The 140,932-nt window shown below is 47.0% G+C and overlaps 2 protein-coding genes and 1 non-coding gene across 10 annotated transcripts in view; 2 read left to right on the top strand and 1 right to left on the bottom strand.

Moving 5' to 3' along the window:
- Positions 1 to 4,968, bottom strand: part of TBPL2 (TATA-box binding protein like 2) — a 9,842-nt gene extending 4,874 nt beyond the window's left edge. The window contains exons 1-3 of the mRNA XM_065636598.1: positions 4,920 to 4,968; positions 1,469 to 1,880; positions 378 to 465 (exon numbers count right to left, since the gene is read on the bottom strand). Of these exons, the coding sequence (XP_065492670.1) occupies positions 378 to 465; positions 1,469 to 1,880; positions 4,920 to 4,968 (549 nt within the window). The remainder of the gene's footprint in view (positions 1 to 377; positions 466 to 1,468; positions 1,881 to 4,919) is intronic.
- Positions 4,786 to 4,857, top strand: TRNAG-UCC (transfer RNA glycine (anticodon UCC)). The gene has a single exon. It is a non-coding gene; the product is annotated as a tRNA-Gly (tRNA).
- A 14,655-nt stretch (positions 4,969 to 19,623) lies between the features above and the next one.
- Positions 19,624 to 101,838, top strand: KTN1 (kinectin 1). Of its 8 annotated transcripts, XM_065635435.1 has the most exons (44): positions 19,624 to 19,720; positions 44,235 to 44,785; positions 46,351 to 46,488; positions 49,072 to 49,239; positions 51,841 to 51,971; positions 53,912 to 54,028; positions 56,906 to 57,046; positions 59,027 to 59,133; positions 60,403 to 60,535; positions 61,521 to 61,608; positions 61,919 to 62,085; positions 63,226 to 63,294; positions 65,153 to 65,190; positions 65,787 to 65,877; positions 66,191 to 66,259; positions 67,005 to 67,042; positions 67,160 to 67,250; positions 70,096 to 70,164; positions 71,471 to 71,505; positions 71,636 to 71,726; positions 72,580 to 72,648; positions 73,486 to 73,523; positions 74,195 to 74,285; positions 74,451 to 74,519; positions 76,098 to 76,135; positions 76,811 to 76,901; positions 77,006 to 77,083; positions 77,932 to 77,969; positions 78,995 to 79,085; positions 79,177 to 79,245; positions 79,656 to 79,693; positions 80,618 to 80,708; positions 82,732 to 82,818; positions 84,703 to 84,792; positions 85,357 to 85,437; positions 85,968 to 86,057; positions 86,156 to 86,248; positions 87,580 to 87,651; positions 88,098 to 88,181; positions 88,407 to 88,490; positions 90,875 to 90,958; positions 92,246 to 92,338; positions 100,155 to 100,278; positions 101,335 to 101,838. In XM_065635435.1, the coding sequence occupies exons 2-44, from the start codon at positions 44,269 to 44,271 to the stop codon at positions 101,337 to 101,339; spliced, it is 4,086 nt and encodes a 1,361-aa protein (XP_065491507.1). In that variant the 5' UTR covers positions 19,624 to 19,720; positions 44,235 to 44,268; the 3' UTR covers positions 101,340 to 101,838. The 8 variants fall into 8 exon arrangements, with proteins under 8 accessions (XP_065491507.1, XP_065491508.1, XP_065491510.1 ...); XM_065635436.1 differs by lacking the exon at positions 74,451 to 74,519; XM_065635438.1 differs by lacking the exon at positions 82,732 to 82,818.
- Positions 101,839 to 140,932: the final 39,094 nt, after the last annotated feature.

Genomic DNA, 140,932 nt, shown 5'->3' with positions numbered 1-140,932 from the left:
AATTCTCATGTAACAGCCTGACTCCAGTAATGTTCTTTAATTCAGGCATGAGTTTTAACCCCCTCAGTGAGGGCTGCTTGAGCCCTTTCAGCTGTAGGTAGCTGGCCACAAGTGGGAGAATTAATCTCCTTCCTTAAATAGCCTGGTAACATCTCATTGCTGAGGTTTTATTCCAAGGAAAATAAATAGCATCCTTGTGGTCCCCTGTATTTCTCTTAATGTAAAAGGCTCAAGTTGCAGAATTTCACGTCTTTCCTCTATGGGTCAAGACAGTGCAATTAGAAAAGGGACAAAGCTCATAGTGAATCTGTATGTTAGAACCCAGCAGCATTGAGAAAATGGGGGCACATATAAAGCTTCGAGTCTTTAAGACTTACCTTTGGGTTATACTCTGCATTTCTGGCATGCAGAGCTATGTTCTTCAGATCTAGTTTACAAGCCAAGTTTACAGTCGACACTATATTCCTAAGGAATAAGAGAGGAATTATCCTATTGCAAAAACAAGCCCCTGCAGAGCCCACCCCCAACATTAATAGCTTAATGTGAAGTCACACTCCAATTAATAATTGCCATAAACTAATTTTCTGCCTACCTCTTTCCCACTCTAGTATTAAGCTACTTTTGGCAGAACTTCAGTAATTCAATACCAAAATTACAGTTTCTCACAGGAGGAGATATAACAAGGTATGAAATTATTAGTCCCTGAATACTAAAGTTTGTGTGTCTTCCAAGAACTACATCACTGAGGTCTCTTACAGCTTTGAATCGAACCATTACCAAGTGTTGACAGAGTTACTACAGCACTTCAAGGTAGGAAAAGGTATTTTATTCTCTACAGGTATCTACTACTCCATAGATGCTCTAGCCTAGACAGGACAAGATCTCCTACCAAGGCCAGGATTTCTCTCACTTCTTTCCATACCCCTTTATCTTGCTCAGTTCAGACTGACATCTGTAAAGCCCTGGAGTCTGTTGTCATCCTTAACATCCTCCTCCTTGGATGAAATCCTCCTTTTCAAGTATTTTTGTCTTTTTGTCCTGCAGGCTGAGGTAAGCAGCAGCACATACTATACATAAATAATTTCTACCAAACACTTCTCCCATGGAGAGACTTCACCTCCTGTCTCCCAGAAGAAACTTTTCCCCCTTAACCAGCCAGAGGCATTTCAGATAGTCACCCAGCATATTTATCAAGCTCGCTCTCCCCTGTTTTGCTAAGCTGGATATTGTTCTGGGCCACTTTCTACATGTTGCACTGACCAACACAGTATCTAGTTGCCTTCTGATATTATCAGTTCATTTGCTCCACCTCTTCTCTAAGAGGAATAGCTGCACCTCTACTTTTTCTGAGTGGGCTTATTTAAGACCAAACCGTGCTTGCTGCAGTCTCCAAATGAGAAGTCAGAGCAGTGCTTAAGTGAAACTGTGACTATTTTATATATATAGCATATACAATACATAAACTTACTGTAACTGAGGAACAATGCCAGAGCTTTCTGATGCAGATGTTGCTGGGGTCATCGGAGTCATTGGTGTCAGAGGACACATGCCAGATGCTTCAGGAGATGGCCGAGTTGCATCTGGGTATGACAAGCTGCTTTCATCCATGATGCCACTGCTGTCCTCGTTTCTCGGTATTGACCCGTCAAGTTCTTTTTGCGTTTCGTTACCATCTTTAGAGAGATTTTGTTCTTTGTTATCTTGGGCGATATCTGGAAGAAAGCTGAGATCCACAGAGGAGAAGTCTGTAGGAAGCTCTTTGGGCTGATTAAACTGAGAACTGAACACCACATCTTCAGTTGCTTGAATTGGAAGGTCTAGGTCGTAAGGGCTCATGGGAGTAAACAGCTGAAGACTGGTGGAGAGGTCATCCTTGAATTAAAAAAGTGTCATTAAGGATCTTGTATTAATTGGGAGACTAAATTACAATCAATCTTCTATTCACTTCAGCATTTCAATCATCTTTCCCCATACATATTATAGTAAAGAATAGTTTTAAGATTTGAGAGTGTGCCATTTGCTTGTCTATCAGCATATAAAAATCCAGATAGCTTCTAGAGCAGAGATATGCATTTCCCCACCACACTTCAAAGTACTCCCGTAATACCACAATCTGGGAAATACTGTATATTGTACCTCCAGCAGTGACTGTAGGAACAGCGTTGGCACTTTGCCCTTCACAGCCATTGCTGTACCTCAGTTCTGCACACAACCAACATCATTGCTCATGACTTTTTCCGAGGAATTTTCTGGCTGGCTTTAACTCCCACTCAGTATATTACTATTTCCTCTCCTTGCTACCAGGGGACAGCGTCAGTGTTGCGCTGGATTTGTGCAACAGAGGGCAGCAGCTCACAGAATCACGAAGAGTTTATTCTTTTCGGCTGCTGGAGGTCACCAGATTAATTTGAGACACAGTCAGCAAAGCCAGCATCCTGTCCCAGACCAAGCATGCAACATATCTGCAAGTTCTTGCATACTAATGTCCTCCTTTTTCAGGTATTTATTATTAAAAACTATAATATTGAGGAGGCAAGAGTCTAGGAAAGGATTTTATTCCCTTATGCATTAGGGCTTAAGCCTCTAGTTAGTGGAAATCTTCTGAGAAGGTGGTTTCTGCCAATACCCACCACAGGTGACAGCTTGTACCAGGTGATCCATACAAGGTTTTGTGCTCATTTAAGCATTTTTGGGATTGAGACACAAAAGGACTTGAAAAATCCAAGCGCAAATCAGAACAGGGGAAGGTGCACAAGACTGAGACCCTCGAGCTGGCAGCAATTTCCCGAGCTTGAGCGGGGTTTCCAGATTGATGCTTTCCAGCCCTGAGCTAGCGCTGCTCTATCTTCTGTGCTAATTAGCCCAATGAACACAACTACGCACATAGGGAGATCTCTGCTCCCACTTACTCTGCAGTATATTTGCCTGTAGGCACTTGGAAAACTCCCACCAAGAGACAAATCCTCCCAGAAAACCCTTGCTAGCTTGAATATCGACATGATCAGGTCTAGCTTTGAAAGCATTGTGAATGCCTATGTTCAAAATTTGCTTCTAAAACTGACTTCTAGGTGCAGAGCCCCATACGAGATCATTTAGGGCAGAAGGCTACCGAATAAAACTAAGTACACCTTTATGCCTCAGCTCTTCAGGAAACAGGACCCAGGAGCACTGTCTGAGTACTCAGAGGTCAGATACAAATGTATTAACAGTTACAAATAACAATATGCTATGGAATAGCTAAAACACAGATGTTTAAAACAGATATTTTTCCAGTTAGCAACAAGGAAAGGAAGGCACAATCTCTGCAAGGCCTCCAGTGGACTAAGGCTTAGTGGCACAGGAGCTAATTAGGAAGTTTTGTACGAACTGTGATGCAGAGAAGGTGGCACAAAAAAAGCCTCATCACTGTGAGCCTGTAGGACTAGTCACGCATCATAGCAGAGGCATCGGAGAATATAAGAAATACAATAGTTTAAAAAAATAAAGAACAAAACAACAAAAGACATAAAGCAGACAGTTTGCGGCATAGCTTAAAGAAAGAAGCTGATGGAGAAATGGTAGCCTGGAAGCATTAAACAGCTGAAAAACAAATCAAGAAAAGCATCAGAGAAGTAAACTGCATAAAGGAGATAGGAAGATTTGCTTTCTGTTTCTTTCTCATCAGGTTTTCACACAACTGGTTGGGGGGAAAAAAAAGCCTTCATAGGGTTAAGCGCTGGGGAATATTGCCTTCTTGTCAGCCAGGTGCTCAGAGGCTGTGAAAAGGGGCACAAGACCATGTTTATATCGGGCTGGCTGCCAAGGGCTATTGCTGTAGACTCTGGGTTAATTAACTCCACTGAAGGCCCCATCAACTGCATAGCTTTGGACATCTCCCAGCAGCCCCAGGAAGGAGATTTCACACATAGATCCTGTCTGAGATCACTCCAGTTTGGGGCAGCTCAAGGGGAAACAGCCATTTTCACTCCCACTGCAGGAATCCCTGCAACCCAGGTACACAGAAATCAAATCCAGCTGCTTTAAGCAACACACTTGGATTTTGTTGTTGTTTTTTTTTTCCTTTCTGCAGTGGTATCCCACACATTGTTGCTATTATCAAGTATCCCAGCAAGTCTGAAATACAAAAAGCTCAGTAGCATTTGTAAACCCCCTGGTTATACCTTACCACATTATATACTTTATAAGGCCATATGCAGAGAGTTGTACTGACTGCCATTGGGAAGTCTCTGGATTTAAACAGCCTGTGCAAAAGTGATTTTCTGAGCTGAAAAACAGTTTACAAGAGAACACACATAAACAAGCTGTGTTCCCTGGGTGAAGACAATGCCCACAGCTGTGGAGTCCAGTCCTCTCCTAGTCCCTCACCCTGTTGCCTCTACAACCACCTCAGCCCAGGATGGCTGTTTCATACAGAAAAACCTAAAAACTTTGCAAACACTTACCAACCAGCATGACGAGATCTGAGCCTCCTGTCAACACTAGTACACAACCTGGCCCTCACAAACACCACACCACAGCAAGACTTCAGGCACAGCAGCAGATGAGAAAAACCTCCCCTAGCAGAGAGCCCCTCCAGGGCTTCTCCATCCTCCCAGCAGCTCTGGACCACTATATCTCAGTATCACCCTACTCAAGGCTGGACTGGAGATGGCGGCCAGGCCGTCCCAGGGCACAGAGGAGCTCCGCAAGGCAGCAGAGCTCACTAGGCAGCTCGGCCTAACCAAGCCCAGCTCAGGCAGGATTGTATTAGACTTGAGATGCGGGCGGGGCGTGTTGTGCACCGCAGCGTTGGTGGTATAGTGGTGAGCATAGCTGCCTTCCAAGCAGTTGACCCGGGTTCGATTCCCGGCCAACGCAGGTCTGACTAATTTTTTTTTTTTTTTAATTCTAGTTTTTTAATAATTTTCCCTGCCCTACCTGCCCGCCGCAGCGCTCCAGGTACCGCTCCAGCGGCGACGCGCCGTCCATGGGCGCAACCGCCCGCCCGGGACCCCAAACACCGCCCCCCGGCCGGGCTTTAACCCCGGGGGGGGCCGCACCGGGGGCAGGTGCAGCTCGTCAGGCAGTGGAGCCCCGCACAGCTGATTTTTATATAAAACGATTTTTACCCTTTTGAGCCTTTTTCCTGCCGCGCCGGGGTTTGCTCCATCCTGTGGAAGGGGTGGAGAAATCGGGGTGCTCTCATGCACTTTACGTGAGCCTCCAAAAATAACCTGCTGCAGAGCCTGCTCCCCTCTGCAGGGCTGGAGATAAACGGGGAGCCGGAGCTGTGACTTCGGCCTCGCAAAGGTAATGCTTCACCTCTAGTTGTTGCTTTTTAGCGAGCAGGTGTAATATGCCCTTAATTTCTCCCACCTGCTTCATCAAGTGCAATAAGGAACATCTGATCCTTTGAGAGGAGCCTCGGTCCAAAGTGATAAACCTCAAATTGCAACGAAATGGCTTATTCTCAGCTGGGGCAGTGTTGCTAACATTGCCTAGGGGAAGGAAACCATCGTTCCTTTCATTTGCTGCTGTCCTTCCCTTGCAGATACTTTCCTCAGGGGTGTCTCTGTTTTTGCCCCCCTGTGAGTGATGATTTAATTTAAGGCCATTCTGTTTTCAAAAGACTCATGTCTCTTGAGACCCTGCCTGGAGTTCTGCATCCAGCTCTGGATCCCTCAGCACAGGACACACACGGACCTGCTGGAGAGGGGCCAGAGGAGCCCCAGAAATGACCCGAGGCTGGAACAGCTCTGCTGGGAGGACAGGCTGAGAGAGCTGGGCTGTTCAGCTGGAGAAGAGAAGCTCCGGGGAGACCTTAGTGCGGCCTTTCCGTGCTTAAAAGGGGCCCATAAGAAAGATGGAGAAAGATTTTCTAGCAGGGCCTGTTGCGATAGGACCAGGGGTGATGGGTTTAAACTAAAGGAGGGGAGATTCAGGCCGGACACGAGGAAGGAATTGTTGGCCCTGAGGGTGGTGAGAGCCTGGCCCAGGTTGGCCAGAGAGGTGGTGGCTGAACCATCCCTGGAGACATCCCAGGCCAGGCTGGACGGGGCTCTGAGCAACCTGAGCTGGTGCAGATGTCCCTGCTCATGGCAGGGGGGGCACTGGGGGAGCTTTGAATATCCCTTCAACCCAAACTATTCTGTAGTTCTCTGATTCTATGAGTGGAGAGTTCAGGTGCGAGGCAGCGCGTTCCCAGGAGGGATTTTGTGTTATGCTGCTTATTGATGCTGTGGGAGCCTCGTGCTGCCAACACAGCTCAGCTTGGGCGCTGCTTGACTCAATGCCAGCGGTTGCTGTCTGACTTGTTCCTTCTCTCCTGTCCTGTCACTGTATGGTGATGGATGGATGGCTTTCTGTGAAGGTGCAGCTGAGGACGCATCTTTGTCCCTGTCTGGATTGGTGGATGTGCTGACTGCCATGATGAATGTGATCAATATGAGATTTGCTTGCAAACAGCTAGACGAGCTGAAGAAACCCTTTGGAAGAAGACGTCAAAGCCCAAGCACGCAGCAGGTCTTTGGGAAGTGCTGCCAGGCTCTTCTTGCTGCCTCAGAGGTGTGAAGGATTAGATTTGTACCCTTTATCTGTGGGGCAGAGCGTGACTGATGAGCATCCTTCCCTCCTCGCCACAGCCTGCTGGGCCGGTTTCGTGGTATTTTGGAGACTCACCTTGCTCCAGCGCTTTGGAGGTGCCAATTTCCCCCATCCCCAGAAAAACTCAGCCTGCAGCAGGTTGATTTACATAACACAAGCCATCCTGAGCACCCAGGAGGCGAGTCGAGCAGCAAAGCAAGGAAAGGACTCTCAGGGAGGTTACACCTTGAATTACAGAGGCTGGTGGAGCTACCTCAGACCAGTTCAAGATGGTTAAAACTGAAATGTCCTGCTTAGGGCTGGCAGGTGATTGGGGTGGTTGCAGACAGCCCCGTGGCCTCGGCTGCCTTTGCCAGCACAATGGGACGGGTGCTGAGGGCTGTGAGCCCTCGCAGGCTCCTTCATCGCACGAATTTTCTTTTGTCTTCGCAGTGACATCCCACGGGGACAGGAGGTTGGCACTCCCCCAGTGTGTGAACACTATTGCTGTGCTTGCGGTGGGAAGCAGGAGTGTTGTGGTGTTTCCCTGGTGCGACTCTGCCTGTAGCATCGCGGCCGCAGTACCTTGAGTTTCCTCGTCTGATGAATCCTTCGTTGCACTGCGGAACCCTTTGGAGATGTTCATCCTGCAGCTCCCGGGGACTGACTTGTCTGCTTTTTGTGAACCTGAGATGGAGAGGTCAAACCATGGTGTTTAAGCGAGAAAGGCTATATCAGAGATGAACACAAAATATTAATCTCTTAATATTGGTGTTGCTTCTTGCCTTGGATGGGGTGCTCTGGAATTGGCATAGGCACCAACGGTTTTGGGTAAGTCATGGAGTTTGGTGCCTCCTCTGTTAAACGGGCATAAGATTGTTTACCCATCTCGAGGCAAAGGAGGAGGGAAGACGTTTAGAAAGCTGAGAGATCATCAGAGGAGGCAAGAGTCACATTGTGTGGGCGATCCAAGCTCTCGGGGTTGCTTTGATGTAGGGAAAAGTTTTTCTGGGTGCTGCCCAAGGGAGGGGAGGCATGGCTGTGCCTTGGGAGGGCTCCTCCTCAAGGCTGGGCATCCCCCCCCCCCTTTTTTTTTTTTACCTTTTTTTAAACTTCATTTTTAAAATTCATTTTGGAAAGCAGCAGCCGCCCGGAGCCAGGCCAAGGTGAGTCATGAGCAGGAACTGCTCTGAGCAGGGAAGGAGCCGCATCCCCAAGCGCAGGAGCCGGTTACAGGGTGATGAATCATCTCAAGTACGTAGTTACTGTAATGATGAATTGTCACGAGTCTTAATTAGCAAATCGGTTCATTTTACTTAGAAAGTTGATGATTAGTACAACAATAAGAGCTTTGTGCGTTCTTTGTAAGAGTCATTCAATATCATTCTTCCTTGGATAACTAATTAGAGAAGACAATTCCAGAGCTTCTACTTGCACCCCTGTATCAGTTGCTTAAACATTTCTGTCGAAGACATTCCTGCATTATCTGGATGCTGTAATGTGGTTATGGGGTGGGACTAATCACAGGAGACTTCCAAAAACCTGGAAGGGACAAGGAGCAAGTCCGTAAGGAAGCTCTACCTGTTTTATTCCTTAGTGCTCTCACCAGCCGCTTTCTCTTCCAGCATGCTGTAAATGCCTTGCTGCTTGCTTTGAAGTTGGTAAATCTGGTTTGGCTTTATCTTATCTTTTTCAGGAGCTACTTTGAGAATTAAAAGCTCGTGACTGACAACATTCTGCTTTCTGCTCTCCTGAGCTTTATGCTAAACTTTTATAGCTGTAATTGTCTCAGAAGAGTGGAGCTTGTCTCAGGTGTAACTTGCATCTCCTGGTGCCCTCGCTGCCTTTGGAGGAGATACAAGAGAAACTGAGAGCAGCATCATATTCCATGAAAGGAGCAATATATTATGCACAAGATTTCTCCAAATGCAGCACTTTTCAATTATCCCAGGACTCTACGCTGCTCCGTCAACAGCAGAATCCAAGCCTTCTTGTGAAGGTGACTCCTTCTGTCTGATTTAGCCCTGGTTTGGTCCCTGTGCCTTGATTCCTGTCTTGCCAGGCATGTAAATAGATGGAGGTGCTGAGGGGGACCCCAAAGCGGGGTCAGAGGGAGGACGGCAGGCTCTGCAGAGTGAAGGACCTGCATGGAGCTGGTGAAGCTCACAAGAGGCAACTCAGAGGTAGATGCTGGAGTGCACCAAGTGTCACCATCTCTCTCACATACTTATTTCACAGCATCACAGAATGTCAGGGATTGGAAGGGACCTCGAAAGCTCATCCAGTCCAATCCCCCTGCCAGAGCAGGAACACCCAGAGGTTACACAGGAAGGTGTCCAGGCGGGTTGGAATGTCTGCAGAGAAGGAGACTCCACAACCTCCCTGGGCAGCCTGGGCCAGGCTCTGGCACCCTCACTGGGAAGAGGTTTCTTCTCAAATTAAAGTGGAACCTCTTGTGTTCCAGCTTGAACCCATTGCCCCTTGTCTTACTGTTGGTTGTCACCGAGAAGAGCCTGGCTCCATCCTCCTGACACTCACCCTTTCCATATTGATCCCCATGAATGAGGTCACCCCTCAGTCTCCTCTTCTCCAGCTCCAGAGCCCCAGCTCCTCAGCCTTTCCTCACACGGGAGATGCTTCACTCCCTGCAGCATCTTTGTGGCTGCGCTGGACTCTCTCCAGCAGTTCCCTGTCCTTCTGGAACTGAGGGGCCCAGAACTGGACACGATATTCCAGATGAGGTCTCACCAGGGCAGAGCAGAGGGGCAGGAGAACCTCTCTGACCTACTGACCACCCCCTTCTAATCCCCCCCAGGTCCCATTGGCCTTCCTGGCCACAAGGGCCCAGTGCTGGCTCATGGTCACCCTGCTGTCCCCAGGACCCCCAGGTCCCTCCCCTACACTGCTCTCCAACAGGTCGTTCCCCAATTCATACTGGAACCCGGGGTTGTTCCTGCCCAGATGTAAGACTCTACATTTTCCCTTGTTATATTTCATTAAATTTTTCCCTGCCCAACTGTCCAGCCTGTCCAGATCTTGCTGGATGGCATCATACTCATAATACTTCCATAATACTCCATTCTAGACCTGATCAACACTTGTCAGTGTCAGTAGATACTGGATTTACTGGCAGGGAAGGAAAGAAACCACCATGATTATTCACTGAGCAGTAGTGATTAATTTGACTTTTAATTGTGAATTATTAATTGTATCATCATTAGGTTATGCTGGTGTAAATACAAACAGAATCGGGTCCGTTAGTTTTGACACTTGGCTTTAACTTGCTCCTGCATACATCAGGAGTAACCCTCTTACAAAAATGAGGTTACAATGATTTGAAATTGGGCCAGAATCCAGTTGGATTTCCCAGGTTTAGTGGGTTATGGGAGGAAGGGCTGTACCTTCCCACTCATCCCCTAGGGCCATGGTCTCCTCTCCCAAGTAGCAAGTGATAGGATGAGAGGAAATGGCCTCAAGTTGCACCAGGGAAGGTCGAGGTTGGATCTTGGGAACAATTTCTTCTCCAAAGGGCTGTGGGGCATTGGAACAGGCTGCCCAGGGCAGCGGTGGAGTCACCATCCCTGGAGGGATTGGACAGAGATGAGGTTCTCAGGGACCATGGTTTAGTGCTAGATTTATTTTATGGTTGGACTCGATGATCTTAAGGGTCCCTTCCAACCAAAATGATTCTATGAATCTGTGTGTCCTTCCCTGCATCAAACAACGCAGCCCAGCTCACACAGTGGTAAAGCCGCCTCTTCTTTGTCCCCGTTAACCCGGGGATCTCTTATTCCCTGAAAAGGACATTAATGGGGGATTTGGTACTTTTTGCAGACTTAAGTGGTCTCTCAGCATTTGTTCTCTAACGCATGCACCTTCCACACTCGCTGGCAGAGACCAGCACCAGGTCAACGCTCAGCATGTTTTGACTTCTGGACCAGGAAAGAAAGTCACTTCTGTCAGATGGAAAAGGGGTAAACTGGCCAGAAAAGGGCCCATTTTTTTTTTCCTGGCTTTTACAGCACTATTATGTGCACTGAAGACACTCACTGCCCCCATGTCAGAGAATTGCTGAGAACCAGACCCGGAGAGGATTGCCAAATCTTCTGCTGAATGCCAGAGGAAGCACTGTAAGTAAAAGCCATCTGTCTCAGTGGAAAGGCTGAATAGCGACTTTAAAACTATACAGCTAACTTCATTTAATTTTCCTGTCTGTGCAAAGCATTGAACTGACTAAACGAAGGCATTCTGTTTGCATAGAAATCCACTCTTCCTGGCCCAGCCGTGCTCTGACATCTTGTACTGTGGTGTTGGAGAGAGCACGTCGGTCTATTTATATTTTTCCTTCTGTGTTGCCTTTAAAATAAAGCTGGAAAAGAGGGGAATGGGCGGGTTAAACATTGGCTGCCACCTTAATTGCAGCCTAGCAATTAATGGCTAGAGGCTTTCTTGGGCAGCTTCTCCATGACTGTCACACACAAATATGTGACACCAGGGTTCAGCAGCATCCTTCTGTGCTTTTTGTTAAGTCATCTTTTTCATTTTTGTGCCAAATGGTCTGTCTAAATTGAATTGCATTTAAATGAGGTGAGTGTGCGATGGATCATCTGACTGCTGCTCTTTTCCTCCAAGTTTTGTGACAAATCGCTCTGAAGGCAAACACTGTGTCTCATACCTTGAACTTACTGCTGCAATTAAATATGGATCCTTTACGCCTTATCTGGAAAAAAAGCCAAAAAATATAGTAACAGCACTCATGCATGTTTGCACAGAAAAGCGGAGGGGTGTATGTACAGCAGCTGCTAACAGACCTCGATTAATTTATTTTGCAGGAGTCACAGTAACGTTGAAGACATGAGCAATGACATTGGGATGTCTAGGACCTTCAGTGCAAACTCTCCAGGAATTAAAGCATATACTGCGATGCCTTTGCTGCTGTGTCAGCCGAGTTACGCCAGCACTAGGGTTTTACTGGCTTATTGTATAGGGGAGGACAGCTGGATATTATGCAAATACTATGAGCTAAGGAAGGGTGCTGATCAGTCACTGAAATCCCTGCAAAACTGAGTTTTGCCTGAGTGATCAGCGAGATATAATGACTGACACCAGCACGAGTCCGCAGGGTGCACAGCTCGGCGATTAGTCAGCTCTCGGTACCTCTTCCTCCAATTAACAGCAAGCAAATCAGCGCTCCCGAGTCGACGAGAACCTCAGGAGAAATGAGGCTTCCCCAAAAATGCTGCCAGATGCCAGCAGAAGCTCCCATGCCCCCTGCCCTGGCCTTTTTGTGCTTTTAACACGCACAATTAACTGTTAACGCGGTGGCGTTCCTGTCACCCCAGCCCTTTGCCCGTGGTCTCCAATAACCAGCCGCGACGGAGGCGTCCGTGCCCAGCTCTGCCCTCCTCTGCTCCTTGTCAACCCAGCCAGGAATCCAGCCCGAGATCCCTTTCGGTACAGCCCCATCCCTCCGTTTGGATTTGCCTCGCTGTCTTTGCAGTTTTTATTGTTAATTTTTTCCCTTGGACAGGTTATGGCATTAGACTATAGACATCGTCCTTTCTTATACCTTACCTGTTGTGGTCAGTGTATAGAAGTAGAATATAATTAATTCTTCCCGTACAATCCGATTGATATGATTATGGAATATTTTTACATATTTTTGGTGTCTGCAAGCTGTAAAAGCAGCTGACTTGTCACAGTGCCCTTCCTTATGAAGGTGTCTTTTTTTTCCCCCCCTCTTTTTCTTCTTCCATTCACTTATCTGCAACTTGGCAGAAATAATTAAATGCTGTGATTCCTTTAACCTCCCTTCAGTGGGCATTTACCCAACTCATTAATACGGGAGTAGCTCCCCTGAGCTCTGTTTCCGCTCAGACCGTTTGGCAGGGCTCAGGTAAAGTTTCTCAGGTACACTCAGCGATGCTTTCAGGAAAACAAGGAACCCTGATGGGCGCCAGTTTGAGACGGTCCTAAGTTGGCTGTTTTTTAAAACACGCACGATGCTACTCAGATCCATTAGGTTTTGTCTATTAACATAAAAAATACTCACATTTATCCCCAGGTATTTTTACAGTCCCCTTTACTCCCACGTTGGTGTGGGCAAAGCTGCTATCCAAAATAAATGAAGTGTGCAACGACAGGCAGTTTAAAGGCGTTGAAGAATGCAACTGTTCCAGACCTCTTACATCTCACTCGACTCTCACCTAATTTGTTAATGGGTATGTTTTTCTCTGTAGGACAATAATGTTTTTCTCTGTGACGTTTTATAAAGGACCCTCTAAACCTCCTTCTGTCCCTTTGGGTAAAACTGGTTGAATTGGCTTTTTCTCTGGTGCCTTTCTATTTTCCCTAGAGAATCCAAGTTTGTTTGTAACCTTTTCTGTCCTCCAGGCTTTACAAATTGTATGATAGAAACCCTTAGATGTCTTACAATGCCTTTCTGGACTTGAAAGGAGCTGATGAGAAAGACGGGGACAGACTTTTGAGCAGGGCCTGCTGCGATAGGACAAGGGGTGATGGGTTTAAACTGAAGGAGGGAGATTCAGGCTGGACATGAGGAAGAAATTGTTGGCCCTGAGGGTGGTGAGAGCCTGGCCCAGGTTGGCCAGAGAGGTGGTGGCTGAACCATCCCTGGAGACATCCCAGGCCAGGCTGGACGGGGCTCTGAGCAACCTGAGCTGGTGCAGATGTCCCTGCTCATGGCAGGGGGGGCACTGGGGGAGCTGGGGAGGGCCCTGCAACCCAAACTGTTCTGTGATTCTACGATTCTCCGAGTCAAGACACAGTGTGGGCAGATGGTAGGGAGAAGCTTGTCACTATCTAAAAAGATGGGCTATATAGGCGAAGAGAAGAATATTTGCTCATTTTAAGGATGAGGAGCTAAACCAGCAACTCACAGAGGGACGTATGGTTGAGTTTGTGACACCTCTGGGAATTGTCACTGGATCTCCCGGAGTGCTGGCGATCCGTAGGACATCTCCTCGGACCCAAGGATTTGCAACATTTCCAAGTGTCCAGCCACCCTGGGGATGCAGGTTCATGTCACCACCCGCGGTGGCAAACTCGGGACCGGAGAACGAAGATCCCCTTTGGCGTGACACTCATCACACCAGGCAGGCGGCCGCATCCCTTGTGTAGCTGCAGACAAAATATTTTAATGTTACCTTACTCTGCGGTGGCATGAACAGCTGGGACGGTTCCTGTGCTCTGTGATTTATCCAGACAGGCTACGAGCGTGTTTGCCGCACATTTCCTTAGAAGTTTGTCACAGCCTGACACACGTCGTTCCCGTGATGCCTCGCAGAGCTCAATCAATGTCCTTCCCCGGCTGCGGGAGGAAAACATGCTGAGCCAGCCTTGCCGGCGGTTTCGGTGCTGGGACACCTTGTCCTCATACTGAAAGAGCCCTTGGAGCAGAAGGTCTGTCTGACTTTCCATTACTTTTCCTTCCCCCAGCTCTCACTGCATATTATTTCTCTCTGCTGCCCATCCTGCTGCATTTCAGGTGAGTTACAGGCCTGTGCTTAGAAGGGGAATTGCCTTGATGCTGCAAACATTATTTTTTTTTTTCCAAGGAAAATATCTTCATTTCATAGGTATTGATGAAGAAAAGCATTAATTTAGAACCTGCTATAGATTAATGTAGAACAGCATAAATAACAACTGGGTACTGTGAATGATGAATGGGAAAAAGGATTTGAACTGTCACTGTGGTACCACACAGGGAGTGTTTTACAGGAGACAAGGTGTTTTCTGCATAATTTCTTTGTTTGCTTTGCTTAACAATACCCATCCAATCTTAAACAAATATCACCTTCTGCTAGGACGCTGACAAGAAAAAATATTTGGAATTTGCTTTGCAACAGTAGTCCAATGTGAACTCAAAGCCTGGTTATTATTGTGCTGCTCGGAAAGCTGCTTTTCTGCCCAGCTTCCCTGTGATCCCTTTGACTATATCTGATACTGAAGGCTGGAAATCTCCAGATTAGAAATTAAATTCCACCTCTGTGGCCCAGACCTGATGACCCATCGGAGTCACAGCAAATACCTTTTTGATTTACAGTGAGCTCTTCCAGCTAACGGTGTTGCTTTTCGGTCAAGATTGAACTCTTTTGGGAAGAAAGAGATTATTAAAGACGTGTAATATAGCCATAACAATAATTAATAACTTGAAAATGGGATTATTCCAATTGATGGAAGGCCCTGATCTTGCAAGGATTTAGGTGCTTGGTTTATTTTTGCACGTGTTAGCACATAGGACAGTCGGAAGGGCTCTGTCTTGAGCTGACGGGGGATTTAGGGTGCTGCTATTTTGGGTATAAACCACAGCGTTTCAGGAGCAGACCTGTGTGGCTTGGGTGTCTCAGCAGCCTGAGGAGGGAAAGAAAGGGGTTTCCCCTTGGGATTCCCCATGGGATTTCCATTTTGCATCGCAAATGTGCAAGTTTGGAGCGGTTAGTCCCAGGCGTGTGCTAGGCGGCAGGGACTGAAAAGCCTGAAGGGCAAGTCTCTTAAGTCCTGATTTAAGTCTGATCACTCTGGAAATGTCAGTCGGATGGGCACTGAATTATTTGGGCGTCTTTGATTGTGCTGCTCATAGTTGCTCCTCCTTTAAAGGCGACAGAATTGAACAGTGGAGTCTTAAACCCCATTTTGGCCTTTTCAGTTCTCTGTTATAATGGCAAAATCCAGAAATTGAAGGTGAATGTAGTTTATAAACGTGCATTATTTTTTCAGTAAGCTCTGAAACAGCTCCTAAAAATTCACTTTATTAGCTGGATTTTCAGCAGTACAAAATGTGACCGTGATCATCTCCACTTAATTAAAAACATACATACATTGTGATAGCTCATGGATTACGTGGAGACTTGTATTAGCCTGATGGATTTTTATACTGGTCACATACAACATCATGGTTTAGACCGTTGATTTTTATAAGCTTTCATTATTCTCGCAAGAGTTTCCAGCATAATTTCTGCTGACAGATGCTTCTTAGGACAGATGTGGTTTTATTCCCTGACAGTTGGTTTGAATCAAACGTCTTTTTCCATGTAGCTCAAGTTTCTGCAGTGGAGTTATCCTAGTTTACTACTCTGAGAAGAAAATTGTAGTCATTTTTGTGACCTTTAACAGAAGCTGAAATCTTTCTGGCACATTGTGTGTGTTATCTATTAATTTCCACTTCTTACCAATTGCAGGAATTCATGCTCGTAAATCGTATATATATTAAAAAAGTGAATAAAAAGAGACAGAGAGAAAATCCAGCGTTTGGTCGTATTTTTTTTTTCCTTTCTGGAAAGAGAAGCTGAATCAGTGAGGCGTTGAAACTTGGAGGGTGTTTGTTTCTGGCATTGGTGAGGATGTCTCACGTTCTTATATAAAATGCTAAATCAACAACAATTAGCCATGACTTTCAGCCCCACTACGCGCACAGCTTGCCTTTCTCTCGGCCCTTCTCTGAACCCACGGATCTGAAAGCTTTTTCCCTGTGATCTGAGAAAGCAAAATTCCTGACAAAACTAACGACTTGGGGCTCCTGCGGCATTTTAAAACCTTTTCTTTTTCCCCATGAGCGGCTGCCTAATGTGACTGGGATTTCAGCGGCTGTTTGCATTATTTCCTCCCTGCAGTTGGGGACATTCAGCATCATTAGCCTGGCTGCCTGATCTGCACAGCACTTGCTCTCCAGTGAGTTTTCCCACCAGGTTTCTCAGTCCACATAATTTAGGTGGTTTATTGCCTTACACCTCGGGGGCAATGGTACGCAACATACGATTTAAAAGCATTTTCAGGTCCTTGTATCACGCCTTCTGCTGTGATGTTGTGGCAAATGTATAAGACACGTGAAGGACCAGAAATTTCTGAGCGGGCAGTAAGCGCTATGTTCTTCAGAGCAAGCAGTGACCAGGCAGTGGGGCAATTGCCTCTGAGTCCTGGAAGACAGAGGAAAAATTAAAAGCTTCTTCAGCTGTAGCAGCTGGATTTGCACTCTCTTCTCTTCCAGGTTTTCTCTCCCTGTTGGCAGGAGCCCCAGCCCCTGTGGGCAGCACATCCCCCTGTCCGTGGGGCAGCAAATCTGTTCCCATTCCTGGGAAATGGCGATTTGGTTCCGATGCCAGCTCGGCAGCTCTGCTGTGGACAAAAGCAATCAAACATTGGCAAAATCTCCTGCTGTCGAGCCCCACCACGGCCACTGCAGCTACCTAAATGGTTAATATAAGCAAGATTTGGCCTTAAATTTGCACCTTGCAAGCGCAGGGTGAGGATGCAGCCTTTGGCTGGCTCACGTGCTGCTCTCAGCAGCATTCCTGCAAGAGCGGAGCGACCGGCCAGCCGTGCTGAGCCAGGGGAGCTCCGGGATGGACCAGCAAACACTGTCTCGCCAGCCGATGGTTGGTCCCACGTTCAGAGCGGCTGCCTCCTGTGCATCCCCACGGATGCCACCACCGGCGTGGCTTTGCCTCTGGACACTTCTTGGCTTTGAATGCAAAGGCACAGCTTTTGTGAGCACCTGTCTTGTGCCGCTGCCTTTGCTGGCTCTGGATAGTTTAGAAATCAGAAATAGTGTGGCCAGCAGGACTAAGGGAGTGATCATCCCCCTGTGCTGGGCACTGGTGGGGCCGAACCTTGAATCCTGGGGTCAGTTTTGGGCCCTTCACACCAAGAAAGCCCTTGAGGTGCTGGAGCGAGTTGAGAGAAGGGAACGGAGCTGGGGAAGGGGCTGGAGCACAAGGGTGATGGGAGCGGCTGAGGGAGCTGGGGGTTCAGCTGGAGAACAGGAGCTGAGGGGAGACCTTCTGATCTCTGACCTGCCTGAAAGGAGCTTGGAGCCAGGGGGGGTCGGGCTCTGCTCCCCAGGAACAAGCGCCAGGACCAGAGGAAACGGCCTCAAGTTGCGCCAGGGGAGGTTGAGGTTGGATCTTGGAACAATTTCTTCCCCAAAGGGCTGTGGGGCATTGGAACAGGCTGCCCAGGGCAGTGCTGGAGTCACCATCCCTGGAGGGGTTTAAAAGACACAGAGATGAGGTTCTCAGGGACATGGGGCAGTGCCAGGGGTGGGTTAACAGTTGGACTTGGTGATCTTGAGGGTCTCTTCCAACCTAAATGATTCTGTGATTCTACGAAATGCGGCGGCAGCCTGCGGCTGGGCGACACACACAACTGGCGAAGAAGGTAATGGTGAGCTCTTAGCGCAGCTTGATGCAAATCCTTCTTTGATACTGAACACTGCAGAGCAGGTGACTTCTCAAAGATGCTTTGGGACAAATAAACAAATTGTTTGCTATGAGCAACAGGGGGTGGAAGTTAAACCAGACTCTTCATTGCCAGAGGTCTGAAGAAATGATGAGAGGGTGCATGCAAAGCCCTGGGGTGACGCCAGCCTCCCCTGTTTTTTTGCTGGGATAACTCCCTTTTGCTGACTGCCTCCCGGCTGCAGAGCGACCAGCCACTGAGGATATTGCAGCTGGGCTCGGGATGCTGGTCCTGGCCAGTGCCAGCACTGACCTGCAACCGCTCCCAGTGCTAAAAAAAGATGAATTTTCTTGTGCACAGGAGTTTTCTTTTCCCCATCGGCATTTGGGGCTCCAGGAAGCTGAGTTAAAGACAGTCCACCAGTGATGGAGCCCTTGGTGGCTTCTTGCATGGTTTCATCGTCCCCGAATAACTACGTGGCAGAGCATCAATTTTCTTCCATGTGGGTACCCACCGATCTGTGGTCAGCCGCTGATCTCATGCACAAGCTGTTTGCGACGTTTAAGGTGAAATAAATCTGCCCCGTGAGCATTTTGGGAAGGATCCATGTCAGAGGGAAGAAAAATTCAAGGCTTTAAGAAGTCAGAGCTGGAAAAACCCGGTTCAGCTTCCCCCGATCACAGGCCCATGGGGCCGTGATGGAACTGGTGCTTCATGTGCTGGGAGCAGGGCTGCTTCGTGGGGCAGATCCAGGCAGTTTTAAGGCAATTTAGGGAAATTTAGGGGCAAACCCTGCTTTTGGGCATGGGGATGTGTCCTTTGTGTCCTGGGGAAGGTGTTGGGGTACGCTGTGCCTGCCAGCTCCCGGAATGGGGGTGCAGAGGGATGTGGATGGAGCCGGTGGCACTGGGGGGGTTAATTAGGGAGTGTGGGGGGTCTGGGTGGGTGATCTCTGTGCGTGGGTGGGGGACCCACGTGCATGGAGGTTCTAGGCAGTGGGATCCCTGCGTGGGGTCGGTCTGGGGGGGTGGTGGTCCCCACGCATGGGCGGGGAGATGCCTGGTGATCCCTGCGTGGGGTCTGGGCGGATGCACCCACGTGGGTGGGAAACGCGGGTGGGAGGATCCCTGTGTGGGGGAGTTTTGGGTGAGTGATCCCACCAAATGGGTGGGGGATCCCTGCGTGGGGGAAGTCCAGGGGGATGTGATTCCTGCCCGTGGGTGCAGTTTGGGTGGGGAGACCCCTGCATGGGGGAGGTCTGGGTGTGTGATCCCCACGAATGGGTGGGGGATGCCTGGGGGGTGTGATCCCTCTCTGTGAGTGGGGCTTGGGTGGGGAGATCCCTTGGGTATCCCTGCGTGGGGGAGGTCTAGGGGGGTGTGATCTCTGTCCGTGGGTGGGGTTTGGGTGGGGAGATCTCTTGGGGATTCCTGCGTGGGGGACGTTTGGGGGGGTGGGATCTCTGTCTGTGAGTGGGGTGATCCCTGCGTGGGGGAGGTCTAGGGGGGTGTGATCCCTGTCCGTGGGTGGGGAGACCCCTGCGTGGGGAGGTCTGGGTGGGTGATCCTCCCGTACAGGAGGGGGATCCCCTTGCCCACGGGAGGGGTCTGGCTGGATGTCCCCACACACGCAGGACACTCTGCGTGGGGGAGCTCCGGGTGGGCGATCTCTCCCCTTCCGTGGGTATCCGTGTGGGGCACCGGGGGGGTCCCCACGCCCGGGGCGGGGCTCTGGCCGGGCTGGAGGCGGCCGGGGACCCCCGCGGCCGGGTCGCGGCGGAGGCAGCGGCAGCGCCGCGCCTTTAACGGGCGGGGGGGCCGGCAGACGCGGCGGACGTGCGGTGCCGCCCCCTCCCGCCCTCCCTCCTTCCCTTCCTGCCCGCCAGCGCCGCGCAGGCACCGGCTCTGCCGCCGCTCCCTCCGCTCCGCACGGCCCGGCCCGACTCGGCCCGTCGCGCTTCACGGTGAGTCCCGCTCGGGGAGCGCCCGGCCCGGTGAGCGGGGCCGGTAGCGGGGCCTGCCCGCGGCCTGCCCGCTGAGGGCCGGCGGGCCTAGGCCGCGGCGTGGCCGGGCCGCGGGCGGGCGGCGCCGGCAGGTGGGCGGCGGGGCGGGCCCGGGGCTGCGGCCCGGCGGGCGGGCGGGTTCCGGCGGCGCGGTCCCCGCTGCCCTCCCGGGGCCGGCGGGGGAAGGGGGGGTGAGGGCGGCGGTGGCGCCGCGGGCCCCGCTCCGGGGGGAGAAGCGGGTCCCACCCGTGGCCGTGGGGCGGTGGGGTTGGGTGCCTCCCCGCACGTCTCCCCGTAACCTTCCCGAACCCAAGTTCACCGGTAAAAAAAAAAAAAAAAACCCAGGAGAAAAATGAAATTGTGTCGGTGGTTTTCTGTGTCGCTACCTGCACCCCGCCAGAGGCACGAAGCTGTGAAGGGCGGCTGAGTAAAAAAAAAAATAATAACCCCCAAACTGATTTTTTTAAGAACACCCGTGGCTTTCATCCCCCCGGGTAACATCAGGTGTGAAGCCAATGCTGCAGTGCCCGGGTGGCCTTGCAAACTCTGATGAAGCTGAAACGCTCTGGCGTGTTTTGTATTCGTGTGTTGGCACCAACTGAATGCAGTAAAATACGCGGCTTTTCCCCATGTTCATCGGGGATATTTTGTTTTTTTAAAATAGCACCTGCATGGGTTGCGTGCAGCTGCGTTAACCCCGGAGGTGTTAATATCCCCCCCTGGCTCTACTCCTCCTCTACTCACAGCTTGCTCCTTGCTGGAACCCTTCCCTGGTGTGCGGGTTATTGAGGGGGAAGGAAAAGTTAAGGCGGCAAAGCTACATCTCTTATTTCAGTTGATGAAGTATTTTAATTAAGTGGTTGTTAAGAGTAATGCAGCAGTGTCTTTTCTGCATTAGGCAATGCCAAACGCCAGTTTCTAGCGATGTGCATTTACCTGTCTGCTTTAGACTTGTCAGTTTATAACCTTTTTTTCCCCAAAGGCTTTGCTGGATATTTTGAGATCACTGTTAGACTTGAAGATCGTTTCTTGCTTTGTGGAAGAGGACCTACTCTGCTGTAGTCCTTTTCTGTTTGAATTTCTTTTTTTTTAAAAAGTGTTTTCATTGCCGCCTCTGTCCAGCATCACACGTATGGTATTTTGTAGACATAACTGACAGGTTCTATTTAACATCTCTTTACTTATGACAAGGCAGAAATCCCTCACTGCGAAGTCTGAACTGATTGCTGCGAAAGTTAAATGGGGATTCAGTTCCCACATTCCACCTTCTTTCAAGTATTTTTCTTGCCTGTTCTCTCGGCGGATCGCTGACATCCCCCGTTTGGTTTGGGCTGGAAGCATTTCTGTGCCTTGTGGACCTCTTCCCTCTAACTGCGCTGTAATTTCTGTCCGCGAACAGGCCATGCAACTCGCTTTACCACATATTTTTTCTCTTGCCTCATATGCTGATGCTGCTTTCTGCATGCTGTGATTAAAATAACTTTTGTGTATAACTGCAGCAGGGGAAGGTTGGGGTTTGGATAGGAACACTAATTCTCTGTTAAGAGTTATTACCAAATACCTTTTTTGTTAGTTTTCCTTTTTTCCACCCTCCCCTTATCGAGCCAGTCTCAAGGAGATGCTTTCTGCTCTCAGAAGTAGCAGCAGCAGTAGGAGAAAAGAACACAATTAGTTTTTAGTTTGGTCCTTTATCCCCCACGGCCATAAGCCCCCTATTCCAGATAACTTAGCCTGCTAACTACTTTGTTTTTGACAGCTTTTGAAGAAAAAGGGAAGACTTGCTGATGCCTGTGTAATGCTGTGGTGTTGTTCGGGTTGGCCACAGAGCAGCTTTCCTTTGCATCAGCTGCTCTCACTGTTGGAGATGAGGTGGTTCTGGCTCAAAAATGTCTAATCATTGCTTGACCCTCAGTGCTGTAAACCCAAAGTTAACAAAATCCTCCAGAAACTGAAATTCCCTGTGAATTTCAGAAGCGATGGGTATAGATTAAATACATTTTAGGCCAAGACCCTTAAGCATAAGGACACTGAGGGGGGGAGAGGACATGTGTTTTATTTTAAGCATCAAACTTGGTTGCTCCTAATCCCTTCCCCCGCTGCTGCCAAGACACCCACTTCTCACCATTGACTTCTCGAGAGCTTCATCTCCCAAGTTTAGTTCCCTGATCATACCCCAATTACGTGCCTGAGTAAATAGCGTGAATGCCCCCCCGTGCTGTCCTGGAGGGGTGGGGAAAAAAGAACACAGAGCAGCAGGAGGAGGGGAATTCTTCATTCCCTCTTATCTGCTCCGAAAGTCATGGCAGCGAGCGGCCGATACGAACCTGAGAGTGGAAGAGAGCCCCCGATCAGGTTTAGTTTTCCCCATTTATAGCACCCATCCGTGCTGTGGATGCCTTTCGCAACATAACTGCTTTTAAGGTGAAACTTGATGGGTTTATTCTTTGTCTCTGTCTCCATGGGATAGTGTTGGAAAGTCTCCTCCAAGTCTTGCTGAATTTCCATCTTTATGATGTTTGTGGCCAGTTCATATAATTTGTTTTTGTTCTAGCGTTTCCATTAGGTTTAAATGGTTGTTTTCCCTCCCTGATGTGATTAGAGGGAGCAATTGGATCCCCTCTTGACCACTTGTTTTGATAGGTTAAACTCATCAAAGTGTTTAAGTCTCCTCCTGTTGTTGTCTTGTCAATATTCCCAGGGTTTCCGTGTCAGTGAAAAACCTTTTGCCTTGCTCTTCAAAACCTTTTTAATATAAAGGGAATTTTACGCATCTGCATTCGGCTCTTAGGCTTCCTGCTCTGTGTTGGCAAACCAGCAGGATTGGACTGTTTTTTTTAAAAATGAATGTTTTTGGCGGGGCTGCTCACTGCACTGAGCTCTCGAACTTTTTGACATTCCTTGAGTGATTGTTTTAGACTAATGAGACAGGGAGTTGCCGGGATAAATCTGTCCCAGACAAATCACTTTTGTTAATGACTGTGCATAAACTCCAGAGATGACAGATTGGAGAATTACCAGCTCATGACTCTTGGGAATCTGTTTCTCCTCTCATTGTTATACAAGATGTCCAAGCGAGCAAAATGCATAATGCCTTTTTTTTAAAAAAATAGTATTTATGTTTTTAGAAATGTAAAAGCTTCCTGTTCGCATGCCTGAACTACAGCTGGTTGCTGAACAGGGGGTACTTCTGAGCTCTGAAAACTTTCTATTTCTTGCCAGAATGGAGCCTTGAGGGTAATTTCAAACCACATGGGCTTGTTGGAGCTTTTTGCATGCCGACACCTGCAGTTTCTTGTTTGGGAACACATTTGTCCCTGCTGGTGTGGGCACTGCCTGGGAGACTTGGATTCCTACTTGTGACCGCCGGCACTTGATGGTGGGGGATATTTCCAATGAGTTCGGAGCGGGAGCAGCAGCCCTGGCATCACTAAGGACTGTAGGTTGATCTGGAGTTGGCTTTTTAATTGAAGAATTGGTCTTTAGCTGGTGGGGGGAGTCGCAGAGCGGATCCAGGTGCTCCTCCGAGCAGGGAGACACTATGCAGGCATCCGCAAGTCCTGCCATTCCGCTGTGAGAGGGTTTTTTTTCTTTCCACCCACGTGAGAGCTAAAGCAGCGTCCGGGCCAGGTTCCCTGTGTTGGAACTCGGCCTCTCTTGGTCACCGCTACTGCCCGTGTGCTGCGGTCTAATGAGATTATATGAGAATGAATAAGTGAATCTTAATAAATGAGCTTATGGGAAGCACTGTCAGGTCAACTTAAGCCCTAAATATAGGTACTGGGCAGAGTGCAGGCTTGGTTCAGTGTCTATCCATACAGCAAAATTAAGCAGAGGTCTCCTGGGAATGCATAAGTTCTGCAGCCTTGCTGTCTTGTTGACCCGGCTGCTCCAGTGTCTTGGTATGAGAAATACCAAAATCCACTCAAATATGGGCATTCTGTATTTGAAGTTTCTTGGGGTGTTGGAAGGGGAAGTCAGGGCTGTGGAAACTAAATCTGAGGTGCCAAAGAATGCAAATCTGATGATCCTTTTTAATGCTTTCCATTCAACTAAAGGTGATTTTTTTTGAGTAAGTCTCTTTGATACTTTGGAAAACAGGAAAAAAGGGAAAGGGTTTCTTTTGCACATATGCATGGGAAAACCTCTGGAAAGCTGCTTCTGACTCTTTCTAACACAAACAATATTGTCTCTTCTTGTGACTATATAACGCAAGTAAATTGTTTGGGAGCTTCAAGCCTTGAATTTTGCTGTGCAATGTGTGGGAGATGGGAGGGAGAGGACGGGCAGGAACTCTAAGGCTTGTGGGTTAATCAGAAGTAAAATAGTTACTTTTATGCAGCTCTCCTCATTTTCTGCGATGTTCTTTGGTTTCCTTAGTGCTTTGTGGCTGCCCTGCTTATCGAAATCCACAGGTCTAAATTCCTGTTACTGAAGAGAAGAAGTAGATGAAATTCCTTCCCCTTTTCTTCCCAAGAAGATTTATTTAAAGGAATAGCATTGTTTCTTTTTCACATGAAACCTCATCTTTGCTTGCAGATCGCTGAGGCTGCATTATAGCTCGGAGAAAGTGTCTGTAAATTAGTAATATGAGCAAGCTACTCGTTTTCTTGCACTAATAATCCCTATTATAAATAGCAAGGCCCTCTGCTAGCATTAGCAGCTCCCTGCTGCTCTCACTGTGGGGTGTGCAGGATTTTCAGTGGTAGCGAAGTATAGAAAGCCAGCACTTCTTGCAGGATTTTGCTCTTTCCCGTTGGTCCCCCTCCCTCCTGGCTCATCCCGCTGTCTGGATCCGCTCATGCCCGGGAATCCCGCAGATCTTTGCGCTGCTTGAGAACAGCCGGTAACCGCTCCCCCCCTGCAGGAAACATCTTTAAGCCCTTTTACGCCGTAAAGTTGCGGAAATAGAGCAAAACTCCTGGTTTCCTTCAAGTTGTAGCTAAATGACTGAGCATTGGGGAGGGCTTTTTCTGTCTCGGAAGAGGCGTGTTGATGTTGTCCAGCAAAACTTGAGTTCTCATTTTTGGATTGTACGTATTAATTGAATAACTAACCTTCCCAGCCTGCCTGACTGGTGTCCAGCTCGTCGAGTATGTGTTGGATGACCCAGGGAAAATAAAGCTTGAGTTCAGAATTACATGAATGTCGAAGACTTGTAAAGCCTGGTATATTTATGCCCGTGATTCACGGCGCTTCCAAAAACAGTCCAGCTCTCATCCTGCGGAGGGGAAGTACCTCGGTCCAGTGTTATCATCTGGCGTTTAGCTGTGTCACCCGCCAGAGCAATATAAACTGAGCCTGAGTTATTTTGGCGCCTCTATTCTTTTCCTTCCAAATCTCACCCTGCCAGCGTTTCTTGTAGAAGAAATACTGGCTTAGTTCTGCTTTACGCTCTCCCGTACGGGCTGAAAATGGTAAGTAGGGTATTTTATTTCAGGGATGTGACAAATTTTAGTACATCTCATTCCTGTCTGTGATGTGAAAAGGTGTCTTTTGTCTGCCTGCAACCACACAGGAAGGAAGTTATTGAGTCCAGGAGATAAAAGCGCCGTCTCCTCCCCTGCTCCTCAGCTTGGCAGCGCTCTGCTCTCGTCCTGCTTGTAGCAGGGTGGAGCAGAAAATTTTCATGGGAAAATGTGAGTGGATTTGTAATCTATTTGCGAGTGCGTAGCTGTCAAGGAAGATGATGACTAAGCTATTGCACAAGGTGCAGCTCTTCAGGGAGTGTACCAGGATTGGACTGGATCGTGACTGACTGATAAGAGAGCCTATAACATCAGTCAGCTGTAATTTTATTATTACTGGTTTAATCTGACCACTGGCTGCAGCTACTTTTTTTTTTTCCCCTCAGCCTATTTGCTGCGGGGTTTTAAGTTGAAAAGTCCATACTCAGTGAGTACAAAGAAAAAAGCCGAATTTATTAGAGGAAACTGAGCGTCTGGTGGGGAGTGCTGGGTGACAGGAGCATTTTAAAGCTGATGGTCCATAGAAAGCAATGTTTCTTCTTGCTTCCCAAGCCAGTGTGAAAGGCTGCCGTGATGGTTAGTGCTGCTGTGTCCTCCAAATCATGTTGCATGATGACGTCCTACCTTGACTTTCATGTAGGCATCGCCTTTTTCCCTGTTGTGCACAGACCTAAGTGGGTACGTGGAACCGGTTGCAGCATCTCTTCTGCCCTTTTCCCTTCCAGCTCCAGATGTACTTGGAGAGCAGCACCGTGGCTGCAGCAAGTTGTGCCCAACTGGTCTCTCATGGGGCATCTTCGGATCTGAGAAATGATCCGAGTGTAGTGGTGCCGTGCCAGGAAGGGCCCTTTCCCCCGGGGCTAGGTGGGGATTTTTCTCCCTCCTCTAACTTACTGTCTTCTGGGGTGGCTTTGGCATGTCCTTCTCTTGGACCAGGCAGCATCCGCAGTTCTCAGTGGGGTGCAGGGCTGGGAAGTTGGCAGAAAGTGGAGTTTATGGGTGAATGCTGTCGCCCGTGTCACACCTACCGACCTTTGCTTGTGTAAATACTTGTTGGCAGCGTGTGTGGCTTCAGCTATGATGGGCTGATAAAGCACCGTGCTGCTTTTTTCTTTCATTGTGCTGCCTCGTTCTGTATTTCCAGCAGTGGTGGTGGAGGTCCCTCAGAGCTTTGCTTCTCCAGGTTCAAAATCTGACCGAGGAGGAACTGTTTGCCCTGATGTTTGCTGAGAAGTGTCCTCACCAAGCCTGTCCTAGCATAGACAATGAAAACCATTGTCCAGAAGAGAGGCAGAGGTGGCACCCCAGAACCTTTGGAAGCCACCAAGCTGCAGGGAGGATTTATGGAGGTTGTGTTAGGACTTTACTGGCTTCCCTGGGCTTTCCCAGGGCAGCTCGATGGGGGCACCAACAGTCCCCCCCTTGTTACCGTCACATAAGGTCACTTCCACATCTGCAGCCTGTGCCACCCTACCCCTAGCATTGGGTTGCGTGCTAAATTTAGTAAACCTCTTTACAGCTTAGTGCGTGCATGTGTGTGTATGTAAAACCAGATTCTTTTTGTTTTAAAGTAGCTTTTAATGCGTTAGAGCCTAGTACAAATGCACAGTAAAGCCAGGCTTTCTCTGCATGGGTGGCAGTACCCTGGGCCAGCGGTGGGAGGGACAGGGACGGTGTTTCTCTGCCTGGGTGTACTTCAATGTGTGGATTTGATGGGGTGTGGAGCACCACGGGAGGGAGGGAAGGTTGCTGAGGCACCATTACGACTTGCATAACGCGGTGTGCAGTCTGAGGAGGCACGTGAGAAGTGCTAGCGAAGGGGTTGGGTTGCAGAAGTTTTATAAAGGCTTGTGAAAATTCTTGGTCAGATGCTTCCATTACAAGCCTTTCTTTCCAGTCCCCCGTTCTCGATCTCCCAGTTTCTACCTCTTCTCTGTGCTACTTGTGTGCCAGAAGAAGAATTTGCTGGCTTCAGGTTTGGTGTGTACCTATTTCTAAGTAGATTTCTTAATCCCTGCTCCCCATTCCAGGCTACTGGAGGATTAGTTTGAGGTGTACGCAGAGTCGTGAGTTTAGATGTGTGTGGTTGCAGTGAAGTGTTTGCTCGATCCTCGCACACCGAAGGAGGAGCACATTGTGGGACAGCGAAGCGAGGAGAGCGAGAACCCAGAGAAGCACGAGGGAAATGACCTGAATTACTCTGTGTATCTGTTGTTGAGCATTTTTAGGCCTTTTTAACAACTTGGCATGCTCTCAAGTTCAGCTCAGCACCGTGCTGATCAGTAAAGCTGAGTGCATTGGGGTGGGTGTGCGTGCATGTGTTATGGGGCTGTTTTGGGAGGGGAACTCTGGAATGTTGGGTTACTGACTTGAACTCAAAGTTCTGAAAATAGTGAAATGCATATTGGAAGTCACTTTAGGAAACTCTTACAAGCTTGGTTGTTATGGTCACAAGTGGAAAAAGCCAAGAAACCCCTAGAGATGCAAACTGAACACATTTTTGGGGGAGATTCTTGCGTATTACTGCCCAGCTCCCAACAATATGCTGTATATGGAGTTATGCAGTGAACTGGGTTGTGGAACTGGGACCACTGTGGCTGTGGAGTGTTGCTACTCAGAAACACCGTCAAGCCTCAGCATCGCTTACCTGGGGACTTGACAGCCACACAAGGAAGGTGGTCAAAGAAAACTCCTTCACAGCGCGGCCCAGGCGTAATTCAAGTATGTTAAGCAACTCTACAGAGAAGCTGGAGCCTTTTCCCTGATGCCAGAGGGGAGCTTAGTGTCCTACTCTGCATGTTTAGGCAAGATGCCAATCTCACCTTGGAGTCTGCCGAAATGCTGCACCGGTTCCTGAGTGCGTGTGACCTTCTTAAGCTGCCTGCCCGCATCCCGAAGGCTCCGTGCACCGATGACATTGTGCGTCGTTTCTTTATGTGCGAGCACCTTCAGCAGACTGTTAAACAAAGCACAGGGAGGTTAACAAGGTGAAAAGAAACCTTATGGAGAGAAACGTGTGGTGCTGCTGTTGAGGAGCATGTGTCCTCGGTGTGGAAGTTGAAAGGATGGTGTCTCGGTGGAGCTGTAGCCGGGGAGATCCCTGTCGTAGGGCAGGAGGTGTTTGGGGTAGAGAATGAGCTGAGCTCTTAGTGCTGCCTTTGATAAATGTGCATTGTCTCAAAGGAGAGTGGAGAGGGACCTTAACACCATGGGGACAGACTTTTTAGCAGGGCCTGTTGTGATAGGACAAGGGGTGATGGGTTTAAACTGAAGGAGGGGAGATTCAGTCTGGACACGAGGAAGGAATTGTTGGCCCTGAGGGTGGTGAGAGCCTGGCCCAGGTTGGCCAGAGAGGTGGTGGCTGAACCATCCCTGGAGACATCCCCGGCCAGGCTGGACGGGGCTCTGAGCAACCTGAGCTGGTGCAGATGTCCCTGCTCATGGCAGGGGGGGAGCTGGGAAGATCCCTTACAACCCAAACTGTTCTATGACTTCACCTGTCCCAGTAGGGAAATGAACGCAGTTCAGCAATTTCTTCAGCTTCATGTTGTGCTTTTAAATTGAATTAAAAGTTGCAACTCGTACACAATTTACACTTCAAAACAGGCTGGGGTAAGTTGTACAGTGCCAATACTGTAGGGATTGTTTCGAAGGCCTATTTTGTTCCTTATCCATTTTGAAACTTTAAACTAAGATTTCTAAGAGTATCAGTGGCACCATGTTCTGCAGCTTAAGGGATCTAGCTCAGATATAGAAGTGCCGTCTTTGTGCCTGTGTGAGAACATACTCTAGGACGAATGTTGAAGGACAGCTTTGCTATGGAGCAGTCAAACTAAATCGTGTTTTTTGTGCAAGTCTTGGCTGTGGGAGTCTGTTCAGCCTTTGGCTGGTGTGGATTTGTGCTGGAGCAGAAAGTCAAAATGTCAGTGTTGTAGGAAGCCCGTCATCAGCAGAAGCTTCTGTGGTCCAAATTCAGTCCTGAATGTACCTCTGCGCATTCCCTGTGTTTGAAGGGATGAGCAAGGTTTTAATCTGGCAATCGATTTTAAGTTTAATGTGTAGTTGTAATAAGATTCAACCCTGTTTCGTGGGTGTGACTAGGGATTAAAACACATCGATTTCTACTAGTGAAAGAGTAGTAAAGAGCTCTCACATCAGTTAAAACATAATCCTTGCAGTCCTGGGGCTCTGGTTCACCTCTGGCTAAGTGGCAGGGGTGGCAATTAGGATCTGCTGCTATATGGGCAGGTGAAATAAAACCAGCACCCATGCTCTGTAGGGAGGCTGCAGATTCAGCATTGAGCACCTTTGGATTGGTGACCGAGAACATTTTTTTTCCCAGCTTGCAGTCAAGATGCATTCACGGCCTGTAACTACCCATTTCTAACGCCTGCTTAAGCCTGGCTGTTCAAGTTTACTGACGTTTTTATGTCTTTTTGAACCAGGACTGTAGGTATACAGTACTAAAAGTAAAAATAGGCACAGCTTACCCAGCTGTGCAGGCTGAATTGGAAGCAATTCCAGCTGGGGAGTCTTGTAATACTCGTACTTCCCAAGTCCCAGTTTAGTAGTTGTGCTTTGCATGTTGATGATAACTCTATTTATGATGCTTCTGTTAACATAGAGGAACTCCGACTTCTATATATTGAGTCTACATTCCTCCTATCGTTTAGCCTAAACTAAAGTTGCCCTTTTAAAATCTTGAGGTTGAAAAGTAACTGTATACCCCCGAGTTTTAAACTCTTAGCATATTTGAAAATTTACTACTGCTCTGTAAACTTGGATTGTTTAACTGATGGATGCTTTTTTCTACTATACAGTATGTGGTGAGAAGGGAGAAAGTTGCCTATTGATTTCCTCTGCCTTTCCAGCTGAAGAATTATCAAGACTTAGCCTAACAATGGGGTATAGTAATCTTGTTTCAAATGCTGCTTTCTGATGCTGTTGTTGTTCAACTTGGTCTGTGCCACATTCACAGTAATTTTAATGCAGCAGTCACGTTTTCTTTCCCTTTAGAGAAAACTGAAATCGCTCAACTGCTTAGACATAATGTGTGCACTAAATAGTGTCTTAAAACTTCAGGTAGTTAGAAGAAACCACATGAAAGCATCTAGATCTAATAAGATTCACAATCACTTAGGAGTTTTGGTTTTCGTCTATGAGTTAACAACTCTCCTTTAACTTGCAGTTTGTTTCCAAGGCAGGTTAATCTCATTTTCCTCTAGGAATTCAAGTAGATGAGAGCATCCTTCTGCTCTTGGCTTCTCCTTTTGTCCATTGCTGATTAACAATAGGATCATTGAGTCACCGAGAGGTTAACGAAACACTTTTTTGTCAGTGGTCCAATCTCTTTGTATAGTTGTGTGGAACAGCAGACTGAACAGAAATAATGGGAAAATCTTGTTTGTGGAATGACCGGGGCTGTCATTTTGCAATACCAGAGCAAAGACCTGCTTAAGCTTCAGGCTTCTGGCTGTGAACGAGGTGGCTGATCACAAATCCCTCTGCAAGAACATGAAATATGAGTTTCTCTGCATCTTTTCCGCTTAACAGTGTTGGACCTAGGGAGATATGAATGATTGCAGTTGGTTCAGCAGTAGCTTCCCGTTTAGTATTTTAAATGGTTTTGTTACGATGAGTCTTCTGGGGTTTGGCATTAGGAAAAGGCTGAATTGTAGCCCTTAATTATGGAGTGCAGGGACAATTGCAGCCGGACAGACAGGCAGCGGTCCAGCTCCGCTCTTAGTGAGCGATGCTTTTGTGCTGCGCCATCCCCCTGCACAAATGACCATAGCAGGCTGTTGCTAGATTGATTGGTTTTGATCTCTTTATAGGGAAGAGGTTTGAAAGCTCTAATTTTGGGTTTATCACAGCAGTCCTTCAGGCTTCTGCCCTGTTGTTCTGAGTAAATGTTACCGTAGCTGCCCCAAAGAGCTTCCTATGGGATTAAAAAGCAGCTATGAAATCCGTTTGTACTGGGGCACCAGTGGCTTGGCTTGTGTGGATGCTGTGGCAAAATAGAATCATAGAACTGTTTTGGTTGGAAAAGATGTTTAAGGTCATCAAGTCCAACCATTAACCCAGCACAGCCAAGTCCATCTCTAACCCATGTCCCTAAGAACCTCATCTCTGCATCTGTTCAACCCCTCCAGGGACGATGACTCCACCACTGCCCTGGGCAGCCTGTTCCAATGCCCGACAGCCCAATAATTGCAAGGAGAGCTTTGGAGGAGCAGAGTTTTGCTGGCAGCCTGGCCCCTGTCCATGTGCAGGCGATGGAGAGCGTTGAGGAGTCCAGGGGAAGCTCAGCTTGGGGTGGTGCAAGATGGGCTTGTGCTCTGTGGTGTGGGCTGGGACTTCCAGATGCCACAACTTCACTTTATCTTTATTTTCCCCTCCTGGGAGCTGCCGAGCCTCCGTGGTGGCTGCTGTACACATGGCATCGCATTTTCCTGTTGGGGATGTTAAAAATACATGCTACAGTTTTCCCTTTCCACATACCAAAATGTTTTAATGTGCTGCTGCTTTGATTAGTCATTTCCTCTTCCTTTGTTCCTTTCACAACAGGGTAAAGGACTACGGGCACATACTTCAGGAAAATCTTGTATGGTTAAGAAGTCTGCTAAATAGATTCTTCTGGGTTAAAACCTGTCTTTGCTGGCAGAAGATGACTTCTGTTCTCAATCTGTTAAACAGACATTTAAAAATAAGTCTGGCTAAATCACCTTTATGGTATTCATACTAAGAATATCTTTGCCTGATTTATTTTTGCAGGGGAAGGAAATTCTAATATGAACAAGGTTAATACTCCTACTGCAGAACGAGTGGTAGGTTTAAAACTTTCTTGTGTGGCTGGAGAAATTCAAGTGAGTAGGCTAAAATGTTATCTGACCAATATGGTTAGGGGCAAAGTTGAGTAGAAATTTGGAGAATCGAGCAGTAAATTAAGACCTACCTTTTCCTAGGTATGTGCAGACTTCTGAAATATCTCTCCTAAACAAAATGTCATCCTCGTTAGCAGTCCCAGCAGACACCTTCCACTAGACCAGGTTGCCCAAAGCCTCGTCCAGCCTGGCCTGGGATGTCTCCAGAGATGGGGCATCTGCCACCTTTGTGGGCAGCCTGTTCCAGGGCCTCACCACCCTCATGGGGCAGAATTTCTTCCTTATATCTGATCTAAATCTCCCCTCTTTCAGTTTAAAACCATCACCCCTTGCCCTGTCACTACAGGCCCTTGTAAAAAGTTCCTCTCTAGCTTTCCCATAGGTCTCCTTTAGGTACTGGAGGGCTGCTATAAGATCTCCTGGAGCCTTCTCCAGGCTGAACACCCCAACTCTCAGCCTGTCCTCACATCAGAGCTGTTCCAGCCCTCTGCTCATCTTTGTGGCCTCTTCTGGACTCGCTCCAACAGGTCCATGTCCCTCTCATGTCAGTGGCTCCAGAGCTGGCCCAGCACTGCAGGGGGGTCTCACCAGAGCCGGGCAGAGGGGCAGAGTCACCTCCCTCCACCTGCTGGTCACACTTCTTCTGAAGCAGCCCAGGTTATGATTGGCTTTCTGGGCTGTGAGCACACATTGCTGGGTCATGTTGAGCTTTTTGTCAACCAACACCCTCAAGTCCTTCTCCTTAGGGCTGCTCTCAATCCATTCTCCCAAGTAACCAGGTCTCCTTTTTCCTTATGGAGAGGGACCGTATTTTCCCTAGACTTCCTTTTGCCACCAATGTACCTATAGAAGCTTTTCTTGTTGCTCTTGATGTCCCTGGCTGTATTCTATCAACGTGTTAGCTTTTCTAACCTGATCACTGGCTGCTTGGACAATATTTCTGTATTCCTCCCAGCCTGCCTGTCCTTGCTTCTACCCTCTGCAGGCGGCTTTTTGTGTTTGCGATTGTCCAGGAGCTCCTTGTTCATCCGTGCAGGCCTCCTGGAGGTGATGGTTGAGTATCAACCAGCTTCCTTGGGCCCCTCTTCCCTCCAGGGCTTTATCCCATGGTACTCTACCAAGGAGATCCCAGAAGAGGCCAAAGGCTGCTCTCCTGAAGTTCAGGGTGGTGAGTTTGCTGTGCACCCTCCTTGCTGCCCTGAAGATCTTGAACGCCACCATTTCATGGTCACTGCAGCCAATGCTGCCCTTGAGCTTTGCCTTCCCCACTAGCCCCTCCTTGTTGATGAGACCAAGGTCTGGTGTAGCACCTCTCCTCATTGGTTCCTCTGTCACTTGGAGAAGGAAGTTGTTACAACACATTCCAGGAACCTCCTGGATCGCTCACGCCCTGCTGTGTTGTCCCTCCAACAGATACTGGCACGGTTGAAGTCCCCCATGAGGACCAGGGCTTGTGAACGTGAGGCTGCTCCTGTCTGTCTATGGAGGGCCTCATCCACTTGGTCTTCCTGGTTGGGTGGCCTGTAGCAGACCCCCACTGTAATGTCATCTGCCCCTGCCCTCCCTTTAATCCTGACCGATAAGCTCTTGGTTGGTTCCTCATCCATCCCCAGGTGGAGCTCCATGCTGGATCTCCAAGGACCACTCCAGGTGGTCATTGACGTAGGGGGTGATACCCCCCTCTTTGTCTCCCCTGCCTGTCCTTCCTTAAGAGCCTGTATCCTTCCATTCCAATGCTCCAGTCATAGGAGCCGTCCCACCATGTCTCCGTGATGCCAGTAAGATTACAGCCCTGCAGGTGTGCACAAGTTTCCAGCTCCTCTGGTTTATCCCCCATGCTACGTGTGTTTGCATGGAGGCATTTGAGCTCCCAGTGCAGCTGAGTTACTGGCTGGAGTGGCTGGAACTCCATTGTCCTGCTCTTCAGGTCCTCTCGTGCTGACCTATGATTCTGCTTCAGGCTGTGGGCATCTGTTACTGGCACTGGCATCAAACTGGTAGGAATGGGATGGGTTGAGGTTCCCCTCCCCTTAGTTTGAAGCCTTCTTCACCAGCTTGGCAAGCCTATGACCGAAGATGCTCTTCCCCTTCTCTGACAGACGGACCCGATCAGCCACCAGCAGACCAGGTTCCTCCAAGCCAGTCCCATGATCTAAGTGGCCAGAGCCCTGGCTGTGGCACCAGTCCTGTCACCATTTGTTGATTTGCCAGATTTGACTGGCCCTTTCCTTCCCTTTGACTGGGAGGACTGAAGAGAAAACTACCTGATCTCCAGACTGCTGCTCCAGGGCTCTGTAACCCTTCTTGATGTTCTCAGGCTGCTCTTGGCTGTGTCCCTGGTGCCCACAGGAAACAAGAACGGTGGATAACAGTACGAGGTTTGGTGGTCTCTTGGTGACATCCCTAATGTGAGCCCCTGCTAAGAGCACACCTGTCTAGAGAGTACATCAGGTCAGCAAATGGTGGCTCTGGACCTCTTGGAACCTTAGTTGGACATTCAGAAAAGGTTCTTCACCCAGAGGGTGCTGGACACTGGAACAGGCTCCCCAGGGAGGTGTCACGGCCCCAACCTGACAGTGTTCAAGAAGAGACTGGACAACGTCCTCAGACCCACGGTGTGAACTGTGGGGTTGTCCTGTGCAGGGACAGGAGTTGGACTCCATGATCCTTGTGGATCCCTTCCAGCTCAAAATGTTCTGTGATTCTTGGAAGAGAGTCCCCTGCTGCTGTCACCTTTTCTCAGTTGTGCTGGTTGTTCTCCAGGGAGCAGGTCGAGCTGCCTTATTCTGCTCCATCGTCTCTCCCGGTGTGACGGGTCTTTCCTCTTCAGTTTGCAGAGCAGTTAAGCGGTACTGCAAGGGCACCTCAGGCCTCGGGGGAAGTCTCTTAGGTCTTTTGCTTGACTATTTGCAGCTCTTGTATATATAAACTTTTTTTTTTTAAATGAGCATTAGCCTCCCAGTACTGAGATGCCATTCATACTTTCACAGCAATCTGCGCAGGCAAAAAAAAAAAAAAGAAAAAGAAGCTGGACTGAGGCCTTTTCCTCTTTTGTTTCTGTCTCCCCTTATTTTACACTTAGTTTTAAAACCATAAACAAAATACATAATATAGGAATGTATATTTAATAGTTATATTTACTATACACACTGGGGAAGGGAAAATGTTTCGTTCTAGCTGTTTTTTCTTTGCAGATTGCTGTGAAAGTACGAGAGGAATCTGGGTGCTGAGAAGCTACTGCTTGTACCTGCTTTCCTCTGTCTTTCTGTGCTTGTGGAGACTGAATTGGATGTAAAGATGAGAAAAGGCTGTAGCAGCCCCAAATTTCTCAAGAGATGATCTTAATTTTTTTTTTTACTTGGAATTTGGGGCTGTGCCTCATTTGTGACCAGAGGGGGGTCAACTGCGTAATTGCCGTGGGTGCTGTAGAGCTTGTTTTAATCAAGTTAAAGTAATATGTGGTTGGCAAAGGTAGGTGCAGAAGCCTCAGAGTAAATATACTTAAACTAGGGCAAATTTCCTCCATGGCGGAGAGGATTAAGCCGTGTTGGGGTCTGACATCCTGATACCCTCGCAGCTGAGCCCCTCCACCCGCCGTGTTTTGGCAGAGCCAGGTTTGGGAATGACGCTGCGTGTGGTTCCGTCAGCAGAGATGGACAAGGTGGGTGACGAACGGCTTTGTGACCCCAGCCGAAGGATGTGCAAATGCTTGTGCTGGTTATGCCAAAACTCTGTGCCTTAGGAAAGGGCGTCGTAGTGGCTAAAAAACCCAAACCCCGAGCAAACCCGGGGGCGTGTGCAGAGCTCTGTGCTGTAGCTGTCGTATTGGATCTGTCCCCAGTTTTGGGGGATGACAGCTGTGCTCTGAGCCTTTCCATGGGTCCAAGGTGAAGATTATACTGTGAATATATATTTATATACAATAGACCACACCAGATGTCAAAAGGCCTTTGTTGAGGTGCATAGTGGCTTTCAAGTTGTGTCAGTGGCTTTCGCGTGTTGTAAACCTGAGCTGCTATGGACTGTTGCATCAACCTGGCTTGTAAAAACCTCTGTTAACTTTCCAGACAGCTAATGGGAATAATAAGGCATGGCCTGATTCCTCTGTCCTGTCCAGGTGCTGAGCACAAACACGGTTCAGGTGCAGTTGCGTGTGTTTAATGCTTCTGCCTGGCTGACCCCGAGAGTCCTGGCTTAAATCTGCACTTGGTTTGTGCTGCTGGATGGGTTCGTGTTGCAGGAGACCCTTTGATGCTTGAAAACTACACAATGTGTAGAATCGCCGCTCAGGCCAGTGACGTAAACTCAGCTTTGGCTGTTAATCTGCTGTTTTGTCTCTTAGTATGGAACCCTGTGTTAATCTGGCCTTGGCAAAACCCCAAGTTCCAGGGTTGCCTGCAAAGCCTGACCTAACGAGTTAATAAATGTTGGGTTTATTGCGATGTATAGTTACATCTTGAGCAAGCCTGCAAAAACCACGCGTTGCAGTGCAGCTGGGCGCTGCTGCGATGAGAACAGCGCAGGTCGCTTTTAATCAAGTCTGTATGTTGACACTATTAAAAATGTAAACTTGATTCTTTTCTAAAATGCGGCTTAAAAGCTACAGCTGCCTTGTTGACTGGGTTTGTCGGCTCTATCTGGCAGCTTTGGAGAAGAGAGGCTTTGCTGCCCAGCTTGCAGTTCCGAGCAGCTGTACCGACATCTTCCCTCGCCTTAACGTCAGCGGAATTGCTCACGCTGGTGCGTTCGTATGGCTACTTGTGCAGCCCTTTTTGCTGTTGAATTGTGCCTTCTGATGGAAGGCACGCGATGGAAAGGAGCAGATCTAACGGGGGATCTTCGGGCTGTTTGGAGCTGTGACCTTGGCCTTGGGACGCGAGCAAAAACCGCAAGTTGAGAAAACAGACATCTGTGTCGAACCTTTCGTTTAGATTTTGCTGCTCTTTGGTCCTTCCTGAGAGTCTGTGTTGTGTGGGTTTTTTTGTATTTTGAGAAGTATCACTTCCCAGTTCACGCGTAGAAGCGAGTGGTGATTGAAGAGCAAATGTCGGATCTGGTCTGTGCTTGAGAGGAGAGCAGGGAAGGGGAAACACTCTCCCAAAAGACCGTGAGCTTGCTGCTCGGGTGTTTAAATGCCTCTCAAATAGTTCTCGGTGGTGTGGGCAGAGCGTGTCTGTACACGAGCGTGTGAAAGAAGGAGCCGAGGAAGCCTCAGGGACTCCCTGGAAATAGCGATGAGAAGATGCGGACTTGCTGAGTAACGCTGAGAGCCCTCTTGGGGCACAGCCCTCTCCTGTTGGATGAAAGAAGCCTTTTATCCTTTACAGGCGCTTGGGAAGAAGGTAGTGTAAAGATAATTTATCTTCTGATTTTGTGTGCGTTAGAAGTTAGTGATTTCAAGGAAAAACCTGCAGTTTCTGGAGTCCAGTGTGGCCAAGGATGCTTTCCTGTGGTACTGATGTGTGCCAGTTTTTTATCCCAAATAACATAAATACTGCAAGAAACATATTGGTTTCCTAAGATTTTTCAGTCCTGGACAATATCGGTGTCTTTGTGCTTTGGTGAACCACACGGGTTGCTGCTCTGTGCAGTTTTGGGGTATTCGGCCAAGCTGCTGGGCAGGAGCGCGATTTTTCCAGCCCGTTCCTTGCTCTTTGCCAACAACCGGCGTGCATGATTTTATCCCCCAGGTAAACGGCGAGGTTGCTCGCTCTGCTTTCACTGATGCTAAACCCGGCTCTGGGCTTTATCCCGCAGCCCAGGTGGTTTCAGGGCGGCAGGTCCCGCATCCTGGATCCCTGCCCTGCCTTAGCTTGTGTGGACTTGCCCGACTGCAGTGGAAACCTCCGAAATTCTCCTCGCAAACCCTTGCGGGAGGTACCTGGGTGCTTGGACAAGAGCAAGGTCATTGTCAGATAGCGGTGGCAAGGTCTTGTAGCCGTCTTGCATTCCTACCTTGCTCTCGGCACCAGGTGTTGGCTCTAAAGATGTGTTCAAAAACCCTAAAAGTGAAGGCTTTTGTTAAGCAAAGCTACTCTTTTATTTCTGGATTTTAATAAATAGCGTGTCTGTGTTAACTAACATCAAGTGACTGAGAGCAGACAGAGCCCAACAGATGGTACAAACAGCGGCACGTTTGGAATGGAAAATATTTACCTAGAGGGTATTTGAAGCACTGAGATTGTGCTCTGCAAATGGCTTAATTGTATCAGCGTAATCAAGTGAAGAAGAGCAAGATTTATTGACAAGTCTCATTCTCCTCTTGCTGTTAGTGGTTTGGAGGGGGTGTCAAGCACTGTTAAGCAGGTCTCCTTCCCAGAGAAGAGAAACCTTAATATGTGAGTGGCTCAGTCTGTAATTTCAAGTGTCTACAGCTTTCTTCCATTGCTACATAAATCATGCTGTCAGGGCGAGTGGTTTTTAAATGAAAGAGACGTGGAGCTTGAACCGCCGTTTATTAAGCTTCCCCCCAGTCTTAGTTCTGAGTGGGCTTCTGTAAACAGAGCACAGAAATGCAGCTGTAAGAGTAGAGTTCAAACAGAATATGAAAAAAATGTTAAGTTTTACCATCTGGGTCAAAACTGACAGGGCCATTTAGACTTTTAGCTTTTCTAGGGGGTGGGTGCTTCATTGCACACCGTAGTTGTGCGAACTTAAGTGACTCGTAAGAAGATTGCGTGTGATTTTGCTGGAAGCTCTGCCTTTTTCCTTCCATAGGTGGCAAGTGAGACTTACATATAATACCTTATTTTCTGGTTTTGGGTGTACTCGGCTCTCCTTGCTGGTATTTGCTGGAAAGAGGGTGTGTTTTTGGGAATGGGTAGCCCTTGATTAGGAAGGCTGAGGAGGACGTTGAGTCATTGCAAGGGACATGGAGATGTGTTATTTTTTCAGTGACATATGGGGCTGCTTTTTTTTTTTTAAAAAAAAAACCCAACACAACAAAAAAAAACCCCACCAAACCAACCAAAGTTGTAACTCTGCAGTTTTTTCTTACCGTGTAGCAATACTGATGTTAAAGGAACTGCCTTCAGGTTTTTCTGGCAGCTCATCTTCCTAGAGCTCGAGCCCAGCTGTGCTTCAGTTATTTAATGCTCACGAACAAAGTCACAGGGAGCTGGTTGCTCCCGCTTGTGTGGATGAGGAATAGGCACAGAATGGCTAAACATCTTGTTTAATATTCTGTTTTACCTCTGGCAGGTCTGGGTTTACTTGCCTCAGTTTTTGGGCATCGTCTCTCGAAGAGCTCTGGGGGAAGATACACAGCGTGTCGCTAACTGTGTGCAGAGTAAGGGAAAAATCCTGTGATCTGTTTGAGGAATTTATTGAATACAGATACTCCTCTGAGACCCCTTGCTGGGTTCCTAGTGACTGTTGAATGCGAGGGCTTGCGTTTAGTCTGTGTGCAAGCTTCAGAAGATCCCAGGGAAAATACCCCAAGTAAAGAAGCTGTTGCCTTAGCTAAATCATATGTGGTGTCTCCTAAACTGCTTAATATTAAAAAAAACTTGCCACCTTGGTACCTATATTTCCCCTGCCTTAATGTTACTTTTTCAAAGAGGCACAAATCGCTGGAGATCACGTGTATCTCTGTACCCAAGCGTCTATAGAAGCCGTGCTTTAATGTGCTGAGGCTACGCTACAAGTGACTCAATAGCCAGATGGAGCTATAATTTATTTCTGTTTTCCCAAGTAAGCTGATCCCCTGGACCTAAACTGAATGAATACCCTGTGAAATGTTGGTATCTGTGCAGGGTGAAATTTGAGATTTAAATGTGAGCAGCGAAGGGTGTGTTACAAAAGCCTGGCAGCGTTAACTAGCAGAGGCAGTCAGGTGCAAGCAATAGCGCCGCGCTGGAGTTCAGAAATAGTTGTTTTCTGTGGCATGGGCTCTGTTTAGGGGAACAAAAGTGCGATTCTTTTGTTAAACGCAGGATGGGAACAGTAACCGAGTCTGTGTGCAGGCTGGGACAGATGCGGTTTGTTCCCCTTTTTCAGAATGACTAAAGGGATGTTGTGAGTTCTTGAATTTACAGATGTAATGGGAGCGTGTCTGCAAGTGGGGAGCCTGGCACGGGCTCTAAGAAATGTGCCTGATAAATATCGGGTTAAATATGAAATATGGATGAAAGGTGAGTATTTAACTAAATACCTGCAGATTTAAAAGTAGCTGAAGTGTCAATGTCTCTTGTTGGCAATAGCGAGGGGGTGCGTACGTGCAATTTCTGCCAGGGATTGCGGCTCTGAGCGGGTCGAGAGCTCGTGCAGCTGCCCCCAAAGTTGTCCGAGGAAGGGAAGTGAGTGATAAATCCCTTCGCCAGCCCTTCTGGGGAGGGGAAATAATATTTTTGTGAGGTTCTTTCATATTTCCATAGCTAACGGGAATGGGCTGAACTGTAAGACTAAATCCTGATGAGCAGTTAAGCTGCTATGCGAAGGTGTTTTTAAGTTAATGTAGCATTCACTTTTTTTCTGGTTTAATAGAAGCTGCTTTGTCCTGTTGCATTGTGTATGGCATAGGATTTTTTTCCCTCTATACATTGTTTCTATTCTTTCTTAGCTTGTCAATGTAATAAGGAAGTATAAACAGGAATAGAGAAACTTGTTTAGTAATTACAGATTGTCAGGGGACAACTGCAAACTGTGTTTGAGCCAAAAGACTGTCTGTTTACCCCAAGGATGCCACTTCTATAAAGTCATCTTGACAAGAGGCGGATGGCAAAGGATGTCATCTTGTCATTCTGCACGCAAGCCAGCAGCGCTGGTATCCTTCCAGAAGTGATTTTTAAATGCCCTTGCTTATGCGGGGCTGAGATTGGAAATGAGAGTAAAACCATCAGAGCAGAGCTCGTTTGCCATTCCTGGATGTGCTTAATCAATTCCAGTTACATCCCGAGGCGCTTACTTTTTTTTTTTTTTTTTGAACCCTGCTTCCATGTGAAAGGCTGGATTTGTGTATGTGTTTTTCCCACTGGACTTTGGAGCAGAAATCTGCATGCCTATGGTCACAGTGTTTGGGGTGGAAATGTTCATTTGGCTCAAGTTCTGCTTCGCCCTGATGAGTGAGAGAGGGATGGGAGCAGTGATTGAGGCTGTGCAGGCTCTGGAGCTCCTGACTGCTGAGCTGGCCAGACCTGGGGGCATGAGGAACTGTGTGACCAGAGGGTCGAGGGAGGTTGTTCCTCCCCCTCTGCTCTGCCCTGGTGAGGCCGCATCTGGAGTTGTGTGTCAGTTCTGGGCTCCCCAGTTTAAGAAGGACAAGGAATTACTGGAGAGAGTCCATGGGAGGGACACAGAGATGCTGAGGAGTCTGGAGCATCTTTGTGATGAGGAGACACTGAGAGAGCTGGGGCTGTTCAGCTGGAGAAGAGAAGCTGAGAGGGATCTGATCAATGGGATCAATATCTCAGGGTGGGTGTCAGAGGATGGACCAGACTCTGTTCAGTGGTGCCCAACGCCAGGGTGAGGGGCAACGGGCACAGACTGAAACACAGGAGGGTCCATCTGAACATGAGGAGAAACTTCTTTGCTGGGAGGTGCCAGAGCCTGGCCCAGGCTGCCCAGAGCAGCTGTGGAGTCTCCTTCTCTGAGACATTCAAACCCGCCTGGACCGACCTGTGTGATCTGCTCTGGTGACCCTGCGTGAGCAGGGGGGCTGCACTGGGGGATCTCCAGAGGTCCCTTCAACCCCAACCAGCCTGTGATTCACTGGGTCTGGTGCAGAGTGTAAACGTTCCCGGTGCAGAAGTGGATTAATGCAGGGAGAGGAGGGCTGGGTGATGGATGGGGCTTGGCAGAGCTGCCAGGGCTGAGATCAGAGCTCATCTTCTCCAGTATGCATTCCCCACTCACACTAGCTGTTATAATTATGTATTTACAGCTCCTATTGAAAACATTTAAATGTGTCTGGCCTCTCTGGTCTCAAAGCAACAATTGTTTTCTGCTTATACTTAGCCCTGCCTTGACCATCACACCTCCTGACACTTGATGTCTCGAACCTTTGCCACGTTTGTTTTGCCGAGCGCGTGATTTGACCCGAGCATCTGCTGTCGGGCGCTGGCAACGCGGCGATGGCTGCGGGGTGTGCTGGTTGGCGCTGGGCTGAAGCAATCGGCCGGGTTTTTGGCCTCTGGATCGCCAAGGCAGAGGGGGGATGTTCTGTGCTCTTTGTGGTTAGGTATTGTAATCGTCGCAGTAATGTGATCAACTTCATTACACTTGTGAAAAATCTGCTTAATTACGTGTTTACTTTGGGGATTAGCTTCTCCCGTAAGCGTTCAATATTGACTTTGGCCAAGACGTGTTTTCAAGATCTGCTTCCTTCAAGAGGTGACTAATATAAGATCATATAGCGCAGGAAGCTGGTTTTATCAAGTAGCTGTAGTTAATCATTTTGAAAGCTCCAGCTTAGTTTCAAGCATCTGTGCTTTTTCTCCCCTTCCTGCCATCCCTCTCAACCCTTCTGAAACTTTCTGTGCTGGACATAATTTGACACTGAAGCCTTTTTGGTGAGTGTGCACGCACAGAAAATAAACACAAACTGGGAGAAAACTTAATGTTAAGACAGCTGACGAATAATCGGCGTATTGAAATATTAGCCTTTTATTTGGATAGCTTAATAGCCAAATTAGAGTTCCCACTCCTTGCTTTCTGTGCTGCTCAATGCACTGTACAAATAAATTATCACAGTAGCTCCTCTCTGTCCAGAAACTATTATGTGTAACAACTCTTCTCTCTTGAGCTTAAGCCAGGCTCTAAACCCAGCTCTCACCAATGTGAGTTTACGATTAGCAGCTTCCAGCACAGCCAGGAGTTGAGGTACAACTTTAAATGTAACATTATCAGATATTTAATGAGTAATCCCTTGCCCAGAAGCAAGGAGAACACGTCCCCTCCCTGCACCGTGCAACTTCTACGTGGACTTTATTCCCTGTGCCTTCAGTACACACATCTATTTTTCTTTTTCTAACCAATGTTTTAAGGTGTGGGGCAGTTCTCCCTACTGTTTTGGGGGTTATTTCACTTAAGCCTGTGTGAAACTCTCATCCTTGAGCTGGTTGAGGAGAAGCAGAAGGGCAGACTGATGTGTAACTAGCTGTGCCCACAGTCTTGGATGGAGAAAAATATAGCTGAAGCATGGTGGTTTTTAAACTGAGTTGGTGAATTAGGGATCGCACTTGCCTTAATTACAGTGTCGATTGTGTTTTTTATATGGTTGGTGCTTTTTTCCCTTGGAACAAAGGGTCTGGAGAAGATTCGAATTCTTCCTCTGTTTGTAGTGATCAGTTATGAAATGGGAAAATCTGGCTTGTCTTGGTCCCAAAATTAGGTTTATAGCTTCATTCTGACTTTTTTTAGCTCTGTGATTGCTGCTTTTTAAAAAAAAAAAAAAAAATTTCTTGGGGCATAAGTACTGTTTTCCTCTAATCACCCTGGATCATCTGCCCTGGCAGTGGTACACACTTACACGCACAATATAAGTAACATCTTCTGGGTTTTTTTCTGTAAGTCTGTGGAATTTTCATGAGTTTAAAGCTGGGTTTTAGACTTCAAAAAGCAGTTTTAAAAACACCTGATTCGTTCTGGTTGACTAAAATTTAGGGCTTCTTCCCCTCGTTCCACTTCTGAAGCTGTCATAAATCTGGGCACAAATGGAAGTTGAAATTGAAACTCCCACTTGCCAAGATAAAAATCTTAATTTGTTATGTTTGATTTACGGCAAAAAAAGAGAAGCGTTGCTCTGCGTGTACTGGTCCTTATTTCACAGCCTCTGAAAATGCTGACTTGTGTGTTTCTAAAATCAAAAGCTTTAACTTTATGAAATTTGCTTAGGAAGGGAGAATGAGAAAGATGAAGAAAAGTGAGGAGCAGAACTGATCTCTTCTGAGATCATCGGTCTTGCAAACTGCAGCTCCTTTCTATCCAGGGTAACAACTTTGAAGCAAATGGTAAATGATTTCTGAAGTTGTTCCATGATTGATATAGTTTGGTAATTTTATTGAAAGCTATTTTAAGGCTTCTCTAAAGCAATGACAAAGCTTCTTTTGTTATTATAATTGGTGGGGGAAATAATATTGAGGAAAACCTGTTGAAAATCTGATTTTTCTTTCTCTTTTCCCCCTACAGGTTTTTTTAAAAAATATCGCTAAGAAGCAGCACAATGGAGTTTTACGAGTCTACCTACTTTATCATCCTTATTCCTTCTGTGGTTATTACAGTCATCTTCCTCTTCTTTTGGCTTTTCATGAAAGAGACTTTATACGATGAAGTCCTCGCGAAACAGAAAAGGGACCTCAAATTTCCACCTACCAAGACTGATAAAAAGAAAACCGAGAAGAAGAAGAACAAGAAGAAAGAAGCTCAGAATGGGAACATCCACGAGTCCGACTCTGAAAGTTCCCCTCGGGACTTTAAGCTCTCGGATGCCCTGGGTATGGATGAAGATCACGTCGCTCCCGTCCCCGTTCCCGAAGTGTCTGCCGGTGTTAGGGAACGGAAGAAGAAGGAGAAGAAGCATAAGGCCGTTCAAGATGATCACGTAACTAGGGAGTCGGAAGGATCCAAGTCTTCAGGCAAGAAAGTAGATCCAGTCCCTGTTACAAAACAGCCCACTCCACCATCTGAATCAGCAGCAGCTAAGAAGAAGCCTGGGCAGAAGAAGCAGAAAAATGGAATGGGTATCTGATGTTGCATATGCTTCTTGCACAGAACGCCAAAACCGTGTTCTGCTTTTTGCAAGGCCACAGAGTGTCTCTCTCACAACTGTTCTGCCTGATCTCTGTGGGGCAAAACTCATTTCTAACCTTTTCCTTTTGAGGAGCTATTGCTTTTCTCCCCACTGTTTTTCATCCGGCAGCAATGCTCTGGTTTTCCTCCTCCCCTCCTTGCTTTCTTCTACTAAAGATTTTTGAGGGAAACAGTAGCTCATTGCTTTGCTCTATGGTTTGGCTACTCTGCTCTCAAGCTATCAAAATTTTAATTATCTGAAAGAAATCATTAGATGTGTGCATTCTGACGTCAAACCCTGACCAAGTGGCGTCCTAAAAGCGGTTGCTCTGATAAGGAAGGGCATCTAGGGAAACCTCGTAGCAGGGTGTACAAAATAAATCACTGTTCAAGTGCGGGTTTAATGTACAGAGAGGTATTTGGTGGCTGATTGATGAAAAGAAGCACTTTACAGCTGCTTCCCACATGCTACACCTCTAAAACTGAGTGGAACCGACGGTAAAAGACTGGTCCAGGTATTGTAACTGAAACATCCAACCTAGATAGATTGAAAGCTGTAGTCAGAATTACCTGTGACTGTCTTGACCGTATCCTCAGCAGAAGTCGACGTCTCAGTGTATTTGTTTGACTATGAATAGAATTTAAAGAAGAATAAATACACTCGGTTTCAGAAATAAGGGAAAACCAAGGTACTTGCAGATCACCCTTTTGAGATGTAGGTTTAACAGGTTTGCTACAGGGAGTGAGGAAAAAGAGCGACATTGCTGCTTGATGTGGTGTATTTTTTTTTTCTGAAAAAAGGGAGAAAAAAGACCCACCCGCTACCAACAGAAAAAAAAAAGTATCAAATCTTGTTTGTGGGTGTTCTCCGCAAATCTCTGTGGCGTGGTTAAAATGTGGTCTGCAAGCACTGTTCTGAGGGCAGCCAGAACAAACTCTTATCCTTGATTACAGGAGCTGACACCACAACCCCGTATCGTGTGTGTCGGCTCTGGCAAGAATATCGTAGAGCACAGGCTGTCCAGAAAGATAAAAAAATTTCTCACTAGAAACAACTTCTAAAAAGAACAGTTCCCTAATGTGAAACGCTTGTTTTCTGCTTCTCACAGTCCCAGTAGCTATTGGGGGTGTGTGTGTAAAATACCCGAGTGGGTTTACGGGGGGAATAAAATACTTCTTGCAAATGAGAAACTAATAGGGGTAACACGTGCTGTCTGCTCTGTCGCAGTAAAACCCGGATTGGATTTGTTCAACTGTTACTTGCGTTGCCGTGTGTTCTGCTTGCCAATAAGGTTCCTGTTTGTCCAAACACGGGGTGGCTGTGGCTCTTGATTCTGCTCAACCTTTCTGTTGCTTTGGGGTCACGTCTGATCTGGGAAGTGTGTTTGGATAACTTTGTGTTCTGATTTGAAATACATGGGTTTCTCTTTCCTGCGAGTGGACTTTGGTTATTACAGATTTCAAAGTGGTGATATGAATATACAGAAAAGCATATTGTCTTAATTGTCTGTTACAGATGATCAAGATACTAAGACTGATTCTGTTGTATCTCCTACCAAAAAGCAAGATCAAGTGCTGCTCCACCAGGAGATAAAGCAAGAAAATGTATCAGGAAAGAAGAAAGTCTCTGCAAAGAAGCAGAAAGTTGATAATGGTGAGAATACAGACTATGACTTATTAGTTCAGATAAACCTGACTATTAAACCTTTTTGCCATCCATGCTTCAGTCCCTCATCTTTTGGAAAAAGAAACTCATAGAAGAATAACTCTTTTAATTTGAAAAAGCAGGAATTCCAGGTCGGAAAGGTTGTTCAGCCCAAGGTACTGTTTAATTTTAGGAATATCTGGTAGCACTGAACATGGGAGGACGCTGTGAACCTTTCTGAACTCTTTTGGATCCAAACAGCCACACTTGAATTGAGGAGTAACGTGTTGACTTAGAGCCTGCTCAGCTTATACTCTGAGTTGCTCTGAGCAAGGCACGTCTGGAACAGCCACAGTCATCTGCCCCAAACAAGACTGCAGGTTTTTTAGCCAGTTGCTTTGACCACGTTCCTCTCTTATTGTCCTTTTGTTAGCTCGCCATTGTTCCAACAGAAACTGCTCATCTTTGCCGTCAAGGCTTTTACTGTTTGTCATCCCTCATTCTCTGCCAAGACGCTGTTTCTTGTCTCCTCTTGGCTCAGTCTGCCTCTGTGTTTGTTCCTTTTTTTTTATTTTTTATTTTTTTTTTTTTACAATGAGTGTCATTGTGCCTGTGGCTTTTGGGCAGAGTGTGACCATAAAGTTCTGTGAGGGCACCTTGTTAAGCTTCTCCAAACTCTTTACTGGGACAGCTACGAAGGAGTTTGCCGCTGGTGGGCTGCTCCAGGACTAGACAATGTCGGTCACTGTTCCCTTTATCTTTTGGTCAAGTCATCAGAGTCTAGATCAGTTGTAGGCTCTGGTCAGACCAGGGTGGAGTTTGAGGTCATGTTGTGTTCCTGTGTGTTATAACTGAAAAGCTTTCAGATTATTTTTGAAAGAAACCTACTCCTGGGGAACCTAGGGTGTGATCGCCTTTTGTGGACATGCTTGTGCTTTTCCTGATGTACTTCATGGAACAGAAACTTGCCTGTCTGTGGCTAATGCTCAAATAAGCATCAGTGAAGGTGTCAGTGTTACACAGGAATAGCTCATGCATTATTTGAATGCAAGCTCTTTTCTTTTAAAGATACTGCTCTGAAACGACAGAGAGAAATTTGCTGCAATGGGCATCTGGGTTAGCCAAGACAGTACTTTGGGAATTTCAGATGTTACTGACACCGTGAAATGTGGTATTAAATAGATTTTGAAAGGAGGGGAATAAAATGAGGAGGGGAAGTTAATATGGAGAGGAAGGGAAAAGGTGAGGATGGTAACTGGATTGTGTGGTGGATATTTCTGTTAGGGGAGATCTCTCCTCACTTTTGAGTGTAACTGCAGGTGTTTGCTTAAGTGGAAAGACTCTAGCAGGTGACACAGAAGGTCCATCTGGCCTATTTTGCTCCTTAACAGCAGCTGGAATACAAAAGTCTTTTCTAACCAGCTCTCTGGCAGCCGGGAATGCGTGTTCATCTTGCACTGATGCCTGAAACCTTGCATCCCACCCAGTTCCTCCTGTCTCTGCTCTGCTGTGTGGCATCTGTTGTTCATCAGCCCTTTGGTCTGGGCTGGCTGGGTCTGTGCACAATGTCCCGCGTACTTCAGGCAGTGTGAGGTTTAGATGGGATACTAGGAAAAAATTGTTCCTGGAAAGGGCTGTCGGGCATTGGAACAGGCTGCCCAGGGCAGTGGTGGAGTCACCGTCCCTGGAGGAGTTTAAAAGATGCAGAGATGAGGTTCTTTAGGGACATGGTTTAGACGTGGCCTTGGCAGCGTTAACGGTTGGACTCTGTGATTTCGAAGCTCTTTTCCAACTGAAATGATTCTATGGGCAGTGGCTGAGGAGCTGGGCAAGCAGCAAATCCAGCTCTTTTCCTGGCCGTATCTGTCCCTGGTCTGTCACTCTTCCTCTCCCCTCTTTTGTCTTGGCGGCGCAGGCTGACAAGTTGTTTGGGCAGAGACTGATCCTCGCCACGCTTGCACAGTGCTGTGAGAATGGAGACCTGAGGTCGGTCGGTACCTCTGGGTATCTCTCTGAATATTAATGATGCCTAAAGCCTGCTCTGACAGATGAGAGATCTTCATTAAGTGCCGTTGAGTCTGCATGTGAAATAAGCTTGATTGCTGTCCCTACCGCAAGCTCTACTTAAATGGTTCAGTTCACTGGTGATGTCATCGAAGCGAAAATGCTGGCAGGGGGGTACCAGCTTTTAACAGAAGAGGGACAAAAGTCTTTACTATGCTCATGCTGCAGGGATGCTGAAGGACTTCATATGCAGCCACAAGTAAACCAGTCTCGTTGATGCCATGTGCAACTTTCTTGTTAAAGTGAAATGAAAGTCAAAACATAAGGTTGTTCTCTGCTACTTGTTAAAATGGTAAAAGGCAATTTTGGAAATAGAAATTTAATTGAAGCTATCAAATTACTGTGCATTAGAGACCTTTATTTAATGAACTTGCCTGAAGAGCTTTAATGAGTTAAGGATAATAGTAATTGAGAGTATAACTAACTGGCTATTGAGGTTAGAGAAGCTTTAATCCAACTCTCTAATATGTTACACACCTTCTCTAAAAATGTTGATGTTAATCCACCCTTCTGGACTTCTGATTTCAGTTTTGGTGGATGAGCCTCTTATTCAACCAACTACTTATATTCCTTTGATGGATAATTCTGATGGTGGCACTTTGGAAAAGCGAGAAGCGGTTGAAGTAGCAAAACAAAATGTGAATGAGGGGATCCAGAAGAGTAGTGGCAAGAAACAGAAGAATGAAACAGATAAAGGTAAGAAACCGATAATGCCGTCTGTCTCTGGTGTAGCCTGCCTGGAAACCTGAACAGGGGAAGCATGCTGTGTATGTGGGGAAGGGGAATCCTCCCTTATTGGTTAGGAAGAAGTGATTTGAGGAAAACATTTGTGGCTGCAGGACACAGTTCTTGTCTGTGCTCATTTCTCCCATCTTTGGCACTGTTGAAAGGGTTTTGCGCCATCCAAATCCTTTTAACGCTGACTGTAGGCTTTTGTGTCCTCACAGTGAGCGAACGGGCAGTCGCAGACCACACAGATGCACGCGAGCTAGTGCTGGTTTTACACGACATCGTTCAGGCATCAGTTCAGTGATGGACTCTGGAGCTTTCAGCACGGGCTGTTGGAGTCTGCTCGAGACAGGGAGAGCAGCTCTCGGGCTGTTCATGGAGGTAGCTCGGGCTGATGGCCCCATGTGTATCTCCAAGTGTGGCACATAGTTATCTGAAGCAAATTGCTGGTGGAGGTACTCTGGCAGTTTGCAGCAAAACTTTGGATTTTCATTTTTAATGTGGTTGGAACTGGTTGGGACACAGGGGAGCTTCCTTCATACTCTTTCATGGAGGCCTGGGGTGATTCGTGAGCATTGTCTCTCACCCGGAAACTTGAAATAGGCCACTGACCTGCTCAAAGTGTGCCAGACTTAGAATCACAGAATCATTTTGGTTGGAAGAGACCCTTAAGATCATCGAGTCCAGCCGTAACTTAACTCTAGCACTAGCACATGTCCCTAAGAATCTCATCTATACATCTGTTCAACCCCTCTAGGGATGGTGACTCCACCACTGCCCTGGGCAGCCTGTTCCAATGCCTGACAGCCCTTTCCGGGAAGAAATTGTTCCCAAGATCCAATCTAAACCTCCCCTGGTGCAATTTGAGGCAGTTTCCTCTTGTCATTGCTAATTACTTGGCGAAAGAGACCAGCACCCTCCATGCTACAACCTGCTTTTGGGTAGTTGTAGACAGCGATTTGAGACCCTCACATTTGTGGGCAGCCAGCGAGGAGAAGCCAAGTGACTATTGGAGCGGTGACTCCCCGCTCCGGTTTGGGCTGGCTTTCCAACATTGCCTGCCTGGTCATTCACTGCACTCCTTGAAACCTCTCTTTTTAGCCTTGTTTTCCAAAATGCTCACTTGAAAGCTTCCCGGCAGCCCTTTGTGGGGTTCCCTGAGGCTCCCATTGTGCTTCTGGCTCAGCGGCTGCATGTTACTGCCCCGCAGCATTGCAGCCTCTCGTGTGCACCCGTCCCTTCTCATTTCCTTAGCGACCTGTCACCTTCTGTATCAGCTCCTAATTCTCCTGTGTCAGCTGGGATTTGCCCTCCCGATATAGCAATCTTCCTGTATTCTCAGTGTAAGCTGCTCTGGTGCAAGGGCAAGGTCTTCCTCTCCGCCAGGCTGGGCCAGGCCAAGCTGCTCTAGACTCCCCACTAAACCGGACTGTGGTCTCAGGATTTTGGGCATATTCCTGGTAACAGCGTCACGGGTGATGTCAGTGCAGCAGTGATGTGATATGAAGTCTGTGGCCAAGAGTAAGTTGGATTTAGGACCAGGAGAGAGCATGCTAGAATTTCTCAGTGCTTTCCCCTGCCTCCCCAGGCTCTGTTATTCAGTGATTTGTTGTTACGCTCTGTAATTTCTCTCAGGGCCTTAGTATCACCAGCACTTTATTTTTCATTATTTTTTCAAATTCTGGAGTGGCTTGGATTGTGTAGCTTTGGTTTTAATGGTATGTTTAGCACCTATGGTGAGAGACCCAGACCCTTCTTTGTGAGCTTTGGGAACCAAGCATCACTTTTAAGCTTTTCCTTTTTTCCCCCCTACAATCCCTTCACGTGCTTTTGTGTACTGCTGAATATTTGACAGAGATATTGGGTGCCTTGGTCTTGTGCTTCCATTTACTTAAGTTAGGGGGCCACCTAATGACCCACGTATGTGCAGCCTGTTTTTTATGAAGAAACGCTTTTTTTTTTTTGTTAATGTAAGTTCATTGAGTTGAATTGTGTTTGCTTGTTTCTGTCTTTTTAAACACTTACAGATTTATCTTCATACTACTGGACTCCTTCTGCAGCAATTCATTTCCAAACTTAGATTGAAGGAGTATTTTTCTGCTTTCCATATATTGTAATCAGAACTGTGCCAGTTCTTAAATTCGTTACCTTGTCATTTGCATATTGCTTGTGCAGCCAGGTTGTCCTTTAAATTGAGAGCTCAGTTTGAATTGCTGTCATAATACACTAGGAAAGACTCTTGAAGTTTTGACATTCATGCTAATTTTTCCCTCTCAAAAATCTGTGTTATGCTTTGTCTTCTTACTAGCAACACTATAAATGTTACCAACTGTACAAACAAAAGTGGTGGGATTTTTTTCCCAAAACTGTGAGCTGGCAGACTGTTATCGGATTTAAATCGGGGATATGTTGTTTTTTTGCTGAATGTTCATGACCTCTTGCTTCTTGGCATTTCAGACTGAAATTAAATATAAGGCATAATGCTACCCCATCACACGCTGTTTCAAGGCAAAACAAATAATTCTGTATGGAGTCCAAAGTAAATATATCCTCCCTTCTGTGTTGCAGAGAATGCTGAAGTAAAATTTAAAGACTTTGTAGTGGCCATGAAGAATATGATCTTCACTGAAGATGAGGCTCGTTGCGTGGTGGAGGTGTTAAAGGAAAAATCTGGCGCAATTCATGACGTCTTGCAAAAGGTGAATGACTGGGGGGCGGTGGGGGAGAGAAGACTATTAAATAGGTAGAAATTGGGAGAGATGCTGTCGAATTAGCTATATCAACATTCTGTTGCGATTTCTGCGTTCTGTCTCTGGAAGACTCTTTTTTTCCAGCTGGTCTGCGCTTGCTTTGCATGCAGAAAGCAATTGTCAGCATCTGCGTGCTGCCATCTGCCATCCTATGGGCCGGCGAGACGGGCCGATGGCTTTTGACCGCTCGTAAAGAGCAGACATAACCACGGAGGCTATGGTATATAATGCAGGGCTGCAGCTGGTGGATGTGTGTCGGCGTGGGCGAAGGCTATCTGATGGTAAACTATAGCAGAAATTGGGAAAAAGATGCCGTGGCTGTGCACGCAACCAGCTAATTCTGTGTGTTGCAAGTCTCTACATCTTGTAAATCTGTACATTTTAGTCTGCTGACTTCTTTGGATATTTTTTGTAGGATTGTAGGACAATTCTGATTTGGAAGGGACATCGGGATCTGTAGTTGAACCTCCTACTCGAAGCAGGGTCAGCTCTGAGGTCAGCCCAGGTCTGGCTTGAGACCTTCAGGGGCTGAGACTGCACAGCCCCTCTGGGCAACCTGTTCTTTTTTTAATTTTTGTACTAAGCCAGGAGAGAATGGTGACCACCAATATCTGCTCCTCCCTCCCGTGACTCATTACAATTGTCATTTAGTGCTTGTAACATCCTGTTTGTCACATTTGAAGTCTTGCAATTCCGAATTCTTCTGCAGATACGATACCAGGACAGAAATGCAGAACTGGGTATGTGTCAATTCTGTTAACGCAGTGTAGTAGCCTATCACATAATTAGGGTTGGACGGGGTGTCGGAGGTTGTGCAGTCCAACCACCTGCTCAAAACAGGGTCAACGGTGAATTTGGAGCAAGTTGCTCAGGGATTTGTCCTGTTGTGCCCTGAAAACCTAAGGACAGAGACTTCACTGCCTCTCTGGGCCCTCGTTTCAGTGCTTGGCTGAAAACTGTGTAGTAGTAAGTACACTTGCAATGTTATCCCGTATCTTATTCAGAGCATCAGCCAGCTTGCTTGCTCTGCTTTTTTTTTTAAAGAGTATTTTGTTTTAAAGGTAAATGTCAAGGATCAAAGTGGGTTTCTGGGTTTGTAAAAAAAACCCCAAAAATGTAAGTTTCTGTAGATGGAAATGCGATGATTCTCCTATCATTAGCTCATGCAAGGCATTGACAATGTGTCTTGTGTGTGTATGCGGTACAATACCATTAAGGGAGAACTTCCAAACAAATTTGGAGCGGGTTTAGGGGGCTGACACTCCACTTTGCTGCCTCAGTTATCAGACTCGAGTGAAGTCTGAGTGCAAATTTTTAGATTTACCCTTTACCACAGTTATTTCATTTTAGGACCAGTGTGCAAGCGGCAGGACCGTGGGGATAGTTCTTCCAGTTCTGTTCCCTGTAGTATCTCAAACTTTGTGTGTCTGTGTGCCAGCAAAAATGTAATTGTGAGATATTTCAAGAAATTGTAGTTATAATGCGAGCTGGGTTGTATGTTCGAGTGTGGGTTGGGCCAGGTGATCTTTGGGTCCCTTCCAACCTCAATTATTGAGTGATTCAGCATCTCTGTGTCTTTTTTCCCTTTATTTCTCTTAATGGCTGTTCATTCTTTTCCCCAGTGCCACTTCTTCCAGCACAGAAGCACCTTAAGAGCCCATTTATTCTCTTAATTGGTTTCAGTGCATTTCAAAATGCGTTTCCTCCTCTAATGAAATCGGTGCTGCAGGATCCATTAGCAGCAGAACTGGGTACTGGCGGTGCCACGTACACCGCACAGACGGAAGATTTGGGGCCATTTTTTCCTCTCAAGTTTGCTCCGCTGCCTGCTAGTGTGCTGTGCAAGTTCTTCTGGCATGTATGATCATTTGTATGTGTTTTTTCTTCAGGCTAGCAAGGCTGAGTCGGCTGCAGCCGCCCATCAGCTACAAGACAAAGAGAAAATGCTCGCCGCGATGAAGGAGGAGGCAGCCGTTGCGAAGGAGCAGTGCAAGCAGCTTACCCAGGTACGTATGGAGAGGTTCTGACAGAGAGAGAGCTGTGGGAGAGGAGCAGGAGCTCGTAGGACGAGCAGCCAGCAAATGCTGATTTACTGAGCTTAGTATAAATTGAAAGGTGGGATTTTTTTATATTGGGAAATCTTACCGAGACACTGTGTTTTGGTTTTATGATGCCATTAGTGTATTTATGCAGAGTTATTTTCCAGTAGTTTTTCCGTAGTTCATTTACTGAGACTTTTAAGCTGAGACTGTTTCTCTTTTCAAAAGATTACGTTAAAAACACTTCCTTCATGAGTGTAATATGGTTTTGTGGATGCAAATATTAACTGCTTTTTCTGCATCATAGTTTTAATTTGGTAGCATTCACATGCTTGTGTGCTTCTAGGCACAACAATCATCAGTTTTCTTCAAGAAGGAAGGAACAGAGTGCAAACTGCCTGCTTAGCCCCTTGAGTTGCAGCTCTGATTGCTTTAGACTTAGAGGGATGCTGATGCACCGCTGTCAAAAGCAGTTTATGAAACTTAAGTTTTTAATAAAGGTTTTGGAGGAAAGCAGTTATGGTAGAAGAAATTATTCGGTGGATATGGAGTGAATTGGAGACTCTTCTAGGGGAGGATTTTTATGTTTTGGCTGGTTTGGAAGCCTGCAGGCTTTAGGCTCAGGGACAGAAGTTGGGCACAAAAAGATGGGAGCAAAGTTACCAGAGAACACGGGTTTTAGGAGCCTTGGCAGATGAGATGGGAAGAAGGGAGTGGGTGTTGGCAGGACACAGGTCTGTATTTGCAGGTGGGATCAAGAGGTTTGGGAGAGTCAGTATGGAACTGTAGGGAGAAAAGACTTGTGTTTGTGGGGAAAAAAAGAGACTCTGGCTCAGGATTGCAGGATGAAAGGGGAGAGGTATCTGCTGGTGAAGAAGCAGAGGGAGTGTATGAAGGTGCTGATGTGGTTGGGAAAAAAACATCTGCAAAGTGGTGCTTGTGGAGACAAGGTAGGAGCTGCAGAGAAATAGGGGCCATAGGGGATTTTTTTCCCTTTTGGATTGGGGGAGGGAAGGGAGAAGGAGGAATATATGGGCGTTCCTGAAAGCTGGGAGAAAATGGGTAAAAGCAAAGTTGCTGCAGTGCTAAAGTGTCAGGATAGACAAGAGAAAAAGCTCAGCTTGACCGACAAAAAGCTCTTATCTTGTAATTAATGTGTTTTTCTGAAAATGCTGCCAAAGCTATGGAGGGACTTAGAGGTGCAGAGATGTTCCTTCAGGGACATTCATCAGGATGATAACTGGAGAGGATAAATGAGAGCAAGAGGTGCCTGACCTCAAAGGTATTTGGCAAAACACAAGCTAGGTGCGAATTAATCATCCCAGGATCTCTGGCATGGACTTGGCTGGGTCAGCGAGGGCTTCACATGGGTGGTGGAGCTGACACAGGGCTAGAAAGAAACCAGAACATCTCCCAATGCCCTTATTTTTGTTGCATCTTAGCAGATGCAAATATAACTTGGAGAAGGCTTTGTGCAAGCTGTTTACACTGTATTTGCAGAAGTGGCTTAAAACTTTTGGTGTGACAGGTTCCTAAAGGCACCTGTGAACGTGGGCTTGAACTTGTCACTGCTCTCATTCAGGGCCAACAGCCTTCTGAAGCTAGTAAGTTGGAGCTAAAAGAGAGAAGAGCTTTTATTTAAATTAAAATGTGGAAAAAAAACTATAACTGCTCTGAAGAAATGGAGGGTATTCAGGCTAACAATTTAGAGCACTTAAATTATATGTCAAGGCTCCCTGGCACTGTAAGGAGCTGTGTAGCTGGAGACACCTGAAGCTTAGATGGTACAAATACCTCATTCTGCGATGGGAGCTTACTGAAAGCTGCACTTAGTATTTTTGCTTACTACAGCAAGCACATTTATATTGCAGAGGAGCAGCTCTATGGATTTCTCAGGTGTCTGGCTTGAATTACTAGCTAATAAATGATTAATCTAAATAGCAATGTGTATTTTCATTTGAAAGCTATAATGTGGTGTCATGCTGGTGGGATTCAGGGCTTCTCTGGCTGTTGCTGGGTACTAATAACCCATCTTCTCTGGCAAAACTGTTGGCTTTGCAACCTGCTGCAAAGCAGTTGTTTGCTCTGAAATGCTCTGTAGTTTTGCCACAGTTCTTTACCTGCGTTCTTCCATTTTGCTAAACTTGGGATGAAAATGTAAGCTCTGCCCTGTGTGGAATCTGTGGTTTTAATTGTTAGGACTCTATAATTTGGCCAAACCCTACAGAAATGAGACTCTATCTCTTCTGAGACAACAGAAGATCAGTGTTTAAATTGGCAAACCGTATTTTTTTTTTTTTTTTAAAAGTGAAATTATCCCCAGTTCCCTCAACTGCTCCTCATAAGACTTGTGCTCCAGGCCCCTCACCAGCCTCGTCACCCTCCTGCACTGTCTCCAGTACCTCAATTTTGCATTCAAGAAATCGAAAGATAGGTCAAGGTTTTCTACAGTCATAGATACGCTATTGCAAACATCAATGGCGTGTGGAATTTTAAAATACTGAAGTATAATCAGTGTTTGTGCCAAGTGCTTTCTATGGGATTCTAAAGAATGTGGCTGTATAGTATAAGTATTGTGGCGATGGCCAACAGATTGGATCTAAAAACCTATAAATAAGCCGTCAATTTGTTTTTCACTGTGATTAGGTTCATAGGGTTATGGGATAATTCAATCCTAAACCTTCATAGAGGTGCTGGAAGTCTGGTCAGGTCAAATGCTGTAATTTCTCTGAGCAAAGACTGAAGCTGACTTTGGTTTGATGCACACTTGCAATATTTTTAGTTCTCTCTAGAAAAGACCAGTAGATGACTGCTTTTCCTTTTTCTTTTTACTTCCCACCCAAGGAGCTGGTTGCAGAAAAGGAGAGGAATGGCTTGCTCACGGCGAAAATGCGCGAGCGCATCAACGCGCTGGAAAAGGAGCACGGCACTTTTCAGAGTAAAATACACGTCAGCTACCAAGAATCTCAGCAGATGAAGATAAAGGTAAATGCTTCACCAGAATGGTTTGAGTTGGTGTTTGTGCACAAGCCAGATCAGTGCTGAGAAATCTTTGCTTTAGCCAGGGCGTAACGTTTGTTGTTTGCTCACGCAGAAATGGGCTTCACTGGTTGCCCTGAGCCTGGGCAGGATGGGAAACTCTGGCAGTTTCCTGGCTTGAAGGAAAGACAAGGTGTTTTCACAGGCAATTCTGCTCTGGTCTGTAAAAGACTGGTGCTAGGCAGCCTGTATCTGATCTAGTTACTTTTCCTTTGTGGTATTCTGCTGAAATGTCATCCAATTAAAGTGTGAAATCTAACTGAAATAGCTTGATAGAGCTACTAATGCTAATGATCATTTACCAGCTGATAAATCTCACTTTTAAAAATTATGGTACAGAGTGACAACATAATGTAATATGCAAAAAATATCAGTCTGGGAGAATGCTTTGCTGAAAATATTTGAAGGGCAGACATTTGCATTAAGACCCTTGTTTTTCTCTCCTGAAGTTGTGTTGTAGTGGAGTAACCTCAGAAGAGTTTCTTTCATCAGATTAAGAAGTTTGACTTAAAGTTTGCTAAGAAAAATGACCCCTCTTATACCAACTTGAGTGGTGCTTAGATTTGACATTCTAGTATTTTTTTCCTATATAAATGTCATGGCATCAAGCCCAGCATGTGAACTTTCCAGCTTTAATGCTGTTTCTTCTGCCTTGGCACTTTGGAAAGTAGCATCTCTGCAGTTTTGGAGGAGAACTATCTTCTCCAGAGCAGAGAGAATTTAATTTGAACCTCGAGAGGGTCTCAGATGCTGGTGTCGCAGGTGAAGCTGGAGAAAGGATGCGCAGGGGAACCTGTGCTCTGGTTCTGCTCCCTCTGCTGATCTGCTGTAGCACTGCAGAGAAGCCAAAACTTAGCTATCAAAGCTGATACGGGGCTTGTGGCCCTGCTTCTGTTGGGATCTTGGCAGTAAAAAAAAGAGGCGGGGGAAGAAAACTCCCCAAATGCACCAAGACCAGCTTGTGATGGGTATTGGTGGCTGCTCTACAAGGGACTGCTGTCTCCTCCTGTGGTTGTTACACAAACATTTGTTTGGATTTTTTTTTATATACAAAATCCTCGTTGACGAGTCAGCCTTTTGATGAAACCGGGTCTTGGAAATGGTGGCAGCCAAATCTCCAAACTGGCACTGGTAGAGGAAGAAAGTATTACAGCTCTATGTGCTGGAGGATTTTCAAAGCAGGTCGTTGGGCTGCAAGACCAGCCATGCTGCCATCTGCATATGCAGAGTCAGTTTTTCCTTTGAATCCCATCTTTTGATTTTGTTTGCACTATTCTGAAGCAACCTTGGGTTATCAAGGCTTCTTTCTGCCTTGGTTTGGAACCACGTTGAAAATGCAATCAAAGCATATTATTGCATTGAATGCAATCAAAGCCTATTAAGTGTCTATTTCATAATCTTGAATTCAGGATATTAGATGAGGACTAGCCTTTTGCAGTTTACACGCTCTAATCTGTGTATTGTTAGTTATTTTATACTTGCTCTGCTTTGTTTAAAGGCTTTGTAAACTTCTAATGTTAATTCACAGTGTATTTAATTTCTTTCGTGTTGGAAGCATAATCTAATGATACCCAATTATTGACAGGTATCTAAAGTTATTCAGCTGAGCAATCAGTATCCTAAATAACACTATTTAGAAACAAAAGATTGCCTTGATACACAGGTCGATATACTGGTATAAAAGGAAACAGATGCTTTTATTCAGGCAAGAGGGTCTAAGTTGCACAGTATAATTTAAGAGTGGGAATGTGAGGAAGGAGGTAAAGCTGCCCTTCTCCAAAAAAATCAACTTAAGATTTATTTAAGCTAATGTGATACCTACTGTTTTTTGGGGGGGTGTGTCGGGGGGTGTGCATGTGTGTGTTTTCTTTTGGTATTGCTTCATAGTTTAATCTTTTTTTGGAATTGATCTTTTTCCCTCATTAGTTCCAGCAACTCCGTGAGCAGATGGAGGCAGAAATAAGCCACCTGAAGCAGGAAAACGGGATCCTGAGAGATGCTGTCAGTACTTCTACCAACCAAATGGAGAGCAAGTATGTCAGCAGCTGCTCGGAGCTCTGTGTGCTTTTAAGCCTTCCCCGAAGAGCTATTCTGGCTTCTGCTCCCATTTCCGTCTCCCTGGCTGTCTCAGAATTTGTGGTTAAACTGGGAACACTTATTTTGGGTGGGGGATGTAGCTATTTGTATTTTGCATTGAGCCAAGGCTTTCTAAACAGATTGTCTCTTATCAATTTGATACCTGAGCTTTTAGAGCACGGGCGCTGAGGCTTTAACAGAAGGAAGCGCAGAAGTGAGCAGCCACGGTTGGTGTTTTTTGGCAGGGTGTGTGTCTGTTCCCCTGGGGCTTTTGGAGAGGTGCTGATGCTGGTCCCTCGGGAGGACAACAGCTCCAAAGTTATAAATTAGTCTTGCAATAAGAAAAAAAAAATCATTACCCTGCAGTTAATGGCACCACAGAAGTGGCACTTGAATTTATCTGCCTGCTGAGTAGGCTGATATAACGAGCGCTCAGAGAAGGGCACCGGTACCCTGATTTTAGGTGCCCTTTTTGTAGAAATGAAGCATCATTACCTCTCGGATGGTTATCTTGAATAATCCTTAATTCAGGCCAACTTAAAAAGCATTGTATTTTTATCTTATTTGCTTAGACACAGAGGAGGAGCCTTTAAAAATTCTTTCCTTAGGCTATACAAATGCATCTTCTCTCCCTAAGGAGAGAGTGCACCGGGTACCTTCATAAGTGAGTAGATAAGTCAAGGCCAGGAGGCAACATAAAGTCTGAAGAGATGTGTGCAGTCAGTAGTCCAGGAGGAACAGTCTTGAGTAAGTCTGAGATCAATAATCCTTTATGGAAAGTGGAATATGAATTTCTATGCAAGACCTTTCCTTTTGCTGAGCCTCTTTAGTTTATACAACCCTGTCCAAATTATGCCTGTCAGCTTGCAAATGTTTTAAAGGAGCTGATGCTTGTGGCTTATTGCTGACCTTTTGTTCCTGACTAGGTGGGGTGCTTTGCTGATGGCCAAGAGTACCTGACCCTCATCCCTTTCCTAGGATGAAGCAGTGTAGGGGAGGGAAAAAGAAAAAAAAGAAAGAAACCAACCAACCAAACCACCCCAAAACAAACAAACAAAAAATACAAAACCAAAAACCAACAACAAACAAACCCAAATCACCCAGTACAACCCTCTGGCTGCAAATATAGGACTTAGTGTTAATATTTGAGTAGCTGTTGTTACGGCCTATGCTTCTTGGGGGGAAAAAAAACCCCACAAACAAGCTGTGTAAATGTGTATTTTTAGGCAGTCAGCTGAACTGAACAAGCTGCGCCAGGATTACGCCAGGTTGGTGAATGAGCTGGGAGAGAAGAGCAGCAAGTTGCAGCAGGAGGAGCTGCAGAAGAAGAACGCGGAGCAGGCGGTTGCTCAGCTGAAGGTGATTTGGGTTTTCGCTGCCTGTTGAGTTGTGTGTGAGAATCACTTCAGCTGTTTCCCTGGCCGCTAAATCTCTCTGGCTTCTTTAGATGTGCAAGTATCTATTTTCAGATGGGCTGAGCCAGCCTCTGGGCTTATTTAATGTTTTTATTTGGTACTTGGGGTTTTGAGTGATGGCAAACCACTCTATGAAGTGAAACTTACTCTTCCAGGTAAATATGTTTATAAAAGCTTAACTGGTGATGCTGAACTTTGTTTTCTATGAACTTACAGTTCCAGTTCCAGCAAGATTTGATATTGGTGTAATTCATCCAAATGGCATTGTCCTTGTGTGATTATTTTTTTGTTAAATGATGTATGTGTCTTTACATTTTTAAATAGACCTACTTTTTGAAGAATTAAAATGTAAATGGACTGGTTTCTGGATACATCTCTTTCCTTTTCTTTGGAAGAAAAGGTCTTTTGTATTAATACTTTTTTTTTTTCCCTCAGAAGAAACATAGTGTTTTCAGGTGAGAATGCCAATGCAGATCTCATTACTTTTTTTTTGTATTTGCAATTAAGTCTTAGGTACCATAAGTTCTCCCAGTCTCTAGCCCTTGCAGGTGGAGAGTTGGTATCTGGAGTTGAGACATGTTCTCATTACTAGGTGCAGATATTTTGTGATGCTTGGTTAGTCTGGCTTCTAGTGTTAATTCTGAACTTGCAGGGCAAAGATGCTACACTTCCATATTACAGAAACCATCCTGTTAAGAGCCTATAATGAAATCTAGTTCACAATTTGCCTTTCAAATTAATAAGCTAAATGACTCTAGGAGGTAGATTACAGGGCTCTCTGTCTCTCTGATGTGCCCTAATGGAAACAAGAAACAACTTTACTTCATTGCCTTATGTTTTGGTAATAGCACTGAAGAGATGCACTCTGAATGTTTCAAAAATAAATTAAAGGTTAGACTTCTTTTCATCCACTCTCTCTTACTGTGAAGGTCCAGCAGCAGGAAGCAGAAAGAAGATGGGAAGAAATCCAGGCTTATCTCAGGAAAAGAACAGCAGAACATGAAGCAGCGCAACAAGGCATGTATTACAAAATTCCCAAATAACACTTAGTGCAGTGATTTGGCTGTTGCTATTTGTTTAAAAAAAAAAAAAAGAAAAAGCCTTTTTGAATAAATGGCTTAAACAAAGCTCAGGTGAAGTCATTATGGCTTCAGCACCCTGGGGAAATAGTATGTTGTGATACCAGTTAGTCTGAATGCTGATGAGAGAGCTGAACCTTGGCTTGCTGGAATGAGGCTTCTAATCAACCTCCCTGTTTACAATGAAAGTTATTTCCCCAAAAGTGAAATATTTACTTTGAATTAAAATCCTGACATTTCTGCTACAGATGTGCAGAATAAGCTTGTGGCCAAAGACAATGAAATCCAGAGCTTGCACAGTAAACTTACTGATACAATGGTGTCAAAACAGCAGCTGGAGCAGAGGATGCTGCAGTTAATGGAGGCTGAGCAAAAGAGAGCTTCTGCGGAGGACTCCATGCAAATGCAGGTGCAGGTACTATTGCTCAAGTATCTTAAGAGTTTGGTTTTTTTTTTCCTCCTGCTCGGTGGCCAACATAAACACAGGAATATCCTTGAAATGCTGCTTTTGTAAAGGTTTCCCACTGAAAAAAGAATGAGGAAACTGTGTGCCAGTCTGTCATCTGGTAACTGAAATTCTCTGTCCAGTTCCGGACTCCCCAGTTTAAGAAGGACAAGGAATTACTGGAGAGAGTCCATGGGAGGGACACAAAGATGCTGAGGGGTCTGGAGCATCTTTGTGATGAGGAGACACTGAGAGAGCTGGGGCTGTTCAGCTGGAGAAGAGAAGCTGAGAGGGATCTGATCAATGCTGATTAATATCTCCAGGGTAGGTATCAAGAGGATGGACCAGACTCTGTTCAGTGGTGCCCAGCAATAGTATAAGGGGCAATGGGCACAAGCTGAAGCAGATGAAGTTCCATCTGAATAAACTTGTTTGCTGGGAGGTGCCAGAGCCTGGCCCAGGCTGCCCAGAGCGGGTGTGGAGTCTCTTCCTCTGAGACATTCAAACCCGCCTGGACCGACCTGTGTGATCTGCTCTGGTGACCCTGCGTGAGCAGGGGGGTTGCACCGGGGGATCTCCAGAGGTCCCTTCAACCCCAACCGCTCTGTGATTCTGTAATTTATGAAGTGAGACCTTGTGTGTGATGCCATGAGGAGATCTGCAGCCACCTCAGACCTGAGAAGCACTTTGGGCGAGTCAGGAAAATGTGCTGACCGAGGCAATTTCCCAAGCTGCGGAATGATCCTGTGGCCTGGGGAACAACCTGGAAGAGCAGCCGCATACCTTCGTTGGTGTGAGCTCTTCTGGAGTGATCTCCTGGCATCCAGTGGTGACAGACAGTGTGGACACAGCTCTTGAGGGTGTCAGGGAAACCAAATGGCGTGCAGTGGGGCAGGGAATATTTTTTTTTCTCTTGATACAGAACAGGTTCTTACGCTTCTACTCAAACTGGTTGATCTTAGTGGGGAGACAAATAGTATCTTTGAAAAGTGTCTGACATGTAAATGCTAAACTGTTCTTACTAACGTAATCATGGCTAAGAGCTAATCCTAGCACAAGTCGACTAGCTGCACATCTCAGCCTGCTTTTCTTTCTGTCCTCTCTTACAAGGAGCTGATAGAGCAGAATGATGCTTTGAATGCTCAGCTTCAGAAGTTTCATTCACAAATGGCAGCCCAGGTACAGCATCTTCTCAGACTTTCTTTTGTAGCCTTGAATTGTGAACTTTTGTTAAAAATTAGTTGTGGGGTGTTTTTTTGGAGCTGGATACGAGACATAATGCTGAAAGCAAAGACTTGTTAGCATCTAATGTTTCTAATATTTCTCAAACGGGTTTAAAGCTTAAACTTCTGCTGTCTGTTTGGGGGAAAAATCCACTTACTTTCTTCTGTAGTGGCTTTCATTTGTAACCAAAGGGTAGAATACCTTTTTGAATGTTTGTTTTCTGTAGCTTTGCATGTGTACAATTCTGTCTTGTGGTTCTTTGGTCTTTTTGCAGTCCTGTGAACTGTCTGATCCTGCTTTTCCCTTGGGTTGAGAAACAGTGTCTTAAGGTAGCTCTCATATAAAGCTGTTTGCTCATTCCAGTGGTGATTGCCGTGCAGAATGAAAAACTCAAACGAAAAAATAAAAACACCAAAACAAAACCACTGAAAACCCACCGAACCTGCACAATGCCTCTCTCAATTCTTTCAGTCTCTGAAGTTTTAGTTTGGCTAGTTTGTTCGAGAGATTATTTCTGTTGTAAACACAATGTAAAACCTCAGTCACTGAAGTTGCTTCTATGTAGAACTGGGTCACAGAAATCAGCTCAGGCCGTCCCTTCTGTGGGCACAACTGGAGGCTGTTGGGTCCTGCTTTTAATCATGGACGTGCTTGATGTAGTTCAATTAAATTCAACATCAGACCGAAAAATGTATCACGTGGCTTTGTTTGAAGAGTTTTAACCCTTTTTGTTTGAAGAGCTTTAACCCTTTGGGTGGGAAGAGTAGCGAAGAAAGTGACACTCTGGATTTACAGCATCTTCATGACCTACTCCTCTTATCCCAGTTCTTTAAAAAGGCTTTGAAAATAAATCCCCAGGGAAATTTCCTTTTTTTTTTTTTTTTCTTTTGGCTCTGGGTTACACAAGGAGGCGGCTGAAAGGAGGCGTGTGCTTTCCCCGCTGGCCATGAAAATGCAGGGTCGTTTTTCCACCATGGCCAGTGGGTGTGAAAACAGCACTTTGGGGAAGTGAGGATGCACTGGGGACTGCTTGGGACATGGGGGTTGATGAAACTGTTTTGGTCATTAAGGACACCCTCTGGGACTGGAACTATTCCCTTTTTTTTCCCCTCTGATGCTGTTCTCTCTGGTCTGATCTGGATAAGATAGTATAGGGAGTTGCTGTCGGGTCCCATGGGCACAAGCTCTGCAAGATCCTGGATTTTGAGGGAGCGTAAGACTGGGGAAGGAGAGAGAACCATGTATGTGAAGCACAAATGAAAAGAGATGTTCTGCCACAGCTGCTACCAAACTGGATGTGAAATAGTTTGCAGATATCCCTGGATGCCTTGATAACCCCTCTCCTGCCCCATTGTGGGTGACCATTTAGGAACAGGCTTTTTCCAGGGTGCAAAAATGCCACTTGCTGGTTTTATGCTGCTGTTTCTGTTACTAACTCAAGTCCTGATGCACTGTGCAAGGTTTTTTGTTTGTTTGTTTGGGGTTTTATTCAAATTGAGTGGTTTGTCAGCAGAATGTCCCATAAAGCACTTAATCCTTGGGAGACAAATGCTGGTGATCTCCGTGGCTTGTTTGAATCTGGTAAAGGGCAAATCAGATGGTTTATTTTTCCCTTAGTACAAAGCAGAAGGGACATGAGTATGTGCTGGTATTCCCTCAATGTTCCTTAGCCAGGAAATAGTTGGAATTGTCCTGTGCCAGTTTAAAATGACTAGACGAATCTTACGAATGCTATTCCTGGCTCACTTTAGATGAACATTCTTTGACTGACTTTACTTTCAGCTGTTTCTTTTTTTTCTTTTTCCTTCTGCAGACCTCAGCTTCAGTCCTGGCAGAAGAACTACACAAAGTGTGAGCATTTGTTTCCTCTGGTATTTGGGAGCTGTTACCGGCTTTTAACGCGTGCCACGTTCCTCCACACACGTGCAAGGCATACGGGAGGGACCGGTGAAGGAAACGTTGCCATCCCTGCTTTTAACTTTTCACTGAGATTGACTTAGGAGCTGGGAAACGGCTTCCTATGGATTTCCCTTCCATGTCTGGCCTCAGGGTTGGAGTCTGTACGTGGCTCTATATGCAGCATGGAAGGACTGTCTCCTTTCTTGTTACAGCTGCCTGTGTGCAGTGATCAGCGCAGGAATGTGCGTGACCATGAAGAACTGTTAATATTTGGGCTTATATGACTGTGCCAGGAGACTTCTCCCTTTGGGAGATGGGGTAATTGTTGTGTTTCAGAGCTAGGGAATGTCTCATAAATTTTTTGGCAGGCAAACAGCATTTAAAACGGATGGGAAAGCTTTTGGACCCAAAGTGTACTGTCAGCAGGATTTAGAGCAGGAGCTGGACTGAAGGGCCAGCGTGTATTTTGTGTTTAGCCTTATGCTTCATGTGCCACTTGTATCCAAAACCTTTTAGTACTGAAATGTTACCATTTCTCATTTGCGCAGGATTGCGGAAAAGGACAAACAGATAAAGCAGATGGAGGACTCATTTAGCAATGAACATGCCAACTTAACCAGCAAGGAAGAAGAGCTCAAGGTACAATAGAAATGTGTAAATGCAGCCGATACAGGGAGAGGCTCCCTGGCTGCATGTACAAAATGAAGCTGCTGCTTTTGGGTCTAGAAGCAGCTCTTTCAGCTACAAGTCTGCTGATCTTTTTGCCCTTCTAGACCAGGGCAATGCTTTGATGCTGGGGAACTGTTGATAAGAAACCTTGATGTCTTTCCTTGCTGTTACCTTTAGAGTCCTTCAAAAAGTAACCTGAAATACTTTGCACTGGAGAGTGAACTTAACAGAAATAATGTCTCTGTGCATTGCGCAAGTATATTTATTTTTCTCCTTCCTTCAGGTCTTGCAGAATATGAACCTGTCCCTGAAATCAGAAGTACAGAAGTTACAGGCTCTGACAAATGAACAGGTGAAATGATTGTTTCATGAAATATTTAATTTTACTCCCTTCCCACTATCTATTGTCATAAATGCAAATGCAGATCCATTGGCTTTAAGTGAGCTGTGCTGAAGCACATTAAAGATGTGAGACTACTGGATTGGGATAATACGTGATTCCCCGGAATTATTATATGTGGTGGGAGGCCTGATTCTTACCTTTCCCTCACCAGAAAAATCTTTCTTACTTGGATCTGCAAGTTACTGAAGCAGTTTGCTTGGTTGGTTTAGATTTGCAGGCGTGCAGAGTGCAGGACACTTCACAGGAATGAACACAATTGTGTTTGAAGATGCAGTCCTGGCATTTGTATAACAGGGTCATAAGCATCCCTGTTAATATTTTTTTTTTAACCCAAAAGTGCACAACTCCCCCCTTTCTCACCATAGATATCTTTTTAGAACCAAACAAAATGCTGTCCCTCTGTTACCGCTATGCAGCCTGTTCATTACAGAGGTGGAAATAGCGTTTAATCAGAGAGAATTCCGGTTGTCAAATGAATCTCCTTGAGATCTTCCATTTGTGTAACTGCATGCTTGCCTGGTATATATTGCTTTCTTTAAAGTGCATGAAGACAAGCTTACCCCTTTCACTCTTGCTGGTGAGTCATGTGCTGAGAGGCCAAATGACTTGTTGTAGCTTTTTAATATTGTGGAATGAAAGGTTGATTGAATCATGTGATGTCTCCTAAGTCTGTGTTAATCCTCTTTATATCTAGGCTGCCGCTGCACATGAGCTGGAAAGGATACAGAAAAGGTAAATAGCTCTGGGATTTGATAAACAATGTTTGTCAGACTTTTTTGTTCTTTTGAAACGATGCTTTTTGTAAGACTTGGATGGGAAAATGTATTTAACTGTTCTGCTCTGTCTCAGCATTCATATCAAAGATGACAAAATAAGAACTCTTGAAGATCAGCTTCGAGAAGAACTTGCTCAGATTTCAAACACAAAAGAAGAATTCAAGGTAAGATACAGAATAGCTATTGTGCTTGTTTACACTGAGTTTTCGAGACTTGGGAGGTAGTGAAGTGGTTCATACAACTGAATGTTGATTTTTTTTTTTTTTTTTTAAATAGAACCTACTTCTGGGTGTTAAGATCAATCCCAGTATTCTGTTTGCAGGGGAAGAGCAATGTGGGATGTCACACTAGTGGCAACAGACTGTGCAGCAGAGTAAGAGGTGGGGGTAACACAAGTGCAGTGTCTGCACTTGTGAAGAGTGAGGTCTTTGACATCTGGAAGAAGAGGTAGTTCAGTAAAAGCTATTGTGATTTCCCCCCCCCCCCCACCCCGCCCCTGCATTTCACCTTCTAATATCACTTCCAAGGCCTTGGAGTGAGCCTTTTCTTGGGTTATCATGCTGTCAGGTCTTTTTTCTTTTTTTTCTGTGAAAGTAGATGTAAAAATGTTTATTTTTCTCCTGCGAGCTTCCAAATTGTTTCTCATAAGGCTGCAGTTAAATTTCCAGAGCTTTTAGTGCTGAGGTCTGGGGTCTACACAGCACAGCTGCTCCTTGTTCCTAGAGGGTGTATGCAGAGAGCAGTTTAACTCCTCCTTACCCTCTGCCACCTTAGGCTTTTTCTTGTGTACTTTAGCTGTTAGGAATAGACCTGTTTCCTGAGAAGGGTGGTGATTCCATCATCTTAACTCCTTTAAAGCCCATATTGGGTGCTGCTGTTCTTCTGATGTTCCTGGTGAAAAACTCAGACTGAATCTCAGAATGTCAGGTTGGGAGGTTTGCTAGTGAGGAGCCGAGCGAATGGCAGGGGCAGCGTGGTTTTGGAGGGGCAGCCATGCCTTGTGGGTCTCCTGGAGCTCTTTGAAGGTGTCAGCAAGCACGTAGTAAACTTGATTCACATATTAAAGCAGCATTGCAGAGACAGATCTGGGAGTTCTGGTTGACAACAGGTTGACTGTGAGCCAGCGATGTGCCCTTGTGGCCAAGAAGGCCAATGGTACCTGGGGTGCATTAGGAAAAGTGTGACTGGCAGGTCAAGGAAGGTTGTCCTGCCCCTCTGCCCTGGTGAGGCCACAGCTGGAGTTGTGTGTCCAGTTCTGGGCTGCCCAGTTTAAGAAGGACAAGGAATTACTGGAGAGAGTCCATGGGAGGGACACAGAGATGCTGAGGGGTCTGGAGCATCTTTGTGATGAGGAGACACTGAGAGAGCTGGGGCTGTTCAGCTGGAGAAGAGAAGCTGAGAGGGATCTGATCAATGGGATCAATATCTCAGGGTGGGTGTCAGAGGATGGAGCAGACTCTGTTCAGTGGTGCCCAACGCCAGGGTGAGGGGCAACGGGCACAGACTGAAACACAGGAGGGTCCATCTGAACATGAGGAGAAACTTGTTTGCTGGGAGGTGCCAGAGCCTGGCCCAGGCTGCCCAGAGCGGGTGTGGAGTCTCCTTCTCTGAGACATTCCAACCCGCCTGGCCCGACCTGTGTGATCTGCTCTGGTGACCCTGCGTGAGCAGGAGGGTTGCACTGGGGGATCTCCAGAGGCCCCTTCAGCCCCAGCCCTTCAGTGAGATTCTGTAAAGTGGCACTTTCAAAGAGAATTTGAGAGTCCCTTGCAAGGCTCCGTAGTTTCTCTGAGCTGTCAGAGAATGAGAAGTTTGCTCAATTGATAGAATAGGAAACAAACTCCAACGTAAGTTGATTTTTGTAATAAAGCTGTTGAGTGATTCTTCAGTGAGGTGGGTGCATAAACAATCTGGGGAGTGCATTGAGGTTGAGGTTTGAGTAAGTCTGACTCCCAAGCTAGTGACGTTCCACCATGCTGAAAGCCCTGAGAACATTTTTAAATGGCAGGTGCAGTGGTGAAAATGAATCCCAGGAGAGAATAAATCTGAACTTCCTTAGAGTGATGGTTTCTGCAGTAACTGTTAGCTGGGAAAACGGCCTTAAGGTGGTTATGTGCTGAAATCAACTGTGCTGAGTAATGCAAAAATCAGCGAGGGGCAATTCTAGCAGTTCTTGGGAGGTGAACAGGGAACGGAACACAAATTGTCATCATCATGATACTGTGGAAATCCATAGAATACTCTCAGCATGAATCTCGTGTCCCCTTCTAGTCTCTCCTTCCTCCTGTCTTTGATCCCAAACATAAGCCAGACCAGCTCTGTATCTTCCACCTGAGGAAGTGCTCCTTTTTTCCCCATGCACATGAAAGAAAAAAGCCAGGTTCGAACCAGAGCAATTATTTTAACATTCACCATTGCTCTCTTTTCCTGCTTGTGTTGTCCTTGTAAAGCTTTGGGTCTGAAGCACAAATCGCATGTCCTGCGTCTTACTTTTGTATAATACCTACCAGGTCTTTAAAAAGACTTCGTAAACAAAAAAGCAGTAATTGAGGAGGATTTTAAAATACGTATGAAGAATCCAGACAGAGAGCATAAAGAGGGAAATATCCAGAGAGCATAAAGGCAGCTGAAGAGAGCTGCAGAGGTGATCCTGCACCATGTGCTTTGCCTGATGAGTTTTTTGTAAGAGGCAGTGACCAAATCTTGACATGATGTTGATGCCGCTTTAGGAGGAAAATGCAGTTTCTCTTGCCTCTCGCACTTGTTACTGTCTGATCCTCTGCCAGGGAATAAAGATGGTAACAGCTGAATTTTTCATGGGAACATACAGACAAAAGTATTAATACAGTAAAGCAAGAAAGAAGGGGAAAGGCTCTTTGTAGTCTTGTAGCTTTCAGAGAACTCACTGGAATGATTTCTGTGCTCTTTAGTTACCTCATGGCCAAAATGAAAATGCTGTAGTTAGGGTTTGCAGATCTGAACTGATATAATGTTTAAATTTCCTTCCAGGTTCTCAAGGAGCAGAACACGGCTCTGCAAGCAGAAGTTGAGAAGCTGCAGTCTCTCCTGACTGAGCAGGTATAGCTGGTGTTTGCTGAGGTTGTATCAAATATCTTCCGTTCTTTTTAACTTGAGTATTTTTTTCTTTAGCTGCTCCTAGCCTGAGCTGGTTGGTGTCAAAACCTGTTGCTTTTTTAGGTGTTTTCTCTTCCATGGAGGGTTCAAGTAAGGCAGTTGTGTCTGTCCTTTACACCTAGTCAGGAGTGTCCAAACAAAATGTGGATTTTCTTCCCTTGAAGAATGCTGGCTTAACGCAAGCAAGAGCAAACTTCTGCAGTCTCTCCTAGTTTTATCACCAATTTTCTGGAATAAAAAAAATCCCACGAACAACCAGCCTTTCCAGGGGAGGGGGCTCTTACTGGACTGTGGGGAGAACAGAGTGAGATCTTGACTTGTTTTCTTCCATCTTGGAATGAACGTAGTAACCAAAGAACGGACTTATCACGATGTAAATAGTCTTCCCATTCCATGTCTTTTGTCCCTGCTCTATTTTTGCCCGTGGCACAGCTGCTGCAGCCCGTCTGACCGGTGCTCGTGGAGGATGCTGCAGGTTCAAAGCTATTGTGTTGCTCTTCCCCATCTCCTCTGCGAGTGTTGCCTGGGAGAGGGAGCTCTTGTGAACACCCCTGACTTTGTACCATTGTGGAATGAGAGAACTTCCTGAAATGCTGTAAAACAGACTTGCAGGACAGGAAACTTATTTCCTTTGCTGCACTGGTGTCTGCTAGTCAGCATGTCCCTGTCTGGAGTGGCTTCCTTTCTTCTGGTGGAGAACCAGATTTGCAGCCTTATCTCCATGGGTCTGGCTGATTTGGTGTCCTGTCTGAAAAAGTGGGGCTGATTTTTGCTTGGTAGCTGGCTTATGTGGTCTCTCACAATGTGGTGGTGTTGAGAAATCATAAATGCTCCAAGTGAGCCTTGAGTGGAGCTTGCGCTTTCAATAAATGCTCAAAAGAGATTTTTCAGGTACTGAGCTGGCTGCTATGGATTATATGCTGCATGGTGCTTGGTGTGCTTGACAATCCCTAGGATCACTGGGATCCTGTGTCCCACAGTGTCTGGTCACTAGAACTCCTGTAGTCCACCAGTATAAAATCATCAAGGCATTTGGGCTGGATCTGTACCTCCCCTGAAAGACTGATGTCTTTCCAGCATCAGTATTAGACACACATGCCATGAAGACATTCTGGTCCTATTTTATTTTCCTTTCTGGCTAGTGTGGTAACCAAGATTCTGGTTAAGTTGATGCTCTTCAGTTATTTGTTTTAAAAATCCGAAACCATTATCGATCCAACTAATGATCGCCCTATTGTGTTTTTTATAGGCGAACAAAGATGTGTTAGAGCAGATGGAAAGAAGGTAAGAAACTTTCTTCTTTCGAATCAGAAGCTAAAATAAAAATCCAGGTTTTTTGGGGAGCAGGATTATTGTTGATAACTAAATTTCCTTCAAAGGTTAACTCTTTTTCCTAATACTCTTGATTTCTCAGTGTGAGAGAGAGAGACGATAAAATCAAGACAGTTGAAGAGCTGCTTGAGGCAGGACTCATACAGGTGGCTAATAAAGAGGAGGAGCTGAAGGTAAAATATCTCCTTATTCTTTATGGCAAAGTAGCGATTATGTACCCTTGTGCAAAGTGTACGTTTGAGTGCTCGTAGTGCGGCTTGAGATCATTCCCTTTGAATAGGAAAAGCATCTCGTGAAGACAAGGTTAAAACCTTTTTGGTAAGATAGACTAAGCATGAGCATTGGTGGTATACAGTAAGTGCTTCTCTCTGCTTAGTCTAGAGCTGTATGTTTGGCCTAATCTGCAACAAATCAGTCTTTAGGAAAGGGTGTTTTGTAAAAGCTTAGCAGTATGGGGCTCTTGCATCTCTTTGCTTACTTGGTAATCAGAAGGATTGAGTGGATCATAAACTAGTGACGCTTCTGGGGTGATGCTAAAGGTCTTTTCTTCTTGTTCTGCTTGTAAAGAAGCTAACGATGAGAAATCTGGAAAGGCAATACAAATATCTTTATCTGTTTTCAGCTGGAGTTTGCTGGAAAGTCTGTCCTGTCTACCTGGGTGTAGCCAAGACAGTGCTTGCTTTCTTAATATCCCTAAATCCCAGGTGCATTGCTGAGACCCCTGTACTGGGGTGGGGTTGCACACTGTGAAACTGTCCCATTACTAAACAGCCAAAGATGTGAACACATCGCCTTAATGTTTCCCTGGACTCTAGCTTCCTATATATAGATTTAAGTCCACTCAGAATTGTCTCTAATGAATAATTAGTCCATTGAATACTTTGGCTCCCACTGCTGCAGAGGGGGGGGTCTCTTTCAGACTTTCAAATTCTTTTACTTGTTCTAAACAAAATGACTCTTTCATCAAGCTTAACACTTTTTCCCCAACAAATGAGTCTTTCATTATCTGTGTGTTTGCTTTCAAAGGCACTGCGAACGGAAAATTCATCCTTGAGAAAAGAACTTCAAAGTCTGCAAATTCAGCAATCGGAGCAGGTAGTACTTTTCATCTAAAACTTTTCTTACACCTAAGCTAAATCTAAAAGAATCTTGCTGTGGTTGCAAAAGTCAAGGGAAAAAAGGTGAAGATGTCTTTTGAAGCCTGTTGGCAAAGCATCCTGTTTTCTTTCAGCATCGGTCTGGAAGCTGATACTTCTGTCAAATAATTCCTTTGCAAAGTGTCAGAAATGTGGCAGACGTAAAGGTTCCAATCAGTTCTGGGTTGGTTTGAGTTTGCCATGTACCAAAATGGCTGTGGGTTGCTTTTTTCCAGCAAGCGTGGCTGGTAGGCAGCTCATTCTGCATCAGCTGCATTCTGATTCTGATTCATTGCCACTTGGGCAGGTGTGACTTAGCCCCCTTCTGTTTATGTCTCTGTTCAGTGACGCTATCACAGCATTATTGGTTTTGATGTGCCCTCTGTGCCTTTCCTTGACATCCAGCTCTGCTTGGACAGCTCAGGAGACCACTTAGTTTTTAGGAAATCATTTATGGGAGAGGAGCAGCACCATACCTGTGCAGACATGGGCAGTAGTGCCAATAGGAAAAGGTTAGCTGATCAGACGCTGGTCCTGAACCTCAGCCTCTCCTGGTAAAGATGGTGTGGGTTTGCTTTTGTTTTCCTGGAACTTGCAGCAGACCTGGTATTATCGGGTTGCCAGGAACTCGAGACCACCAGCAGCTTTCTCAGGAGCAGCCAGATGGATAAAAACTTCAGGCTCCTGCATAGTTTCCCCAGTGCCAAAGAGCTTAAGCTCTCTACTCCTTACCCCTCAACGCTTGGAGATTGTTTTTCTCTTCTGTTTTCCTAAGTTGAAGCTCTGTTTTGAACAGGTTTCCTTCCAATCACTGGTGGAAGAACTCCAGAAAGTGTAAGTTACTGCACAGTTTCATTTCTGGTCGTTACTTCTGTCTGTATTCCGCAATTACAAGTATTTTGCTGAAATGATTTGCTTTTAACTGGGTGAGGGATATGCATGTGTGTCAGGAAGCTTTATCGCTTTGGAAACATGTCAAGTCAGATCAATACCTTTTAGAAAATCCAGTTGCTTCTCTGGTAAGCAATTAATTTCATAAGCCTAGCTTTGACTAGACAAGGAATTGCACTGAATTGTCCGAAAATTTTTTTTTATTTGTAAACACTCTAAAAAGGAATGAGCTTATTTGCGCTCTGTATATATTTGAGGTTGATAAATACTTTGCTGGAATGTCCAGCGAAGCATGAAGTTAAGTGTGTGTCATTCCAGGGACTATTGATACCTTAATTTGTATTTTTAGACAGTAATAATATCTACTTAGCATATGAACTACTGGTATATAAAGCCAGGTTGTTCTGCACTATATTCTCGGTCTTATTTCTCCTATTTCTCCTGCTTGTTCTGTCTGGATTTGGGGTTGTAGTGAGAGGTGGCACCTGCAATAGTGGGAGGTCCCGCTGTGGGTCCCAGAGCCTGGCGATGCGAGAGCAGAATCAAAACTTGGGTATTTGCTCCAGTTGCGCATTTGTTCAGCCAGCTAATGTTGTTCCTCTGCTCTTTTTAAGGATCCATGAGAAGGATGGAAAAATCAAATCAGTGGAAGAACTCCTACAAGCTGAAATCCTTAAAGTAGCAAGCAAGGAGAAGACTGTGCAGGTATTTATCTCTGCAATATCTACCTTCCTTTTTCTGTGTCTGTGCCTCTAACTACCATTTATTTGTTACTGCATGGCATTCTACAGTGATGAATTTGTAGCATCCATTTTTGCAGCGTTTTTTGTGTTTCCATTGTCCAATCCTGTCTGTTTTGTCATTGAAAAGGCTTTGACACAGGAAATAGAGGCTCTGAAAGAAGAAGTAGGAAATTCCCAGCATGAGATGGAAAAACAGGTAAAATAACTTTAGTGCCAGAAGTGTGACCCAGCCTTGTCTGCGCTGCTCCCTCATTTCTGTTCTAGTGTGTTTTCTTTCACTGGTGAATGTCATTGGGTAAGGGAAGTTTTTAGTGGTAGAGCTACACTATTCTTGGATATAAAGCTGTAAATATGTAGTATAAATACTGCTCTCCTTCAGAAACCACAGTCCTCTAGATGCCCAAGCTTTTTGGACTTTTAGCATGAAATTGGACAAGAATTGCTGTAATTCTAAGCATTGTGGCATTAGCTCTGGCTGGGTGTATTGCATACTCTCCCTGTAGTAAACACGAAACCCTGGGACATCCTTAGATGCTGACACCTCTGAAATCTCAAGTGCTGAAGGTGCTTCTCCTTTTGTTGGTGTTTGTGTGTTGCTGTAACAATACTCCTGGCCCAAACAGTATCTGATTTCCAGGTAAACCTAAGACTGTTTCTTTCTAGCGTCCAAAGAAAGCGTGTCTTGGCAGAGTAAGTTTTACTCTAGCCACCAGGAATGCAGAAATGGAGGAGTACGGGCTTTTTTGGCATGCTTGCTGTTTTGTGTCCGACACAACGGGACCCCACGTTTCCTTAGGGAGCCCATTCTGCAGGCAGCTGGATCCATCGCGCTGTCAGGAAGTTTGCTTGCTTGTTTGTGTGGGTGGTTTTTTTTGGTCTGCGCTTTGTTCAGTTTTTCTAGCTACGTTCCAACATGTCACCTCCTTTTCTCCTTGCCTTAGTGTTAAAGTTTTGTCCTTTTTAGGCAAAGTGTCACAGAACGTGTTTCCGTCTTGGGCTTTTCCTCCAAAGCAAATTCCTAGGAACTGGAGGAATTATTAGTGTGTTTTTCCTTCTGTGGAGGTGACACAGAGCCCAGAACAAAATGCAGTTTAGAATTGCCGTCTCTGGAAAGCCGCAGATGAGGGATGCTTGCTCCAAAGGTGGTGTAAATGCAGCTTTTGGCATCCTGCAAGTGGAACAGAGGTTTTTGGCAATGTGGAAACTCCTTCTGTGTTGGGGTAGAGGACTAACTAAGCTGTTTGGACAGCCAGTATCTGCACAGCCTGTCAGGCTTCTATCCAAAATTCAAAGGGAGTATTCTCACTAAATTTGTTTCTTCAATCCATGTTCAGCCATAGAATGGGAATTTAAGGGAGCACCGAGGTTGCAGAGAGCATCTAAAAAGCCCTCGCTTGTGCAAAGATCTGAATGACCAGGGTTGGCAGCTCTGGTTTGAGCTGCAGTTGGTGGTGAGATGGTTCTCATCAGTGTTTTCTCTTTCTCTCGTGCTGGTGGGGTGCTGAGCTGGGCCCGCTTTTGTTTCCATTTGCACCGTTTTCTGCTCTAGAAGTTGCATTTTAAAAGTGGAGAAAGTAAATAGTGGAGACATTTGGCTTTTCATTTATTTTCTCACAAAAAAGGCGTGGTTATGCTGATGTATCTGTAACTAACAGCGCCTATTTTAGTAATGTCTAATGTGGTTTTTTTGGTCGTATTTCTCCCTAGAGCAGTTTATAGAATTTATGTGTCTCCTCCATGTGCATTGAACTGAAGTGCTGATTATTTTCTTTAGGTGTCGATCACATCACAAGTCAAAGAACTTCAGACTCTGTAAGTACAGTTGTTAAGGTGTCTGCTCCACCCTGTGCCCTGTTAGTGTCCTTGCCCCCGTCTATTTTGTTAGAATATTCTTGCCTGGTGTCTGCACTTTGCACAAAGTGAGCCAGGCTTTTAATGCTGGTCTTGGTAGATGTGTCTCCTTATGAAATACCCGGTCGTGTCTGAGGCGGCCAACAAGGTGAAGTGCTGCGTGGCTTTGAGCCCCAGTTAACCTACAAAGGGTGAAATTCAAGTCAGGAGGGAAGGACTTAGGCAAGGGGCTCTGGCAAGCTTACCTTGGTAATTTCTGTGTTGTAGCTAGGTGGATAAGTGAGAATTGAGTCGTCATGATCAACAGTGCTTTGTGTTCCTAGCAGGGGAGGAGGGAGGAATTATTTTTAGATGAGGAAAGCACATATGTATGAAATCCCTGCAATATATGTCAGTTCAGAGTTTGTCTGATTTTGCTTAACGAGCAGTACCATTGATCAAGGGCGTCTCCTGCTAACCCAGACTGAAGTGGAAGTGTTCACACATTGATTTTTAGCGGGTGAATTGTGTTTGTGCCTTTGATCACATAGACTGCTTTTGTTTGTTGTGTGCTGCAGAAGCATAGGATGACTTTTTTTTCCAGATGGATAAAAGAGCAAGGGTTTATGCTGTGTGTCTGTGTGTTTAATGGTACAGGTTGAAGGGGAAGGAAAAGCAGGTGAAAACCATGGAGGCCTTATTGGAAGAGAAGGAGAAAGAGATTGTTAAGAAAGCAGAATGGCTGCAGGTAAGCTTCCTGGGTGTTCTAAAGGGAAATAAGTTCTGTTGCAGTATTTCTGACTGTGGAAAAGTTATGTTTACACTTCTAAACTTGCTTTTTTACCCCCATAGGGTCAGAAAGATACAATCGCACAGTTAACCAGTAAAGTTCAGGAGTTGGAACAACAGAACCTACAGCAGCTCCAACAGGTATGTCCTGCAGAATGGATGTGCTTTGGGAGTGCTGCTCGGTTGAGCTGAAAGATGTTGGTTTTGTCCCGTACCTTTTATGAAGGGTTTGCATTGTCTTCAATCTGCAGAGATATTTAAAATCCTACTTGACGAAACTGGTAGTCTACAGTGCAGGGAGCCCGCTAGTTCAGCTGCATTCATCCAAAAGAGGTGTTACACAGATAACAAGTTCTGAGAGCTTTTCTTTAACCTGGATGATACTGTCCTTGATGAGGAGCTTTAGTGGTCTGAAAACTTGGAAGCTCGTAGACAGAGTCATGGAGAAACTCCCGCTGTAACTGAATGTAGTGACTCCTCTTGAAGCGCTCAGGCTTTGCTGTGATTCCTTCCTGCCTTTCCCTGCTGTGGAAGCTGTAGCGGTCAAAATATTTTGGCTTTTGATTTCCTGCACTGGACTTGAAAATGTGTGACTGGACATCCTTGAAGCCAGGTGTTACTTAATGGAAGAATTTTTCCAATAAGATGGTACTCTAGCTCAGTTTGGTTTTTTGTCAATGATAAATCGGGGAAACTGACTTGCATTCTTATTTGGGGTGAATGTCTAGACAGGCATTCATCCCAGGGGAAGGTGGCATGGAGAGAAATTGGCCGCTGTGAAGTTTGGGCTGCTTGGCGTAAGCTGCGCTTCCGAAATCCATTTTGTGTTTAGATATTCTCGGAGCAATGCGTGGTGCAAAATTTCTGCTATTTCTTTGGCAAATGTCTCGCAACCTGGGTGGTGCCCCTGCTCCTGCAGCGACTTGCTGTTAATTGGAAAGCTTTACCGTGCTGTCAAAAGTGAGGCTGGCAATCGCTTTGTTTTTCAGGTACCTGCCGCATCCCAAGTCCAGGACCTGGAGAGCCTGTGAGTACGCTTAGCAGCAATTTCTCAAGCGCCTGCTGTTAATAGGCGTTCAGTTTGTCTGAAATTGGAGTGTATGAATTGGTTTCAAGAATTTTGTGGGCTTTGCTAAAAGAAGCCGTTGGCGCCGATGGACGCGCGTCCGCAGCCGCGTGTAATCGCGGGCTCCGGCGTCCCTGCCCAGCGTGCTGTGACAGCAGTGCTCGCACGCTTTGAGACACCGAATGATTGCCCAGGGCTCTACTAACTAGTGAAACTGCTGCTGCTTCATATGTCTGGTGGTAATTTCTCCTTCTGTTTAGCATGTTTAGAAGAATGTGGATTTAAGTGCCTGCGACTGAGTCGGTTAAAAGTAATGAACAGATAGTTTGCCATTTTCAGGCTGAGATGCAACAGCCAATTCTCTTGTTTTATGGAGAAACGCTGCCAGACTTTCCTCTGTTTTGACTCTACTTTTGTCTGGCTGCTCTAAGTCAGAGAAAGGTTGTACGAGACTGTGCCAAAAAGGGCTTTGTCTTCGATGCAGCTCTTGTCATGTGCTGCCCTCGTGGTATCTCAGGCAGCCTCACCTTTCGTAGAATCACAGAATGGTTTGGCTTGGAAGGGACCTTCAAAGGTCACCCTTGGGAGACTGTCCCTGGCACTGTCACAGCTCGCAGGGTTTGCTCAGGTGATCCGTGGCTCCTCTCCCGCTTCTGCTCTGAGTGCCATTGAGATCAGCTATGACTAAATGCGTCTGCTGATTGACATGTGAAATAACTAGTGAAATAAGTAACTTCAGGCCAGTTCTTAGCAGATGAGTGTTTGCATTACATGTCGTTGCAGCTGGCTTGTATTTTTGCTAGTTTTCTTGGTTTAGAGCCATAGTGCAATAGTTTCCTCTCCATGTGGCTGATTATTGTATATAGCATACTAAGCTTAGTTGTTTTCTGCTGCTGAAAACACTGTCCCAGCTAGAGAGTGTGTCCGTTTTTCGCATAAATTCTTACTTTAACCCTTTTTTCTTATTTTCTAAACTCTCTCTGCAGGTTGAAAGGGCAAGAAGAACAAATGAAGAAGTTGAAAGCTGTAGTGGAAGAAAAAGAGAGAGAAATTGCAAGCCAAGTTAAACAATTACAGGTAAACTTTTGATAGAAACATCCTATATTGTAAGGAGTGGATGTGTTGTGTGTACATGTATATGTATGTATTTCCTCTCTTCTTTCAACAGGATGTGCAAAAGGAAAATGAATCTTTTAAAGTTCAGATTCAAGAGCTAAAGCAGGAGAACTGCAAACAGGTACGGCTTCCAGTTGTAGTGTTACTGAGTGAAGTCAAAAGGGGTGGTGGTAGCTTGTACGAATGGTGTGGAAAACCAGTAGTTGTGTTGGCCGTGCCAATCCAGGGACAGCTGCAGGGCTGAATTACACTAAGCCAGCTTTTCTGGCTGTTGTCTGTCTGTTCCTGCTTCCCTTTATTGTGTGAGTCTGCAGCTCTTTCCTACACCTGCTGTGGTCTTGTCTGGCTTTTCACGCCTGTTTTTACATGCTGTATCACAGCCGGAGGAGGCTGGACAGGACTCCTCAAAGGGCAGGAGTGCAGCTCCTTAATGTTGCTGCAACACCTGCTTAACAAGGCAGATCACACCCTCTGCATCACTCTCTGCTGCTGATCTGCTCCTAAGGAGTTTCTGATCTATTTTGTTTGTAGGCATCTCTGGCTGTCCAAAGCGAGGAGCTTCTGCAAGTGTGAGTACTGCCAGAAGTTAAGTGCAATATATAAGCGCTTCGTTTCCCTTATTGCTCAGGAAATTTTAGAGGAAATAAATGCCCAATGTACAATATCAGCGTGTGAGAAGTGGCCGGTAAAAAAAAAACCTTTAATGAAACTTGAACACAGGTATTCTGCTCATGCTAATAACTCAGCTGCAGTCTTCTGCAGACAGAGCTTGCAGTATGTTATGCCCACAATGGAAGCAAACCGTGATCGATTTAATTTTGAATGCGTGCCAGCTCAGCTGTGCGTCTGAAGAGTTAAATGGTTGTGTTTCAAGCAAAAGTGACAGGCGTTTTTCTTGGAGCTTCAGCTTAGTAGAGGGTTGTTTGTATTATAAAATCATCTGGTGGAAATCTTTTCCTAGGGAAAAATCTCAGGGGTAAAAGTGTGTTATAATGTAGAGCTGAAGTGCACTAAAGAACTATTGGAAGCTAATGCCATACCAGCTTATACTGTGCTACACAAATTGCCACTGTCATGCATTTTTGACTGGCTGAATTATTTTTCTTTTAAGTTAAATGACTTATAAATTGTGGACTAGGTGCTTGTAGAAAAAGAATGCTCTTATCCAGCAGGCAGTGCCTGTTCTGTGGTGGCGTACCAGCGTGGGCTGGCTGATTTATCCTCGTCTAATGTGTTGCCTTTCCGTGGCCTTGATAAATGTGTGCAGATGACTGTTGTAGGCAAACAACAGCTTTACAATGGGCTTTGCTCTGGCAGCCCGCGGTTCACGGAGCAGTGGGAAGCAAGCGGTGCTGCCAAGTCAGTGAGAGCAGCTTTTCAAAGAGCGTTGCTGGAAAGGAAGGGAAATCAGTGTATGCGAGAGGGTGTTAGTGCTTCCCTTGGAATTTCTTAAATGTCCTCTGACTTGTTTATGGTTCTTTTTGCTAATGCAGGGTTGCAGGGAAAGAGAAGGAAATCGCCAGTCTCCAAAACGAGCTTGCCTCTCAGAGAAATGCTTTTGAGCAACAGAGGAAAAAGAACAACGTAAGGAAATTCTCCCCCCACACCCCACCAAAAAAAAAAAAAAAATCCCTGAACCCCAGAAAACAACCAAATCTGTGTGCACAACACTCCTCAGTGCCTGGGGCATTCTGCTAGGAAAATGTTTCTGACAGTCGTCTGCTGCATTGCGTCCCCTGGACACTCCTCTCCTCTTCTCTTGGGAGTGACTGAGCTTTACCGCTCCAGGTTTTGGGAGCTTTTTGATAAGTTGCCGATTTGATGAGAGGGAGGAGACTTGCTGGGTGACACAACTTGCAGCCATGTTTTCAGACTCTAGGTTCAGAAACACGTTCTTTGCCAAGGGGAGAAGGGATTTGGGGAGGGATGGAGGGGGCTGTGCTCTGAGTTGTGGTCCTTGTGTGGGGACACGGGAGGAGGCTTTACCTTCAGGAATCTCAGATCTGGCTCTTCCCAGTCCTGACAGTGGCTAATCCTGATCTGGTGAAGGACAGTGAGCCTTCCTTTGCAGCAGCTGCTGATGGTGCAGCACGGGTTGTTTGTGGGTGGAAGTGAAGGTTGTATCTTCCATCACAGAGCTGTGAAGTTACCTCCTTGGAATGCATTACCTGTGCAGGGCAAGACAGTGGCATCTTTTAAGCTATATGGAAGAAAGTTGTTAAAATACAGGCTTTTTAGCTTGCCTGTCTCTCCTTAATAGCCTGTAAAACCCAATGAATACCATACAATAAACTTTATTGTTTGAAAGTGGGGCAATATAGGGAAGATGCACAAGGAAAATACTGAGAATGTGAACTCTTGAGCAAGTAGTGTTGCTGAAGAGCTGAAATAAAGGAGAGGGAAAGTGTCTGGTTATTCTCAGAAGACAGATGAGCTGGAAAGGTAGAACACATGTGGCTGTTTCCTGGGGAACTGCAAGATCTAAATACCCTTTGTGGTGCAGGCAGAAATCTGGCTGCTGCTGAGGGCAGATTGTGCCTGTAGGCCCCAGCTTTCCACATTGCGACTTTATCCAATCTTGTTTTTCCGTCCTGTGAAACAACCCTTACGATAGGAGGCAAATGGAAGCCGTAGAGTAAAACTAGCATAGGTACACGCTAGGATTTGGATGCCGCTTTGTGTGGTGAATTAAAAAAAAAAAAAATACAGCCTTTCAGAAACAGCCCTTTGCTAAAGAATATTGCTCTGAAGGTTGAAAAAACTTATCTGAATCCCAAGCACCGTAATCTCCTCCCCACAAGGCCCAACATCCTTCCTAGATAAGAGCTGCGAGGCTCTTTTTATAAGAGCTCCCGGCCTTCTAATGGAGCTCGCATGTTGGCGTCTTGTGGAGTACACGTTTGATGACCTCGCCAAGAAAGATCCAGGAGCACGGGATGGGGATGTTTCCATGCGATCTGGAGTGTGCTCATCGCTGGTGAAATCGCAAACCAGGATGAAATCCAAAACCAGCAGCAAACCAGGTTTTTTTGGGGGTACAGCGGAGAGAGCTGCGCGGGTAAATGCTGCAAACTGAGGCCCTGAACTTCGTTGTTTCTAAAATCAGCCCTGGCGTAGCATGTTTGGGCTGAGGCTCAAGGATTTACGCAGCTAAACCTGGTTGCGAGATCAGGGGCATAAATGTGCGCGCACCTCCATGTGTCCTCGGGGCCGTGCTGGGTTCTGCAACGTGACCTGCCTAACACTCTGTTGTGTAATCTGTGGTTCGGTGTCTGTGTTCCTCACTACTTCTGAAAACTTCCCTCTTTTCTTCTCACAAGTGCAGTCAAAGTGTGGGCGATACGCTCTGCAGTAACACTTGGATCAGTTTTGGATATGGGGGCAGGCTGGGCAGAAATTGGTGGGTTTTTTTCCCCCCCTTTTCATTCAGACTCTTTGAACATCGCACTTGTTTTTTGCTAGTGTATGTCACCCGGCAAAATCATCTTGCGGTAACCAGCATTTAAATGCGAATGGTGGAATGTAATGCAAAATATATCTCTGAAGTAAAAGCGGAAACAGTTTGAATATTGGCTGAACTGAAATCATTCTTTCTAAAAATGATTAGGACCTTCGGAAGAAAAACTGGAAAGCAATGGAAGCATTGGCATCAACAGAAAAATTGCTGCAGGACAAAGTGAACAAGACTGCCAAGGTTGTAATGTTAACCGCTGGAAACGATGCGTTAACCTAGAAGCAGATCTGCAGCTGTTTCTTTAAATGAAATGGAAGCATTTAACTTTTACTGCAATTTAAATGTAGTCTGTTCTGAGTGATCATTCATATACTCACCTCTGCGTCTTCCTGTTGTCTTAGGTTTCTGTTTTTTTCTTTTTTTTTTGTCCTTAGTTCATGGGCATGCTGGGGTGTGGTGTGTGTTTTTTAATTTCTGTTTGCATAATTGTTAGAGCTGTCGTGAATTGTTTTTTCTTTGTGGAGAGCTCTAGAATAAAAGCCATGCTGGTGAGCAACCTGCTTTCATCTACTGGGCTTTCACTGTGCTTGGATAAATTTATTGGACCCTTGAAGAACTAAGACTAGATTATTATTTAAAAACCTCGGAGCTTCTCAGGAAAGTGGTCACCATGGTGTGAATTTCCTCCTTGAAAACATAAGCTCACCAGTCAGAGCCAGTGTTCAAAATTATGCGGGGCATGAATTGCTCCGAAAGGTGTTTGCATTTGCTGAGCAAATTTGGCGAGCCTGATTTGGTGTTAATTGTCATTATGCAGACTTTAAAAAAAAAAAAAAAAAAAAAAGGCATCAAAATAAAACCCCAAGTCAGGTGGGCAGAAGCAGAGGAGCTCAAGCTTGGGATTGTGCGTCTGTGTTGTGGCGATGTCTCTGCTCTTTGCTAGGCACCGCTCGGCCTGTCTTCCGAGAAGCCGTGTGCCCGCTTTAGCTGTGTGCCAACGCCTGCCCGCTTTCTCTTGCAGTCTGAAAACTCCGTCCAACAGCTGTTTGCCACTTCTCGGTGGTTCTTAATTTGCTGAGAACTAACGAACTCGGCGCAGCTTCACAGCCCAGTGTCTCCTGTCTCTGTCTCTGCATCTCGACCTCCTAATGCCACCGATCTCTTGCAGCGGAGGAACTCCGAGCAGCAATGCGCAGTAACGCTGATGTCAAAGAGGAAAAAAAAAAAAAATATTAACAAAGGATTTTTGCTGAAAGCTGCCTTCTGTGCAGGGTTTCAGGCTTTCTGCATTTAACCTTATATGGGAGCCTGAGTGTCCTATGGCCAAATTAAACCCATCTGCCACAAGCACAGCGAGCAAATGTCCTGTGGCTGCTCTGCTTTAATGTTAAATAAATGGAACGATGGATCCGTGGGGCCTTTGGTGCTGTGTATTTATATTTGCAGAGCAATGACAAAGAAAACCTGGAGATTGTCACACAGCTCTAATAATTATTTCCCACTGCATCCAAGCTTGAGGAAGGAGGGTGTAAGGGTCTCTCTCTTGAGTATTTAATATTGAGAAGATACAGTCTCGCTTTCTTGGCCTGGTTCAAATGTGCATTAACACAAAGTTGCCTTTTGACTTCAATTCTCTGTTTCTGATGTTGTGATGTTGATTTATGGTGATTCCCGCCCCGTGCCCCCCCCCCCCAAATTATGTGAAATAAGCATGGATTTTTATTTTTTTAAACATTGTTGATTGACCCAACTTGTTTCTGATATTGCTACACTTGAGGGGCAGGGCTGGTGTGATCTGTGGATGCAGTTACTCAGCTCAGTGTAGTTTGTGTTGTGTTGTGAACAAGTGAATGATGGCGTAATTTCTGTACAAACAGGCTAGATTGGAGGAGAACTTAATGAAAATAAAAGCTTAAAAGCATGAACAAAGGTGAAGACCAAAGTCTGAAGCAATTCACTGTCAATTTTTAAAGTGATTTACTGGCAATTTTAGACTGTAGAGCCTTTCTCACTAAAAAAAGAGACTTTCTGGGCTAAGTAAATTACTCTAGGCGTAGAAGAGGCTATTGCCAGGTCTGTGGAGCGTGTTGCCCAATTTCACGTGAGCCTTTCTTCTTGGTTTAGGAGAAGCAGCAGCATTTGGAAGCTGCCGAGGTGGAGACGCGCAAACTACTCCAGAAGCTGTTCCCTGAAGTCTCTTTTCCTTCCAACGTGGTAAGAGACGGGGCTCTTCTACCCTCCTGTTGGGAGCTCAGGTCCTGCTGTCCTGCCTTTCCCCACAGTCCCTCCTGCCCCAAGGTTTTTGCAGTGGGACTCAAGTGTCTTCTGCTGGTGGTACCTGCACTTGCCACCAGCAAAGAGGCAAAGCTGCAGATGGTTACTTCAAGAAAAGTGTTAAAACAATAAAAAAATTACCGTGCATTATGTGCCTCCATGCCAGTTAATGCGATTCAAGAGGGTTTGTTTTGTTCCCAGAGTTCCACCTGATTTCCAGTTTTATTCTTGGTGGCTTTGGGTTGTTTGCAAGGGTAGCGCGCTGGGTTGGTGTGGTTTGGATTGTGGGAATGATGTGAAGAGAGACTGGAAAAATGTCGTCCGTGTTTGACCTCTAACATCTAGAGGTTTTGAAAATTCATACTTAAAAATATTCTCAAATGTGCTAAAGTTTGTCTAACTAGAAATAGTCTTTAAAAATAAGCCTGCAGTTGGGAGGAAAATATCCTGAAAATTCACTCATTGAGGGTGTTCTTAGCTTTAACCAAATGCTTTTCCCGACAGAGTCATAGCGAATGGTTATGTGGGTTTGAAAAGATGGCTAAAGAATACTTGAGAGAGGCTTCGGGATCCGAAGATGTCAAGGTAGGCACGAACAGTGGGCAGCTTTCTTGTGCGTGGCATAGGGTATTTTCCAGGATAAATCTTGCAAATTGTGCTCTGGATTGTGAAGTTCAAATCAGTGAACAAGAAAATTGTTTTATAGATACTTGCATCTTGTAAGTCAGAAATGTATTTGCGTCTTTGAAAAGGATCTTGTGGAATTGTTTGTGAAATTCAAAATCCCAGGGCCCATTTGCAAGTAATGAGTTTGGTTTTAGGTAACTCGGAGGTACTGCAGTAACTCATGTAAAGGTTGCGTTTGAGTATTGAGAGCTGTAGGTAAACGTGACACTTGCTTTTATGTCTTTGCATAAATTGGAAAGCAAGACCTGCAAATATGAATGATACCAACTTGCTTGTTGAAATAAGATAAATAATAGAACCTTAGACCACACTTTTACCAAGAAAGGTTGGACCAGATGATCCTTGTGGTCCCTTCCAACCTGGTGTTCTATGAACTCAAATCCATCAGCTGAGATGTGACTCTTCTGCTCCCTTTTCTCCTCTGCCAGGCTATGGAGCAGAAGCTGAAGGAGGCCGAGGAGATGCATGTCCTGCTGCAGCTGGAGTGTGAGAAATACAAATCGGTTCTGGCCGAGACGGTAAGCGGGATGCCACGTCGCCTGTGCCCTGTAATGTTGCTGGCCGCCTTTCTTCTGCTGCCAGCTTTCCAACCTTTCCAACCCCGCTCTCTTCTTAGGAGGGGATTTTGCAAAGGCTACAGAGGAGTGTGGAAGAGGAAGAAAGCAAATGGAAGATAAAAGTTGAAGAATCACAGAAGGAACTTAAACAGGTATTTGTGAAGATTTGCTTTGGTTTTTTGTGGCAGCCGGGCGGTTTCTGCTTGAAGTCGCACATGGTGTTTGCGAAGGCTGGTGTGGAACATCCCTGGCCACCTGGTTTGATGTGTGTGACCAGTGGATGAAAAAGATGAAGTCTGCAACCAGTACAATAGCAACAACCCCTCCTTGTAAAAATGGGATTTTTTTGTGCTTTGATACTCAGTTTCATTATTTTTTTTTGGGGGGGGGGAAGATATTTCCATTTAAAAAAAAAAAAAAAAAAAAAACCACTAAAAAGTGGAGGAGTTGTTGATGTCTTTAAATTTGTGTGGCTGTTCCTGTTGCCATCTTTAGAGCAGCAAGAACAAATGACCAGCACAGGTATAAGGTATTTGGCTGTTACAGCCAGTCTGTGTCACAATCCTTTGCAGGTGATGCAGGAGGCAGCCGAATAACACGTAGTAATATTAATGCTGGCGGGATAGGAAGCCAAAGATTCAGGAATGTACATGTGTCCCATTAATGTGCCTGGGAATATACATTTTTCTGATCCTGGCAACTCAGACTGTATTTCTTTTAAGCACCGGTTTTTTTCAAAGTCTGTTTTGTGAACAGATGTAGACTCTTGCTTTTATATGATACTTAAATTTTAGCACAAATTTTTTGGAAGCTGTTAAAATAGTGCTTAATCCATTACGGCCAACTAATTACACTTGAAATTGCCTGCAAAGCTTTCCTTTTCAGGAAGGCTCTGTTGCTAGTAAAAATGGGAAGAAAAAAGCCTTTTATGTTTCTTTCTTAATCTAGAGTTAAAGTAGGTCAAACTGTTTTGGTTTTTTTTCCAAAATAAATTATTTCTAAAGTATTTCTGCTTAGTAAATTTGAGTGCCAGAGTATGAGCCTGGAGCAAACAGATTCATAAACGTCTTGTTTGAGGGGCTTATAAAAGACTGTCAGATCATGAGCTATAGATGTGCTACCATCTGCTGCGCTTACTCAGCCTCTAATAAGGCTGAATGTGCTGGGTTTGGCTACATGTAGTAGATGGATCTTTCCCTGTCCAGGAAAGATATTTCCCTTACTGTGGCTAATGGCCAACTGGCTTAGTCCTTATATTCCAAATTTTACAGGCATCTAGGCTCTAAATATGTTAGCAAGTAAGGTGTTCTCATGGAGACTAAGTATATTGAATTATTTGAGTGAGCATCTTACTTGAGTCAGTCACTGTGATTTCATCCTTAGTATTTCTAAATCATAGAAGCAAGCTTGTGTGTAGATGGAGAGTTTGTCTTGGACCAACCCAACTAAAAAAAATTCTATTTATCTTTCTTGGAAACTGCAGATGCGTTCTTCAGTCATTTCTTTGGAGCATGAGGTGGAGAGGTTAAAGGAAGAAATCAAAGAAGTTGAAACTGTATGTGCAATTGTGTGGTTTTTTTTTTCCTCTCTCTTTAAAGTTTCTGTTGCTTACAACATGATTTAGGCTTATGCTGTAAGTCTAAACTTCCTAAGACTTCTCTACAAGTAGTGCAGCTTGTGCTGCAGTTTAAAACCCTTTGGCCAGTGTTTTTTTTGAAGCAGGGAAGCTGGGTACTGGATATTGTCCTGTTTTCTACTTCTGTACTCACTCACTGGGGCTCTTTCCTTTGAGACCGAGCAGTTTACTCCTTGTTGATGATCTTGGGCTTGATTCTTTTCTTCTTATCTTTTTGAAATGTTACAGTTTAAATCTGTTCTGGATTTGAAATGCTCTCTAAATGTCAGGGAGTATTTAATAGAAACTATTAGCTAATAATAAGAAAATGATACTACACAAAGATGTTGAAAACATCTGTTTTAACTCTGTTTTTCTGTTTCTAGCTTAAAAAAGAGAGAGAACATTTGGAAAGTGAACTAGAAAAGGCAGAAATAGAACGATCTACTTATGTTTCAGAAGTCAGAGAGGTAAACATAATTGACCAAACTGTTTTGTTTTGGTTTTTGCTTTTGTTTTGTTTGGTTTTTTTTGCTTGGTTACCAGTTGGCTGGCAAACTAATCTAATGCTTAGCCCCTGTGGCTGAGGAGTTTGTGCTTGTGACCTTAGGGTAAAGCAACACACTAATAACTGAGCAGAAGAAGAGTGGGCATCCTAAAGGAGACAAATCTTAAAACTCTAAACTTCATTTCAGCTCAAAGATCTGTTGACTGAATTGCAGAAAAAACTTGATGATTCATATTCTGAAGCAGTAAGACAGAATGAAGAGTTAAATTTGGTAAGAAGCTTGTTCTCCACTGGGCCCAAACTAGGCTCCCAGCATACTTATGAAGCGGAGACTTATTTCAAATCCTGTCTGTTCTGCTAACCTCTTCAGCTTGATATTTTTGTCCATTGCAATAATTTATGTAGTCTGACTTCTACAATTTGTCTCTTTCTCTGCTCCTAACAATAGCATGTCTGGTTCTGAAGACTTTTTCCAAAGTCTATAAGACTTTCATCCCTGAAACTTCTTGAGAATCAATGTTTTACAGTGCAGACATACCCAACAGCAAATACAATGTCCACGGGGCAACAAAAGTTGTGCCGTCATCGGTTTAACTTGAGGATTATTCTCTGGTTGTGTTTTTTTTTTTCCAAAGCTTTTGAGTGTGCAGTTGTGGTATCTGTGCTCTGACTGAGCAAAGCGTTTTCCATCCTCCTCTGTATGTACAGAAATTGGCTAAAACCAATGTTAGATTAATTCAGAGCATCCAGCTGTTCAGCAACTGGCATCCTGATGTGGCTGAATCGCTGTGCTGGCTTGGTGCGCGCACTCTCTTAGTGTTTTTGGCGAGCAATGCTATCCAGCCACAATGCCCTTGTACCAGGTTTTCTCCAGAAGGAGTTGGATTAACCAAAGCCAGACCTGTGGACACAAAGACAACTGGTTTTCCAGTTTGAGTCCTTCTGCTTCTCATTTGTTTCAGTGTGGGGTTTTTTTAAGGCTGCAGGAGCAGTTGGATCCTTCCTCTGCTTGTGTTTGAATGGTGCTTTCCTGCTTTTTGAGCACTAATCGAGGAAGATTTGTTTCTGTCACCATGTCTTTGGGTTTTAGAGTAGTTGCTGGGACGGTCTGTCACTGCAGACTGAGCTGCCGATCTCACCAGGGTACTGCCGCTAATGTAACTGGGTTAAAATAGTTGATTTTAAAAAAATCACCACGATAATAATCTGCTTAAGTTTAATAGAATACTTGGCAAGCCTAGTACAGCATCGGTTAGCATCCCACCTCAGCAACCAAAGCCTCGCGTTTCGAAAGCGAGTGAAATGGGAATTGAATGCGTATCTTGGAGTTAATCAGTGAACGCCAACCTCTTGAATATAAGAGGCAACAATCTATTATGTCTGTAACAACAAAAGCGTAAAAAGCTGAGCTCCCTGCGAGGGCCACTTGACTCTGCAGTCGGATGATGCTGTGCTGGTGGGAGCATGAGGGGGTGGTAAACAACTACCTGCACGTAAATGGCTCAGGAACGCTGTCCAGTATATATCCGTGGTTTTTGCCGTAGGCAGGAGGCTGGGGAGTAGAAATAATAGGATTTCAAAATTTATTTCCTGCTAATTTATAAGATGAGCAAGGAGAGAAGCTGAAACTGCAGAAGAGCTCGAGCACTTCCTTAAAATGTAGTAAAAACAGCATCTACCAGTCCAGGTGCTCCAAAGGGGGAAACCTTCCAAAGGGGAGACAAATATGATGTAGGGGTTTGGAATCGGGGAGAATTCAAGGCTCTGAGTAGCCTATTGTTCGCTGCTTTAATCCCCTGCTGGCTCCCAAGAAGATTGACAGCAGGAATAGTGAACATTAGCACAGTGCACTTCAGAGGCACAAATTCAACAAAACTGGCACTCGAGCTTCTTGTTAGCACTCTGATTTGAGGCTCAAGCCTGAAGTGCTTTGGCTGGTTCTGTATGTTGTGTTGAAGAGCAATCGAAATCTTCTTTAAAAAAATGTTGATATCCTTTGGAAGGCTGCACTTTAAGGGCAGCCAGTACGAAGTATTCATCCCTCTTCACTGAAATAGTTTCGCTTTTTGGATTGAATCTTAAACACAATCAAGAACTTAATATACCGCTGTCAGTGATTCATGCCTTGATGTGACATTAACAGACTGGTTAAGTCCACAAAGTTGTAGTAAGTGGTGCTTTATTAAGATGACAAATAGAGCTTTTTGGTTTATTCAGCAGTAAAGTGACTGTTTAGCCTGAGTTGGGAAGATGACAATCTACATTTTTTTGCATATTTACTGTGAATTATGTTGAAGTCTGGGCTGACTTACATGATAAAGGGTGCTGGAGAGGCTTATATACTGTCAGTATTGCTAGTATTCCTACTGGCAATATAGTGTAAAAGTTGAAACCGGTTGTAATGAAGCTGATGCCAACCATGTCCTTTCTTCTGTAGTTTCCATTCTTTACATTTATCTTTACAGATGGAGTCTCTCTTCCTTGACTGTCCTTGTAAACCTCATCGTACATGTTGACTAATCCAGTGTGTGCAATAATTGTTAGTAATCTTACTCCCTTTGCAATCAGTGTGCACTGGGTTAATCCGTGGGACAGACAAATGAAATCTCTGTGCGTGTGTGAGGGAAACTGGTTTTCTTTGTTACTGTTTTGCAGCTGAAAACGCAGCTAAATGAAACACTATCAAAACTCAAAGTTGATCAAAACGAGAGACAGAAGGTGGCTGGTGACTTGCCCAAGGTGAGCAGAGACCTTTAACAGTTGGAGATTTAAATGTTATCGAAACCCTCAAGATCTGGGGTTTTGCAGTGCTGGAAAATGTGATTTGAGCAGACTGGTGCCTGGTGGGGTGTCCTGCTCCACTCGCTGGTTCCCCAAGTGACGAGGACTGTGCGTGTAAGAGCTCGTGCAAGACACCTGCGTGTCTGTTGAAATGATAAAAATGCAACAAACAGCTCTGCTTAATTATCCTTCTTGAAAGAGTCTCTTGTCTGTGATAATTTTATGCCAATGGAAATGAGTGGCAATTTGGGGCTGACAGATAATTATTTAAAGAAACCTAGCCTAACAAAAAGCCCACGCCACAGCCTGAAGCTTTTAAATCCAGTCTCGAATGGCGTAGTGGATTACAAGTTGCTTTACAAGCTGTCTGCACGTTTTTGTGTGGTTGCAAATCGGCTATAACCCGGCAGATTGCAAACCTTTAAAGTCAGCTCCACGTGAAGCCGATGAGCAGAGCAGGAGGGTTTCCTCTGCTCTTTGCCAACAGCCACTCCTGCAAGATGGATTGGGGTGGGAAATGTTTAAGCATGAGGTCTCAGTGCTGTCTGTCACCCCAAAAATGAACTTCTCACTGGAGAGTTGATAAATGGAGACAAGAATAGGCTGCAGAGCAGCTGAGCTGGGGCTCCAGACTGTAACACCGTGTTCCATCTGTGTAGTCAAGGAAATTGGGCTGAATTCTTGCAGGACTGGAGTGGGGCGAGCTGTTGGTGGGGCGACCAGAGACAGATGATCACAAAAGCACTTCTAGGAGGTGAGAAGCCAAAGGAGACCTGCTGAAATAAGCCGTTCAAAATATTTTGCTCAGGACTATTACATTGGATGTTGACATATGAAGTGAGCTGTGCTGATGTCCCCGGTTCGTGGTATATTCTATATAAATGCAGATCTGTGATTAGGCTTTTGGAGGCCTGCCTGGGCTGCTACTCTTGCACGAAAAATTTGCTGCACAATTTTTACCTAATAACTTGACACAAGACTGTTTAAAGCTTCCCCGCAGAATTGCTTTCAAATGCAGGCAGTCTGACATGCACCACGCTGATTGTAAGGAGACATGTCAATCTTGGCAAATGTGTTGGTCCCCTGAGCAAATCTGACATAAAACAGATTTCCTCCTGAATGGTGATTTTCTGTCTCTCTAGCGCTCTTGGAAAGATGGGGGTTTGCGTCTCAACCTTTTGCTAATTGTTGTTTCTCCTGTTTGGTGTGTGGGATTTTTTAGTTTTTTTTTTTTCCTCTTTGCAGGCCCAGGAGTCTTTGGCATCTCTTGAGAGAGAAATTGGAAAAGTTGTTGGGGATGCCAATGTTATAGAAAACAGCGACGTTTGTACAGAGTCGGTGAGTGTTTCTTTTGAGCCCATGCTCAGAGGCAATGCCAAATATCACGAAAACTCTGAACTTTGGGAAGTGAAGTCCAGCACAGGAACAGGATGTGTGCTGCTGATGGTAAATTAAGGCTTGATGAAAATTTCTGTCCTAAGACTCGTCAGGGTGATGTCCTGGAGCTGTATCCCAGGGATGCTGATATCTTTTTAAGCCTCGGGAGTTCCACTGTCATCTGGAGTGTGACCTCTTTCCTGTAGCTCAAATTCGTAAGGAGGAAGGGAAGAGACTCTGGACGTGAGATTTGGGCTTCCAAAGGGTTGTTGGTTTGGGTTGAAGTGAGAAGAATCTGGGGAAGATCCCCAGACTTTTCCCTTCAAGAAAAGAGGCTGAAAATACATCTGAAGGATACTAAATGAGCTTAAAATATTAACTGTTGGTTTGATGCTTGCTGATAACTGTAACATCAAAGACAGAAGATGGTCTACTGTGCCTGTAACACTAAGGCAGGGGATGGCTTTTGCCAGAATGTTGGCCACTCTGGTCCTCTGCAGCTGTGGGCAAAAACCTGTCCTTGGCCACTGGTAGGTGCCCGAATTCATCTTCAGCTGCTCCTGGAAATTTGTGCTGAGTCCAGCAGTAAAATAATCTTATTAGCTTGAGCTTCAGTAAGCAACAGACTTGAGCCTTGTGCTGTGGGTGGGCAGCTCTCCAGATCAATGGTGGTTTTAATATCCCCCAGGAAGCACATTGCAGTTGCAGGGTCTGGAATGGGGTGGACTCTGTCTGGGGTGGCCTGTTGTCATGCTTGCAGGTGACTTGTCTGAGCACAGGTGGCTGCTGAACTGCTGGTGTAGCTGGTCTGCCAAGTACTGGCCCTAAAAAGACACCACACGTGCAAGTGACTGAGTTGTGGCTTTGTAACTGGGCTTCTCCCCCTCTGGAAATGAGAGCTTTCACACCAGCTTTGAAATAACTTCAGAACAGCTTTCCAGAAGGTGGTTGAGCAGGAGAAGCCTGAAGCAGATGCTTTCCCAGCACGTTTTACACAGCTAAGTAGTGTCGATGGAACTCACTACCCATTTTCTTCTGATGGATGGGGTGGAAAGAAATGCTGTTGTTTGAGGGGGAGAGGAGCGCTAGCTGATGGGACAAATTGCAACCCTGGACTTCAGTAGGGCCAACTTTGGCCTTTTCAAGCAATTGCTAGGGGAAATCCCGTGGGACAGGGTACTTGAAGGTAAAGGGGCCCAAAATAGTTGGTTAGCATTCAGGGACTGCCTCTTCCAAGCACGAGATCAGAGCATCCCGACACATAGGAAGTCAAGGAAGGGAGCCAGGAGACCTGCGTGGTTAAACAGGGAACTGCTGGGCAAACTCAAGTGGCAGAGGAGAGTTTACAGATCATGGAAGGAGGGGCTGGCCACTTGGGAAGAATATAAGGCTGGTGTCAGAGAATGCAGAGAGGCAACTAGGAAAGCTAAGGCCTCCTTAGAGTTAAACCTGGCGAGTGGGGTCAAGGACAACAGAAAGAGCTTCTTCAAATACATGGCAGATAAAACTAACACCAGAGGCAATGTAGGCCCACTGATGAATGGGGTGGGTGCCCTGGTGACAGGGGATACAGAGAAGGCAGAGTTACTGAATGCCTTCTTTGTCTACTCTGCCGGAGGCTGTCCTGAGGAGCCCCGTACCCCTGAGGCCCCAGAGGAAGGCAGGGCAATGGAGGAGTTTGCCTCAGTTGATGAGGACTGGGTTAGGGACCAGTTAAGCAATCTGGACGTCCATAAATCCATGGGTTCAGATGGGATGCACCCGCGGGTGCTGAGGGAGCTGGCTGAAGTCATTGCTGGACCACTCTCCATCATCTTTGCCAAGTCTTGGGAAACGGGAGAGGTGCCTGAGGACTGGAGGAAAGCAAATGTCACTCTGGTCTTCAAAAAGGGCAAGAAGGAGGACCCGGGCAACTATAGACCGGTCAGCCTCACCTCCATCCCTGGGAAAGTGATGGAACACCTTATCCTTGGTGCCATCTCAAGGCATATCAAGGAGAAGAGGGTCATTAGGGGCAGTCAACATGGCTTCACCAAGGGGAAGTTGTGCTTGACCAACCTCATAGGCTTTTATGGGGACCTAACCAGGTGGATAGGTGGTGGCAAAGCAGTTGGATGTGGTCTATCTTGACTTCAGTAAAGCATTTGACACAGTCTCCCACAGCATCCTTGCTGCTAGACTGAGGAAGCGTGGTCTGGACGATCGGGTAGTGAGGTGGACTGTGAACAGGCTGAAGGAAAGAAGCCAGAGAGTCGTGGTCAAGGGGGCAGAGTCTGGTTGGAGGCCTGTATCTAGTGGAGTGCCTCAAGGGTCAGTTCTGGGACCAGTCCTATTCAATATATTCATCAATGGCTTGGATGAGGGAATAGAGTGTACTGTCAGCAGGTTTGCTGATGACACCAAACTGGGAGGAGTGGCTGACACACCAGAGGCTGTGCTGCCATCCAGCAAGATCTGGACAGGCTGGAGAGTTGGGCGGGGAAAAATTTAATGAAATATAACAAGGGCAAGTGTAGAGTCTTGCATCTGGGCAGGAACAACCCCAGGTTCCAGTATAAGTTGGGGAATGACCTGTTGGAGAGCAGTGTAGGGGAAAGGGACCTGGGGGTCCTGGGGACAGCAGGGTGACCATGAGCCAGCAGTGGGCCCTTGTGGCCAGGAAGGCCAATGGTACCTGGGGGGGATTAGAAGGGGGGTGGTCAGTAGGTCAGAGAGGTTCTCCTGCCCCTCTGCTCTGCCCTGGTGAGACCGCATCTGGAATATTGTGTCCAGTTCTGGGCCCCTCAGTTCCAGAAGGACAGGGAACTGCTGGAGAGAGTCCAGCGCAGCCACGAAGATGCTGAAGGGAGTGGAGCATCTCCCGTGTGAGGAAAGGCTGAGGAGCTGGGGCTCTGGAGCTGGAGAAGAGGAGACTGAGGGGTGAGCTCATTCATGGGGATCAATATGGGAAGGGGGAGTGTCAGGAGGATGGAGCCAGGCTCTTCTCGGTGACAACCAATGATAAGGGGCAATGGGTGCAAACTGGAACACAGGAGGTTCCACTTAAATATGAGAATAAACTTCTTCTCAGTGAGGTAGACAGAACACTGGCCCAGGCTGCCCAGGGAGGTTGTGGAGTCTCCTTCTCTGCAGACATTCCAACCCGCCTGGACACCTTCCTGTGTAACCTCATCTGGGTGTTCCTGCTCCGGCGGGGGGATTGCACTGGGTGAGCTTTCGAGGTCCCTTCTGATCCCTGACATTCTGCGATTCTGTGTGAAATAATTTATATTGACTCCTTTTAGCTTCTGAAAGTAAGTAGCTTCATCAGCTGCGAGAGGAAGCTCGGAGTCCTCTGAGGAGTGCTATAGGAAAGCTTTTGCCTTTGTAGTCGTTAGCAGAACCGAAATAGCTTTTCCAGAGCAATCGCTGGTGGATGCTGATCGACCCTTGTGTTGTGGGCTCGTGGTGTCTGAGCCAGGGGCGCAGCTGGGTCTGCAAGACCAGAGGTGTCCCAGCCCTGCGAGCTGGTTTCCTGGGAAGGACGGTGGCTCTGCCGAGCCTGCTGCTGTGTTGCCAGCAGGTCAGACAGTGACAGTGACAGTTGGGTGCCCTGTGTCCCTGTCTGCAGCAGGATGGAGGGGAAAAAAAAAAAAGCCCTTTTTCAAACCAATGCCAAACTCCCTGCTCTCTGTGATGTCTTTACAGCTTATCCAAGTGTTACGTCAGAACAGCATTGCCATCAGCGATAGTATTTTGTGGCTGGTGACACTGGTGAGCCCTCCTGAGCCGGGTGTCATTCGATGTGCCCTGAGGTGGCCCCAATAAGCTAGTTTGATTTAATTGCTTTAGCCTTAATTTGCGTAACACCTCTGGCTCGTGCATTGCTTACTGTGGCTGTGTTGGGCACGTTGTGGAACCATAACCAGGTTTCCTCTAGAATATCCATCTCTTTATTCGGAAGAGGAGTGTGGAAAAACAGTTCTAATAAACCTGTAATTAAGCCTTCATTAGTAAAAATATGTTAATTGTCTCAACAGTTCTCCTGACAGGTAGCCATTGGCAGAGACTGGAATTAGAACACTATCATCTTCCCCAAGCCCTTTTTGCTGCTTTTCTTTTCTGGGGGAAAAAAAGGCTGTCTCCCCAGAAGCATAAAAACCCAGCTTAAAATAGCTCTCAGATTAAAAAAGAAAGTCTTCCAGCCACTTCCACCTAGCAACAGTGTCTCTCATTTTAAGAAGGACTTGAAAACACATGCTCAAAAATGAGCATATTTGTTCCTTCTGGGTACTGGAACTAACCCACAAAATTGAGAAATGCTTGCGTAAAACCCTCAAACGCATTCTATGTGTTTTCTTTAGACTCTTTTTCTATTTTAAAAAATAGACCATTTGGTTTTTCTAATCAGCTTCCTTGTCACTTATGGGACTAGATGATGACTGAAGGGTACCTTTTAGTATGCTTTAAAGAAGTCATTTATATTCAGCAGCTCGCTCAGGCAATAAACTTATTTTGAGGCTTATATGAAATCTAATGTGCTTTCCCCCTCAAATCTCAGTGTAAAACACTCCGTGACTGAACACTGGAAATGCTGTACATACAAAGCGTGGTGGAGGGGAATGTGTTGGTTCAATGCCTGTCTTAGCTACCGGGTCTGTGGTTGCAGGGCTCCCACTACCATCCTCTTCCTCCCTTCATCCCTGTATCCCAAACCCAGTCTTTGTCCTGAGTCAGAGCATGGGGCTGGGGCACAGCAACAGCTGCGTAAAGCAACCTCGAACTTCTGGGTTAGCAGAAGCCGCTGTATAGAACCACAATCATTTTCGTTGGAACAAACCTTTAAGATTATTGAATCCAGCCGTTAACCTGGCACTGTGAAGTCCGCCTCTAACCCATGTCCCTGAGAACCTCATCTCTGTGTCTTTTAAACCCCTCCAGGGATGGTGACTCCAGCACTGCCCTGGGCAGCCTGTTCCAATGCCCCACAGCCCTTTGGGGAAGAAATTGTTCCAAGATCCAACCTCAACCTCCCCTGGCGCAACTTGAGGCCGTTTCCTCTGGTCCTGGCGCTTGTTCCTGGGGAGCAGAGCCCGACCCCCCCTGGCTCCAAGCTCCTTTCAGGCAGGTCAGAGATCAGAAGGTCTCCCCTCAGCTCCTGTTCTCCAGCTGAACCCCCAGCTCCCTCAGCCGCTCCCATCACACTTGTGCTCCAGCCCCTTCCCCAGCTCCGTTCCCTTCTCTCAACTCGCTCCAGCACCTCAAGGCCTTTCATGGCGTGAGGGGCCCAGAACCGACCCCAGGATTCGAGGTTCGGCCTCCCCAGTGCCCAGCACAGGGACGGTCGCTGCCCTGGGCCTGCTGGCCACACCAGTGCTGACACAAGCCAGGATGCTGGTGGCTTTTTTGGCCACCTGGGCACACGCTGGTTTGTGTTCAGCCACTGTCAACCAACACCCCCAGGTCCTTTTCCACTGGGCAGCTTTCCAGCCGCTCTTCCCCAAGCCTGTAGCGTTGTAGCCTGTGTGGCTGCGTTGAGCCCAAATCCGTCGGGAGCTGGTCAGGATTGGCCCCAGGAGGGTTGGGGATGTGTCTAGAATGCATGAGTAAATGCTGCCTGAGATCAGTGAAGCCATAAAACAGAGGGACAAGAAGCAAATCAGGGAGAGAAGATCTCTTCCCAGGGCTGAGGGTGAACCTCAAGGCCCCTTCGTTGCTCCTGCTTGTGGTGTGCTCTGCGCTGATGTGCGGGCACTCGTACCCAGCGCTGTTGGTCAGCGCTGCGATTCATTCGTTTGCTGGGATGCTAATTGCCTGTGCCTTTCCCCTTCCATCAATCTGTGTGAGATTGCGAAGCTGATTCTCAATCTTGGCAGACCTGATTTTCTACTTTAATAAAATAGGTTAAGGCTATGCTAATACAGATTCCCAATGATTTTTTTTTTTACAGTAGAAAAATGTTTACCGGTTGCACTCAAGTAGGAGCTTTGCAATATAGATTGCTTTGTTCTCTTGCCTGAGCCCAGAGTAGTTTCTATAATGGTGCAGGTGGTTGAGTTTGATTTACTGTTCTCTCCGCGTTACAGCACGTCTAGCGGCATTTTCAGCCAGACAGGAGCTGGGAAAGTGGCCCTCTCTGAACTCACTCTAATTCCCCTGGAACCCCAGGGAGAGATTTGCAACAGCGTTACGCATTGGTCTCATTCTGGTAGTAAAACTGCGTTTGGTTGGAGCGGAGTTGGCGGGTGCCGAGCACTTGCAAACACCTCTGTGCTCATGGTGAGAATTGGGTACTTCTGTATCACCGACACCAGGGCAGATTTGCTTATTTTTAGCTGTTAAATTGCGAGGGGAAAGCTCTCCAACAGGCTACCCGCACGTCTGCCTTACGAGGTGAACAGGGAGCAGTAACGTGTGTTTGGGATGTGGAGTTCTCTGTGTGTCTCTGGAGGAGCTAATCAATAAAGATAATAAAGCAGGGATTATAGCGCTGTTAGCTCAGCCAGGCTGACTGGGGAGGAGGGCAGGCAAGAAGGGAAGAGTCTGAGTTGTGACACTTCCCTACTGATAAACTGTTGAGCTCCTTAAAAAAGAAAAAAGGCACTTATTTTTGTTTTAAAAAAGCAAGCTCAGCGTTTTCATTTTGGAGCAAGAAACCAGTTTTCTAGCTCTTGGTAGCTTTCTTTTCTCTGTTTCTGCTTTCTTTTTTTCCCGTTTCCCCATGTTGACTGGTTCTTAGGCAGCTTTGTGAAGTCCTCATCCCAATCTGGGTGCTGCTGGCAAGCGGGAATTTCCCGGGGACTCAGAGCAGAGGGTGAGCCAGGGACAGGGACACAGCAGCATGTGTCCTGAGCCTCAGCGAGAGCCCCAGTGCTGCGGCGTGGGTGAGGAATCACAGAATCACAGACTGTCAGGGGTCGGAAGGGACCTCGAAAGCTCATCCAGTGCAATCCCCCCGCCGGAGCAGGAACACCCAGATGAGGTTACACAGGAAGGTGTCCAGGCGGGTTGGAATGTCTGCAGAGAAGGAGACTCCACAACCTCCCTGGGCAGCCTGGGCCAGGCTCTGGCACCCTCACCGGGAAGAAGTTTCTTCTCATATTCAAGTGGAACCTCCTGTGTTCCAGTTTGCACCCATTGCCCCTTGTCCTATCACTGGTTGTCACCCAGAAGAGCCTGGCTCCATCCTCCTGACACTCCCCCTTTCCATATTGATAACCATGAATGAGGTCAGGAAAGGTGTGTATCCAGCTGTTTCGGACGGTTTCACAGCTGGAGCTGCTTCGTGTGTGGGTATTACCTACTGCTGAGGACACCATCCCGCAGATCCTCGTACAGACCAAGTCCTTGGTGGTCCAGCAGCCTTGTTGTTCCAGCTGTGGGGGTCAGAAGACATCCCTCCCTGCGCTTAGTGGAATAAAAAACGTGCTCCTGTGTGTGAGGGGTTTCAACCAGGCTCGTGGGGACGAGGGGTGATATCTTCTGAGGCTGGATGAGCTGTGGTTACGAGTGCGATTTCTGGAAGCAGCGAGTGAGGGGAGTCCCGAGGGTGGGAGCTGGTGGTCAGCGATGCTCTTGTCAGTGTTTGGCGTGTGCAGGTAATTCCCTGGAACGGGAAACAGCTTCTTGACTTTGAACTGTGTTCCCTTTAAATGTGGCCATAACCCTCTGACTTACAGGAATTGTTCCCATCTGCACAAGGGCTTGCAGCCTTATATGGAGGATCTAATTCTAGGCTTTTGTGGTAATTAGATTGTAAATGAGTTTTTAATGATTTTTTTTTTTCTTCTCCTTCCAGGAATTGACTGATAAAAGGCTAAATGTGGCAGTGAATCTTAACCAGGATGTAGGTCATCTCAAGAAACTGCTCGTGTCAGTAAGCCAAATGCTGTCAAAGGGACGAGAACACTACCAGCTAGTAGGTAGGTGCAGCTGGTGGCCGTCCAGTTGAACCGGGTGGATGTCAGGAAGGACACTGGTCTGTGGTGGTGGGACCCTGTTCAGATATAACCAGTGAGGTGTCAAAATCTGAGAACTTCTCTGTGTAGTTCATTAAAAGCTTCTAATAGGAACTGGATTTGTCCCTCTCAGGATCCACGCTTCAGTTAGCCAGGTCTAATCTCACATCCCCGTGTCCCTTTCTGGGCGCGTAACTCTCTGTCCCTCCCTCCCACATCTTGCCACTTCACGCGGCAGGTTTCCCAAAGCTTTGTTTTCTCGCTGCCTGTGCCTTGTTTCCTTCCTTTTTGTTACGCGGGCAAAACGTCTGCACTTCCATGCTCTGATTGCTTTGGGATGGAGGATTTTGAGTAACCCGCTGAGCTGGCATCAGTGCCTTGCCGTGGTCACGGGGATACGAGTACCTGAAGCGTCAGTCTGGCGTGAACTCTTTATCTGATTATAGACACGCGAACAAAGCTTTTATTTTATTATATAGCCAAACCGGGCCTTTGTGGTTGACTGCATCATGCTGGTAAACTTCTTAAACGGCCCAACGTTAGCTAATAGTTGGATAAACTTGAGACTAAAGTTCCTTGGGAAGCTGATGCAGCTCGTGAGGCGGGTTGGGAACTGTTTGGGTTGGGAGGAGCAGAGCCTCGGCAGCGAACGTGCTGCTATGAGAAGTGTCAGGACTCCTGCTCGTCTACTGAGGATGGGGACTTGCTTTTTTTTCCCAAATTTAGGTATTTCTCCTGCTCCTGCCTCTGTAAATACAGTAAAGCTGATCTTAAGGGTGGTGACAGTGGGGTGAGCCCAGTCTCTTAGGACAGGCTTAGTGGAGGTGGGAGGAAGGTGTTGGCCGTGCCTTGGCCTCTGCTCTGGGAGGCTGTTCCTGCTCAGCCTCCACCACCCGGCTTGTTCCTCTGAGCTTCGTTATGGGCCGATGTTAACGAAGCTGCTGGTGTGGGGCAGATTTGCTTGAACGCTGCCCTTCAGAAACTACTTGCCTCACGTGACGTTTTGTGTTTCTCTTGCAGAATGAAGTCACGGGGGAATCGTTAATTTGAGGATAGCAGAAGGCATTGTATTATATTTTGCCAAATTAAAGCCTTATTTATGTTTTCACCCTTTCTACTTCGTCAGAAACACTGAACAGAGTTTTGTCTTTTCTAATCCTTGTTAGACTACTGATTTAAAGAAAAAAAAAAAAAAAGAAAAAACAACTCTGTAGACACCTCCAGAGTTTAGTTTTATAATAAAAACAAACCTGTTTGGATAATTAGACCTTTACATTCCTGGAGAGACAATAAACACATAATCTTTTATCTTATTTTGCTTAATGAAACTTGTTCAGAAAACTCCAACATGTTAAAGTCACCAATGGGATATAACATTTTAATACTGATGTTGTACACTGTTTTACTTAATTACATTTTTGGGATTAGCTGCCTCTGACTTCAACCTCAAGTAAACACTCCTTTTTTTTTTTTTTTTTTTGGTTGCTAATGTAATCAATTTTTGTAATGGTGTCAGCAAATAAAGGGATGCTATTATTCAAGATGTTCTTGCTCTCGTCTTTTAACTGGATGTGGATGGCTCTGGCAGTATTTCCATCTCTCCCCTCCCTAAAATGAGCATCAGGCTGCACTTGGTGTACTTGTTTTTGGGTAGAGAGAAGCATGAGAAGAGGCAAACTGGGGTGTTTGCAAACTTCACAGCAAGTCTTCCTTTTAAAGAAAAGGCACTAAAAAATAGAAAAAATCCTGGGCCAACCACCATGTGAACTCTGGTTCCATGTCATATTTTGTCTTTTGGGAAAAATCAGTGAGCGCAAGGGAGAGGAATGGTTAGAAACACGGGATTGTGTGGCAAAACCAGCTTTTGTGGGTGTGCAGAGTATCTGTTTGCCCCGGAGCTGCCTCTGGGATGGGGGTCTGTGGTGGAAGGAATTTCGAGGGGGTTCGGATGCTCTGGGAACAAATGTGGGGAGGGTCTTTGGGACAGGGATTGTGGTGGTGGTGTGGGGAGATCAGGTTTTCTCCTCTGCTTTGGGTTTTTAAGCGTGTCTTGGAGGAACCGTTCAGTTCTGTGAGAGGTTCTTCAGTAAACAGGGCGAGATGTTGTTGCTGAGCTCTCAATAGCACTTGAGGACACGATTATCTGAGGGAAGGCAACAAAACAGTTGGGGGGCAAAGTGGATTAATTGTAGAGGTAAACTGGTTCGAACTGCTCACTTGGAGCTTTTCACTCTTCCTCCTTTGTGGGATTTTTTTTGTTGATATTTTGGTCCTTTGTCACCCAGCCTCCTTGACCAGGCAGGCGGTGAAGAGAAGTTTCTTCCTCACATGTGCTCAGTGGTTTCCTGGATGATGCAAGTGCTGTTGAGAGCTGCGAAAGAGCTCAGAAGAGGGGGAGAAAACTCAAAAATGTGTCTGTCTTCACAGAAGCCACCTTTTGGCTTTCAGCTGTAACCACTGAACCGTCGTGTTCCTTGGAGACGGTATTTCATTGAGTAAAACCCAAATGCCTTTAGTTTTCCTGTTTGATTGAAGTAGAAAGTGTTTCTAGTGCCAGCGACACCCCCTGCAACTGGATCTAAGGAAAACCTGAGTCCTGGAGGGGCTTGGTGCTTGCCCAGCCTGTGGGTGGACGCTGGTCCTTTGGCACATTGCTAAGTGCCTGTTTTTTGGGCAAAGCAGCAGCTTAATGGATCTGTGCAGGTTTGACTGTTTCGAAACTACTTGTGAACACAAGCTTCAGCGATGGCAGTTTGGGCCGGGGGTGTTGTGGTGTGTTGTGGTGTTGCTCGGTGGCAGCCCTGCCCCTTTGCAGAGTCCCCACGGCCACCCCAGCTGGGAGGCTCCTCTTTGGAGCTCTGACACTTGGTAAAACGCGTGGTTGTGAGGGCAGGTGCTGCTGGTGGTGGTGGTGGTGTGGGAGAGCAGACCTGAGTTTCTGCTGTCGGATCTGCTTCCTAGTGTGTGGTTGGGTGGAAGTGCGACCTTCGTGATGATGGTCCATCCCTGGAGACATCCCAGGCCAGGCTGGACGGGGCTCTGAGCAACCTGAGCTGGTGCAGATGTCCCTGCTCATGGCAGGGGGGGCACTGGGGGAGCTGGGGAGGGCCCTTCCAACCCAAACTATGATTCCTCTGGATCAGATAGCTCTCCTTTGGCTCCTTCATGCATATGAGTCTTGGATGTGGTTTTGGCTCCTCCCCCCGATGGAGCAATGGACACCAGGGAATCTTCACAAGGAGCCGTCTGCCATCCTCCTTGGGCTCACCAGGTAACAATTCTCCCAGTGTCTGTGGGTAACTGGCCTAAGGGTGCTCAGAGCCTTCCTGCTTCTCTTGCCACGTGTTGCTGGTTGGAGAGCGTGCGGAGATGGGCACTAGTGAAGTTCCTCCATCTTAGGCCTCCTGCTCTGCGTTCAAGTGGGGCAGTTGCTTTGTTAAGAGCCTGGAAAAGCTGGTGGAGACACGCACGTACCAAGCGGAGCAGGTTTGATCCACCTGTATCTATCCCCAGTGTGGTACCACGAGGGCAGAGCAGGCTGGGGAGCGTGGTGGTTCATCCTGCCTCCTTCAACTGCTCAGCTGGGGCTTGGCACAGGCGATGTCCCCATGAAAACGGGGGTCTGCAGGTAAAGTCATGTCCCTTTTTTCTCAAAAAGGTGGTTTTTCAAATGCTGATGGTGCCTCATCCGAGGAAGGAGCTTTCCTGGAAGGGACAGCAGTGCCTGGAGAGCCTCTGGGTGCAGCCGTTGGAGGAGGGAAGGTGGTGTGAGCGTGGAGTGGAGTCCTGGTCGTGGCCTCAGGCTCTTCACTGGTGGCTTAAGCTGCAGAGCAGGGGGTGAAGCTGCTGCTGCAGTGCGTAGTCTGAAAGAGGAAAGATTTGCAGCATCATTCCCCTTTCTCTCTTGGCAGAAATCCTCCCAGGAGAGGATGCGAGACCTTTCATTTTGAAATTTTAAGTGCGGGTTTGTGTTTTGCTTTAGGAGATGTACAGAGGTGTTAAAGGCAGCTGTGAAAAGATATCCCTGAAAAGCCCAGCTGAGTAAACCTTAATCCCCTCTCTGGAGGGTGAAAAGAGGTCGGGGTGGCTAATAGGAACAGTGGGAAGGGGGATGGATGCTGTTCCATCTCGGTGCCCTCTCCAGCCCTTGATAAAATGCAGCTGCTTGCAGTCGCGCCTCAGATTTGGAAGGCTTAATTTTGGTGATTTGGTGGCTGAGAAATCCCTCCTGCTTGGAGCATCTGTTGAGGTAAAATGTAGAGACAAAAAAAAAAAAAAAGTGTGTGTGGGGGAAGCTGATTCATCGGTGCAAAGGTAGAGCTGGTACCCGGTGTGTTTTCCCACCGCGAGCCCCGGGTTCTCCGCAGAGCTTCAGCGCTTGGTTTGCAGCCAGGCCAGGAGCTGCAGCCGGTCGGTCTCTGCCCGCGCTAGAGGGAGACAATGGCTAATGGATACAGAGATGCTTTTCTTGGAAAAAGCCCGAACAGGGATGTTCGGATGCCGGCAACGGATTTTTTTTTTTTTTTTTTTTAATTGCGAGGCCGGGGTGATTTGCGCCAGAAGCTCTGCACCATAAGCTCGATGCGGTGCTGAGCGTTTCCAGCGTGGTGCTGGCTGTCGAGCCTTGCTGAGCCGAATTCATGCGCAAACCCGGCTTCGCTTTCTGTTCATCAGCCCCTTCCGAACGGGGAATGCAGGGGAAGGCTCAGCGCCGCCTGTTTGCTCTCGCTGAAGTTGTGCTGCCTCTTCATCCCTGAGCACGAACCTCCCACCCTTTCCCAGCTGTATCCAGCAGACGTGAGCAGTAGGTTGTTCATCCCGTAGCTGCTGTTGGGTTTTCTCAGGCAATGACTCACTCAGCTATTTATTATTGTGATTAAAAAAGAAATCACGCGCAACTTTATTTCAATTAAAATGATTTTGCCATAAAACTCCTTTGCAATGACACAGCTGTGTTTTCTCCCCAGGGCTGCTGGTGGCCTGTGCACCGTGGTCCCCGCGTCCCCCTTGCCCAGTGTGTGACCTCGACGCTTTGCTGCAGCGGCTGAGAATTTCCTTGAGTCATTTGTTGGTCACTTGAGGCTCTTCCCAGGCTGGTTTTGGCAGAGCTCTGCCTTTCGCGTTGGACAGCGGGGTTGGGTTGAAGGGCCCTTCCCAGCTCCCCCAGTGCCCCCCCTGCCATGAGCAGGGACATCTGCACCAGCTCAGGTTGCTCAGAGCCCCGTCCAGCCTGGCCTGGGATGTCTCCAGGGATGGTTCAGCCACCACCTCTCTGGCCAACCTGGGCCAGGCTCTCACCACCCTCAGGGCCAACAATTCCTTCCTCATGTCCAGCCTGAATCTCCCCTTGTTTGATTTAAAACCATCACCCCCTGTCCTATCACGACAGGCCCTGCTAAAAAGTCTGTCCCTACCTTTCTTATCAGCCCCTTTTAAGCACAGAAAGGCCACACTAAGGTCTCCCCGGAGCTTCTCTTCTCCAGCTGATCACCCCAACTCTCAGCCTGTCCTCCCAGCAGAGCTGTTCCAGCCTCGGGTCATTTCTGGGGCTCCTCTGGCCCCCCCCCAACACTGTACTGGGGAGCTCATCTGCAGATCCTGGTGGGAGCTGTGAGTGGGGAGAGCTGCTGCCGGCCGGGTGGGACTTTCTAAGGGAGCATCCAGAAGGTGAGAAACACCACTTCTACCTGCTTTGTTGGCTTCCATATTTTGGCTAAACTTAGCCAGGGTGCAGTCAGGAGGCAATGCGGCTCCCAGGTAGGTGCGGACGTCACTCAGGAGCTTCCCTTGCTTGCCTGGACCCTTTGATGTACTCAAAACTATTTGGTTAAACATAATCTTCCAGCAAACCCTTCTCTGTGTGTGCCCTGGCTGCAGAGGAAAGGTCTGGGGGGCGGTGGAAAGAGCCTCTGGTAATGCTCTGGGATGAGAAGTCTCCAAAAACTTTAAAATGAAATGGAGAAAGCTTGAGTGCTGGAAAAGGAGCACTTTTCTTTGATCTCCTTTTGGAGACCTTGCTCTGACAAATCTCCATGGATCCCATGTCAGCCCTGGCTGGGATCCTCCTCCGCAGTGTCCTGGGGTGGCCATGTGTCTTCAGTGAGGGGTGGTTTCTGTTTGTTTGCCTGTGGGTTTTTTAAATATATATATATATTTTTTTTCATCATGGGAGACATCTTTTCTCCCAGACTTGCTTCCTGACAGTACAAATTACGCTGGTTTTGCTGAGAGCTCTGTCTGCTGCAGGGACAGGGCAAGGCAGTAGCCTCAGCCAGTTGGAACTTCACCTGGATGTTCTCCTCTGTGAGATACCACCAGAGCAAACGGGTCAGGAAAAACCTTCAGGAGATTCCTTTGGCTACGTGAGAGACCAGGATGGGTGGCTGGTAGGTCAGAGAGGTTCTCCTGCCCCTCTGCTCTGCCCTGGTGAGACCACATCTGGAATATTGTGTCCAGTTCTGGGCCCCTCAGTTCCAGAAGGACAGGGAACTGCTGGAGAGAGTCCAGCGCAGCCACGAAGATGCTGGAGGGAGTGGAGCATCTCCCGTGTGAGGAAAGGCTGAGGAGCTGGGGCTCTGGAGCTTGGAGGAGAGGAGACTGAGGGGTGACCTCATTCATGGTGATCAGTATGGAAAGGGTGAGTGTCAGGAGGATGGAGCCAGGCTCTTCTCGGTGACAACCAGTGATAGGACAAGGGGCAATGGGTGCAAATTGGAACACAAGAGGTTCCACTTAAATTTGAGAAGAAACTTCTTCTCAGTGAGGGTGCCAGAGCCTGGCCCAGGCTGCCCAGGGAGGTTGTGGAGTCTCCTTCTCTGCAGACATTCCAACCCGCCTGGACGCCTTCCTGTGTAACCTCATCTGGGTGTTCCTGCTCCGGCGGGGGGATTGGACTGGATGAGCTTTCGAGGTCCCTGCCGACCCCTGACACTCTGGGATTCTGTGAGTGTGGGACAACCCATGGAGATGCCAGGACGTGCTCAGGTGATTGCTGGGGGAGGCCACCTGTGGTGTGTCCCCTTCCAAAACCCACCTCTCCTTGTTCCCAGCGTCCAGCCCTTCCCCAGACCCAAACGCACGTCGTCCACCCGGTGACAAAACCCTCACGAGGGCAGATGCCGCACACAGCCCTGGTCTCGGCAGCTGGGAGAGCATTCCTGCCAGCCCAAGAGAATGGCTTTTCCCTGAAACTCGGTCTTCCCCAAAACGATTATTCTTCTTTTTTTTCAACAGGAAAAAAAAAAAGGCAGAGTCAGGACCAAAGACCTCACCATTCTCTTGTTTTACTCAGAGTGAGGGTCTTTTAAAGACAAGTCAGTTGAAAACCATTGTAAATTAAAAATTACTCTTTCAAAAAAAACTAAGCCTCCCCCAACCCTTCAAAAAAACACAATTATTCTTTTTCAGTTGGCAGACTAATTTTTTTTTTCCTGGATGATTTTTTTTTTTTTTTTTTAGGAAAGAAAACAAAATGCCTCCCTTCTGAAATACCTGCTATGATGATTTATAGCAGCTCGGGAACAGTTTTGCCGCAGAACCCAAACTCTACAGCAATGAGCATTTTCCTCTTCAAGCCCATCTCCATCCGTCACTGAGCTGAGGGGTGTCCTGGTGCCACCAGCCTTTGCCTTTGTTGTGTCAGGGCTGGCGTGTGGCTCTGGGACACCTCACTTCAGGAGAAGCCGTGGTGGTTCTGGGGTGGATCAGGTGGGATACGACCTAGATTTGTGCAAAAGATTTTCTTTTTATGTTGTTGTTTAGGGGTTTATTTTGTTTCTATTTCTATTTTTTCTTTTTTCCTTTTTTTCCCCCTCTCTTTCCTTTTTTTTTCCCCCCTCTCTTTCCTTTTTTTTTCCCCCCCTCTCTTTCCTTTTTTTTTCCCCCCCTCTCTTTCCTTTTTTTTTCCCCCCCTCTCTTTCTTTTTTTTTCCCCCCCTCTCTTTCTTTTTTTTTCCCCCCCTCTCTTTCCTTTTTTTTCCCCCCTCTCTTTCCTTTTTTTTCCCCCCTCTCTTTCCTTTTTTTTCCCCCCTCTCTTTCCTTTTTTTTCCCCCCTCTCTTTCCTTTTTTTTCCCCCCTCTCTTTCTTTTTTTTCCCCCCTCTCTTTCCTTTTTTTCCCCCCTCTCTTTCCTTTTTTTCCCCCCTCTCTTTCCTTTTTTTCCCCCTCTCTTTCCTTTTTTTCCCCCCTCTCTTTCCTTTTTTTCCCCCCTCTCTTTCCTTTTTTCCCCCCTCTCTTTCCTTTTTTCCCCCCTCTCTTTCCTTTTTTCCCCCCCCTCTTTCCTTTTTTTCCCCTCTCTTTCCTTTTTTCCTCTATTTTTTCCCCCCTCTTTCCTTTTTTCCTCTATTATTTTTCCCCCCCGCTCTTTCGCTTTTCCTCTATTTTTTTCCCCCCCGCTCTTTCGCTTTTCCTCTATTATTTTTCCCCCCCGCTCTTTCGCTTTTCCTCTATTATTTTTTCCCCCCCGCTCTTTCGCTTTTCCTCTATTATTTTTTCCCCCCCGCTCTTTCGCTTTTCCTCTATTTTTTCCCCCCCGCTCTTTCGCTTTTCCTCTATTTTTTTCCCTCCCCCTCTTTCGCTTTTCCTCTATTATTTATTTTTATTTTTGCTAGCATCAGTTCGGGAAGCTGAGGTCCCTCCTCGAAGGGAGCCTGTTTCGATCTCCCCTGTGCTTGCGCCAGGTGCTGGTGGTGCCTTCAGCTGGTGCATCCCCAGTGCGACCTGCACGCGGCTCCTCTGCCTGTTTTCAGCTTCCTGCGGGAATGCTTCTATTTTTGGAGCGATTGCACCTAAAAATACATCTTTAAGTTCCTGGGGAAGCTGACTCTGCATCGTTGAGGAGCTAATTAAACTGGGGGGAAACAGACTTTTGAGCAGTGCCTGTTCCATGTTGCTGAAGATTATTATTATTTTTTTTTTTCCCTTTTTGCAGTGATCCATGTTGTTCTTGCTTCGCAGGGGGAAGGACCAGACGTTTACCCTTCCTCTGCAGGAAGGGCAGGTTCACACCCCAGGCGCTTGAGCATTAACATTTGCTTTCGTGCAGCTTTGACCCCCCCAAACCCCAAAACTGCAGCCCCAGCCCCGGCACAACCATCACACGACCCCGTGAGCAGCATCAGCCGCAGACCCCGCGATGCTCAGCTGGACAAGGATGGGGGCTGAGCAAACAGCTGAGGCTGTAATAAATTGCATTCTATTAACTCCTAGAGACCTGGAGTTATACCCAGCTCAGGTGTGCTGAAGGGTCCCAGTGGGCTTTTGCTCTCCACTCTGGCCACCAACAATTTATATTGATAAAATTAGTATCAAATACAGTCAAGGGTCCTGTTTATAGAATGATAGAATCATTTTGGTTGGAAGAGACCCTCAAGATCATCGAGTCCGACCATTAACCCACCCCTGGCACTGCCCCATGTCCCTGAGAACCTCATGTGTCCAACCCCTCCAGGGATGGTGACTCCAGCACTGCCCTGGGCAGCCTGTTCCAATGCCCCACAGCCCTTTGGGGGAGAAATTGTTCCCCACATCCAACCTCAACCTCCCCTGGCGCAACTTGAGGCCGTTTCCTCTGGTCCTGGCGCTTGTTCCTGGGGAGCAGAGACCAACACTCTCCATGCTCCAACCTCCTTCTGGGCAGTTGTGGAGAGCGAGGTCTCCCCTCAGCCTCCTTTTTGCTGTGGGACCAAAAGCCATGAGGCAGATGGAACCTGCTGAGTTTCCTGGGCTTTTACCCTTGTGATATTCCGGCAGGACCTGTTCAAGTAAAATACCCATCACCTCCTCAACCAGGCTTAAAGCACGCAGGACAAATAGTCCGAGACCATTTCAAAGCTTATTTTCAGAGCCGACCGTGTTTCTGCGGCATGTTAACGCTGCCTGGGGCCATCCTTGATGATCTTATTTCTTGCTTAAGCAAATAGACTTGTCCTAATCCAACCCTATTGAAAACAACCTGAGCTGCACAAGGCATTGGGATATAATTCTTTAAAATCAATGAATATTTCAGGAGCAGAGGGAGTGGGTTTGTATCAGCAATGCCAGTCCTGGCTGGTCATTATTATTAATTCAATGGATGCAGCTGTAAATTGGCTCAGGAAGCACAACAGCCGAAATTACGGGCGTTGCTTCCCGCACAGCATCGTTGAGATGTTTTGCTGGATCGTCAGCAAGTTTGAATGGGGCGACCAGCCCTCAACCAGTTGTTAGATGTGGCAAAAAAAAAAGTTTGCCTGGGTCTATGTCTTTTGTCTCTGGTTTTATAAAGCTGTGTACAGCAGGACTGTGACTCCCAAACAGTAAGTTGTCTCCTATAGGGTGTTTGTCCTTAATCCCTAGCTCTTGGGCTCCTGTGATAGCCTTGGATTAAGGAGACTGTGCAACCTGCTGGTGGGATCTGTCCCCATTCCCAGCCCAACAAGGCATTTTGTTATCGTGAGCTTCACGTTTCCCCAGCTAAAATAAGGAGAAGCTGATACCTCTCTTCTCTCAAAGCGCTTTTGAAACCTGATGAGGAAAAACAGCAAGAGCGACCAGTTGTTGGTGCAGGGGGAGAACCCAACTCCTCTCTTTAATAAGTGTTTTTAGGGGAAAAGCCTGAAGATGTGACTTCTGGGGAAGGTAAATTTCTGTATGTGTGTGTATATCTATGCATAACATACATATTTGTTTAATATATTTTATATGCACACAGCCCACCTCCTCTCTCCCTCTGCTTTGCTGGGGAGGGCACTTAGGTTCAGTGCTGATTTTGGGGGGATGTGGGGTTGGTGTGCGGCTTTGCCACCGTGTCCCCAAGTGATGCGCAGCAGAGTCCTCTTGGTCTGGCTCTCTACCCACTTGAGGAGAAGTGTCTCGTGAAGAGCTTTGTAGCACACAGGTGTATTTTAAATGCATATATACATGTTGCTGCTAGCTTGGGGGCTGGAGGGGCTGTACAGGCAGAAAGACAAGCCATCCTGAGTTTTCTTTGCTCTTGGATTCCTGTTGTCCCCGATCAGGGCGACTTCATCATAAATCTTGTGGTATTTGACAGTTTTTGGCAAGTTTCTGTTTGCAGGGTTGTGTAACAACCAAGTGTCTCTTCCTTTTGGAAGCTTGAAGCATATTTCATCCCTTAGAGTTGGGTAAAGGGGAAAATCCTGCGGGACTGAGGTCGGGAGAGGGTCCCAGTGTGGCTGTGTTGAGCACGTCTTGTGCCAGCTGGGCCTCTGATGTGTTATATATGCACATATACATCATATACATACAGATGCATCATCTGTGAGCCCCCCCTGCAGTGCTGGGCCAGCTCTGGGGCCTCAGCACAGGACACACACGGACCTGCTGGAGAGGAGAGGAGCCCCAGGAATGACCCGAGGCTGGAACAGCTCTGCTGGGAGGACAGGCTGAGAGAGCTGGGGTGATCAGCTGGAGAAGAGAAGCTCCGGGGAGACCTTAGTGCGGCCTTTCCGTGCTTAAAAGGGGCCCATAAGAAAGATGGGGACAGACTTTTGAGCAGGGCCTGTTGCGATAGGACAAGGGCTGATGGGTTTAAACTAAAGCAGGGGAGATTCAGGCTGGACATGAGGGAGAAATTGTTGGCCCTGAGGGTGGTGAGAGCCTGGCCCAGGTTGGCCAGAGAGGTGGTGGCTGAACCATCCCTGGAGACATCCCAGGCCAGGCTGGACGGGGCTCTGAGCAACCTGAGCTGGTGCAGATGTCCCTGCTCATGGCAGGGGGGCACTGGGGGAGCTGGGAAGGGCCCTTCCCACCTAAACTATTTTATGATATATATTGGCAGGCTCCAAGCCTGACAGTGTTCAAGAAGAGACTGGACAACGTCCTCAGACACACGGTGTGAACTGTGGGGTGTCCTGTGCAGGGACAGGAGTTGGACTCAATGATCCTTGTGGGTCCCTTCCAACTCAGGACCTTCTGACTCTGATATATATCTATGTGTATGATCTATAAGCTAGGATCACTAGTTCCTAATTGACAATTAACATTGCCCAAGGGCAGCTAAATGCAAGTATGACTTTTTCTTACCTTTTGCTCAAGATCCATGTTACAGCTTATCTTTTACTACATAAAGCCACATTTCAGGACCAGCATTCGCTGTTGCCTTGGCTCTCCGTGGCCAGCAATACGCCTCTGTACCAGTGGCCAGCATTAACGTGAGGGCTACTCTTAATTATAGGAGCTGCTGTTTATCTCCACAGCTCCGTTTGCTGCTGACAAAAGCCAGCTCGGGAGGGGGGTCTCTTGTTAATAAGCTGCGTGTGTGCCACAGCAGTGATATATTGATGTATTTTTCATAAATATTCTCTTTTAAAGGGCCACATATGTATACTGTGCTAATCGCTCATTACAAAATTGCAGGGCAGCTCATGAGGTCTGTAAGCCTGTGCCTTGCAAAACTGGTTTTCGTATTCATCACTGGTGTGTTAGATCTTGTACTTCCTGAAGGGGAGAGATGATGAGAGTAATAAAGACTAGCTGTGCTAATTATTGTCATCCTTGAAGTTTAGAGGATGGAGGTGCACCACCTCAATTAAGAAGAACGGGGAGCGATAACCCAGTAATAGAAAACCTTTTCCGTTACTCAGTCCCTCTGGAAATGGGAGGCTCCTCCTCTGCTTCTCCATGTCCCCCATTGCCAAATGCCTTTGTTAGGATGGAATAATAGTGAGAAAAAGGGGGATTAAGCATTGAGGTGGGAGTGGGGTGATGGTGGGGAGCCCCCAGCAAAAGGTTGTGCTTGGCAGAAACCCTTCCAGCAATGGGCATCACCATCAAATGGAATGGATGCAGTGATGAGGACATAGGGCTGCATCATTTTGGTGTCTAAGCTGGAGCAGAGCGAGAGCCACATGTTGACATAGCAAACCTGAAGTTATCAGGATGGAAAGGCACGTTAAACATTCCTTTCTGGTGTTTACCTTGTTCTCCCACTCAGGTCACGTGGACTTTAATTTTGTTAAGAACCTGCTTAAAATATTCTGTTACCGTTTGCTCACCAGCTGCATAATAAACGCACTGTGTACATTGTGAGCAGAGCGATGGGCATCTTGTGAAATTGAGAAGAGGGCACAGATTAAAACAGCTAAGCTTACCTAGACCAGCAATCATACAGGCTTTGAGCTGCTGCACCCTGATTTTATTTAGTGTATTCCAGTATTTTTTTTCCCCTACTTTCATCAATTTTCTTCCACAAAAATCCCCCTGCTTTTATGTGAAACCCCTGAGTCTTCTCTTGTTGCTGCTGGCTGGGAAGTATGAAGTATCCTGTAGGTAGGAAGACTTTTAAAATTAGTTGATACTTGACAGAAGAAAAAGTTTCAGACTCCTTACACAGGTTTTTTCTTTCCATAGTGGCTTGTGATGGATCCCTTGTGCTGGTCGATAAAAATACAACACTGCAATTGTGCAGTTTCCTGCCTCGGTTTCCCAGAGCTGCAGCTTAGATGCTTAAAAGAGCATCTTAATTAATGTTGTGCATCTGAAGTATTTAGACATTGCGCAGAGCAATGGTAGTGCCAGTGGTGTGTGTCCCGCTGACTTCACATGGGCTTGGATGATTGGCATCTCTTCCTTACCTGGTTTTAAGTTGCTTGGTTACTGGATGCAGGAGCAAGCGGCAAAGGCAGCCTTGGCTTTGGAGGAACGTGGCAGGTTCTGCTCTCAGAATCACAGGCTGGTTGGGGTTAGAGGGACCTCTGGAGATCCCCCGGTGCAACCCCCCTGCTCACGCAGGGTCACAGAGCAGATCACACAGGTCGGTCCAGGCGGGTTTGAATGTCTCAGAGCAGGAGCCTCCACACCCGCTCTGGGCAGCCTGGGCCAGGCTCTGGCACCTCCCAGCAAAGAAGTTTCTCCTCATGTTCAGATGGACCCTCCTGTGTTTCAGTCCGTGCCCGTTGCCCCTCACCCTGGCGTTGGGCACCACTGAAAAGGAGCTGCAAGATGAGCCAAGCATCAGCCTGGCTGGTCTGCAGCAACCTGGAAGGGAATTTGGGAGAAGCACGAGCTGTCTCTTGCTGCCCTCCCAAGGTGGGAACAAGTGGTAGAGCCCCTGGGAGCTGAATGACCCTCCCTCTTGCCTTTTTGGGTCATTTCGGTGATGAGAATGGAGATTTTCCTCATCAATAGCTGATCTGCAGCAGACGGAGATGCATCAGGGTATGGGGCTTGCATGGGGGCTGCTACGACCTCCACAGAGCTGGTTGGGGGGGACTGGGGGATGCTGCCACTCATGAGCAGGGCTGTCCCCTCGTCCTCTTGGTTTGGGGTGCTGCTTGGGGGGAAACATGGTAAATCAAGTTCACGAGTGGCTGCTGATGTGGTCTGAGTGCACCCGTGGGTGATGCTGATGGGTGTGGGTGATGCTCTGAGAGCTTTTGCCCCATCACTGCCGAATCTGGGGAGCAGCGCACATCCTTCATGGCTGCAGGGATGAGGATTTGGCTGCAGCACTGTGGGGTTGTTTTGTTTTGTTTTGTTTTCTCCCCTTGAAGGCAAAGAAGGAGCCTGAAGTGGAAGGATTGTCTCCTGTTCTTTTCTGAGGACGCTTTGCACTGGCGGAGGAGGCGGCAATGGCAATGAGTCATCCGTCTGGCAGGTCGCTTCTCCCCCTTCAGCACTGCTCCCACGCAAGGAGGTGGTGGTTTTCCTCCTTCCTCATCAGAGGAAACAATAAAACTGTCATGGCCCATTGTCTTCTGCAGCATGAAGCCTTGGTTGCTTTCAGAGATGCCTTCACTGAGAGCAGGTCGGGACCTTTCGATGGGGGCACCATGGTCCTCTAGTGCCATCGCACATCTCCCAGCCCCAGGGATTTGTGGTTTTGTGCTTTGCCTAAAGGGAAAACAAAAATGATTTTCAGGCAGGGTGAGAAACAAAGCCTTCCAAGGCCCTTGTCTTATCAACAGCCACCAGCACAGGGCAGAGCTCAGCACGGGATGTCCTGAGCCACATATGGTTTCCATATGTTTAGTCACCATTCACGACCTTATCCAGTCCCTCCTGGAGCCCACCTAACTTTGGTGTCCCGAGGCAAGGAGATCCACTGATTAAACATATGACTTGTAAGGATCCATCACTAAACCCCACAGAACCATCGGTCCTGTGTTTGCAGCCCCAAACACGAACAAAGCTCCTAAAGCCTGCAAGATTTGTTCCAGAAATTCCTAGCGTGTTTTAGCAGCTCCTGGGAACTGATTTCATATTTAGTACAAATGTTTCCCCGGCCCCTGTGAGCAGAAGGCGAGCAAACAGCTCATGCAGCAGCTGCTGCTGCCACAGCTGATTTTAGCCCCAAATTCAGCAGCTCTGAGCAAACCAGTAAAACCTGCCTGAGGGCTTCAGCTTCATAATCGCCCCCACGGAGGGGTTTGATTTAGGTGCGTGGGAACTGCTCTTCTCCTGGTGGGAGCTGGGTTCAGACATCGGTCTGAGTCTTAGGAGCTCGAGGTGGATTGTCATTAGCAGACATGGAGAAAAAAAGGTTTACCGTCTTCTTGGGACTCATGCTGCTTCAATCAGCTGTCCCAGCAATTATAGGTGTTGGGCGAAGCAGCAAAACCTGGTAGCTTTTCATAAGCTATTGGAGACCTCTCCAAAGGGCTACACGTGGGGGGAGAAGTGCAATGGGATAGTTGATGCTGCAGCTTTGGACCAAGCTGAGCCAGTTCCTTCATGGTCCTTCATTTTCTTCGGGACAAGTGGTTGTCATACGAGGGAGAAAAGTCTTTCCAAGGCTGGTGGCAGGTTCAGGTGGTGCAATAGTCTGGTTTGGACTGAGGGAAGGGAAATAAGGTGGGTCTCCGTCCTCCCATGCGTGGGAGCAATGAGGAGGAACATTGCCTTTCCGTGGGTTTTCCTTGGCCCCATCCTGGAATTTGATAGTGCTTGGTGATTGGTACCTGGCTGTGGCCCATGGCAGAGATGTCGCTTGTGTGACAGCAAAGGGGCATGTGGAGGGGTACAGAGGGCTCTGCAAGGGGCTTTGATAGATACGTGAGTCACATGCAGCTCCAGCAAGCTCAGGTACCTCCTTGCTCATGATGCTGTAAGAGATGCTCTTGGTGGTTGTTCTAATTTGATTTTTTCCCAAGATCTTTGGTGCAACCCCAGTTCCATGTGAAGACAGTATTTCTACCCTCAGCAATGGGTTCTCTCATTCAGTTTAGGCCTAAGCTTCCCCTAGACGTGAAGTTGGTGCCTCCCATGACTTTTGTTTCAGCCTCTTCCTTCCACGGATGCTGCTGGAGCCTCCTGGGGTTCCACACGTGGTGGGTGGTAGCGAGAGCCAATGAGTCTCCTGCTGTTTGTGGGGATGGGGTGAGGTGGGACTAAGGGCAATCAGCAGAGAGCAGGCGTAGGGGTCTCAGTCCTGCTGCCGTGTGGTTTGCACAGAGGGTTGAGACAAATGATGTGCCTGCGGAGAGACTGGAGCAACGTCTGGGGTGGGTGTCTGCTTTGATGCATCAAGGTGGGTGATGCTGGGGACGTCTAGTCCATCTCCTTCTCCTCTTCCTCCTTCTCCCCTTGCTCCATGGAACTTCTTTTTGCAGTCTTCAGGCCTCTGCTCCTGCTCATAACACTGGTGAGAGCAGAGGTTCTACCGGCAGGACCTATGGCCACTTCAACACGTGAAACGGGCTGTGCTGGTACAAACACCCTCATGGGATTTTGCTCCAGATCACGGGTCCTTGGTGACAACTGGGTTTCCCAGCCGGTGCCGGGCTCCTGCCCTCCTCCAGGTCTGTTGGAGCCAATGGCTGCTGGTGCCCGGCAGCATCCAGGCTGCTTTTTGGCTCCAGTGCAAGGAGGAAGTGACCTTGCCGGTGACATTTTGGGATTAAAAAGAAACTCCCCGCCCACGCACGCGTGGCTGAGCTTTATCAACGCCGCGAGAGCACGGGCCGCAGCAACCTGCTTCCCGCATCCGTCTGTCCATCCATGCTCTCAGCGCTCTTCTCCGGCCCCGGTACCCGCTGGCCCTTCGACTCTGCTGTGCTGGGGAAGGTCAGTGGTGATATTAATCTCCAGATTTTTTGGCTATTTATAAAATGTGGCTTGAACTAAAAAGCCTATTGTAGCAAATAGTAGGCTTCTTGTGTGGCATCCTTGAATAGGAGGGGTGTTATCCTGTCCCCATGACAACAAGCATTTGAATTAAGAACCGTCTACTCAGAACAATTTGCCATCACATGGTTCAGAGGAAACACTTTGAAACCCTTGTAGTCTTTTCAATAGGCTTGATTGTTAGCGTCTCCCAAACTTAATCATTAACAGGGCTCTGCAACAGATAATTACTGCGCTTTGCATTTTTCTGCCCTACATGTGACCAATGTGGTCCCAGGGACACAGGTCGCCGTTGGCTCTTTCTCCTCTTTGAGGAGGTGGATGAGAGAAGCTGGCGATGGACTTAAAGATTTGGGCAGCCACCCCAGGCGCTAAGGGCTGGATGGTTTGCAGGAGGGGAGGCTGAGCCCTTCTTGGAGGCGATATCTCCCAACTGCCCATGTAACACGTGGAGCTTTCTTTCCTTCTCTGGAAAACAGCCACTTTTTCTTGACCATGTAGCCATCATAAATGAGGGGTTTAAAATACATCCTAATGCTTTGCCTAATTGTAGGGCTTGGCGGAGGACACTTGGGTGCTGACTGCGCTACTTGATGCCTAGAAGAGCCAGTGCCAGCTGCTCCAATATCAACAAGAGCAATTTCATTGACATATAAATATCTTGCTTGATTTTTTTTTTTTTTTGATAGTGAGTTTTTACAGCCCAGGCAAGGGTACAGCCATTTTGCATTCCATGGAAAGACCACCTATAGGATAATCCCAGCAGGACCCGAACGTTTGATGGGACAAGAGAAAATGACCTCAAGTTGTGTTAGAGGAGGTTCAGATTGGACATTAGGAAAATTTTTTTTCCCAGAAAGGGCTGTTGGGCATTGGAACAGGCTGCCCAGGGCAGCGGTGGAGTCACCATCCCTGGAGGGGTTTAAAAGATGCAGAGATGAGATCCTTAGGGACATGGGTTAGTGGCAGGGTTGGGTTAAGGGTTAGACTTGATGACCTTGAGGGTCTCTTCCGACCAAAATGATTCTATGGTTCTATGCCCGAGTACGGTGCTCTCGCCCCAGACACCGGTGTCTGCTGGGAGCACTGGTGCTGGGCTGGTTCAGCTGATGGGCTCCCCGCGGCAGCCAGCTGCATCGGAGCTGCCCCCTTGTCCCGCGTTAATCCCGTTTGCATTGTGCAGGAGCAGGTGGCCACAACCTCATTTGCAATTTCTGCGCCTGCCACATGTCCTTTCAGAAAGAGTGCGTTTTAATGGGGTGTTAAAATAGATGGGGCCCAGCCGGTGGGACCACGGCCGTGAAAAGAAACAGGCTTGAAAGAGCTTTGTGCACCTTCAAAATCTGCTTGAGTGGATAAGGCTTTTCTGTCCCTCCTTGGCCAAGGCAAGCGATGCTTGGTAGTAGCCTGCACTCAGCGGGTCAATAATGCAATTGGCACCCTCGTACACTGCCATACATCAAATGACATGATTACATCTCCACCGGTCGCAGGGCGTAATGGAAATTATGTCACAGTGATAGAAGTGTTTGGAGGATTCATTTCTTCTGCCTTTGGAAATAAATACCCTGCATTTGTGGGGAGTCAGGGATAGCGTTATCTCATGCCAATGGTCTTTTTGGTTTATGTTATTGCTCGATTAACGGATGTTTGCACTTTTATTTAGCCTTTAGAAGGGGAACCCTGGTGATATTTTGGCTGGATGGGTGATGCGGGGAGGCAGCGCTGGGATGGGTGGGCACGCTGCCCTGTCCCGCTGCAGGTCCCTGCCTGCAGCTGCCACAAGATTTTCCAGGGAAGTCTCCAAATCTTTCCTCTGGGGGAAAAAAAAAAATATTTCCTTGTCTTTGAAAAACCCTAGAAAAGAGATGGGAAACAAATCCAGGACAGGGAAATAAATCCAGAGCAGTGTGGAGAGCGAGGCTGGGGCTTGCTCTCCAGAGCTGAATTCAACCCGGGAGATGATGGAAATCAAAGGAATTGTTCCCCCAGGAGTGGCCTTTTGGTCTTTAATCTCCTAAAGCCCTGCTCCTGCCATGGGCTGAGCAGTCTTGCTTTATGCCAAGCCCCTGCGAAGGCTCAGCCTGCCGGCCTGGGAGGATGGAAGGCTGGATGGCAGCCTAAGGCCATGTGTCCCCACCTCTGGAAATAAAAAATATCTTGGTACATGAAAAGTGGGGGGACACGGGGAGAGGGGAGGCTGTGAAGTGCTTTAAAAGCAATAAAACATTAATGGCAAAGTGCTGGCATGGAAGCAAAGATATTATTCTTTCAACAGGGGTCTGACTGCAGTTGTTTTGCGTGTTGGAGTCAAGAACAATGGGGTTTTTACAAGAATGCTTCAAAAGGGAAGCAGGGGCACTGCCGAACGCCCAGACAACACAGACAGCGGCTTTTCAGATGCAGCCGCCTAATTTTACAGCTCTTTTGTTCTTCGCTCCTAAAAAGATCTGCTGTTGCTTTAATTTTTGAATCAAAAGCATAGAAGGATATCAGGAAAAAAAAAAAGAAAAATAAATCAAGAAAAGCCAAAACAACGTCCTCGCAACAGGCATTTTGGATGGGAGCAAACCCCCTGAGGGTTCCGTCGTGGGTCGGTGGGACGGCAGTCGGTTCTCCGTCCCCAAGGATTCTGGACCTGAGCTGGCTTATTTATTGAGAGCAGGAGGTTTCTGTGGGGTTGGGATGGTGCACATTTGGTGTTTGCAGGGCTCAGCGTTGCCTTTCTTGCTGTGCTGGACCCTGCGTTGGCTTGTGGTTTTTGGTTTTTCATGTGCAGAGGGACACCGAGTTGCCTTCTCTTTAAGCTGTGATGGAGCCTCAAATGGAGCATCAGGTCCAGCCACTGCCACTGGAGGGGAGCAACATTGGAGAAAGTCCTTGCACTCTTTGCATGGTAAGTTCTTGCATGTCGCATAAGCACTGAGGTTTTAGGGTTTTTTTTCTTCTAAAATAGAGGTATTTTGTCCCTTCCGGATACAAAATCCTTATGGGATTTGCAGAGGGATGGAGATCTGAATGTACAGTGTGCTGGGGCTGGAGATGAGAGTCTGGGGAGGATCAGTGGGGGATGATGATGCTCCCTGGCTTAGGGATACTCAAAGCGAACCTCTGCAAAAGGATCTGGAGGGGCTGCCCTTGGGCTGGGAGGATGGGACACAGCTGTGTCCCAGCCCCTTGCTGCCAGGCCCAGTTTCCCGTTGGATTTGCCATTGGATCTTGCCTATAATAAAACCCTCAAAAGCTGGTAAAGCCAGATTGCTGTGTGGTGATGGGTTTCTTAGCAGGCAGGGGCAGCCCGTGGGCAAAAAATGTGTTCTTCTCCAGTTCGATGTTGCCCATAAATGATGGTATTTCTGCTTATTTGCAGAAACCAGAGCAGAAAGACCTTTGCTTCCACCACCTCCCTGTTTTTCCAATGCACTAATGGTGACGCTGGGAAGGCTTTAATCCTGCAAACTGATGCCAAGCTTACATTGCCCCTTTTTTTGGCCCAGGAGTGATGTAGCCAGGGTGCTACAGGGAGGTGGCAACAGCCCCAGAGGAGCAGCACTGTCCCCACTATCCGTGGCAACCGTTATTAGAAGGAGGAGAATGCAGTGGGCTTTGGATGCAATTACATTTGTTTTGAGGGATGGTTGTTATCCCGGGGGAGCTGGATGGGGAGCGGCATCTTGGGTGAGAGGCTGCTGTGCATGGGAGCTGCCACCAGCGTGACGCTGTTATGCAATTTGGAAATCTTCACGAAGCTTGGAGGCAGGAGGGACTGAATTTCATCCTGTAGCATCAGGGCTGGGGGAAGGGACCCAAAACTATGTGGCAAAAGGAGATGTGAGGATTAGGGAGCTGGTGGCTTGTTTTGGCCAGGCAGGTTGGGATCTCCATACACATCACCTGGCTGGGAAACAGGGTCCTGGGAGGACCCTAATGGTACCCAGAGAGGGTTCCTGGGTGTAGCCAGTGTCCCAGTCCCCTGGAGATGTGTCCCCATGTCTCCCATCCCTCCTTGCAGGAAGGAGAGCACGCAGATGAGCCGTCTCCTCCTCTTCCTCTGCATGTGATTGGCAAAGCAGAGTTTGCTCCATCTTCTGTGTTTTGGGAGCGCTGGGGTTTTGGGGACAGCAGTGCAGATGCAGCTTTGGACCCAGCAGCCCAGGAACAGGGCTTTTGGCACAGAGTCAGCTGGTACCTGAGCCTGTAGCCACTGTCTGGTGGCTCTGAGATAGTTGAGTTTTCAGTTCACACAGCAGCATCTTGCTTCTCCCTTGGCTCCATCACTGGAGCATCTCCCTTTGCCTGTTCCCGGCTGATGAGCCACAGCATCTTGTTTCTTAATGACCCTCATTATGCCACCCCAAGGTCGCATTTGCTGGTTGTGGCTCCAGGAGCTGCTCCCCGCTCCTCTCCTGGGGTAGGGACCAGCCTTGCAGCTCTGCAGGGATTTAAAAGAGCCACAGAGTCAGACTAGACATGAGGAAGAAATGTTTTCCACTGAGGGTGGTGAGAGCCTGGCCCAGGTTGGCCAGAGAGGTGGTGGCTGAACCATCCCTGGAGACATCCCAGGCCAGGCTGGACGGGGCTCTGAGCAACCTGAGCTGGTGCAGATGTCCCTGCTCATGGCAAGGGGGGCACTGGGGGAGCTTGGAAAGCCAGGCTGCTGCTTTGCAATTAAAAACTTTTACCAGTGAGAGGCTTGCTTAACTATGGCTTTCTAGGGTTATACCCACACGTGTACGTACTGCAGCCTGGGCTTTCTGTTAGATTAGCTGGAGTTCAGCCCTGGCTGCAAGAAATTCCTCATGGGACTTGCTTGGGTTGTGGCAGGATTTCGCTTGGCTTGTGGTTCAAGGCTGGTGGGAGAGATACAAACCGTGTGACTGAAGCGTTTCCATGGGGGGAAGGTGAATGCAATGGGGATGGAGTATTTTAGAGTTCTGAAAACCACCAACCATCAATGATGGGGATCCCACCACCCCTGCACAACCTGGGCCAGTGCTGTAGTGAAGGAAGGTCTCAGTTTGAGCCATGGGCATCCTACTCATCTTCTGCCCAGCCTCTATTAAATCACCTTCACCCTTAGTCCTGCCTGTCTTCAGATATTCAGTGCCCCAGCCCTGCAGTTTTCAGGGTGTTCGAAGGTGTCCAGTGGAAGGGAGTGGATTTTGGGTGGGCTGTATTAATGTCAAAAAGCTGCTACTGGAAATACACAGCTCTTACTTGCTTTCATGGCACCCAATAATTTTAACAGGCTCAGTTAAAAACAAACCCACTTTTTGCCTTCAACTGCTGGTTTATGGCAGCAGTGGATTTTTTTTTTGGTCTGAAATAGATACCCCTGGGAAGAGCCATAACCTGCTGACCTTGAGGGGATGCAGCTAACATGCATGAAGCATCCTGACGCTGTGGGAAGGAGTTAACCGGGGTCAGCAACCTAATTTTTTTTATTTATTTATTTTTTCCCCCAGCTGATAGGGAAAAGGAAGTTGATATTTGTGGCCCTGCAACAGCCTCGTTAAATAGGAAAATATTGAATGGAAAAATAACACATTTCCATAGGTACCCCTGCTTCCTGAAGCTACAAAATAATTGCTTGGGTTGCCTCTTCTCCAGCCATGCAAGAGCAAGCATTGCTCGTCTGTTTTGTAGGAACATGGCTTTTCCATGGTGAATGGGCTCATTGGGAACACCCCAGACCTACTTGGAGACTGGGACTATCTGCTTTAATATTTGGTGGTGGGACAGATCTAATTGGGGAGCAAACGGTCTGCACTGGCTGCTGCCCTTTGTGCTGTGCCCCATGGTTTCCTTTGCCCTGTCCTTCCCTGTTCTTCAAATCTCAGCCTTGAGCTAAATGCACTTAGATCTCCTTTTTTTCCTTTTTTTTTTTTTTTTTGGCTTTTTGTTGTGCCAGATGCAAAGTTTAATGAGATTTATGGGGTTCCCCGTCCAATGTTGGTCACTCTTTCCTCCATCCTCAAGTCCTGGGCAGCTCCTCTGGCTTTTCCTTCCTAGGAGGCTTTGTCAGCGAGGTCAAACTCTGCCATGGCTTGCAAGACTGCAGATGCACATGAGTGATGGCGGGAGCTTTGGTCACTCGGGATTTACCACACAGTAACCAAAACCTGACATTCAGCTGGGGCCCTTTTGGCTGGAATAACTCCCTTTGCTCTTGCAGGTGCCTCTGGATTTGTGGCCACCAAGAACCAGAGGAGGAACCACTCTGGGTACCTGCATGTAAATGTCCATGTCTGACTCATGCCATCAGTGAAGGAGGAACCCTGGATGGATTCACTGACCCATTTTGCACCTGTCTCAGGACAAGGTGAGCTGTGTCCTGCCAGCACCCATTTCCTCTGGGGCAGGCATGGCTTTGGTGGCCAACGTTGGGGCAGAAATCTACCTTGGATGAGGTTGATCCAACCTAGGTGACTGCAGGGAGGTCTCTGGACTCACTAATATGAGGTTTTTGAGATTTATGCAGGTCTCCTCCCAAAGGCAGAGCTGAATTTGTGCTTGGGAGGGTACTTGGGTGAGAGTCATTGGTGCCGAGTACCCAAATTTCTCCAGAGCAGACCCTGGGAACATATCTGGTTTGTGCAAAACATGGTCCTGCCCCTGTGTGTTCTGGTGAGCAGTGGCTTGTTGATGCCTTCAGAAGACAGCAAAAAACAATGAGGTTTTGTATCTAAAATTTGCAACCGTGCAGGAATGAGAAATGAGAATTCCTGCTGATGCCGACACCGTGGGGGTTGTTAGCATCCTCCCAGGAGAAGGCATTTCTTTCAGCCAGCCGCCTTGACAATCTCATTATTATCTGCACGCGACAGATAAATGAGCATTTCCATGTAGTCAAAGCAAGTATTGATTAAGGCCCAGGAACCGGCTGATCAATGGGATGCTGTTTTTCCCTGGTTGGATGTGTAGAGCTGCTCAGCTGGAGACTGTCCCAAGTGCTCGGGGGCTTTCCCTGTCATTAACAGTCATATGCCCTCAGACAATAAGGGCCTATTATATTGTCTTAATACAGAGCCAATTGGGGAATTAATCAGGATATTTGGAAGCACCTTAGCTGCTTGTGCTGATACAAGGTCCTCAGTTTCTTTTCCTAATCTCCCCCAGGCAACTAGGATCTCCCACAGGTCCCCACGCTGGATAATGTGTGTAAGCTGGTTACAGTGAATTTGCATGAATAATCAGGCCATTCTGCTCAAGCTGAATGCAACTTCATTAAGGCGCAGCGATACTTTGAGCTTGCTTATTGCCTGTCCTTTGAACCCTAAAAAGAGAAGATTTTTGAGCAACGATTAACTTTGCATTTGGGGTCGTGGGGACCGCTCCAGCTCCCAAGCAGAATTCACCTCTCTAAAAATGTCTTTTCTTCTTTGCTTCCCTCCACAATCGCTCTGTTTAGGTGAATAATTGTTGTGGAAAGTTTTACTTGTGGAAAAAGGTTAACCTTGCTCGCAGGTGTGATAAACTGTTGTCTGGCTGCAGAGTGGCATGCCGTGAATTAATGGTAGTTCCCTGCCTGGGAGTTCAGCGTGATGTGTCTGCCCAGCAAAATCGATGCCTGGAAACCAAATGGAGCTGGGATGGATCCCTGCTGGTGGGGGGATTGGTGTGATTGGGGTGGTGGTGGAGATGGGGTTGGGGGAGTCTGAGAGGGGGAAATGGGATGGGAGTGTTGGGAGGCAGGGGATGAGCATCTGTCCTCGGGTGGGAGCTGAAGAGGAGCAGGTAGGACAGGGAGGTGCCTGGAAAAGCTTTCCCACCTTGCACTGTGCGATCAAGACCTTGAGGTGCTGGAGCGAGTTGAGAGAAGGGAACGGAGCTGGGGAAGGGGCTGGAGCACAAGGGTGATGGGAGCGGCTGAGGGAGCTGGGGGTTCAGCTGGAGAACAGGAGCTGAGGGGAGACCTTCTGATCTCTGACCTGCCTGAAAGGAGCTTGGAGCCAGGGGGGGTCGGGCTCTGCTCCCCAGGAACAAGCGCCAGGACCAGAGGAAACGGCCTCAAGTTGCGCCAGGGGAGGTTGAGGTTGGATCTTGGAACAATTTCTTCCCCAAAGGGCTGTGGGGCATTGGAACAGGCTGCCCAGGGCAGTGCTGGAGTCACCATCCCTGGAGGGGTTGGACAGACGGAGATGAGGTTCTCAGGGACATGGGTTAGTACCAGTGTTGGGTTAGCAGTTCAACTTGACCATCCTGAGAGTCTCTCCCACCAATATGATTCTACAGTTCTATGAAAATGAGCTATACAACCACCAAAAGTATGAGGCTTTTTTGGAAGGGAGAGAGGAGAGGCGGGGATGGAGGGTACAGCGGGCAGGGTGAGCTGGGGAACGCTGCGGACAAATGCATCTCCCCACAGCGCTGCAAACGGAGGGTGGGTGGCTCTTGGTTACAGCATCAGTTAAGCGCCACTGTGCTTTCCTGGCTCTTCCTCTTCAGTGAGGAGCTCTATTTCCCTGGATTAATTACCTGGCAGGGATGTGTGAGCTTTGCCCTACTGCTGTGTTTCCCAGCCATGCCAGAGCTGCCAGCTTGGGATGGGTGTCCGCTCAGAGCCACGTCTTGCATTTCCATTGCAGACCCACCCTGAGCTCAAACATGAGCGTCTGCATTGGATGGGCAAAGCGCAGACCAAGGTCGTGGCAAATTTTGGGGTTGGGAGGGACATCAGCGATTTACCTGGATACAAGCAGCGTTGCCAAAATGAAGCAATAAATATAGCTTGTTTCAGAAATGTTAGCAAGAGCTCATTCCCTCACAGGAAAATTTACTACCCGGTGCACAAATTGTCCTGGTGAGTAACGTGATGATGCTTTTGACCTCGCACCCAGCCCTCCAAGCGTCCAGCCAAGGAGGTGCTGCCGTTCAATGTCTGGGCATGAGCAGGGGCAGAAACAACTACTTGATTTTCAGATGAAGCTCAGTCACTTAAGGAAAATCTCCTTTTTTTATCTCCCAGGCTCTTGAGCACATATTCTTGTATATGCCATATATATCAGTAGATTTTTTTAGGCAAATTACTGCATTTTGCAGTAAGACCCTGCACTGACTCTTGTTTTTAGGAGTTTTGGGATGACTCCTAGACCCAACCACATCCCATTTTGACCAGTCATTGGCAAAATGTCCATGAAACCAATTCCCAGGAGGGAATTACCTGTGCTTTCCCTGCTTGTGAGCCAAACAGGCACCAAGAGCAACGAGGCCCACAGAAAAATCCTGAGCTATGAGACAAACCTCAGATTTCTGGCTGACATGACCGTGTGCAGAGATGCTGGACAATGTGAGGTGGGGTGGGGGGAAATAAGTGTCCTTCTTCCCTGTAGTGGGGCTGAGCGTTGCTGGAGCCCGTGTACATCATCCTACATCGGTGTTTACACCGAAAGCTGTGGCTGGTGCCTGACGTAGCACTGAAAGCAGCAGGATCCCTCCAGTCTGACCATGGGGTAAATAGAATCAGGATTTTGGCCCAAATCAGAGAAAAGCTAGAAGGATTTTTAAGGGAGGTAGCCAGGATATCCTGAGGGTCTGTCCTTGCTGTGGAAGCCGCTTAACCAACTGGGTTGTGCATCTGCAGGGCTTGCTTGAGCTGAGAAGAATCATAGAATTGGGGGTTTCGGGGGTGTCCAGCGAAGATGGGGAGCTGGGAGGGGATGGAGGTTGATGGCACGGCTGTGCTGGGAGCCCAGCTCCCATCTGGCTGCCTTATCAAGCCCCACACAGCCTCGCATGTCACATTGGGATGTAAATCGTATTAATTGAATTCACTTTGGCTGCGCTTTTGGGAGCAGACAACGACCGCGTCAAAATCTCATTTACATACTGATAAGACACAGTTGAAAAATGATGCCTTCTAATGAATAAAATGTGTGTAACTGGTCCAGCTTGATATTAGCATTAAAGTGTTAATCACTTTGGCATACAAGTTTATAGTGCTGAGTAAATTTGTCTTCAAAGGGTCCTGAAAGAGAAATCTCTGTTTCTGGACTGCCATAGCAACATACAGACATCTTCATTTTATTTCTTGGTCAGAAAGCAGGTGCCAGCTTCTAATTAAAGCCTAATTTGCAATTTGCGTCCTATTCACTGTTTTCATGGGAACTTCGATGGCTGATATAGAGGTAAGCAATAACCAGCAGCAAGGCTTGAAAGCAGTAGTGGAAATGGATCCTCCCCTGGGGCTGCTGGGCTGAGCAAGTACAGGAGATGGAAGGGGCCAGGGACACGTTGTGACGTGTGTCCCTCATCCAGGCGGATTCTCACAGTGAGGCAAGATGGAAATCATTGCAAGAGAGCTGATGCCAGCCTCCCAGGGGCTGGTAGTCATCCTGCTCCAGCCTCCTCGGGGCATCTCTGGCTTTCCCTCTTTGAGGACAGATGGAAAAGGCTTCTTCCAAACTCCCAATTAAAGGATCAGATTAATGATGCCCATGAAGGTCTCTTGTTGCACATGTTCTCCAGCGTGCCTGCTGACCTGCAGCATCTTGTGCTTTCCAGTCTTCCCCCTGCCACCTATCCATCTCGTCTTTTTGCTTCTAATTAGAGGCTTACGAACTCTTGACAGCACTAATATCAAGGGTAATTAGCAGTAACAGGTCCATTGGTACATGGCCGCACGGTGGAATGGTGTCCTGCAGGATCTGGCTGCCCTGGGAGCAGAGTACTTTGAGGTGTGTGGAGCTGGAGGGACAGCTCTAATCTAATCTATAATCTATAATATGTAAAATAATAAATGATATAATAACTATACTATACTATACTAGGTGATGCTGCTGATGAAGTGATGCTGCTCTCCCAGGGCTATGTTTGCTTTTGCTGGCTGGGGGTTTGGAAAGGGACCTGAGGGCGCTGTGGCTCAGATCCCAGTGAAATTCAATGCTGCTTCAGATTCCTTGCAATATTGCAGCCTCAGGCACTGTCTGGGGAGCTGCACCTTCCAAAAAAGGCTCAGCCCAAGAGGGTGTAGAGTGCTGCTGCGTGGTGGCCCGCAGGGATGGAGCAGGTCTGCTGAGCCATGAGCTTTTCTGAAGCTGTTCCCCAGCTGCAGACACTAAGTGCCTGTAAATCCTTGCTGTACTGGGCTTTTTCAGTGCCCGCAGGACCCCGGACCCACTCCTCGCGCCACTGTACGTGTGTTGAAAGCCCCTTGCTGTGCATTGCGCCACCCATCGGTTTGTTGTTGGGTTTGTTATTGATAATAATTCGTGTGGTAGCAGATTGAAGGGTCAGTGGTCACACAAAGGGTTGCTGAAGGACCTCTGCCTTGACAAGGGGACAGTTGACAGAGTTGGACCTGACAAAAGGGAGACCCAGGATGGGTTGCTGGTCTAAATGTGTTGACAGATGATTCTTGGTAAGGATTTTTGCATGTGCATCAGGACCATGCCACCACGTTGGGCTGGTGCTGTGGGTTGGCTGGGGACAAGCTAATGGAGAAGGTCACACTGTGTTGTGTCCTTCAGGAGCAAACCACACACATACACAATCATAGATCACACAAATGCTGATGAGGAGGGACGTCTGGGGGATCTCCTGTCCAACTGGCTCCTCAAAATGGGATTTTGCTGGTTCCCATGGTCTAGTCAAGCCCTGAAAACCCCCAGGGAGGCGGATGCCACCATGGGCCCTTACTTTAAAGCTGCACCACCCTCTAGCAGAGAAGTCTTTCCATGCCTATCTACTGGCTGCTCCTTTACACCTCATCTCAGATCAGCTGCAATAAACCAGCGCAGCTCCACCAAAGCCAGTTTTACACCAGCTGAGGCTTTAACTCCTGGCACTCAACCTCCTGTCCCTCCTCTCCTTGCTGAATTTGTTCCTTCTGTAGCTGCTGCAGGGCATGTGCTTGTTAAAGTCCTGTAATCCATCATGGAATGCTTCTACTTTTATAGAAAAAAAAAAAAGGCACTGGCTTAACCCAGGCTTCAGTGTGTGCTGCTCCAGGAGATGTTGTTTCAGGTGCAACACACACGTGGCTAAATGTGACAGCAAACGTTGCATCCTTCTGCTGACAGCCTCCAAATTCCCCTCTCCATCCCCTCCTGCCTCCGTTACCACGCAAAATGGTAAAACACAGCCGGACTGTTTCTCAGCTGCTAATCTCCTTCCCGAGGGATTTAGGTCTCCCTGGGCAATCCTACAGCCTGGGAGTGTGATCATCTCCTAACAAGCACGTTCTCATTATTGTCTTATGGCTTAATTATACTGTGCATGGTCTCCTGAGTAGCGTGGTATGGTTAAGACACTGCAGCACCTTACAGGAGACCCGATCACAGACTTGACCTCTCCCCTTGGCATATCTCCTGCAACCTCAGGAGGCTCAGGAGTGGCATCATCAGCCTTGATTGACCCCAAGAGCTGGAGACAAGGTCTGGGGGATGGTGCTGGCAGGAGCCCGGGTGATGCTCTGTGCTCATATCGAGCTTTCTGTTTTAGGGTTAGGGCCCCGGCAGCAGTTAGAAACTTCAAATTAGAAGTACAGGTGAAGAAGACAAGTGAATGGACTTGCACACCTCATGCTGCTTGTGCCCCTGTGAGTCAATCCCTAACTAATGGTATAGAAAAAAAAGGTGGTGCACACACAGTTGCTTATATGACCTTATATTTCAGCTGACAGTTTTCTATCTGGTGTTATTTCTTCCACCACATGGAGTTAGGCTGATGTCTTTGCTGGGAATCCTTTTGAACCAATAAGCACTTTTCCAACAGTGTAAAAATCATCTTGGGCTGATGCACATGCATGAGCAGACATATAGACGTCACACATGCTGAAGCCAGGGTGAAAACCTCAATAAATAGGTGTGGCACACTCAGATGCTTGCCAAAAACCAATGAGATAAAACTGGAATATCCAAGAGAAATGGGGAAAAAAAAAAAAAAAGAAATCCACCTGAAACTTTGCTCGCAAAACAGGAAAAGAATAGCTGCCGGCTCTGTCCACCTGTATCTATCAGCGGGTGGAAAAATAATTTGTTCCAGGAGTCCACCTCTTTCCTGCCTGCTGGGGATGCAGATGCAAGTGCTCCCTGCAGGGAATGTCCTGTTTACCCAAACCCCTCCGATCTGTCCCACTTCCCACCAGCAAGCCACGTACTCCAACAAGCATTGCTACCATTTGAGTGACATCTCTAAGGGAGCTGAAATTGTTTTTTTTTTTTAAGAAAGTATTGATTAATATAAGGCTTTTTGGCGAGATACTGGTGGGATAAGAGGTCTAGGAAATCGCTGGAGCCCCTGGAGTGGGAGGTTCCATCTAAACATGAGAAACTTCTTTGCTGTGAGGTGCCAGAGCCTGGACCAGGCTGCCCAGGGGTTGTGGAGTCTCCTCTGGAGACATTCAAACCTGCCTGGACGTGACCCTGTGTGATCTGCTCTAGTGACCCTGCGTTAGCAGGGGGGTTGGACTGGATGATCTACAGAGGTCCCTTCCCACCCCAGCCAGTCTGTGATTCTGTGGGTGGTGGCATCTCACGACCACGATGGCATCTCTGACCCCGCACCTCCTTTCCATCCTCCTCAGCGCCTGCTCCAGGTGATGCTCCAGGAGTTGTCGCATCTTTTCCTACCAGGTAATTCCCCAGGGCTCTGTGCAAACCCTCACAGGAACCCATTCACTTTTGGACATGCTGGAATTGCTTTACAACATCTGGCTTAAAGCTTCCTTGGCTTTGTGTGGCATCATGTGCCTAAGTCATTTACACCATTAAAAAAAACTTTTCCCAAAGGACTTATGCTGCTTCCCATCACCAAGGATGGTCTGGAGCGCATGCAGTCAAGGGCCATCAGCTGGTGAACAAAAGATGGGAGTTATTTGGCCCCTGGGGTTTCTGTCAGCTGGGAGTTATGGCTTGTTCTAGCCCAAACATCCCTAACCACATGATAAATATTATCAGTATTATTAAAATATTTTACCAGAGCCAGAAATGTTTGAAAAACCTGTTACAACATTAAGCTAAGCATTTTAATGCCGCATTAGGAACAGGCTTTCTCTGCTCTTAGCACAAACTGGGTGGTTTTTTTTATTCCTTAAAGCAATTTGCCACAGATGTGGGATGTGTCAGTGCACAGTGGACTGCCAGAGGGTCTGTGATGGCAGCAGTGAGGTCCTGTGCGGCTAATTCCCCAGCTCCACGTGTTTCATATTTTGGATCGAGGCACTTGCAGGTCTGAATGTAGATGGGAAGGAAAGGGGAGCTGCTATTTTTTGGATGTGGAGTGGTATGGTCGCTTGTGAAGGGAGAATGTGGCATCAGGAGATGAAGGTGCAGCATTCAAGACGCAGCCTTTCCCATGGAGCCAAGAGCTCACCCAGCCATGGATTGTGGCTTCAGCTCATCCTCCTGAAAGCTCAGAATCGAGAACATGGTGCTAAAACACCCTTCATGCACAGACTGTAAGCCCGTGATTTCTTGGAACAGTTAATTGCCCAAGTGTTTTGGTGCCTCAAATGGTGTCTGACATCTGGGGATCTGCATCTGGAATATGTTACGGGCCCAGGACATTGACTGACAATTAGATCCAAATCAGGTGGACTCAGCCTCGCCTCCTTCTCCACTGCCAACGCAGAGGCTGATGACAACAATCGTTGCAATAGGACAAGGGGTGATGGTTTTAAACTAAAAAAGAGGAGATTCAGGCTGGACGTGAGGAAGAAATTGTTGGCCCTGAGGGTGGTGAGAGCCTGGCCCAGGTTGGCCAGAGAGGCGGTGGCTGAACCATCCCTGGAGACATCCCAGGCCAGGCTGGACGGGGCTCTGAGCAACCTGAGCTGGTGCAGATGTCCCTGCCCATGGCAGGGGGGGCACTGGGGGAGCTGGGAAGGGCCCTTCAACCCAAACTGTTTTGTGATTCTGTGATTCATTCTATTGTCTGTCTTCCCTACTATGTGTCTATAGAAATAAAACAGTATCTCTTTCCTTTCTACAAAAGCAATAGTGGGGTATTTCCCACTGCCTGGGAAAGGTTGTCTTAGTCCCGTTGTGGAGCAAGGACCCTTGAACGCCAGTTGTCACAGGCAGTGCCTCTTAAATACAGGTGAGTGGCCACCTCTGGCTTTATCTGTATCAGATCAAGGACGATGTTTCACGCAGCGTCTGCAAAACCGGGCCCAGGATGGGATCCAGGCACTGTATCCATGGCTCAGCTGTATGTTTTCATTCCCTGGGGTCAGAGATCGCTTCTGCTTGCTGCATTCTCTGTGTCATGCCAGGGTGTCCACTGTTTGGTGAAATGAGACCCCCCTCAAGGGGTCAGTGCCAGCTTGGTCAACCCCTGCCACTGCTGGTGATGCTCCCAGCAAACATAGCAGGATTCCAAATGAAAATATCCAGTGCTTTAAAAAGTGAATTGATGCCAGATACTCCTCCAGCTGCCTCTTCACGAGGCAAATTTAGTCCATAAATCCCTGCTTAACTCTTCTCCAACCTCTGCTCTACAGTTCCCGTTGCAGAAGATGGAGGAAGATCAACCAGAAGAGAGGACAACATCTGCAACCTCTACAAGGTGGGTGCAGCCCAGAACTGGTGGCTCTGGTCGTGTAGAGCTGAGTAAAAGTATGTTTACTATGAGCTTGGCTGCTTTTTAATTAAAGGGGATTCCATGTCCTCAGCCACATGCTGGAGAGTTTTGGGCAGTGATTGAGTAGAAATGCAGATTTCTAGCTTTTGTTCTTGCGACGAAGGGAGACGTGAACCTTAAAATGTGATGGAGCAAATATATTTTACTGTGGATTTCATCTGCCACTTGCAAAAGGATCTTTGAACAAGTGGGGTGGAGAAGACTAAATACATCCTTGTTGGAAGAGATCCATGGGAAGGCTCAGCCCACATCTCGCTGGCCACATTAACTGTGCCAACATGGGTGACATAGAGCTCGTTCTGTCCGTGCTGATCCCTGCACCCCACCTCAGTCTGGTGATGCAGAAAATGGAGGAAATGTGTCCTTTGCAGATGGACCTCCATTTGTTTCTGGAGTAAGGCAAAGAAAAGTGGAAGACAAGATCCACATGAAGTCCTTATTGTCAAAGCAGACCTCTGAGCACGTCTGAGTGGCAAAACCTCCTGGCTGATGTGCTGTCAGGGGGATGTATGCTGGAAGAGCAGACCCAGCATGCAATCTAGCATGCAAATATTTACCCAGCCCTGAGCAGGTTAACAGACACGGTCAGCCTTTGTCTTATTTTATTTAATCTTTCAGTCTGTCTCGGTTCAGATCTGCTAATTTGGGATGTCTTTTAAAATTTAGAGCTGTTTTCCTCTTTGTCCAGCTGGAAACACAGTTTCACAAGCCAGAAGATGGGATTGTCCCCATCTCACCTCATGGTCTCCTGCTTGGAAGGTCCCGTGTCTCTTCTTAGGCCCAGGGTGCAACCCTGTGTTGTGGCAGAAATGTCTCCTGGAATGTCTTTGACATGTGGGTGGGCTGTGGTGGTGTCCTGCATGGAGGAGGATGGGGCTGGGTGCTGGGATGGGAGCCTGAGGCCTGCACCCATGGATCTCCTGCAGGTTTGCTCTTCTGAAGGTTTTGGCTCCCCTCTCTGCCTCCTCCATCCTCTGCATTTTCCTAATCCAGTTCCACTCAAGGTGGTACATGGGTTTTTTCCATCCCTCCCTTCACTAATGTCCCACCCGTTTTAAGAGATGTAGGGTCAGATACCTCATGGGCAATGACGTGCTCCTTCCACAAGTGCAGAACAGTGGACAGGACTGATACCTTGCCTTGGCAGAGAGTCAAAAGTGATGGGGAACACCTCTGCCATAGCCAAGCTCTGCTGTCCCAAATCAGATTCCTCTTTTAATGAGATTCCCCAGGTTTGGAAGCCCAGATTTAAACTTACTTAGTTTAAGGTTTGGCACAGAGCCTACTAAGCTCACTTGGAGAGCACAACGCATCGTCATACAGGTAGAGAAACACTGGGGATGCACAGACTTGAGCAGAAATAAGTAAAGGTGGAAGGCTGAGTCTGAATATTTGGACTTCGTCAACCACCGCCAGCCAAGGATACGTGGATTTCTCCACTAGGTCTGCAGGGAAGCAAATTTCTGTTTGGTTCTGGTTTCAGTCTGCAGTTGTTGGTCTATTTATGAGAGGTTAAGGGAGCAATGTGGGGAAAAGGAAGTCAACGGCCCTCTGTAAAAGCCAAATACTGATGGTTTGACTTGTGGTCTTGTTTTTATCTAACAAGGAGGCCACATGCTGCGGTTAGCCCTTATGCCAAAGTGTCCCTAAAACCTAGGTAGGTTTGATACAGAGTTTATACTCGGATGAATCCCTGCTTTAGTTTGAATTCCAGGTTTTAGGAACTTTGTTCACCCTCAGCTTATTCTGAAATTTGGGCAAATATTTCTGGTTTGGGCTTATTTCCAGTTCTAATGTTGGTTTTATTTGGAGAAGAACTAAGGGTTTGACCCAATGCCCACTGAAGCCTGGTGGAGCTTTGAATTCACCTGATACCAAGCCGGCCTGTGGATGGACAGTCTTCCAGCAGATCTAAGACTATTTCTGCTCTTCTTTACTGCTCTCTAAAGCCAAATTTGAGCCAAGGGAAGAACAGACCTGGGGGCATAGAGACTTCTCCAGGGGCGGGATTTGGCAAGCTGTAAATAGTCAGCACATCCAAACCCCTCCTTGGGGAGTGAGTGATGCTACAGCCACACTCAATAGACTCCAATTGCAGCTGCAATTACTTTAGACACCTTTTTAGGCACTTATGTTGTCATCTTGATGTCTTATTCAACACTGACAAGCAAAATTCCTTCTTTCCAAGTCACGAGGGAGGCTTGAACTGAAGGGCTAGTTGACTCCACTGGAGAAAGGCACTTTTATGGCACATTTTTGTTGCTATAAAACCAGTCTAAAATAATGAGACTCATGAAAGGATATGACCTAAACTATAAAATGCGCTTATTAAGGTTGTATGATAAATCAGAGAAGGACACGCTTGCCTCTTCCTAAGGAACTGCAAGCAGCTGGAGAAGAAATCGAGGCAAGGCAGATTGATTTCTGGTGTGCGGCTCTTTCCCAGCTGGAGGAGAAGAACTAGTGCAGGTCAAATTGCTCACAAACCTCTGTCAAGGAATATATATGTCTAGCTTAAATGTCAGGCTAGAGGAAAGAAAACCTGAGCTCTGTGGTCCTGCTACATGCCAGCGTGGGTGATTTCATTAGTTATCTCTCTCTTTGCTCTTGCACCTGGATGCTGCATTTTTGCTCCTGTTTTTTTCCCCCTCCCTAACAAACCAAGTGATGGGTCTCCAGCAAGATGTCCCACTGTCATGATAGGTAAGCCCAGCCCCAAGTTATAGAATCATAGACTCATTTTGGTTGGAAGAGACCCTCAAGATCATCGACTCCAACCATTATCCTAACACTGTCACTAAACCATGTCCTTAAGATCCTCATCTATGTGTCTGTTCAACCCCTCCAGGGATGGTGACTCCACCACTGCCCTGGACAGCCTGTTTCAATGCCTGATAACCCTTTCCGGGAAGAATTTTTTCCTAATATCCGATCAAATTGTCAAGGTCTGCTGCTTACTTTCCACTTGTGTTTCCACCATTGATGTCGGTACGTTCAGTTCTGCCTTGAGGATTGCCCAGAAAAACCTGAAACAGATTTGGAGAGATTTGGGTGGGTAAAGTAGGATGATCTGCTGAAGGTGAGATGGGGCAGTTTGTTAGGATTTAATTTGGTTTTTGCTGGTCTCTTGCTAAAATTACACTTGGTGTTTGGTAAGCTGGGGAGGCTGGGTGTTGGCATTGTTAACAACCCTCTCATTGAGTGATTAACTGCACCAGGAGAAGGAGGGCGGGGGGGGGGGAAAGAGTGGTGTGTGGTGTTTGTTTGGTGTGGGGTTTTTTGTTTGTTTGTTTTCCCCTAACAGTGTGTTCTCATTCTTCAAATGCTTGGGAATCTTTTTTAACCCACCCAAATGATACATACTTCTGCAAAAGGTCTGACCACAAGGGAGGCTCCCAGATTAACTTTCACCAACATTAAGTTGTAATGGGGAGCAAAGTAAAAAAATGCATTAATGAGCTATGGGATGCTACAGCGCCTGTAATGTGAAGGTTTAGAGGTGTGAGGTTAAAGCAGTTTGTTCGCAAAGCTGTTGGGTATGGACGGATTGGGCAAGTTTTTATCAAATCCCAGTTCCCAGGACACCAAACCAGCACCAAAACAACCTCACATCCCTGTGAGGGCTGAGGCTGAGCCCTCCCATCAAATAGGGCTTACGTCAGGCCAGTTCAGGTGCAGGACCTGCATTCCCTCTTTCAATTCTTCGTGGCACTAAGATGCCTCGGTTCTTAACTGCCAAGTAGTTTTCTTTTGGGTAATGCAATAGTGCATGGAAGACGCTATTATTTGCCAGTAGCAAGAAACGCAGCAAGTGCTAATTGGACAAACGAGGCTCCGGGGATTTACAAATAAGCAGATGAATATGCAAGTGGGGAAAAAAGGCAAACAAGGCTCTGAGCCACCTTGAAGGGCACCTGGGATGGTGCTTCTCTTCTAAAAGCGGAGGGGCAGGTGCTGCCTTTCCCCAGCTGCAGTGGCATTAGGGACCATTCTGTCCTGACTGGTCCTTCCTCCCTCTGTCAACCACCTCCCACCACTGCTTTCACGGCAGCATCTCTGATGAGCAGATTTGTTTTCCTCCGAGGATGCACAGATCGCACCATGTGGCAGGTATTTGGAAATATTTCCCAGGATTTTGGCATCCTTCCCAGCTCGTGTTACCCACAGGGACAGGACGCCATCAGTTCTCAGTGTTGGGTACTGTGCTGAGGGGAAGACTTTCCAGCTCGTCACCTGTTCCCAGCCCCTGGGTAGCTTGTTCTCTGGGGACACAGCTTCATCAGTTTGGCCCCAGGGATCATTTGATGCTGATTCCCCGCTGTGCAGGGAAACAGATTAGACTGTGATTTCCGATACACAAGACACGAGGCAGTGGGATGGCTTAGGAACGTTGCTTTTTGGCTGCTCTCAGACATAATTCATCACCAGTTCACTTCTCCTCCCTTTACCACTGCCCTTTCCAGCAGCCTCTCCATAGGGAGGAGCATTATTGCACCACCATCAAAATACCATGTACCTTCAAACTGCAAAGTCTCTGGGCATGAGGTTTGTTGTTCTCCATGGCTGGGTCTTGCTCCATGAGCTGGGTAACAAGCTACTACCATAAAATGAATAATAAGGTGTTGAGTTCAGTCATTGTCTGGGGCAGAACACTCCTGGTCCTGCAGCACTTGGATGTAACACCCTGAATCCCCCTGAGAGGAAGGGCAAGAAATGACTGATGGTGTCAAGCAAGTTATTGCAAGGCCTTCTCGTAGGAAAAAAAAAAAAAATTGGTCCTGACTGGAGTTTGGGTAATAGATCACTGCATTTCTCTGTAGTACGTTAGCACTTGATCTCGGAGGTCGGGCCAGAAAATAACCTTCTCCCTCTAATTGACATGCAAAACTATCGCTGTGTATTAATTTGTGTTGGGGCTGAACTTGGAGCACCGGTGCTGAGATCAGAAAAATGGAGAGTGGTAAATCTTCTGTAAATCGTTTGGATATTTATAGGCTCTCATATGTGAAACTTTTTTTTTTTTTTTTTTTTTTTAAAATTGCTGTAGTCCACAGGATGGCCTGGTTTTCTGCCAATGGACAGGGTCAGAAAGTCCACAGCCTGGTCTGGTAGGAGCAGGAAATATGACATGGCTTTAACCACCCACAGAGCTTACCAGGATGGGAGAGGCAGCTGTCGTCTGTGTTTTCATGGCTTTAAAAATGAATGGGCTGGTTTCACTGTGAGAATGATCAGTGAGGAGGTGAAATGCTGAGACTGGAAGAAAAAAGAAAAGAAGATGTCTTCTTCACACAGCCCCAGCTGAAGTGATGCCCACAAAGAAACCACAAGTGCTGGTGCGGCATTTATGGATTGTCCTATGCAAGGACAGGAGTTGGACTCGATGATCCTTGCGGGTCCCTTCAAACTCAGGAAATTCTATAATTCTATGGGGGGTACAGATGAATGTCACTTCAGTTTTGGGGAGCACCTCCTCGTTTCTGTGGTACTGCAGGGCTGTAGGTGCTGGGGACCAAAGCGAAGCACACAAATCTGGGAGACCTGCTATTGCCAATATCTTCTGCACCGGGGTTTTCACTTGGGATAGGACCTGTCAACTAACTCAAAGTGCAAAACTTCTTGCTAAAGGTGAAATGACTCCATAGAATGTAAAGAAATTATGCGATCGTGCCTTTAGTCTGCCATCAAAATTACCCAGTCTTGTAAAGAAAAGCCTTTGAGATCCTCTCTAGAAGCCGTAAACCTCAGGAACTGTCTGGCTTCATTTTTGCATGATTGAAGGCGGTCTTCATTACATCTTTGAGAATAATGGGAGAAGTCAAAATGAGAAAAACATGATGAAAATGGCCGATGTAAACAGAGCTGTATCTCCCTACAGGTCTCTGTAGCTGGCTGCTCTCATTAATCATCGTTGTATCCAAGGGCTTATGAATTCCAACAATTATTTTCTCTGCATATTTTTCTTGGGAGGAGAACAACAACTAATTGGCCCTGGGCTTCGTTACCGCTCCCGGACGCAGCAGGAGTTAACAACGTGGCTGTGTGCAGGCACAGGCTTGCAGAGAGTGGGTCCGTACAAGCGGCTGTTGTGATGAGAAGGGAGAAGACTGTCACCTTTGTGGTTGGGGATGTGCTTGAACTGGGAATCTGGGAGATTTTCACCTTTCTTTGGAGGTGGGAGTACACTGGATCTGATCTTGAGGGAGAGATGTGACAGATCCCCTTTAGCCTTCAGAAACGCCCTTTCCATCCAAGACATCTGCGGATGCCCTAGACGTGAAGCGTGGCTATTTGCTTGACCTATTTTTCTATTTGTGACTTATTTTACTATTTTTCTCACCTGAGCTATGTGCCACTCAGGTCACACTGGGTGTGAGACACATCATGAGCTACTGCACAGAGTTGGGGCTGTACCACCATCACCCCCAGTGCTTCCCTCTCCCCTTTCCCCTATTATAATTTAAACACGAAGCCTGGTTGCAGCGTGCCCATCATGGTAACACACAGCACTCCTGCAGCCTGCTCCTGTTGGTAAACAAAACTGCGACATGTAGTTTTTCCCAACAGGCGTTTGCTGGAGAAAAAGTAGTCTGGACAGGCTGAAGAGTTGGGCGGGGAAAAATTTAATGAAGTATAACAAGGGCAAGTGTAGAGTCTTACATCTGGGCAGGAACAACCCCAGGTTCCAGTATAAGTTGGGGAATGACCTATTGGAGAGCAGTGTAGGGGAAAGGGACCTGGGGGTGCTGGGGACAGCAGGGTGACCATGAGCCAGCACTGGGCCCTTGTGGCCAGGAAGGGCAATGGGACCTGGGGGGGATTAGAAGGGGGTGGTCAGTAGGTCAGAGAGGTTCTCCTGCCCCTCTGCTCTGCCCTGGTGAGACCTCATCTGGAATATTGTGTCGAGTTCTGGGCCCCTCGGCTCCAGAAGGACAGGGAACTGCTGGAGAGAGTCCAGCACAGCCACGAAGATGCTGAAGGGAGTGGAGCATCTCCCATGTGAGGAAAGGCTGAGGAGCTGGGGCTCTGAGCTGGAGAAGAGGAGACTGAGGGGTGAGCTCATTCATGGGGATCAGTATGGAAAGGGTGAGTGTCAGGAGGATGGAGCCAGGCTCTTCTGGGTGACAACCAATGACAGGACAAGGGGCAATGGGTGCAAACTGGAACACAGGAGGTTCCACTTAAATGTGAGAAGAAACTTCTTCCCAGTGAGGGTGCCAGAGCCTGGCCCAGGCTGCCCAGGGAGGTTGTGGAGTCTCCTTCTCTGCAGACATTCCAACCCGCCTGGACACCTTCCTGTGTAACCTCATCTGGGTGTTCCTGCTCCGGCGGGGGGATTGCACTGGATGAGCTTTCGAGGTCCCTTCCGATCCCTGACATCCTGTGATTCTGTGGCTGCCTCTCCCTGACCAGACGCAATCTGAGTAGTACATGGAGTGCTTTTCAGGTATCTCCAGCTATGCTACAGCATGCACATCACCAGGGTGATGATGATGATGATTATTAATGTCTAATATTTTCGTTGTTGCTATTACAATCGCTGCTATTATTATTATTATTATTATTATAGTGGCTGAGGGAACTGGGGCTGTTTAGCCTGGAGAACAGGAGGCTGAGGGGAGACCTTCTCTCTCTCTACAACTGCCTGAAAGGAGGCTGTAGCACGGAGGGTGTTGGTCTCTTCTCCCAAGTAACAAGTGATAGGATGAGAGGAAATGGCCTCAAGTTGCACCATGGCAGGTTTAGATTGGATATGAGGAGAAATTTTTTCCCAGAAAGGGCTGTCGGGCATTGGAACAGGCTGCCCAGGGCAGTGGTGGAGTCACCATCCCTGGAGGGGTTGAACGGACGTGGAGATGAGGTTCTCAGGGACATGGGTTAGCACCACGGTTGGGTTAACGGTTGGACTTGACCATCCTGAGGGTCTCTTCCAAGCAAAATGATGATATTTATATGTATATTTATATGTATATGT

This window comes from Caloenas nicobarica, chromosome 5, assembly GCF_036013445.1.
Source record: "Caloenas nicobarica isolate bCalNic1 chromosome 5, bCalNic1.hap1, whole genome shotgun sequence".
Taxonomy (NCBI): domain Eukaryota; kingdom Metazoa; phylum Chordata; class Aves; order Columbiformes; family Columbidae; genus Caloenas; species Caloenas nicobarica.
The sequence above is the reverse complement of the archived record's forward strand: the minus strand, read 5'-3'. Positions and strand labels throughout refer to the sequence as shown.

What these genes read in the sequence shown, in the direction of transcription:
- KTN1 (XM_065635435.1), top strand. Translation starts at nt 44,269, where the DNA reads ATGGAGTTTTACGAGTCTACCTACTTTATCATCCTTATTCCTTCTGTG. An exon ending in AAGTGAACAAGACTGCCAAG is followed by an intron (nt 82,819 to 84,702) that starts GTTGTAATGTTA and finishes TTCTTGGTTTAG; the next exon opens with GAGAAGCAGCAGCATTTGGA. An exon ending in ATGTTTCAGAAGTCAGAGAG is followed by an intron (nt 88,182 to 88,406) that starts GTAAACATAATT and finishes ACTTCATTTCAG; the next exon opens with CTCAAAGATCTGTTGACTGA.